This window comes from Ahaetulla prasina, chromosome 12 (assembly GCF_028640845.1).
Source record: "Ahaetulla prasina isolate Xishuangbanna chromosome 12, ASM2864084v1, whole genome shotgun sequence".
Lineage (NCBI taxonomy): Eukaryota > Metazoa > Chordata > Lepidosauria > Squamata > Colubridae > Ahaetulla > Ahaetulla prasina.
The window spans coordinates 27150276-27294454 of record NC_080550.1 but is presented as its reverse complement, the minus strand read 5'-3'; the positions used below and the strand labels follow the sequence as shown (position 1 = coordinate 27294454).

Genomic DNA, 144179 nt, shown 5'->3' with positions numbered 1-144179 from the left:
CTTTCTTCCTTCCTTCCTCTGTCCCTCCCACTCTCTGTTCCTTTTTCCCTCCCTCCCTTCCCCTTCTTTCCTTCCTTTTCCTACAATAATTACTATTTTGCTTTTCAATCAAAATGCTTTTCATGTCTTGGCAAAACAGATTCCAGTAAATTTCCTTTCTTCCACCCCAGAGTCTTTTCATGTACAGTTGCAGGAAAGCAGCTAATTAAACACTACCAATCTTCCTTAAAGACACCTGAACATGAATCAAAACACCCAGCCGTTCCCAGTGGGAATGTTCAAGTGAAAATATCGGAACATCCCATTTTCAGAATTGCAATCTCTGTTTTAAAAGCAAAATACTTTCAAACATTGATCTGCGTCAATAGCCCATTTTAAGACCTTCCCTTACTCTCGAACCATTTACTTTTCCCTGCACACTGAGATGAAGAAGCAAAACGGTTTAATTCCAGTCATTCGAATCGGTCAAATTGGTCCTCCCAAAATAGATGCCTTCCATCACCATGGAATCTGCAGTGAGAAGAACAATGAAAGAGGAGGTCTGTAGCTTGAGGAGGTAGAATTATGTACCCTAAAGTTACAAGGGTCCTTTGAGGTTATTTAGTCAGTGCCTGTACGCAAGGACCCATGTTAAAATAAAATAAAATAAATGGGTGCCTCCTCTGACACATCTCTATAGGGGAAACAACCACCTGTTCTGTCCCCCTTCGCCTCCGTCCGAGTGATGGCTTAATTAGTTGGCACTATCAGCTCTGGCAGCAAACTAGCAAGCGTATGCCAAGTGACTCTGTTATCTCCCTTGATGTCGATGAATCACCCAGGAACAAACAGTACTTCTGCTCTAGTTAAGCAGTTGATTTGCCTGCTACGAAGAGACATAGCAGCCCTCACTGGTTTTATATCCTGTGGCGTGTGGCTCCATGACTCAGCACTTCCTAGGCCTGCCCCACCCCTGCTTCTGTTGTTCCCGCCTCTCCTGCCTACGAAACCTAGGGTCCAACCAGGCCTGATTGTCATCAGCTGGGTCTGGAGGCATGGCCTGGGGGGGGAAAGAGTCAGGGGACGGAGGCCTTGTTATCTCCTCCACCTGGCCTGCCTCTGGCTCCTGGAGCTGAGCCAGGGAAGCTGGTGCTCCTGAGGTAAGTCCTGATGGCCCTTCCCCCTCACTTTCCAAGTCACTTTCTGGCAGGGGGCCCAGCTCGGGGGGCGCAGACACAACACCACCTTTTGTGCTGATTGGTTCCACAAACTTTTAGGAAGTCAAGTTTCCAACAAATATCTAGCCATTGTTCCATGTTCTGCACACTAGAATGAGACTGAAACCTTCCATAGGGCATCTTTTCAGGAGGATAGGATAGGATAGGATAGGATAGGATAGGATAGGATAGGATAGGATAGGATAGGATAGGATAGGATAGGATAGGATAGGATAGGATAGGATAGGATAGGATAGGATTCATTATTGGCCAAGTGTGATTGGACCTACAAGGAATTTGTCTTTGTGTGCATACAAACAACAAAGTGATAAGTCATAAATAATAAGATACAATCAGAAATCATAAGATAAGAACAATTGATAAATCATAATGTATCAATAGAATAAAGTAGTAAGGCAGATGAGAGGTGAGGAAGGTAAGTCATTTTAGCCTCAGTTATATTTTCTCAGAGCTGTTGTTTATATTCCTGACTTCCTCCATCTTTCTCCATAGGATAGTTTTTAGCTTTCTGATAATCTTGATCTCTGGACCTGAAAACTGAGGGATCACGGATAATGTCTGCCCACCCTGTAAGTTTGGGCAAAGTGGCACACTCTAGGTTGCTTGGATCCAAGAATGCCACCTGCTGGGACCTCCAAAGCAGGTCTACTCTGTCATGGCATCTGTCTTTGGAACAGCATTCTCTCCAGAAATCCATAGGATGGCCTGATGAAAGTCATTGAACTTGGCTGTTTTCCTAGGCCTTGATTTAAATTATGCATGGTTCATTTTCTGAATGCATAGACTCCACAGTAGACATATGTCCTTTTATTTTATTGTATCTGCTTTTAAACTGAGCCACCAAGAGCCATTAGAATCAGGTGGCCTCTAAATTGTATGTATGTATGTGAGCAAATTTGGTCTGTTGGTGAAGGCGCTGGGCTAGAAATCAGGAGACTATGAATTCTAGTTCCTTTTAGGTATGAAAGCTGGCCAAGCACCAGGAGACAGTAAGTTCTAGTCCTGCCTTGATCTTGGCCAAGCACTCTTTCAGACTTGGCAACAAACCAGTCAGTTAATTCCTGTCACAACCAATAGATCAATGCTCAATTGATCTGAAAAAATAGTGGACCTGAACTTGTGGGGAAATTCTAGGAAGAAAAAAATGGTAGGTAGGTAGGTAGATATGTGTCTGTTTGTCTGTCTGTCTGTCTGTCTGTCTGTCTATCTATCTATCTATCTATCGTCTCTTGACAAGCATTTTTTTTCTTGATAGGGTTAAATTAAATACGTCATATCCAAGTAAGTGTCCTAACCTTGGGATGCCAGCTTCTTGTGGATTTTGTTCGTTTTCTGTGATGTTTGTACACTTTAACTGATTAAAAAAAACAGACAAACCCCCATTAAATAACGTATCTACTAAATATACTGCTATTACTATTCAGGGGCTATGGCAGAGAAGGAACACTATGTCTCACAAGTTGATATTGCTTAATTGATGCGTCCTGGATCATGACCACTCGGTTGCAGTGGGTGGGTAGAAACAACCAGAGACAGGGCCATGCTAGCAAGGACTTTATAGGTGATCACCAGCAGCTTGAATTGCAACTGGAAGCCATCTGGTAACCAGTGCAACTTGTGGAACAGGGGCATCACATGAGCATCACATGCGCGATTGTGCCCACGTTCCTTCTGGTCTTCGTACCAGAGTTTTAGATTGGCATGGCTGGAATGGCAATAGAAGTCCTCAAACATGGGGTCCTAGGAGACATTTATTTGCCCTCTTTGGCATGAAATCAACTTGTGGTTTGTGAGTTCACGGTCATCATAGCTAGCATGGATTTCACTCAGCTCACCAAAGGCCTGACTTGCACTGGCCACTTCACCGTACGGTCTTCATTTATTTATTTATTTATTTATTTATTTATTTATTTATTTATTTATTTATTTATTGTTTCAATTTCTATACCGCCCTTCTCCCAAAGGACTCAGGGCGATTTACAGCCAAAGTAAAGACAGTTAGTACAATTTTTAAAACCAGTTTAAAAGGAAAATTTAGAGTTGGTTGAAGAACTTAAAACCAATAAAACCCCTTATTAAAACCCCACTAGGCCAGTCCTGCACAGTGAAACAAAAATGTTTTCAGCTCGCGTCGAAAGGTCCGAAGATCAGGGAGTTGATGGATACCTGGTGGTAACTTGTTCCAGAGGGTTGGTGCCCCCACAGAGAAGGCCCTCCCCCTGGGCGCCGCCAGCCGACATTGACTGGCCGACGGCACCCTGGGAAGAACCTCCCTATGGGAGCGCACTGGTCGATGGGAGGTCGCCGGTAGCAGCAGGCGGTCCCGTAAGTAACCCGGTCCTATGCCATGTCAACAGACTTTCTAATAAGCAGCATATTTCCACTAAACCCAGATCTCGTTGATAGGAGCCAAGTAACTCCAAGTCTGACCACTCAGCAGAAGGTTGATCTTGCCATTAGCTCCTCCTTTCAGATACTCACATATGTTCCCAATGTCTAGTAAAGACTCAGATAAAATTCCTACGGTGGGGCCTTGAGCTGGTTCTAGTTTCTTAAGAAAAAGTGGGCTGCTTACATTGGTGCTCAAAAGAACTGTGATTAGAGAATGGATTTGACTAGAGACAAAGTACTTGTTTTCTAGTTGATTCTTCTTTCTTCTTTTTTGGTAACTTTTTACCATAGTTTTTCTGCTTTGGCCAGGGTGTCTTGTAATCCTTACTCATGGGATGAAGTCCACTCCCCACATCATTTCCTCAAATGCTTCCTTCTTATGGCACTTTAACTTGCTGTAGCCCATTGTATTTCTTTGTTAGGCTTCCTCCGTTCCTCTGTTTTGGTTGATTTTTCTACATAACCATCTACGCTGATCATTTCTTCGTGCATATCATTTGCTTGAAAATGCATTTCCATCCTTCCATCTTGTGTCTGCAGCAGGTGAGAAATATGAAAATTTTAAATAATCACACCTTGGATGGTATGATTAGAAAAAGAGTAAAAACTTGGAAATGCTTCCACGTTTAATCATATTTAAACTCCCTGAAATCAGAAATTTGCCTCAGTTACAGAAAGCCATGTGATGCCAGTTGAAAATTTTCCATGGTAGCAGTAATGAGAACATTATCACATTCTAGAATAAGAGTCTGTGAATCCAGCTACAAATAAATAACCTAATTTAACCTAAAACAGCTGACTGTTGGGGGCGAGTTAGTGGCCCCAAAGGAGGTGGTTCGCAACTTGGGCGTCCTCCTGGATGGACGGCTGTCCTTTGATGAATATCTGGCAGCCGTCTCCAGGAAGGCCTTTTACCAAGTCCGCTTGGTCCGCCAGTTGCGTCCCTTCCTTGACCGGGATGCCTTATGCACAGTCACTCACGCTCTGGTTACGTCTCGGTTGGATTACTGCAATGCTCTCTACATGGGGCTGCCTTTGAGGTGCACCCGGAGACTGCAGTTAGTCCAGAATGCGGCTGCGCGAGTAGTAATGGGAGCCGCTCGTGGCTCCCACGTAACACCACTGCTCCGTAGTCTGCACTGGCTTCCTGTGGTCTTTCGGGTGCGCTTCAAGATTTTGGTTACCACCTTTAAAGCGCTCCATGGCTTAGGACCCGGGTACTTATGAGACCGCCTGCTGTTACCTCATGCCTCCCACCGACCCGTACGCTCTCATAGAGAGGGTCTCCTCAGGGTGCCGTCCGCCAAACAATGTCGGCTGGCGGCCCCCAGGAGTAGGGCCTTCTCTGTGGGAGCATCGACGCTCTGGAATGAACTTCCCCCTGGCCTACGTCAAGTGCCTGATCTTCGGACCTTCCGTCGTGAGCTAAAAACATACTTATTTATTCAAGCGGGACTGGCATAATAGTTTGATTTTAAATTGGGGTTTTAAATTTAATTTTAATTATTAGCCGTTTTTGTAATTTTGATATGTTTTAATTTGTTTTAATTGTACATATTTTGTATTTTATCTCCGGCTGTACACCGCCCTGAGTCCTTCGGGAGAAGGGCGGTATAAAAATTCAATAAATAATAATAATAATAATAATAATAATAATAATAATAATAATAATAATAATAATAATAATAATAATAATAATAATTTCTTTTCACAAAGAAACAAAAATGCTTTAAAGGCAAAATTAAAGTAACAATCATTTGTTTTTAATCGTTTATTTATATATTATGACACAATTAATAGCCTAGGTTTCATGAATGAGAATAACAATCATCTTTTACAGAATAGGACATTTCTCTGTCTGCTCCTAATGTCTCTTTGGTGTTAGTATCTGAAGGAGTAAGTGATTGTCAATCTAAAAATAGCACCAATAAACAAGAAAAAGATTATCTTTAATGCAAATTACTGCTAAAAGATAGTCAGGGCTCATATGCCAAACTATCTTACAAATTCTCATGAAATGGCTTGGGACCTGGGTACTTACGGGACCGCCTTCTGTTACCTCATGCCTCCCACCGACCCGTACGCTCGCGCAGAGAGGGCCTTCTCAGGGTGCCGTCCGCCAGACAATGCCGGCTGGCGGCCCCCAGAGGAAGATCCTTCTCTGTGGGGGCCCCCACTCTTTGGAATGAACTCCCCCCTGGTTTACGTCAAATACCTGACCTTCGGACTTTTCGCCGCGAACTGAAAACATATCTGTTTGTTCGTGCGGGGCTTTCTTAAATTGTTTAGTTTTAAATTCTAAATTTCTCTTTGGTTTTAATTGGGGTTTTTAGATTCTTAATTATTTTAATTTCGGCCACACTGTATAATAAGTTTTTTTTAATTTTATTTTAACTGTATATTGTTTCTTTTTACTCTGGCTGTACACTGCCCTGAGTCCTTCGGGAGAAGGGCGGTTTATAAATCTAATAAATAATAATAATAATAATAAAATATAAGCATTATCTGGTAATAACTGATGGTATTTTGGGATCTCGTGTGACCTCACAAAATTTCAGGCTACGTGATTGTTGGGAATTTCAGGCCACTACAATGGTGGTGGTTATGCCGTTGTTGCTAGCGTGACTCAGAAACATGTAGAAACATATCAAAAGAAAATAGGATGAAAAACTCATCAATACAAACGCAAGCCATTTCATTAGTCCCAAAGGAGCTTTTTCAAGAGGCATCTGGACTTTCTGGTTTTTCTTTGAAGACATTTCGCTTCTATGGATGAGAAGCGAAAGGTCTTCAAAGGAAAACCAGAAAGTCCAGATGCCTCTTGAAAAGGCTCCTTTGGGACCACCATGACCTGGATGAGGGAGAATCTCCATAGATGTCAAGCCACTTCATTACTTCAGTTGATTTCTGTGAATGTCCTTACCCCAAATCAATCCCTCCAGAGCAGGGGTCTCCAACCTTGGTCCCTTTAAGACTTGTGGACTTCAACTTCCAGAATCCCTCAGCCAGCAAAGCTGGCTGAGGAACTCTGGGAGTTGAAGTCCACAAGTCTTAAAGGGACCAAGGTTGGAGACCCCTGCTCCAGAGCACTCTACAGTTAAAGCCTTTACAGAGAAGGCATCCTATGCAGGTTGTTTGGGTGAAACTAATCCTTTGAAACTAATCACATATTTTTAACAAATATTTACTATTAATACTTAACCTGAAGATACAACAATAGGGAATGTTTCACCTTCTGATTGTCTCAACTTTAAAAGTCACAGTAGCTCAAATTGGAAGAAAGACGGACATTCCTTGAGCAAAAAGCAAAATCCTTTCATTCCGTCCAAAACCATGTTTACTTCGTAACATATCTATCTTTATAATATAAGATTAATAAAACTTTGCATGAGAGAAAGCTTCCTTCCTCCAAGTTTCCCACAAATCTACAATCCGTTGTTTTGAAGAATACTGTATAATTGAAGATTTTTTTTTTAAATTTGCATTTATATCCCACCCTTCTCCGAAGACTCAGGGCGGCTTACACTATGTCAAGCAATAGTCTTCATCCATTTGTATATTATATACAAAGTCAACTTATTGCCCCAACAATCTGGGTCCTCATTTTACCTACCTTATAAAGGATGGAAGGCTGAGTCAAGATTGAGTCCCTAAAACCCATCATATTACAATATCACACTGAGAATTGTAAAAACCTTTATCCAGATTTTTAAATAAATGTTTTCTTACACCTGCTCCTACAATTAGATGCTCAAAGAAATAAAAAATAGGCTAATTGGGCAACTTAAGTTTGCCATGTCCTGAAATTCACAAAACCTGGTTACTTTTACATTGATGTAAACATGAGCATTTGCAATAAATACTCATCAGGATCATAATTCTAGCTCTGATTTCAAACTTCTTGTGTCTTTTCTCAGCAGCACCTGGATATGTTAGCCTAGCTAATGGTGCACTCTTAAAGAGCAGAGGACAACCATAGGCATAATTACTCACTAAGTATTTACTAAGACCCATTCCACCCCTACATAGTGACACAGGCACACAAGGGTGTGCTAAAAAAGTCAAGATGGAGACCACAATAGTGTAATGGCAGCTCCAAGTTTCTTTAATGTGCGCCATACGTGGGAGAGATAAAGCTTTGGTTGCACCTTCCAAACCACCATCACTTTTTAACCACATCCTAGAGATCTCCTGCTAGCATGTGAACAAAACTGGGCTAAGAAGGCAGCGTCCATCACTGCACAGTCTTTTGGTGTGGCAAGGACCATGTAGGACAGGGGTGTCAAAACTCAAGGCCCACGGGCCATATCCAGCCCGTGGTGCCTCTGCCAGCAAAAATGGCCCTCCTGAGCTCTGTTTTTGCTGGCAGAGGGTTGCAGGAGGCTGTCACAGCTGAAAAACGGAGATCGGGAGCCAATTTTCTTTGGCAGAAGACTTGGGCCGCCACAGCACCCCCAACATCTCAAGCTGGCCACACCCACCCTGGCCCACCGAGGTCAAATACAACTCTGCTGCGGCCCTCAATGAAATTGAGTTTGACACCCCCAATCTAAGGGATCAAAGAGATTGCTTGAGGGTAGTTGTCTGCATACACTCAAGACTACGATTCTGTCTTTGCACACCTTGAGATAATTTTTACTCCTATGCCAAGGAGATGCTTGACTATCAAAATCGTTTGTCAGGCATTTGTCTCTATGAAGGATTTGCATCTCAGAATATGCTGTTTGGGCCATTTGCTTTCTCTGTTGCTACGTGGATGAGAATGTGGCTCTGGAATCCATATCAGGGTTGCAAGTCTGGAGTCTTTCATTATACAGTACTTGGACTCTTCCCTTCTATCTTAATGGACGTCTCAATACCTCATCCTAACTTCTTGCTTCTAAGTTAAGGGTGCAAAATCTGTGGCTTCTACTACCTTAGATACATAACGTTCAGTGTAATAGACATATTCTTAAATTCTATCAGGCCTAAACCGTAGGACTATGTTTAAATCAGTTAAATGCAGGGGTGAAATGCTACCGGTTCAGGCAAACCGGTAGCAGATATTGAGGCTGGTTTGCCGAACCGGTAGCAATCGCTGGCTGGCCACACCCCTGAACCAGTCCATGGCCTGCAGTCCTGCCATGCTTCCTTGCAGGGGTGAAATCTAAAAATTTTCCCTACCGGTTCTGTGGGCGTGGCTTAATTGGTGGACGTGGCTTGGTGGTCAGATGGCTGGGTGGGCATGGCCAATAACAATAAATGATAAAAATAATAAACAAAGTATAAAAAACAATAAGAGGTACCTAAAACCAACTTTCACACTTTACACACACACGACACAACACAACACAACACAACTGACTCACACAAAATGTAAAAGCAGCTGCACTTCACACTTCACACAGCCACAAAAAGCTCAAAAACCAACTTTCACACTTTACACACACACAACTCTCACACACACACACACACACACACACAAAATTCCACATACAGCTTTCTGAGATTTTGTGTGTTTTTGTAGTTAGAGTGAAACACTACAGAAACACACCAAATCTCAGAAAGCTGCACAAATATTTTATTTTATTATTTTATTTTATTTTATTTTATTTTATTGTGGACTTCAATTCCCAGAGTTCCTCAGCCAGCAAAGCCAGCCAGCATTAGTTGATCACTGAGGAAATAGATTAGCTAAGCAATTGATTCTGTCTGGGCTGAAAGTGAAACTGCTTTCGGGGTGGGAAAAAAGCCATGCATTCATCAGTAATCAGGTGATTACTTAGAATCTCTACTCTTACTTGTAGAAAACATGTTTTCTACAAGTAAAAGTAAGGTTCTGCTAATGAGGAACTCAGGTGAGATCGCCAGAGGAGACTTTAATATTTTTTTTAAAGTGTAAAGGCTCTGCTGATCTCAGCTGAGGGGCGGGATTCTCAAAGGCTTTTTTTTACTTTTAAAGGCATGTTTCAGCTGAAGAAAAACCGGCTTTTAAAAGTAAAAAAAAACAACCTCTGCTGATGGTGCAGCTCAGCAGAGGCAGAGCAGCCGCCATCACTACCGGATCACGTGAGCCGGTCTGAACTGGGAGCATTTCCCCCCTGCAAAGAAGAGGAGTCAGTTGCACCTGTTAGTTACAATTATTTCCAAGGGTTTTTTGGGGAAGCTTTTTAATGGTCTATGCTCAGTATCTGCTATTTTCTATATTCAACAGTCAACATGTGCATGAAACTGGTAGGATAGATCATTTCTTGGTTCAGCATTTGAATCATCAGTAACCATCAGTAATCATTATTTTATTGTGGACTTCAAATCCCAGCCAAATCCTCAGCCAGCAAAGCAGGAAATCCAAGCAGTAGCTTTTTTTCTTCAGTAGCTGAAGAAAGCATGACATTGCCAGCCCAAAAGAGCAGTAATTATAGGTAAGTGAGGAGGGGGAATTGGGTGGGCATGGGTGGGGGCTCTTGTAAGTGAGGGCTGTTAAAAAGTGAGTTTAAAAGCCTGTGAGGATCAGGAAACTCCTCTGGGATTGCCAGAGGACACTTTTAAAATCTCGGTTTTTTCCTTATTTTTTTTTTCCCTTCAGCTGAAGAGGGTTTTTTTAAAAAAACTTTTAAAGGGTTTTGATGATCTCTGCTCAGCCCTGCGATCATCAGAGGGTGTTTTTTTTACTTTTAAAGGCATGTTTCGGCTGAAGAAAAACTTTTAAAAGTAAAAAAAAAAAAACCTCTGCTGATGTTGCGGCTCAGCAGAGGCAGGGGGCGGGGCAGGGATTTTTGCTACCGGTCCTCCGAACCAGCAGCTGCCATTGCTACCTCATCGGGCGAGCCGGTGCAAACCGGGAGCATTTCATCCCTGGTATAAAGAAATATAAAATTGGAAAAGGGACCCATCTTTCAAAACATATTTCAGTAAACTTTTCTAGTACGCATCAAACAAATCTTCTGAGCAACATCTCTGTTTTTCCCCTTTCCAGAGTGACAAACCACAGAAGTGAGCAGTTTGTCTTCTCTTGGCAAATGTGAGATAAGCACGACTACCGTCCTTGCTTTTATTATTAGAAAATATCAAGGAGGCCAATGAAAAGTATAGTAGGCCATATTGATTTCTAATGTACAGTTTGGAGAAGCCCAAGGAGCCCTGCACACTGGCAATGGAATCCATTAACTTCTCTTGCCGTGAAGACATCCTGCATCCCTAGGAGCAAAAGATCATTGCAGTAAAGTTTGTCACCTAAATCTTACTGTTAAATATCATCTGCATAACAAGCCTCTAATGTAAGCATCTTTAAAAAACACGTGTATACAAATAAATACTGGAAAGAACAATACAAAATTAAACACAACTGATGTTGCCACTCTGCCACTGTGGAAGAAAAATGATATTTTCAAATGTTAAGGTATTTCAGCAGTGGTGAAATCCTCTGCGGGTTGCCATTGGTTTGTTGCCTGCGCATGCGCAGTGAGTGCCAAACACATGCTGCATGCAGAAAAAAGAGCCTTTTGAAAGTAAGTAGAACAGCTGGGGGGAACAGCTGTGCCACATGATTTAGATTCGCTAGAAAGCAGGATTTCCTGCTTTCTAGCGAATATAAATTGCGCGGCACAGCTGATCGTCGGAAATACCAGTTCGGACAAACCGGCAGCTTTTTTTTACTAGCAGTTCTCCTGAACCAGTGCTAACCAGTAGCATTTCACCCCTGTATGTCAGCCAAAAGAATGTGCCAGCTCTTAATCCTATATTCTTATGAGCATGCCTGATAAATTTCCTGAAAAGATAAAGATTTGAGAGTAATAAATGAGGTATTTCACTTTGACTTCTTTAATTACTCAATTTAGGGTTTTGCATAATTAATTATTTTTAAAAACAGGTTACGCAATCTGGCTGTATGAGATAGCTTAGCAGGAAGTAAACGAAGAATCAATTCACACATCCCCTTCTTTTAAAAATTTATAATCTTTGAATCAGGGGTGAAATGCTCCCAGTTCGCACTGGCTCTCCCGATTAGGTAGCAATGGCAGCTGCTGGTTTGGAGGACCGGTAGCAAAAATCCCTGGCCCCGCCCCCCCTGCCTCTGCTGAGCCGCACCATCAGCAGAGGTTGTTGTTGTTGGTTTTTTTACTTTTAAAAGTTTTTCTTCAGCCGAAAATATACCATTAAAAGTAAAAAAAACCAAAAAAACACCCTCTGATGATCGCGGGGCTGAGCAGAGATCATCAGAACACTTTAAAGGTTTTTTTTAAAAAAACCTCTTCAGCCGAAGGGGGGAAAAAGGAAAGGGGGGGCTTTAAAAGGCTCCTCTGGCCATCCCAGCTGAGTTCTTTATCACCAGAACCTTAGAAAAACATGTTTTCTACATGTTAAAACAATTATTTTAAGAGGTTCTGGGCTGCTATGAGGGAACTTCAGCTGAGATCGTCGGAGGAGCTGATTTTAAAACATTTTTCCTCTGGCGATCCCAGAGGAGTTTCCTGATCCTAGCAGGCTTTTAAACTCCCTTTTTAACAGCCCTCACTTACAAGAGCCCCCACCCAATGCCCCCTCCTCACTTACCTATAATTACTGCTTTTTCAGGCTGGCAACGCTATGCTTTCTTCAGCTACTGAAGAGGAAAAAAAAGCTTGCTTTGACTTCCTGCTTTGCTGGCTGAGGAACTCTGGGATTTGAAGTCCACAATAAAATAAAATAAAATAATATAATATAAAATAAAATAAAATAATATAATTATTATTATTATTATTATTATTTATTTGATTTTTATACCGCCCTTCTCCAAAAGGACTCAGGGCGGTGTACAGGCAAAAGTAAAAAACAGGCAATACAATGTACAATTTAAAATGCAGATTAAAAAACTTATTTTATAATTGGCCTAAAAAGTTTAAAATATATAATAAACTAAAACCCCATTTAAAATTATTAATAGAAAATTTAAAATCAATAAAATTTAAGCCAGCCCCGCGCGAGTGAAAAGATGTGTCTTCAGTTCGCGACGGAAGGTCCGAAGGTCAGGTATTTGGCGTAACCCCGGGGGAACCTCGTCCCAGAGTGTGGGACCCCCCACAGAGAAGGCCCTTCCCCTGGGGGCCGCCAGCCGACATTGCTTGGCGGACGGCACCCTGAGAAGTCCCTCTCTGTGAGAGCGTACGGGTCGGTGGGAGGCATGCGGTAACAGCAGGCGGTCCCGTAAGTACCCAGGCCCTAAGCCATGGAGCGCTTTAAAGGTCGTAACCAAAACCTTAAAGTGCACTCGAAAGGCCACAGGTAGCCAGTGCAGTCTGCGCAGGAGCGGTGTTACGTGGGAGCTACGCGTAGCTCCCTCTATCATCCGCGCAGCTGCATTCTGGACTAACTGAAGCCTCCGAGTGCACCTCAAGGGGAGCCCCATGTAGAGAGCATTACAATAATCCAAGCGAGAGGTAACGAGCGCATGAGTGACTGTGCACAAGGCATCCCGATAAAGGAAGGGGCGCAACTGCCAAACCAGGCGAACCTGGTGGAAGGCCCTCCTGGATGTAATAATGTAAAATAAAATAAAATAAAATGATAAAATAAAATATTTGTGCAGCTTTCTGAGATTTGGTGTGTTCCTGTAGTGTCCTCTAACTACACAAACACACAAAATCTGTATGTGGCATTTTGTGTGTGTGTGAGTCAGTTGTGTTGTGTTGTGTGTGTGTAAAATGTGAAAGTGTGAGGTTCCTGCTTGTTGCAGGGGCCATTTTGGCTGAAGTGCAGCTGCTTTTACATTGTGTGTGAGTCAGTTGTGTTGTGTTGTGTTGTGTCGTGTGTGTGTGTGTAAAGTGTGAAAGTTGGTTTTGGTACCTCTTGTTTTGTATACTTCGTTAATTATTTTTATTATTTATTGTTATTGGCCACGCCCACCCAGTCTTCTGACCACCAAGCCACGCCCACCAATTAAGCCACGCCCACAGAACCGGTAGGAAAAAATTTTAGATTTCACCCCTGCTTTGAATGTTTTAAATCTATTTTTATCATTGCAATTGTTTGATTTGCCATCATTGGTGTCAATTCTTAATGACCCATCCTTCCCAGGATGATCTGTCACTCACTTGATTATTTTTTTCAACATAGAATATAGAATAACAGGGTGCAAAGATCTTGGAGATCTTTATTTATTTATTTATTTATTTATTTATTCAAATTTGTATACCGCCCTATCTCCCGAAGGACTCAGGGCGGTTCACAGGCACATAAAACATTTATATACAATTAAAATAACTATTAAAAAACTTATTCTAATGCCAAATATTAAAAATATAAATATAAATCTTAAAACCAAATTTAAACCCCTGTAAATTTAAAAATCTATAAATTTAAAATCTAAATTTAAAATCTAAGCCAGTCCTGCACAGATGAATAAATGCGTCTTGAGCTCGCGACGGAAGGTTCGGAGGTCCGGAAGTTGACGGAGTCCTGGGGGGAGTTCGTTCCAGAGGTGGGAGCCCCACAGAGAAGGCCCTTCCTGGGCGTCGCCAGGACGACACTGACTAGCTGACGGCACCCTGAGGAGTCCCTCGCTGTGAGAGCGCACAGGTCGGTGAGAGGTATTCGGTAGCAGTAGGCGGTCCCGTAGATAACCCGGCCCTATGCCATGGAGCGCTTTAAAGGTAGTTACCAACACCTTGAAGCGCACCGAAGGCCACAGGTAGCCAGTGCAGTCTGCGCAGGATAGGTGTCATCACGGGAGCCACGAGGGCTCCCTCTATAACCCGCAGCCGCATTCTGAACTAACTGCAGCCTCCGGATGCCCTTCAAGGGAGCCCCATGTAGAGAGCATTGCAGTAATCCAGGCGAGACGTCACGAGGCGTGGTGACCGTGCATAGGGCATCCCGGTCTAGAAAGGCGCAACTGGCGCACCAGGCGAACCTGGTAAAAGCTCTCCTGGAGGCGGCCGTCAAATGATCTTCAAAGACAGCCGCTCATCCAGGAGGGCGCCCAAGTTGCGCACCCTCTCCATCGGGGCCAATGACTCGCCCCAACAGTCAGCCGAGGACTCAGCTGACTGTACCGGGATGCCGCATCCACAGCCACTCTGTCTTGGAGGATTGAGCTTGAGCCTGTTTCTCCCCATCCAGACCCGTCGGCCTCCAAGCACCGGGACAACACTTGATAGCTTCGTTGGGGTGGCCCGTGTGAAAAGTACAGCTGGGTGTCATCAGCGTACAGCTGGTACCTCACACGAAGCCACTGATGATCTCACCCAGCGGCTTCATATAGATGTTGAACAAAGGCGAGAGGATCGACCCTGCGGCACCCACAAGTGAGGCACCGCGAGCCGACCTCTGCCCCCCCGTCAACACCGTCTGCGACCGATCGGAGAGATAGGAGGAGAACCACCGATAAACGGTGCCTCCCACTCCCAATCCCCCCAATCGGCGCAGCAGGATACCATGGTCGATGGTATCAAAAGCCGCTGAGAGGTCTAACAGGACCAGGGCAGAGGAACATCCCCTATCCCTGGCCCTCCAGAGATCATCCACCAACGCGACCAAAGCCGTCTCAGTGCTGTAACCGGGCCGGAAGCCGGACTGGAACGGGTCTAGATAGACAGTTTCATCCAGGTGTAGGGGAAACTGATATGCCACCATACTCTCTACAACCTTCGCCGCGAAGCGAAGGTTGGAGACCGGACGATAATTACCTAAAACAGCGGGTCAGGAAGGCTTCTTGAGGAGGGGTCTCACCACCGCCTCTTTCAAGGCGGCCGGGAAGACTCCCTCCACCAAGGAAGCGCTTGTAATTGCCTGGAGCCAGCCTCGTGTCACCTCCTGAGTGGCCAGCACCAACCAGGAGGGGCACGGGTCAATCCCCTGCTCAAGGCAGAAGATCTTATATCATCCTGGTCAATTGCTTCTCCAGTCTATTCTTGAAAACCTCCAATGATGGAGCACCCACAACTCCAGAAGGCAAGCTGTTCCATTGAATCATTGTTCTCACTATCATAAAATTTCTCCTTACTTCTAGGTTAACTTTCTCTTTAACAAGTTTCCACCTGTTACTTCTTGTCCTGCCCTCTGGTGCTTTGGAGAAGATGTCAATGCCCTGTTCTTTGTGACAGCCCAAGTCCTAGGAGACAGTTATCATGTCCCTCCAATTCTCTTTGTAGGCTAGACCTATCTAACTCCCGGAACCATTCATCATACATTTTGGCCTCCATCTATATCATTTAGGAAGATGATGAAGAGTCCTGGGCCTAAGATAGAATCGCTGCATGTTTCCCTCCTAAAACAACTTTGCAAGAAAAATTGGGAATACCCTTTATTAACTTCAAGGACTGAAGGTTTAAGATATTACATTTCTTTCTGATAATTTTAAGAGATAATTCAACAAATTTTGAATTTGTTTAAAAGGAACAATTGTGAAGCCATTTATCATGATAAACATGTGCCTATGATTATGGATGCCTCAATATTGTTCCTTTAGCTTAAAATTCATACATTTGTTCATATGGTTTTCTCAAACTGTCTTACTTTCCCCAAATATAGTTTAAAGATATGGTGATGATTCGGAATATTTGGAATCTATTTACTGATTTATACCACATGTATTTAACAATGGAAAGGCACCCCCACTGTCACAATCCTGGAGTCCAGAAGTTATCGAGATGACAAAGGCTTGCGTTTGGCTTCTGAGACTTCTGACTCAGAAAGGTAAGGCTCCAGCAATCCAGAAGGGTAGACATTTCTTTATAGTTTATACATTTCTTTCATTTTATAATTTATAAATCTCTTTCATGTTGGGATGAACCAAGAGTCTGGAAATAAGCAGAAAAGCAAAAGATCTGGTGCTCGAATGGTTTTTTTCATCTAGTGCCAACAGAAGGTGAACTCCCAATGAGGAACAGAAGATTTTAGGAGTAAACCATTGGCTCAAGAGATAATGCGATCAAGAGAACTTTGGGTTTCTATACCATGCTTTACATTAGCTACAGGAAGGGCAAAAGGTGGGCTGCACCGCACAAGAACTGGGAAGAATCTGGTTGGAAAATAACTATTTGGCTCATCAGAAGGTCATTAAACCAAAAATGGAAGGGAAGGGTGATCAGTCCATAAGACCAAATCATAAACTCTAAGAGAGCAAATCTGACAAGGAGGAAGAGAACAGTGAAAACGAAAGAGAAGTCGGTTACAAAACAGGAGACATAGGAAGCAAACATGTCACAAAGTCACAAAGAGCTCAGTTGCCTACAGACTAATGCTCAGAGTTTGTGGAACAGAGAACTTGAAGTGCTCATACATGAGGGCAGCTTTGATATTGTTGCCATTACTGACACGTGGTGGGATGGAACCCATGATCTGAACCTACTGCTATAAGGATATAAAATGTTCAGAAGAAACAGAGCCAACAAAAGAGAAAGGGGAATTGCATTGTACGTAAGGAATCATTACACCTCTACAGAAATACACAGTACCAAAGATGAAAGTCTCTTGAACACATTTGGGTGAATATTAGAGGAAATGACATTGCTACAGTATAGGTGTATCCTACAGACCATCCCAACCAGGCAGAGGAAATACATGAACATTTTTCTAATCAGTTAAATAAGGTTTGCAGGAAACACACCGTGGTAGTAATGGGGGACTTTAACTACTCTGACGTAAACTGGGAGATAAATTCTACAAAGGGTGGGAGATCAAACAAGTTCTTTAAATGCCTAGATGACAACCTTGTTAGCCAGAAGCTAGAGAGAGGAACTAGAGGGCCAACTATACCAGATTTAATTCTGGTATAATAAGGATGGAATGATAGAAGGGGTGGAAGTTGTAGGAACTTTGGAGTAGAGTTATACCAGAATTCACCATAATGCAGGCACAGTCAATTGAGCAAATTCAAACTGCTTTCTTAGATTTTAAGAGAGCTGACTTCAACAAACTGAGAGAGAGAGATTAGGAAATATTTCATGGATGGAAATCCTAAAGGGAAAACTAACAAGTTCCTTTGGAAACTCTGAAAGCCCACAATACCTCAGAGAAAGAAGAGATCCCAGACAAAAGCCTTCAACAGAGGTTTGGACTAGACTTCTTTTCCAGCCCTGTGATTTTTAGAACCTGAATTTTAGCAGTAATAGAACAAATCTTTAAGGTGATTGTAAGGAAGAATATTTTCAATACTTGAGCAAATGGTTCGTAATGCCCATAACACCTGCTTCTTTTTCAAGCTATTTTTCAGTGCAAAGTGGATGGTTTTTAATGTTCTTGTCTCTTGTACTTTGATCTTTGGATTCCATCTTTCCTAGCAACTTGGCTGTACCCCATATTCAGAATAAGCAGCTGGAATGGTAGAGAGGTATATTGCAAGACCAGGTAGTATAGGAAGGTGCACTTTGGTACACCTTGAACTCTCAGCACATGAAACAGTGGTAGAATTTCTCCAGTTTCATTTTTATTGACCACATCGATTTGGAGGAAGCAGAAAGGTCTGTGTAGGCTTCTTTTTGCCAAGTCATATTAGCTTTTTAGCTAGATATTTATCTTTGGCTCTTTTTCAGATTAAATGCCAGTTAGAAATACCTGCCCACTTACCCTTTCCAGGTAGATAGAACGGGGCAAGCTCTAATTATTTACAAAGGTCACGATCAGAATCTAGCCCGTAAGCAGTCATTTAAAATTCGATTGATCCCTATTTGTAGTCAGGAAGGGAAAATGGACATTTCAGCTGCATTGTAATTATGAGGCTTCAAGGCAGCTGTAAATAGATGTGTGAATCCCATCACTGGCCAAAGCCTGTGAAAAGAAATTATTGCTACCTCCTTATGAGAGGGCTCAGAAAGGTTGGACTTAAAACTGCATATAAAGAAGATAAATTATCTTCTCTCCCAATTTCCTCTGGTCGCTGCTTTGTGGGGGTTATCACAACGATTCCAGACCATCTGAATAACACAATCAGAGAGAAGGAACAATCACAGAAGCTGGGAATAAGCTGGGAATGGTGAAAATTACATTTTTTGTAGCGTAACTCAACCAGTCACAAATATTATTCAAGCCCAGCATAGAATATCAAGAGTCTGGATGAAGATGATCCCTGCAAGTACCTGGGCAGCCTTCAAGCTGACAAAATCAAACACACTGCGCTTAAGAAAAAGATTAGAAATGAAAACATTGAGAGAGTAAAGAGCTGAAGTCCAAAGTCGGTAGAAGATACATCAAAGCAATCAACACCTGGGCAATTCCAGTCATTAAATACACAGCTGGAATAATGGGCTGGACTCAAGTAGAACTGAAAACTCTAGATAGGAAGGCCAAAAAAGTAATAACGAATCATGCCCTTCATCCTCGAAGCAATATTGACACTCTACTTACCAAGAAAAATGGGTGGGTGTGGAATGTTGCAAGTTTTCTCAAATGGTTGAAGAATCTAAACACTATTATTACTATTTATTACTTTATTCATTATTTATTTATTTATTACATATATATATATTAGATATATTATATATTATACATATTTTAATATATAATATATATGTATTATATGTATTATATATTATATATATTTATTATATATTTATTATTTATTTATTATTGCTATTATTACTATTTAGAAAAGAATCTAAACACTAAATACAAACTCGATGGACATTACCTTACAGATGACCCCCACCCTGTTAAAGATCTTGGAGTTTTCATATCCAATGATCTAAGTGCCAAAGCCCACTGCAACTACATTGCAAAAAAGGCTTTAAGAGTTGTAAACCTAATCTTACGTAGCTTCTTCTCCAAAAACTCTACACTACTAACCAGAGCTTATAAAACATTTGCTAGACCAATTCTTGAATACAGCTCACCTGTCTGGAACCCTCACCACATTTCTGACATCAATACAATTGAATGTGTCCAGAAATATTTTACAAGAAGAGTTCTCTGCTCCTCTGAAAACAACAAAATACCTTATGCCACCAGACTTGAAATCCTGGGTTTAGAAAACTTAGAACTCTGCTGCCTTCGACAGGACCTGTGTTTAACTCATAGAATCACCTATTGCAATGTCCTTCCTGTTGAAGAGTACTTCAGCTTTAATCATAAAAATACAATAGCAAACTATAGATTTAAACTCAATGTAAACCATTTCAATCTTGATTGCAGAAAACATGACTTCTGTAACAGAATTATTAGTGCTTGGAACACACTACCTGACTCTGTGGTCTCTTCTCAAAATCCCCAAAGCTTTAACCAAAAACTCTCTACCATTGACCTCAACCCCATTCCTAAGAGGTCTATAAGGGGTGTGCATAAGAGCACAAACGTGCCTACAGTTCCTGTCCTATTGTTTCCTTTCATTATATCCAATTCATATAGTTATGACATACTTATGCTTATATATATGCTTATATATTATATAGTTATTTTCATACTTATGCTTATATATACTGTTGTGACAAAATAAAGAAAGAAACAAAAGAAGAAAAGCCTACAAGAAAGACCAAACAAAGAACAAAAAAGAGGCATGTTACTTTCCCCTTGTAGTAAAGTGATCTGAATTTACTTACACATTCATTTTCATTGTAGGATATATCTCCACGCTTTCTGCAGTTACTCTGTTATGAAACATCTTGTTCTCTTGTAATTGAGAGGAATTACCGACATCTCATTGTGAAAAATTAGCTATAAATTTTGGACTATATTAAAAATGAAAACAATAATAATTAAGGATTTTGAATATTATACATCATATACACTTTGCAATGTCTATAAAAGCCTTTGAAGATTTTTTTTTAAATTTACAAGCTCTAAATGAAAAGAGATAAGAGGCTTAATAAATTAATAACGGCCTTAAATCAACTCCAAAATGACATGCCGGTACTTGATTTAGCAGGTTAATCAGACTTACAACTGGATAGATTGGAACCTAATCTGTTATTGGCAGTGAAGAAGCCTGATTTGAGAATTGTGGGCTTGGAGAAGACTGGAAGGGGCATGAATTCAAAAGACTTTGAGATGATAGAATTGATGGACTTTCTTAAAAAATTGATGGAGATTGTGGAATAGGGTTAGAAAACAATTTTATTTTATTTATTTATTTGTCACAACAGTATATATAAGCATAAGCATGAAATAACTATACAATATATAAGCATATATATAAGCATAATTATGTAATAACTATATTAATTGGATATAATGAAAGAGAACATTAGGACAGGAACGGTAGACACATTTATTTATTTATTTTATTTTTATTTATTAAATTTTTATACTGCCCTTCTCCCAAAGGACTCAGGGCGGTGTACAGCCAAAAGATAAAAAACACAAAAATATACAATTAAAACAACAATTTAAAACTGAACATATTAGAAAAAATGACCAACATTTAAGAATTTAAAATTTAAAATTATGAACCCTAAAATAATAAAACCCCAGTTAAAAATTTAAAAATATTAAAAATATTAAGCCAGTCCCGCTTGAATAAATAAGTGCGTTTTCAGCTCACGGCGAAAGGTCCGAAGATCAGGCACTTGACGTAGTCCAGGGGGAAGTTCGTTCCAGAGCGTAGGAGCTCCCACAGAGAAGGCCCTGCCCCTGGGGGCCGCCAGCCAACATTGTTTGGTGGACAGCACCCTGAGAAGACCCTCTCTGTGAGAGCGTACGGGTCGGTGGGAGGCATGAGGTAACAGCAGGCGGTCCCATAAGTACCCAGGCCCTAAGCCATGGAGCGCTTTGAAGGTGGTGACCAAAATCTTAAAGCGCACCCGAAAGACCACAGGAAGCCAGTGCAAGCCGCGCAGGATTGGTTTACATGGGAGCAACGAGTTGCTCCCACTATTACCCGCGCAGCTGCAATTTGGACTAGCTGCAGCCTCCGGGTGCACTTCAAGGGCAGCCCCATGTAGAGAGTTGTGCTCTTATGCACGCCCCTTACAGACCTCTTAGGAATGGGGTGAGGTCAATAGTAGATAGTTTTTGGTTTTTTTGTCCAGAGTTACTGGGTATTTTTTTGTCCAGAGATACTGGGTTTCGACTTGTAGGAAGAATCTTTGTACAACATGCTGCAGAGGTATTTACAACAGAGATTTATGACTTTGAGGAATGACTTTTCCCTTTGGAAAGATCCCAGTTAAAATTTTAAGGAATAGTTTTTATTAAGAATCAGTCAAGGATATTTAATCTCAGATGGATCAGGGATAATGACTGGAGTGGTTTATCGTAGATTAGAAGTTGTTGTAGACTTTCTGTTAAATAAATTAAATAATTGGACAGCTATTTATCGGAAATGGTATCGGGTCTCCTGCTTGACAGAGTTTGAATTAGAAACCTCCAGCTTCCCCTCCAACTCTGTTATCGTTATTGTGTTACTGCATCCAGTTATGATACAAGAAAGCCTAAAAGAGCAGCGAAGATACATAGAGGATTGAAGGCTAAAACGTGCAATGAATGGTTGTGGGAACTGGGTAGGTCTAATCCAACAAAGAGGACTCGGGATGACGTGATAGCAGTTGTCCAATATTTGAGGGGCTGCCACAAAGAAGAGGCGATCAACTTATTCTGCAAAGGACCTGAGAGCAAGGCAAGAAGTAACAGATGGAAATTTATCGAGAGATCCAACCAGAATTAAGGAGAAATTTCCTGTTAGAAATTTCAGTTAATCAAACTTGCCTCCAGAAGTTGTGGGTGCTCCATCACTTGAGGTTTTTAAGAAAAGATTGGACAGCCCTTTATCTGAAATGGTAGAGAGTCTTGAGCAGATTTTGGACCAGTGGTGGTATTCAGCTGGTTATATCCGGTTTGGGCAAATTGGTAGTGGCACCTGCGGGAGGCTCCGCCCACCCACCCGGACGTAATCACATCCCGTTTTTGACACTCTGAGCATGTGTGGAAGGCCCTGATGCGTGCACTCACATTTGCGAAACGTTAGCGAAGGTAAGTGAGTACCACCCCTGTTTTGGACTAGAAACCTCTGTAGGAAGTTAGCACGCACCCCACTCCTAGAAGAATGAAATATTCTAGGAAATATTAAAGAGGCAGAATATTATATTTATTATATATATTAGGGATGAGAAACATGTTTTTAAAGACAAAGCAGCTTCCTGCAGCTCCCTGCCCCCCCCTTCAGCTCCAGGGTGATGGGACATGGCCCTCAGGACATCATAGGATTAGCCCTCTACCCATCTCACCACATGGCACCTGGGAAGATTACATCACCCAGCAAGGCTCAACCAAGCCTGGGACACAGACACCCTACAAAATTAGCTAAAACCCCTGCCCCCTGGGAGTCTGACAGCCAATGGGATACATTTCTTGTACAGCAGAGGTGGGTTTCAGTAGGTTCTGACTGGCCCTGGAGAACCGGTAGCGGAAATCTTGAGTAGTTCGGAGAACCGGTAGTAAAAATTCTGACTGTCCCCGCCCCCATCTATTCTCTGCCTCCCAAGTCCCAGCTGATTGGGAGAAAATGGGGATTTTTGCAGTATCCTTCTCCTGGAGTGGGGTGGGAATGGAGATTTTACAGTATCCTTCCCCTGTCACACCCATCAAGCCATGCCCCGCCCACCAAGCCACACCCACAGATCTGGTAGTAAAAAAATTTGAAACCAACCACTGTTGTACAGGAACAGGAAATTCTAAGGCAGGCCCCAAGAGAGTGTATAAATATATCCCTCTCTCCGCTCCATGTGTCTTTTTGCCCAGGATCTCAAACCATGTGGTCCTGTCCACCATTAAAAACCATCTTTCCAAACAGCCACCATCTTTCCGGTATCTTTCTTCCCACTGAACCCAAAAGGATATTTCTTCCAACACCTCCAATACGGTTATTCTGTTAATCCTGGGAGCGCATATCAAAAGCACTCCAGTAAATAAAGATCAGAATGTCAGAAGCTGCCTTGAGCCAAGGCCTCCTTCAGAGTATGGCTGCTATTCCACAACAAATATAAATGATGATGAAAATTCTGGAAATAATATCAAGCTGTTTGAGAAGGCCTGTGGAAATCATTCCCCCCAGTCCCTCTGCAAGCAGCTCTTCAAAGGCAGAGGCGCATGAAGTCATGCAGCCCTGGCTTGCTCATTAGAAACCTGATTAGTAGGTATTCCACTGCTCTCTGCTCTTCCCCTTTTAAAAACCACTTTTCAGGCAAACACCAGGCTGGGAGCATTGGAGCCCCGAGGAAATCTTCCAAAAGTGACGAGCTATGGGAATATTGTTTGGTAACCTTGACCAGGTGAACATCTTCCAGTAGGTTGTCTCTCTGGCGCTTGAAATGGGAGAACTGGGGACTGTCTCCCGGGAAGTGGTGGAAGGATTCCCCCTTCTCAAAATGGTCTACTTCAGGGGTGTCAGACTCAAGGCCTGGGGCCCAGATCTGGCCCACGTGGTACTTAGATCTGGCCCGCGGGCGCAGAGCCACTTTGGAAACAGTGAAGGACTGGCGTGCGGTGCTTCTGCCAGCAAAAATGGGCTCCCGAGCTCCGTTTTCGGCTGCCACGGCCTCCTGCAACCCTCTGCCAGCAAAAACGGAACTCGCCGTGGCAGCTGAAAACGGAGCTCAGGAGCCTGTTTCGCTGCAGAGCGCTTGGGCCACCACAGGCATCCCCAACAGGAGTGACGTTGAGCTGGCCAAACCCACCCCAGTCCTCTGAGGTTCAACACAGCCCTGATGTGGCTCTCAATGAAATCAAGTTTGACACCCCCAGTCTTACTTGAAGACCTGGAAAACATGGAAGCTGCTGTCTTAAGTAAGATCATCGGGGGGGGGGGGGAAAGCACGAAGCTCAAATTTTAACCGACACCTCCTTTTTAATTAATATTTTCAGTCAGAGCTTTCCTTTCTGTTCTCTTGCGTTACATTTTGAACTGCAAGACTGGCAGCAGAAATGCAAACTCAATTCAGGTCTGAGATCGGAGTTTGCATGTCCCAGGCTGACAATGCGAGAGCTTGAGAATGCGTAGCGTTTGCTATCATTGGGTGGTTAGGCAGGAACTGGGAGTACAAAATCCAGATTTGAAATAGCTGGATTTTTTTGTGTTTGATATGCTTACACTTTTGGCTTGGGCCCAGGATTGCCATCTTTATATTTCAAGCACGTGACATGACCCTTTCCAGGAAAGGGGCTTATAAGATAAGGTACTATATTCACAATACCGTAAGGGCAAGGGGGGAAGGCACAAATGGAGAAGTGCCACCCTATAAATTTAGTAATCTACCATTTTTATCTCCTTCCTGCAAGAAGGGAAAAAAAGCACTTAATATGCAGTGGTCTTTCAAAGGCAAACTTTCCATTTAATCCAGAATTGGCTGGTTGGGGGACAAAGCCCACTGCAACTACATCACAAAAAAGGCTTTAAGAGTTGTAAACTTAATCTTACGTAGCTTCTTCTCCAGAAACACTACACTACTTACCAGAGCTTATAAAACATTTGCTAGACCAATTCTTGAATACAGCTCGCCTGTCTGGAACCCATACCACATTTCAGACATCAATACAATTGAACGTGTCCAGAAATATTTTATAAGAAGAATTCTTCACTCTTCTGATTACAACAAAATACCTTACGCCACCAGACTTGAAATCTTGGGTTTAGAATATTTAGAACTTCTAAAGGACCTGTGTTTAACTCAAAGAATCTTCTATTGCAATGTCCTTCCTGTTAAAGACTACTTCAGCTTCAATCACAACAATACATGAGCACACAATAGATTTAAACTTAATGTTAACCACTTCAATCTTGATTGTAGAAAATATGACTTAAGTAACAGAGTTGTTAATGCTTGGAATAAGCTACCTGACTCTGTGGTCTCTTCTCAAAATCCCCAAAGCTTTAACCAAAAACTGTCTACTATTGACCTCACCCCATTCCTAAAAGGTCTGTAAGGGGCGTGCATAAGAGCACCAACGTGCCTACCATTCCTGTCCTAATGTTCCCTTTCATTGTATCCAATTCATATAGTTATTACATACTTATGCTTATATATATGCTTATATATTATATAGTTATTTTCATGCTTATGCTTATATATACTGTTGTGACAAAATAAATAAATAAATAAATAAATTACTGAACCATAAAGCAGAGCGACATATCAGTCGCCACTCCCTAGGGAGGGGGTGTTTATTGGGGAGACAAACCCGAGTGCAGCTGATTTCTCAGTGCAACCATCATCTCCTCTCCAGTTGCCCACCTTGCTTTCTCCTTTCCTTTCAAGATAGACAAAGATTACCATTTGATTGCCCCCAAGAATGGAAATGTAGTTGGAGGGCTGAAAAATTATGGGCAAAGGAGAGAATAAAATGGAATCAGGAAAAAGAGGGACCGAAAGATGGATTTGGATCTCGGTGGTGTAAATCTCCAATGACCCAAATGTGATGGTGGTGGAAAAAAACGCCTGTTCAAACGTCTCTCCGTCTTGTCATTCTAAACTTTTCTCAGGAAAAGCTGATTAGGAGGCTGGAAAAATAATTAATGCTAGTTTTGAAATATCCATGTCGCACCTCCTTTCCACTGTAAAGCAAAAAAATAAAATAAAATAAAATAACCAGAAAGCAAATAGCGCCCCCTTAAGCGGATCCTGGAGCTTTGTTTTAAAAGGAAACCTTGATGTGGCTTTGTGTGTGTGAGAAGCCTGTGCTCACCGCCTGTGACTTGCAGCAGGGGGCTTTGATTTACGGTGTCATTATTTATGTCTGAAAATAAATGAGGCATAAGGCTGAAACATGAAAAAAGAAAACGAGGTTCCTCCCAAATTCTCTTACTTTTTGCACTCTATTTACATGAAATATGCATTTTCCCCCAGACATGGGGCTCTGTCTTTGTTGACCAGGCCTGGGTGCTTCCTTCCAATGGCTTGTCATGTTCGCTAATTAGAGAGAGCTGCTGTATGATTCACCTTGTTAATTAGAGGGACTCGCAGACAAAACCCCTCCAGGCAGTGCGGAAAACAGCCTCCTAACAGTGCCCTGAGTAGGCTGAAGCCTGTGAAGTAATTCTTCTAATCTACCTTCTATTTTTTATTTGAAATGAATAAATCATTGAGATTTTCCTTGTGCGGAGTGAGAATGCAAGAATTCACATTTGTGAGATGTAAATTATATGTGATCAATAGAGAGAAAGCGCCTATATTGTACTTAACAAGCCCCTCTCTAATTTGCTCTTTGTCCCTGTATGAAAAATGACTTGAAATAGTTTTCCTCCATAGTAAGGCTGATTCCCTTCATTTGCTCCCCTTTTATTTATTTTACGCCTTGATCTATTAGGAAAGTCTGCTCTGCTCAGAATCATGAAATCTCGACTAGAAATTATGTCAAATTTCAATAGTCTAGTTTTGTGTTCCCAGCAAGTTAACAGCAGTTTACTAGATGGGATTTTCATATTTGAGGTGCAGAGAGGATGAGGTGTCATGTCCTGCCTTAAACCTGCCCTCCCTTTCCTTGCTGCACCTTCCAGATCTAAATTTTGGCAGTAAACTAGACAACCTGTGTCCCCTTCACTCATCCTTTCAGAAATATTTCCTTACCGGACTCATCAATGCATTCAACAAAGGTAAAGCTTGAACTGCATGGGTCTGTCAAACATCAGGAACTGAGCACAGGAAATATTTTATCACATTTTGTAATCAGTCGTAGAATAGAATAGAATAGAATAGAATAGAATAGAATTTTATTGGCCAAGTGTGATTAGACACACAAGGAATTTCCATATGCTCTCAGTGTACATAAAAGAAAAGATACATTCATCAAGTTACAATACTTACAACACTTAGCGATAGTCATAGGCTACAAATAAGCAATCAGGAAACAATCAATATCAGTATAAATCGTAAGGATACAAGCAACAAAGTTACAGTCATAAGATGGGTGATGGGACCGATGAAAAGATTAATAGTAGTGCAGACTTAGGAAATAGTTTGACAGTGTTGAGGGAATTATTTGTTTAGCAGAGTGATTGCATGGGGAGAAAAACTGTCTTTGTGTCTAGTTGTTCTGGTATGCAGTGCTCTATAGTGTCGTTTTAAGGGTAGGGGTTTATTTATTTATTTATTTATCTATTTATTTAGATTTTTATACCGCCCTTCTCCCGAAGGACTCAGGGCGATTCACAGCCAGAATAAAAACAATAATTATATACACAATAAAACAATTATTTAAAAACTTATTAAATCTCAAGCCAAATTAAAACTATTTAAAACCATAAAACCCCATATAATTTACATCAAAATATTAAAAGCTACTAAAAATTTCTATGCCAGTCCTGCGGGAATAAATAGGTAAGTCTTCAACTCGCGGCGGAAGGTCCGAAGGTCAGGCAGTTGACGGAGTCCTGGGGGAAGTTCATTCCAGAGGGTGGGAGCCCCCACAGAGAAGGCCCTTCCCCTGGGGGCCTCCAGCCGGCATTGCTTGGCGGACGGCACCCTGAGGAGTCCCTCTCTGTGAGAGCGCACGGGTCAGGGGGAGGCAATCGGTAGCAGTATGCGGTCCCGTAAGTAACCCGGCTTACAGTTTAAGTCCAGGATGCGAGGGATTTGTAGATATTTTCCCAGCCCTCTTTTTGACTCGTGCAATATACAGGTCCTCAATGGAAGACAGGTTGGTAGCAGTTCTAATTATCCTCTGAAGTCTGTGTCTGTCTTGTTGGGTTGCAGAACCAAACCAGACAATTATAGAGGTGCAGATGACAGACTCAATAATTCCTCTGTAGAATGTTCATAAAAGTTTTATATCTTCAAATGTTTTATAAAATTTCCCAAGTTTCAGTTTCCAATCATGGAGCCCAGATTTTGGATGTATTCTGTAAGTTAACCTATTTAAGGTACTATGGTTGGAAAAGGTTTGCCCTATCATGAACCATTTCACCCAGCTAAAGGTTACAGACACGAGGATTTTAGTAATAGATTAAAACTTCTTTTTTAAATGTGCAACTTCTTCAAACCATGATCTAAACTGCAGAAAAGGGCACCATCCTAAAGATGACCTGCAGCATCTACTGACAAAAGTTGTTTAGCCCCTTTGTACATGTATCACACATAGAAAATGAAAGGAGCAGAGTTTGTGTCGTGAAAAAATATATATAATTTTTATATGAAATATAAAATATGAATATGACAATGTGTTCTACAGTTGCCTTTGGGGCAAAACTTTAAGCTTCCCACATCTTCAGCTGTAGTTGTTTAAAATGTTTGTTTGTGAAAGCTAAATGGTTTTTGCAAATTGCTATGCTTTTAGCATTTATATACTGTAAATGAAATTTTCGATTTGAAAATGAGAGCAAAGCAAACCAAAGGTATGGTTTGGGTTGGCTTGAAAATAAACAGCAGACTTTCCTATTTGAAGAGACTGACACTGGATGGTCTTTAGGGTGGTCTTTGTAGCTTCTTTGCAGAAACCACTTCTCAGCCCCATTGAAATCAGACCTCCTTTTATTTGAAGGCCAACTCTTCAACCAACGATGCCACTGGGAACATTTCTCTCAACTCTACAAAGGGACAGCCTCGGATAAAGCCATTGAACGCAAAGGCTGACAGTTTCAAGAGGGAAAAAATTAGTCACTGTAATGGAATCAGACCCTTTCTGGAATAAAAATGCTTTAGGTAACATTTCCCATGGACGGAAAATTGCATATATATTTCAGTTGTTCTTGAATTTGGAAATATGAAACCTTAAAGCTGTATGCAAGAGTGAATACATATTTAATGCTGGAATTCTGTGTACTATTTCTATAAATTATATTGGGAATAATTTGATTTACTTTTGAGTAAACATACATTAGGCTGACTACTACAATTTAAGGGCAAACAAGAAAGAGGAAAAGATGAACTGAAAAAGGGAACTGAAGGAGCGGAACATGGGAATCAGGGAAACAAACCAAGAGAGGATTAGACAATAATCATTCTTGTATGGAAGACCCGTTAGGCTCATTCAGAGCCAGGGAATGGACAATCCCAAAAATTATCTCAGAGTTTCTTCCTCAGCACCCTTTTTGGGGATACCACCAAATTTCATGGATGCATCTATCAAAGTTGTTTCGTTCTATTTTAAGATGGCAAAATAGAAAGTTAGATTACAGGTAATCCTCGATTCATGACCACAGTTTTTTTTTTATTTGCATTTATATCCCGCCCTTCTCCGGAGACTCAGGGCGGCTTACACTGTGTCAAGCAATAGTCTTCATCCATTTGTATATTATATACAAAGTCAACTTTTATTGCCCCCAACAATCTGGGTCCTCATTTTACCTACCTTATAAAGGATGGAAGGCTGAGTCAACCTTGGGCCTGGTGGGACTTGAACCTGCAGTAATTGCAAGCAGCTGCTGTTAATAACAGACTGTCTTACCAGTCTGAGCCACCAGAGGCCACAGTTGAGTCCAAAATTTCTGTTGCTCAGTTGTTAAGCAGGTTTTGCCCCATTTTACAGCCTTTCTGGTCACAGTTATTAAATCTGGTTTTCCCATTGATTTTGCTTGTCAGAAGGCCGCAAAAGGTGATCCCTGCATGATCACGACCATAGGGATGCTTACAAGAGTTTTAAGAGTGAAAAACATGTCATATTTTTCAGTGTCATAACTTCAAATGGTCAGTAAATGAACTGTTGTTGCCTTCAGAAGTTGTAGGTGCTTTATCACTGAAGGTTTTTAAGAAAAGACTGAATAGCCACCCATCCGAAATAGTATAGCTTCTCCTGATTGAGCAGGGGGTTGGACTAGAAGACCTCCAAGGTCCCTTCCATCTCTATTCGGATTTGAACACTGGACTCTATCCAACAAAATGCACTTAAATAGTGAGACAAGTAGGGTTTTATACCAAATGCAAAAAAAAAACCAACAACCCCAAAACCCAGATGCACAGCTATAGAATAGGTAATAACTGACTCAACAGCAGTAACTGTGAGAGGGATCCAGGAGTCCTAGTGAACAACTACTTAAGTACCAGTATGTCCCAAAGGTGCTTTTTCTGGAGGCAACTGGACTTTCTTGTTTTTTCTTTGAAGACTATTTGCTCCTCATCCAAGAAGCTTCTTCAGCTCTGACAGGATAGTGGTGAATGGAAGGACTTATATTCCTTGCAGGCAGCTGGTTATTTGCATTTTTTTATAGGGTCCTTGAAGCACTTAGAGGTTTTGGTAGTGCTCCTGGTTCCTGTAGTCTGCAATTTTTTTTACCCCCTCCGGAAATCCATTCCTACTCCCATACCATTCAAAGGATGTTCATCCCAAATTGCATAGCTAAAAATCTGTAGAGCTTCTCAGTCCTCCAGATCATGGTTTCAGATCGCAAACTGAAACCATCTCTATCTATTGGACCTGATGGTCTATGTGGACAGGTTGTTGGGGAGGCTTCACGGCACGACATGTTTACTGGACCCGTGCCCTTCCTGGCTGGTACTGGCCACTCAGGCGGTGACACGAGGCTGGCTCCAGAGGATTATCAACGCTTCTTTGTTTGATGGGGTTTTCCCTGCCGCCTTGAAAGAGGCGGTGGTGAGACCCCTCCTTAAGAAGCCCTCATTGGACCCAGCTATTTTGGGTAATTATCGTCCAGTCTCCAACCTTCGCTTTGTTGCGAAGGTTGTAGAGAGTGCCGTGGCGCGACAGCTGCCCCAACACCTGGATGAAGACGTCTATCTAGACCCATTCCAGTCCGGTTTCCGACCCGGATACAGCACGGAGACAGCTTTGGTCGCATTGGTGGATGATCTCTGGAGGGCCAGGGACAGGGGATATTCCTCTGCCCTGGTCCTATTAGACCTCTCAGCGGCGTTCGATACCATCGATCATGGTATCCTGCTGCGCCGGTTGGAGGGATTGGGAGTGGGAGGCACCGTATATCGGTGGTTCTCCTCCTATCTCTCCGACCGGTCGCAGACGGGGTTGTCAGGGGGGCAGAGGTCGACGCGAGGGCCTCACTTGTGGGGTCCCACAGGGGTCGATTCTCTCGCCCTGCTGTTCAACATCTACATGAAGCCGTTGGGTGAGATCATCAGTGGTTTCGGGTGAGATACCAGCAGTGCTGATGATACTCAGCTGTACTTTTCCACCCCGGACCACCCCAATGAAGTTGTTGAAGTGCTGTCCCGGTGTTTGGAAGCTGTACGGGTCTGGATGGGGAGAAACAGGCTCAAGCTTAATCCCTCCAAGACGGAGTGGCTGTGGATGCCGGCACCCCGATTCAGTCAGCTGCAGCTGCGGCTGGCTGTTGGAGGCGAGTTACTGGCCCCAAAGGATAGGGTGCGCAACTTGGGTGTCCTCCTGGATGACCGGCTGTCGTTTGAAGACCATTTGACGGCCGTCTCCAGGAGGGCCTTCCACCAGGTTCGCCTGGTTCGGCAGTTGCGCCCCTTCCTTGATCGGGATGCCTTATGCACAGTCACTCATCGCTCGTTACCTCTCGCTTGGATTACTGTAATGCTCTCTACATGGGGCTCCCTTGAAGTGCGCTCGGAGGCTTCAGTTAGTCAGAATGCAGCTGCGCGGGTTATAGAGGAGCTACGCGTGGCTCCCATGTAACACCGCTCCTGCGCAGACTGCACTGGCTGCCTGTGGCCTTCGGGTGCACTTTAAGGTGTTGCTCCATGGCTTAGGACCTGGGTACTTACGGGACCGCCTGCTGTTACCACACGCCTCCCACCGACCCGTGCGCTCCCATAGAGGGACTTCTCAGGGTGCCGTCCGCCAAACAATGTCGGCTGGCGGCCCCAGGAAGGGCCTTCTCTGTGGGGCCCCACACTCTGGAACAGCTTCCCGGGTTTCGCCAAATACCTGACCTTCGGACATTTCGTCGCGAACTCAAGACTCATCTTTTTATTCGCGCGGGGCTGGCTTAAATTGGGTTTTTAAATGTTGAATTTATTAATTTTAAACGGGGTTTTTTAGTATGGTAAATTTTAATTGCTGGGCTAATTTAATAAGTTTTTTAAATCGTATTTTAAACCTGTATATTGTATTGTCGGTTTTATTATGCCTGTACACTGCCCTGAGTCCTTCGGGAGAAGGGCGGTATAAAAATCAAATAAAATAAATAAAAATAAATAAATGTGCATATTTCTTAAAAAAGCTTTCCACTAATATAGCAGAACCCCTAAGCATAATCTTTGAAAAAGCTTTCACGACCAGCTCCCTTCCCAAACTTTGGTCACTAGCCACAGTCATCCCTGTCTTCAAAAAAGGAGACCCCAGCCTAGTTGAAAATTACAAACCTATCTCTTTATGCTGCGTCACCTGCAAAGTAACGGAATCAATCATCAACCAATCCATTAACCTCCACCTAGAAACAAACAAACTACTCTCTAATAAACAATTTGGTTTCAGAAAAAAAAAATCCTGTAATTTACAACTTCTTCACTGCAAAAACATATGGACTACAAATCTTGATCAGGGCAAAGCAATAGATGCTATTTACATAGACTTCTGTAAAGCTTTTGACTCTATGGTACATGACAAACTTCTCCTAAAACTAAAATCCTACGGCATCTCCGGACCCCTCCACAATTGCTTAACAGCGTTCCTGTCAAACAGACAACAAGTGGTCAAAATAGGCAGTGCCCTATCAAATCAAATGGTGGGATGAAACTGAAAAATGGAACATACAGCTAGAGGGATACAAATTCTTTAAAAGAAATAGACCAAATAAAAGAGGAGGTGGAGTTGCACTATATATAAGAAATAAATACATCTCTACAGAAATAGAGCACAACAATGATGAAAATTATCTTGAATGCATTTGGGTCAATATTAAAGGGAGGGAATAAGATATTGCCATAGGTATATACTATAGGCTACCCAACCAAACAGAGGAAGTAGATGAACTTTTTGCTAGTCAGCTAACTAAGGTATGTAGGAAGCACATCACAGTAGTAATGGGGGATTTTAACTACCCTGACATCAACTGGGAGACAAACTTTGCACCAAGTGGAAAATCCAACAGGTTCCTAACAAACCTAGCAGACAACTTTGTTTCCCAAAAAGTAGAGAAGGGAACAAGGGGATCAGCCATATTGAACTTAATTCTCACTAACAGAGATGAAATGATAGAAGGTGTTAAAGCTATAGGAATCTTGGGGGCAAGTGAACAGGCAATATTGGAATTCAACATTATGCAAACACAAATGGTAGAACAAAGTCAAACTAGAGTCTTGGACTTCAAGAGAGCTAATTTCAATAAACACAGAGAGAGCTTGAGAAGGATTCCATGGATGAGAATCCTCAAGGGGAAAACAACTCAAGAAGCTTGGGAAATTTTGAAAAGTGAGATTATAAAAGCACAGTCTAGCACAATACCAATGAGGAAGAAAAATAATAGATCACAAAAGAAAGCAGCATGGATGCATAAAGAACTATCTCACAAATTGAAAGACAAAAAGGACAAGTATAAAAAGTGGAAAGAGGGGCAAATAACTAAGGCAGAATATCAGCAAATAGCCTGAGTCTGTAAAGATGAAGTGAGGAAAGCTAAGGCTCACAATGAACAAAGGCTAGCGACAAAAATAAAAAATAACAAAAAAAGCTTCTTCCAATATGTTAAAAACAAGAAAAAAATCAAGGAAACAATTGGCCCATTGCTGGGAGAAAGTGGCAAGAAGGTGACAAGCAACAGGGAGAAAGCAGATCTACTTAACTCATTTTTTGCATCTGTCTTTACACAAAAGGAAAAAACAATCCAACCTATCAAAAATAGCACCACAAAAAACAAATTAGGAACACAAGTTAAAATAGGGGAAAAAATGGTAAGTGAACATCTGTCTACCCTAGACGAGTTCAAATCACCAGGACCAGATGGATTATACCCCAAGGTTCTGAAGGAACTGGCAGACGAAATCTCAGAACCACTGAACTATATCTTTCAAAGATCCTGGAGCACAGGGGAACTGCCAGAGGACTGGAAAAGAGCTGATGTAGTTCATCTTCAAAAAAGGAAAAAAAACAGATCCAAGAAACTACAGACCTATCAGCCTAACCTCAATACCAGGGAAGATTCTGGAAAAGATAATCAAGCAACGAATCATCAAACACCTAAAAGCAAACCAAGTAATAACCAAAGCCAACATGGGTTTGTCAAAAACAGATAATGCCAGACTAATCTTATTGCATTCTTTGACAAAGTGACAAAATTAGTGGACCAGAGGAATGCTGTCGATATAATTTACTTGGACTTTAGTAAAGCATTTGATAAAGTAGACCATAACCTACTACTAGATAAAGTAGAAAAATGTGGGTTAGACAGCACCACCACCAGATGGATTCGTAACTGGCTGACCAACCGCACTCAATGTGTAGTCCTCAATGGAACTACATCCACATGGAGGGAAGTATGCAGTGGAGTACCCCAAGGCTCTGTTTTAGGCCCAGTACTCTTCAACATCTTCATCAATGACTTGGACGAGGGGATAGATGGGGAACTCATCAAATTTGCAGATGACACCAAGCTGGCAGGAATAGCCAACACTCCAGAAGATAGGCTCAAGTTACAGAAAGATCTTGACAGACTTGAACATTGGGCACTATCTAACAAAATGAAATTCAACAGTGAAAAAAGTAAGGTTCTACATTTAGGCCAAAAAACCAAAATGCACAGGTACCGGATATGTGGTACCTTGCTCAATAGTAGTAACTGTGAGAGGGATCTTGGAGTCCTAGTGGACAACCATTTAGATATGATCCAGCAATGTGCAGCAGCTGCGAAAAAAAGCCAACACAGTTTTGGGCTGCATAAACGGAGGGATAGAATCAAGATCACGTGAAGTGTTAATACCACTTTATAATGCTTTGGTAAGGCCACACTTGGAATATTGCATCCAGTTTTGGTCGCCACGATGTAAAAAAGATGCTGAGACTCTAGAAAGAGTGCAGAGAAGAGCAACAAAGATGATTAGAGGACTGGAGGCTAAAACATATGAAGAACGGTTGCAGGAACTCGGTATGCCTAGTTTAATGAAAAGAAAGACTAGGGGAGACATGATAGCAGTTTTCCAATATCTCAGGGGTTGCCACAAAGAAGAGGGAGTCAAACTATTCTCCAAAGCACCTGAGGGTAGAACAAGAAGCAACGGGTGGAAACTAATCAAGGAGAGAAGCAACTTAGAACTAAGGAGAAATTTCCTGACAGAACAATTAATCAGTGAAAAAACTTGCCTACAGAAGTTGTAAATGCTCCAACACTGGAAATTTTTAAGAAAACGTTGGCTAACCATTTCTCTGAAATGGTGTAGGGTTTCCTGCCTGGGCAGGGGGTTGGACTAGAAGACCTCCAAGGTCCCTTCCAACTCTGTTATTATTATTATAATGCTTATGTTGAAAAATCCTGTTCCTGTCAATAGCGGCGTTCCCCAAGACAGCATTCTTGGACCAACACTCTTCATATTATACATTAATGATCTCTGTGACCAAATAACAAGTAATTGTGTTCTCTTCGCTGACAATGTTAAACTATTTAACACTAGCAACAATACAACTACCCTTCAAAAAGACCTTGACTTTGTGTCGGAATGGTCAAAAACTTGGCAACTCCAAATCTCAACCAGCAAATGCTCAGTCTTACACATTGGAAAAAAGAATCAGAACACTAAATACAAGCTCGATAGACATTACCTTGCAGATGACCCCCCACCCCGTTAAAGACATTAGAGTTTTCATATCAAATGATCTAAGAGCCAAAGCCCACTGCAACTACATCGCAAAAAAGGCTTTAAGAGTTGTAAACTTAATCTTGTGTAGCTTCTTTTCCAGAAACACTATGCTACTAACCAGAGCATATAAAACATTTGCTAGACCAATTCTAGAATACAGCTCGCCTGTCTGGAACCCAGACCCCATTTCGGACATTAATACAATTGAGCATGTCCAGAAATATTTTACAAGAAGAATTCTCCACTCCTCTGATTACAACAAAATACCTTATGCCACCAGACTTGAAATCCTGGGTTTAGAAAATTTAGAACTCCACCACCTTTGACATGACCTGAGTTTAACTCATAGAATCATTACAACGTCCTTCCTGTTGAAGACTACTTCAGCTTCAGTCACAACAATACACGAGCACACAATAGATTAATGTGAACAAAAGCTTAATGTGAACCGCTCCAATCTTGACTGCAGAAAATATGACTTCAGAAACAGAGTTGTTAATGCCTGGAATGCACTACCAGACTCTTTGGTCTCTTCCCAAAATCCCCAAAGCTTTAACCAAAGACTATCTACTATTGACCTCACCCCATTCCTAAGAGGTCTGTAAGAGTTGTGCATAAGAGCACCAACGTGCCTACCTTTCCTGTCTTAATGTTCCCTTTGATTGTAACCAATGTCATGTCCCACTCCTCCGCTGACGGCCGGGTCAGGGAAATCCGAATCAGGCTTGCCTCTGCAGCTCTGCCCAAAGTCCTAGCAAAGTCCTCAGAGCAGGCAGGAGACCAGTAAGTGACTTCAGCAAGATAAGTTCGACTTTGCCTGACTCAGAGACTGCCAGAAAGCAGATCCTTTATATAGGCCATGGGGTGTGGCTCCATGACTCAGCACTCATTAAGGCCTGCCCCTCCCTTCCTTCTGTTGCCTCCGCCTATCCAATCTTCTGATGCGAGGGTCACTCCAATCAGCTGTTGGAAGTAAACTTTCCTCAGGCTCACATGCTGTGGAGGAGGGGGAGGGGTCTAGCTGCTCCGTTTGCCTGGGCATGGAGCCAGGGCTGGGGCCGGGGGATGCTCCCTCCTCTGCAGCCTGCTTGGGCATGGAGCCAGGGCTGGGACCGGGAGGTGCCCCCTCCTCTGCAGCTTGTCTGGGCATGGAGCCAGGACTGGGGCCAGGAGGCATACATTCCTCTGTGTTCGGGAGCAGATAAGCAGACCCCGGCTGCGGTGAGAGCGGACAAGACACAACAACCAATTTCATATAGTTATCACATACTTATGTTTATATTTATGCTTATATATCATATAGTTATTTCATGCTGATGCTTATATATACTGTCGTGACAAATAAATAAATTTAAAAAAAATTAATAAATGGTTGCCCCAAAGGTGCTGAGGAAGCTTCTTGGATGAGAAGCGAAAAAACAAGAAAGTCCAGTTGCGTCCTGAAAAAGCACCTTTGGGACAACCATTCAAGATCATATGGAAGTGTTAATATTGCTTTATCCTGCGTCAGACTTGGAACACTGCATCCAATTTTGGTCCCCATGATACCAAAAAAAAAAAGAGCTTTGAGAGTCTAGAAAGAGTGCAGAAAAGGGCAACAAAGACGATTAGGGGACTGGCAGCAAAACCATACAACGAACATTTGCGGGAACTGGGAATTTCTAGTAGAAAGAAGACAGGATAGCAGTCTTCCAATATTTGAGGAAAGAGAGGAGGGGGTCAACCTCCAAAGTACCCTAGGGGAGAACAAGAAGTAACAAATGGAAATTTAATAAGCAAGATCCAATCTAGAAAAGGAGAAATTTCCTGTCAGTGAGAACAATTAAGTAGTGGACCAGCTTGCCTCCAGAAGTTGGAAGTGAGGGGCTGTCACAGAGAAAAGAGGGTTGACATTCTCCAAAGCATCTCAGGGCACAATAAGAATGGAAGCTCATCAAACAGATTGAACCTAGATTTGAGAAGAAATTTCCTGTCAGTGAAAACAATTAAGCAACGGAACAGATTGCCTGCGGAAGTCGTGTGTGTTCCATCACTGGAGGTTTTCAAGAAGAGACTGGACAGCCACTTGCTCTTGCTCAAATAAGGAATTGGACTAGAAGATATCCAAGGTCCCTTCCAACTCTGTTCTTCTCTGCTCTGATTTGAAGGGGCAAGTGATTATGCAACTTTGCCTCTGAAAGGAGAAAGAGTTTGAAATGTTCCATGGTGTTTAAGAGCTTAAGCGTGACTGTCCTGTATTTTATCCATCTCTATCTGAAGCTGGTCTCTTTTGCATTTAGCCCCAAGGAAGACTTTAGCTGGGCATGAGGGAATCTGTCTCTGTGTGTACTTACAAGCATGTGATCAAAGCTTGGCCCTTATTAACATGTCATAGTTGCAGCTTGTCTTTTTTGAATTTCCTGTGGCCACCCATGCGCTGAACTTTTCTGATAGGGACACTCTTGTCCTGTTCTGTCCTTTGAGAAATTACAAGCAACTTCGGTCCAATTGGAAAAAGAAGAGCAATTTCCAAAGACCATTTGAGTAGCGCAAGAGTTGTGTAATATAATCCTTGTCCAATCAAGACACGTGGCAAAATGTTAAATGATCAATCGAATTAATATCTAGAGCAGGGATGTCAAACTCAAGGCCCGGAGGAGCATCTGGCCCACGGGGTGCTTAGATCTGGCCCGTGGGGCCGCCCTGGAAACAGCGAAGGACCGGCCTGCAGTGCCCGTCAATGAAAATGGAACTTGGGAGGGCCACATGCGCCCTCCCCAAGCTCCATTTTCGCTGGCAGAGGGTTGCAGGAGGCCATTGCAGCCAGAGATGGAGCTCGGGAGCCCGTTTTCGCTGGCAGAGCGCTCAGGCCACCACAGGAACCCCCAACACATGTGACATCAAGCTGGCTACACCCACCATGGCCACACCCACCCCAGCCCCCAAAGGTCAAACACAACCCTGATGCAGCCCTTAATGAAATCGAGTTTGACACCCCTGAAGTAAGGTTTTTTTAAAAAATAAATATATTACCTGAGTTGATATCAAGCCTTGAGCTCCAGCCCTTCCAAAGCACTTTGGCAAAGCTATAACTTCCTGGGACAGGATAGTGTCCATTGGTTGTGCAAGAGGGAGGCTGATGCTCCATCTTTCTTCTTATGTTTGGGTTCTCATTTAAAGCTCTCTCTTTGCCTGGGACAGCTCCGTATCTTATGTCCATGTCCATTTGCTCTGGCTTCTCGAAAGATGAAGATTCATTTTACAAAAAGGGCTCATATTATCTGGCAGATGTGTCAGACGTCAAAGAGGCTTTAAGGAGGTGTCAGAGATACAAAACTGAACATAAATCTGAAATCAGGTGCTAATTGAATTCAAGCAGACAGTTGAGATAAAAAACACTCTGCTAATAAGAATTAGGTATGAAATAAAGTTAGAATTGACATGACAAATGCATATTATGTATGATTTAGCATTTACATTATTAAATTATTATGTGTCTACTTTTGTAAGCTGATTCAAAGGCAGTCAACACCCCCGTCACTTTATAAGCAACAACTGAAGCACAGTTGAATCTATGGTTTTTGAGAACTAAACTACGATGCTCAATTTAAAAGTTGATTGTTTGATATGTACCATCAATGTAGACTGTTTGGTCTCCTTTATTATTTTAGTCCCATTTCTTCACTGTTCCCTGACTTTTATGATTAGACTTGAATTTTTGAACACATTCCACAACTGAGACAAAGACCTTTCTGTAATAGATGAAGTACATGTTGACAGCATGCATCAACAATAAGATCTCATGTTCTTTAGCCAGCTTGAACATCGGCCATCTCTTTTTCTTTCCACCATTCACCACAAGTCAAGACTGGTTTGAAAGCACAAACCAGACATGAAGCTGTGTAATTGAACTACATTTTCCTCTATTTCCAAACTTTGTGTCTGCCCTCCCAAGTAAATCAGAGAGGAAATATAACTAGATGAACAAATTATTGTAAGACAAGTCTATGGAGATTCTCAGTCATCCAGGTCATGGTTGCCCCAAAAGTGCTTTTTTCAAGAGGCAACTGGACTTTCTGGTTTTTCCTTGAAAACATTTCACTTTTCATCCAAGAAGCTTCTTCAGCTCTGACTAGATGGTGGGGAATGGAAGGATTTATACTCCTTGCAGACAGCAGGTCCACAACACAGTCCTTTCAACAGTTCCAAGATGGCGCCATACCAATTTGCACTGCTCAGGTGACCCTGATGACACCAGGTGACCTTAACCACCCACTAAAAGGATGCAAATAACCAGCTGTCTGCAAGGAGTATAAATCCTTCCATTCCTCACCATCCAGGCAGAGCTGAAGAAGTTTCTTGGATGAGAAGCGAAACATCTTCAATGAAAAAACAGAAAGTTCAGTTGCCTCTTCAAAAAAGCCCATTTGGGATTGTAATGCAAGATTAACTGAACCTTATCTATGTGTATCTGCTGCTATTTGCACCCAGGTCTTGTCAGTTGTTCCAGTTGTTCCTTGGAGAGTTGAGTTACTTGCCTCTTGTACCAGAAACCTGTAGTACATGTTATGGTGGTTTCTTGTCTAGTTACCCAAGTGGAATCCATATGTTGCCTGGAATGGAGACATACCAATCGAAGTCAGGGGTGGGTTCGACTTATCTTTACTACTGGTTCGCAACGGGACTGCGAGCACGCTGCTGCGCATGCGCAGATCATCAATTATGACATCCGTGTGGGTGGGCAGAGCCTCCCACTGCTTTTACTACCGGTTCTATAGAACCGGACAGAACCGGGAACAACCCACCACCGACAGAAGTGTGCAGCATTGTTATAGGCAAATTGAACAAGGTAGCAGTTCAGGCTAGTTGTCTTGCTAGAAAGAAATATAACATCTTAAACATATTAAAACTGCTGCAATAGCTGATTACCTCATATTTTTCCATTGGAAGCTGAATGTTGAGATGGGTGACATACAAATATGAATATTTAATAATTCCAAAGTGCCCTCCAAACTTTTGAAGTTGATTTAATCTCTGGGTTCTGTCATGATCAACTAATTGTCTATATCAAGAAGTAGTCAAAAAGGTTGAGTTGTTTAAGGGGCTGTTGGGAAATCTTTGGGACAATCATGACATGGATCGCTGAGAATCTCCATAGACATTTCTTTTCTTTCAACATAGAAAAAAAGTCAAAGAAACAATCAATCCACTAACAGGAGAAGATGGCAAGGAAGTGACGGGCAACAGGGAGAAATCAGAGCTCTTCCTTTGCATCTGTCTTCACACAAAAAGAAAAAAAATAGCCCAACTATCAAAAAGTACCATTAAAAAAAAGGATTCTAATTAAAATAGGCAAGAAGATGGTTATCCAGAATTACATCCCAGAGTTCTGAAGGAGCTGGCAGACCTGATCTCGGAACCAATGAACCATGTCTTTCAAAGATCATTTAAGATTCTTTAAGAAATAAGCCAAAGCTTAAAAAATCACTTTTCATCCCCGTAAGAATCAAATATCCAAAACTCTAATAAAATGCAGGCAGTATAAAGTGAATGACTGTAACTTTGTTGATTTATACTGATATTGTTTCCAGATTGCTTATTTGTAGCCTATGACTATCATTAAGTATTGTATCATTAAGTGTTAAATTTGTATCCTATAACTATCATTAAGTGTTGTACTTTATGATTCTTGTTGAAGGTATCTACTCTTTTATGTACACTGAGAGCCTATGCACCAAGACAAATTCCTTCTGTGTCCAATCACACTTGGCCAATAAAAAAATCTATTCTATTCTATTCTATTATTTTACCCTGAAATGCAAGAGATGGAATGGTAAGGAAATGCCTAAGCTGTGGCAAATGCAAGTGTCTAGTCACTAATGAAAGACAGAATTCGAAAAAAAAGTTAAAGACAATAATCAGCACAAGCTAAAAAAATTTAGGCAATCACAAAAGGACTATCTCTCAACGCTTGTGCTCTTCAGATATAGTTCAATATTAGTTAGCTTTGCATTCTGGAAACTGTGATTTCTAGGTTGCGAACAGGCTGTGCTAAAAAATAAATGATAAATTTCTGAAACGTTGCATGGATTAAAGAGGAGCTGATGCATTGTTTGTTTGAAAATTCAGTAAGACTAGATGCCATTGCAAAGTCCAAACTGTTCCTCTTCTGATGTGTTGAGATGTAGAAATTAGACCAGAGCACGCACAATACAGTTATTCTTCTAATTAGAAGAACATTGAAAACTGCATTATCTCCTACCTTCATCAACTTTGAAAGCTTTGAAAGGAAAATATACAAGGTTTTGGCCCTAGCAATCCTAGGTTGCATTAACAGTAACAGGGGTACTACTAATACCACTCTATAAAGCCTTAGTAAGACCACACTTGGAATACTGCATCCAGTTTTGGTCTCCACATTATAAAAAAGAGTGCAATAAAGATGATTAGTGCCCTGGAGGCTAAAACATATGAAGAACAGTTGCAGGAATTTCTAATTTCTAATGAAATTCCTGCAACCGTGGTATTCTAGCGGGTATTTCTAGTGAAAAGTAGGACTGGGGGGGGACATAATGGCATTCCAATATTTGAGGGAGTACCACAAAGAAGAGGGGGTCAACCTGTTTTCAAAACACCAGAAGGCAAGACAAGGGCAATGGATGGAAACTATTCAAAGAGAGAAGCAGAGAAGCAACCTGGAACTAAGGAAAAAGTTCCTCACAGAGAGAACCATTAAGCAGTGGAATGGCTTGCCTTCAGAAGTTGTAGGTGTTCCGTCACTGGAGGCTTTTATGAAGAGACTGGACAGCCATTGTCTGAAATGGTATCGGTTCTCCTGCTTGAGCTAGAAGACCTCCAAGGTGCCTTCTGTTATTCTGTGTTCTGTGTGTTCCTTAGGGAGATGAGTTGAAAAAGGAATCAAGGGTTGCACAGGGTTACTTTTGCCCTCCGGTTACACCTTTCCTAAAGCAATTTATTTCTCTCTTTTCCTTCCTCCATCACATGATCAGAGTTAATAATGATTTTCAAACTAAACAAATATATTTCATAATTCTATTTGTTCTGGAATAAGTTTTTCAATTTGTATTTTAAATTGTATATTGTATTGTTTGTTTTTACTTTTGGCTGTACACCACCCTGAGTCCTTCGGGAGAAGGGCGGTATAAAAATCGAATAAATAATAATAATAATAATAATAATAATTTTTCTAGCACAAAACCTTTCAATTCAAACTAATAAGAAAGCAGGTTGTTTATTATAGATGACCAAACACAACTAACGATAATAATTGATTTACTGACTTTGCTAAGATGGATGTTAAGATTAATTGGCTTCAGTCAATTGCAGCTAATTATGTTTTCATTTTTTAAAAATGTTGTGTACTTGAATCACAGTACTTTTGCAGGAAGATATATCAAATTTGATTATCCATATTTTTACTCTGAATAAATTTATTTATGAATAAATGTATCAATTATCAGGTTAACATCTGGAACAATACAAGTGAAAATGAGTAGCTCATTCTCATCTCGTTATTGCACTTGTTTTCCTATTACGTACATAACCTTTACAATTTGTTAAAATACTTTATTACTCAGGTTGTACAGATTATGCCCTTTTTCTGCCCAATATGGTGTCCTCACTCTTCAGTCTTCAAGTTGAGATTCTAGAAATTATCATCGTCCTATCTGGACGGTCTGAACTTGGGCAAATAGGATTCTGCTACTTTTATATCAAGATTGCTCAGGTCCTGTTTTAAGGAGGAGCAGTAACAAAGAATTTGGTTTGGACTACCTGCAAAGAGGGATTGGATTTTATCTAACATTTAAAAAAATCAAAATATTTACCGGTAATGTTTTAAAACTAATTATTTAAAGCAAAATATTAATTTAATAGGCAAAGAAGTTGACCTGTGCAGAAAGATTTATGTCCATAAAGGAGATTTTATGGCCAAGTATAATGATTTTCATTACCCAGTTACTTCTGCTTATTGTACATCATTTTGAAGTAAGCATTTATCTAAAATCTGAATTTCTAAAACATCCTGTATCAGCCAAGATATGCAGGAATCAAGGATGGAAACCTGAGGTTTGAATGTCTTTGATGGATAATTCTGTGAAAAACAGCTTAGAATGTTATTTATTTTTATTTTATTTATTTATTTATTTTGTCACAACAATATATATAAGCATCACATAAAAAGATTATATAGTATATAAACATATATATGAGGTAATATAAGGAACTATAAGCATATATATATAAGAAGAAGAAAAAAGAAAAACAATAGGACAGGAACGGTAGGCACGTTTGTGCTCTTATGCATGCCTCTTATGGACCTCTTAGGAATGGGGTGAGGTCAATGGTAGACAGTTTTTGGTTAAAGCTTTTGGGATTATGGGAAGAGACCACAGAGTCAGGTAATGTGTTCCAAGCACTGATAACTTTGTTACAGAAGTCATATTTTCTGCAATCTAAATTAAAGCGGTTCACATTAAGTTTGAATCTATTGGTTGCTCTTGTATTATTGCAATTGAAGCTGAAGTAGTCTTTGACAGGAAGGACATTACAATAGATGATTCTATGAGTTAAACTTACGTCTTGTCGAACGCGACGGAGTTCTAAGTTTTCTAAGCCTAGGATTTCAAGTCTGGTGGGATAAGGTATTTTGTTGTTTTCAGAGGAGTGGAGAACTCTTCTTGTAAAATATTTCTGGACACGTTCAATTGTATTGATGTCAGAAATGTGGTATGTGTTGCACACAGGCAAGCTGTATTGAAGAATTGGCCTAGCAAATGTTTTATATGCTCTGGTTAGTAGTGTAGTGTTTTTGGAAAAGAAGCTACGCAAGATTAGGTTTACAATTCTTAGAACCTTTTTTGCTATGTAGTTGCAGTGGGCTTTGGCACTTAGGTCATTTGATATGAAAACTCCAAGGTATTTGACAGGGTGGGGGTCATCTGTAAGGTAATGTCCATCAAGCTTGTACTTAGTGTTAGGGTTCTTTTTTCCAATATGTAAGACTGAGCATTTGCTGGTTGAGATCTGGAGTTGCCAAGTTTTAGACCAATTTAGAACAACTGCACTGGGGGGGAAATGGCTTTGTGCATGTACATAGTTGTCAAATTCATTTCTTTCTGCAGTTTCTAGTTTAGTGGGCATGTTTCTTCGTGGCCGTGGCTTTCTGTTCTTTCTCTGCCATTTGAGAAGGCAAGGACACTTTTGTCCACAGCTTTTCGTTTTTTAAGGTCATGTCGTCCTGGGGACATGGATGGACAACTCAGGAAACTAACTACTCTTCTTGGATACAGGATGCAAATTTGAAACTTTTGTGCTAGTTTTAGCTTTGCATAAAATCTGATGTCAAGGATACAGAGGGAATGTTGAATAGGTAGGTGAAGTTGTGGTTCCATTTGACCTGGCTGAACTGTAGCCACTCACCTTTCCAAATAAAAAGCATACCAGAATTGAAAAAGGGCTGGTATTTCATATTGTCCCTATTAAGAGGAACTCAATTGGATGCAATGGCTCAGTGGCTAAGACACTGAGCTTGTCGATCGAAAGGTCGGCAGTTCAGTGGTTCAAATCCCTAGTGCTGCGTAATGAGGTGAGTTCCCATTACTTGTCCCAGCTTCTGCCAACCTAGCAGTTCAAAAGCACGTGAAAAATGCAAGTAGAAAACTAGGGACCACCTTTGGTGGGAAGGGAACAGGGCTTCGTGCGCCTTTGGCATTGAGTCATGCCGGCCACATGACCACAGAGACGTCTTCGGACAGTGCTGGCTCTTTGGCTTTGAAATGGAGATGAGGACCGCCCCCTAGAGTCGGGAACAATTAGCACAGATGTGCGAGGGGAACCTTTACCTTTAAGGACAACAGTAATCTACATATCAAAATTTACTCTTACAAAACAAAACTTAAGAAACTTCATATTAGTTCATAATGTCACAAAATAGACACCATGACATAGGATAAAAATGAGGGGAAACAAAAGTGATCATTTGACTGTACAATGACAGGAAAATAGTTTGGTTTCATTAATGTAGACTTTAAAAACCTTTGAGACCTGTGGTAAATAGTTAAGTTTCTCAGATTTCTCTTTTAACCAAAAATCAAAGCTAAGAAATTATCTGAGAATTGTAAACAACAGAAAGATAGCGATAGGAAGGTAGCAAACTGGTATGAATCACAGAATTGTGATAAAGTATATTACACATATGTTTTCTTTGAACATCATAAAAAGACCTACTCTTAGCAAAGTCTGTTAAGCGCCTATACATAGAAGACACCAAGGTTTCAATAAAGGGAAATGTTGTTCAAAGATGAAATGAGAGCCTGGGGTTTGAGGCTCTATGAACTTGATTGTTTTCTTGCAGATGTTTTATTACCCAAACTAGGAAACATCATTAATGAGCATTGATGATTTGACCTAGTTTGGGTAAAGAAATATCTACAACAAGCTCAGAGTGTCCATGGAGATTCTTAAGTCATCCAGGTCATGGTTGTCCCATGCTTTTCAAAAGGCAACTGGACTTTCTTTGTTTTTCCTTGAAGACATTCTGAAGAAGCTTCTTAGATGTGAAGCAAAACATCTTCAAGGAAATAAAAGTCCAGTTGCCTTTTGAAAAAGCAACCTTTGCAGCAACCAAGCTCAGAGAGCACCAAGGACTCCTTGTACCAAAGTTTCAAATTAAGTACCAGATCTGATAAAGAACTGTTGATCCATGCTCTCCCTGAGAAGGAGATTTGAGAAAATAACATTTTTTAATAGTGTAGCTTTTAATGATATGACAAGATTAATGTAGACATTAAAAATCATGTTAGAAACCCTGTACTAAGAATATGGAATAAATATAAATTTAGGCTATGCCCTTTTACTGGTTCCAACACAGAAAGCATTTTATAGAAAATGAACAATAGTCAAAGAAAAATATTTGACATATCAATATATATTAGTACAGGAATACGGGGAATTTAAAATGAAGTGACTAAAGAAGGATTTAGATTTACATTTAAGAGAGAGATTTACTATAGATAAAAAAATATTTGGCATTGAAAAACACAAAATAGAAATTGAAATTTAATACTGTACAAATGAAATGATGAAATGATTGCTAAAATGTATAAATTTTTTATATTTTAAACAAAGAATAATTTAAAGAACTGCATGATAAAATGGGCTAAGAATTTGGTTATAAGATTCAGATGGATCAAGGGGAGAGGATGTGGATAAAAGGACTGATATTCACATTGTGTTACAACTTAAGACAAAATTTTAATAAAATAATGTTATTGCATACAAAGATACTTCTAATCAATACCAGAAATATGAAAAACATAAAGGGACATGTTATGCATGATGCAAAAAAGTAAAAAAAGAAAAGAGTACATATCAGGGGTGATTTTCAGCAGGTTCTGACCTGTTCTGGAGAACTAGTAGAGGAAATTTTGAGTGGTTCGGAGAACCAGTAAATATCACCTCTGACTAGCCATCTATTCTCTGTCTCCTGAGTCCCAGCTGATTGGGAGGAAATGGGGATTTTGCAGTATCCTTCCCCTGCCATGCTCACCAAGCCACGACCACCAAGCTGTCTTGTCCCACTCCTCCGCTGACGGCCGGGTCAGGGAAATCTAAATCAGGCATGCCTCTGCAGCTCTGCCAAAGTCCTAGCAAAGTTCTCAAGGCAGGCAGGAGACCAGAAAGTGACTTCAGCAATATAAGGTAGACTTTGTCTGTGTCAGGCCTGGAAACCATACTAGAGACTCAGAGAATGCCAGAAAGCAGATCCTTTATATAGGCCATGGGGTGTGGCTCCATGACTCAGCACTTATCCAGGCCTGCCCCTCCCTTCCTTCTGTTGACGCCGCCTATCAATTCTCCTGAAGCGAGGGTCACTCCAGTCTGCAGCTGTTGGTAATTGACCTTCCTCAGGCTCACATGCTGTGGGGGAGGGGGAGGGGTCTAGTTGCTCCATTTGCCTGGGCATGGAGCCAGGGCTGGGGGCTGGAGGCACTGCTTTTTCCTCGGCCTGTCTGGGCATGGAGCCAGGGCTGGGGCCGGGAGGCATGCTAGGACATTCCTCAGCGTTCGGAAGCAGATAAGACAGGCCCGGCTGCGGGGAAAGGGGACGAGACACAACACAAGCCATGACCACAGAACTGGGAGTAAAAAATTTTGAATCCCATCCCTGGGATTTTAAAAATCAATATTCAGATGAAACAGAACTTTTCTTATTGGGACAATGGATAGCCAATTAGTTAAGACTTATGGAAGATCAGTATCTGTCTGTCTGTCTATTAATCACAATCCATTTTGAATACATAGGAGAAAAAAGAGTCTTCAGACTTAACAGTTGATACTATATGGCAATGATGGCTAACCTTTTCTGGACCGAGTGCCCAAAGCATGCACGGCCCCTGCACATGAGCCCCTCCCCCAGGCGCATGTGCATGTGGCCCCCTTCCCCCCGTGCATATGTGCATGACCCCCCACATGCCCCAGCCCCCCCCCCGCACATGCAGGGCAGAGACCAGAAGACCAGCTGGCCGGTGGGAGGTGTTAGATTCGGGCAATAACGAGACAGGAGACCAGGATAGTGACAACAGCTCTTTACTATATGGTGAACCCAGCAACCCGGCTGGGAAAAACCTCTCTTTAAATACAGTTTAGCCGGGGGCTTCAACCAATCAGCAACGTGCTGTTTTCCCGCCAAAACTTTTAAAGATACATTACACTCCTTCCCTCCCAGAAAACACTTTACCACTATTTACATAATATTTACATATTACTTTTCAACGTAATCACGCAAATAGACTGGGCGTCTCCTGACTCTTTCGGACCTGCGCACCTCATTCTCTGGGAGTGAGTCGAGCTGACCGGAGGGACTGTTTGTTCCTCTCAGCTCCTCCTCTAGGCCATCCGGCCCTGGATTATTTGCAGAGTCGCCCTGTTTTCTGGAGAACCAGTTGGCGCCGCTGGACCTCCTGGAACTCAGATAAGTCCTGCGTTTGCCCCGGGTTTGAGTCAGCTGTGATTCAAACATTGAATAGTCAGGGCCTGTTTCGCCTAATTCTTGTTCGTTATGCTTTCTTATTTGGTCTATGTGGCGCCATACCCGGCCATCCTTTATCTCTACTAGATATGATTTTGGTCCTGTTATTTCTAGGATTTTCCTGCTAACCAGGTCGGGCCTCGCTGTAGTTGTGTGCCCACACTAGGTCGCCTATTGCCATCCTCTTGTTTTACCGAGTGCCCTTTGTAACCGTCTGGTGTAGTTTGGGTTTAAACGGTCTAGTGGGCACCTAAGCTCGACCCATTAATAACTCTGCTGGCTGCGCCAGTTGTGACACAGGGGTTCTGTGTTGACTGCCAGGATATGTATCGATTTTGTTTGCCAATCGCCTGGCCTGATTCTGGACAATGCTTCTTTGCGCTCCGAACTAAACGTTCTGCAAGGCCATTCGTCGCAGGGTGGAAAGGCGCCGAGAGGACATGCGGATGCCCTCCTCTGCCAAGTACCTCAAACTGGGTTGCCGTGAATTGCGGGCCGCTATCGGAGACTAACGAGGTCGGCAACCCATGGGTTACAAATAGGTGCCGAGGACTGAGATCACGCCTCGGCTGTCATGGATCTCATGAGAATGATTTCCAGCCATTTGGAGTAGGCATCGACTACTACCAGAAAGGTTTGGCCGTGGAAGGCCGCAAAATCGATATGGATCCTAGACCAGGGCCCTGGGGTCTCTCCCATTCCCGAATCGGGGCCGTTGGGAGTAGCGGTCTGACTCCTGGCAGGCCTGGCATTTCCTACCCTCTCAGCAATTTCCGAGTCCATTAAGGGCCACCACACATAGCTTCTCGCTAGACCCTTCATCCTCACGATCCCTGGGTGACCTTCGTGAAGGAGATCCAATACCTTTTCCTCAATTTCTCCGGGATCACCACTGATCCCCCATAGCAGGCACCCCTTGAGCCGAGAGTTCCCCACGCTTTTTACAAACTCTTTAAAACGCCGCCGCAGCGGGCCAACCTCTTTGTACCCAACCAATTACAGTTCTTATTGTAATGTCCTTATACGAAGCGAGCCACCTCTTTGGATGTGACTGGGCCAGAGTCCAAAGAGTCAATTAGCAGAACTGGTATCCCGGAGTGGGGTCTTCGATAGTCTCTGGTAACGGCATCTGCTCAGGGCGCCTGCATGCCCTAATTCCTTCCTGGCCGGTGTAGTAATTTGTAAGAATATGCTGCCAGGAAGATAGTCCATCGGGTCAGTCTTGGCGAAGTGCCACGGCGCTGGGCGGTCGCCAGCCAGCAGACCTAGCAAGGTCTATGGTCCGTGATGATTTCAAAATCACGACCAAATACATACTCATGGAATTTCTTTACCCCTGAGACTATAGCCAAGGCTTCCTTATCAAGCTGGCTATAATTCTTTCAGTTGATGACATGGTTCGGGAGTAGTATGCAATAGGGGCTTCTGTGCCATTTGGTAACCTGTGGCTGAGCACAGCCCCACCCCATAGGGAGATGCATCGCAGCTTAACACTAATGGCAGCGTGCCATTGTATTGGATAAGGAGGCTATCACCGTTAGGAGATTCTTTACCCTTCGAATGCCCTAGCTTCCGCCTTTCCCCAAGACCATGCAGCCGCCTTTGCTAGTAATTTATGCAGCGGCTCGGCTACTGTTGCCTTATTCCTTAAGAATACGCGTAGAAATTGACCAGACCTAAGAATGCCTGTAACTCCGCTTTTGTTCTTGGAACCGGGCCTTCCTGATGGCCCGCATTTCTCAGTGGGTGAATCCTTCCTGTCTATCCGTAGCCCAGGAATTCCACAGACTCAACCCCGATCTGGCATTTGTTTAGTTTAACCGTGAGACCGCAGACCGGAAAATGCCCAAAACTTTTCGCAGCCTTACCCCTAATTCCTCTAGATTTTCAGCGGATACCAGTACATCGTCAAAGTATGGTACCACCCTGGTAGGCCCTGCAACAGCCGCCCATCAGGTTCTGAAATAACCCTGGAGCCACACTAACCCCAAACTGTAATCGGGTACACTTAAAAGCCCCTCTGTGAGTCACAATTGTCTGCGCTCGCTGTGCTGCTATTCACGGGCAGCTGTTGATAGGCTTGGGCCAAGTCTAGCTTGGCAAAACTTGCCCTTGCCCCATTGAGTGCAGTAAGTGCTGTACCACCGAACGGGTAAGCACTTTTGCAACGCTTTGTTAAGCTGCTTGTAGTCAGCGCAACCGGACCGATCCGTCCGGTTTGACTGGGGTGACTATAGGGTCTCCCACTTAGCATGGTCAACTGGCACTAGAATTCCTGGTTTACTAGCTTGTCCAGTTCCCGGTCAATCCTGGGCTTTAGGCTAACGGGACCTCCTAGCCTTTAGACGGATAGGGCAACTGGGGTCTAAGTTAAAGAGATAGGGGTCCCTGTACTTGCCCAGGCAGTCTCTGAAAACGCCCCCAAATTCCTTCATGAGTGCGTTTGAGGTCGACTTCGCTTTGAAGATTCCAGTCACCCCATGCCCAATGCTCGAACCAGTCCAGTCCCAACAAGCTTGGCAGGGTCCCATCGACGATGGTGATGGGCAGAGTTTTCTGTAATGTCCATACTGACGTGGACGGACGTTACTCGGACGGGATGCGATTCTGGTAGTCCTGTACTTTAATTTGTGGTTGCAGTTTGCGCGCTTTGCGATGGCGGTAAGGCTCTCACGAGAGTGTCCCAGGACATGATCGTGATCGATGAGCCGTGTCCACCTCCAATCGGCACGGCACCCCTCAATCTTTGCCTTTGTAAAGATTTTTTTCTAGGCGAGTTGATGCGTGACCCACTCTCACGACAGTCTGATTCAACTCGCGCTTTTTAACTGACCACCGCTTCACTGCTCCCCCGCCTGATTGGTCGGTTTGAATTTTGGCGGAAGGTTGGGGAGCTCGACAGACCTGTGCTAGGTGCCCTTCCTTTCGCATCGCCGACAAGTTGCATCTTTAAATCTGCATTGTTGTCGTTGGTGTTGCCCTCCGCAACTCGCGCAGTCGCCCGTCGCCTTTCTCCGCCTCCCGTGTGGAAGACTCTTCCTCCTCCTCACCGTCCGATTCGGCCTGGACCTCTTCATTGTGGACTGGGGTTGATTTCGCACCAGCCGTTGGTGCGACCTGCTTTTGTAGGGTTTCCGCCGCTGGGTAGACATCTCGTGAGCCCTGGCTTCCCAAGGCGCTTGCAGCGCTAGGTTGCTTTTAGACAGCAGCCGCCCGCAAACGGATGTCCCTGACCCCGGATGAGTTGCTCCAGCAATGCCTCGCCCAAGTCTCGATACTGCAATGTTTTGAGGCTTTCTCAGGGCGGCCATGTATGCGCCTGATGGACTCGCCTCTGCTGTCTGCGCCCCGACCAACCGCTGCACATACTTGGATGGCATCGGTGCAAAATGTGCTTTCAGTAGAGTCTGCAGAGTTTGCCACGGTACCGACTGTACCGCGCTGGCTCAGCCAGGATTCTGCGTGTCGAAAACTTCTGGACCGCAGTGGCTCAGGAAATAGGCTCGCTTCCTGTTGTCTGAAACTCCTTGAGTTCGCTCGCCTCGAGGAAACACTGAAACGAGCCATGTATGACCCCATTTTCCTTAGCTGGGTCGAATGGCGCTGGCGGTGTGTAGCCGGACATCGCTGCTTTCCGCCTTGTTTTGCTGGGTTCGGCCTTCCTGGTGAGTTCAGCTCTTTCCTGGCGCCTTAGCCTCGAGATCCCACCTTCGCCGCCAGTGTTAGATTCGGGCAATAACGAGGCAGGAGACCAGGATAGTGACAACAGCTCTTACTATATGGTGAACCCAGCAGCCAGTGCTGGAAAAACCTCTCTTTAAATACAGTTTAGCCGGGGGCTTCAACCAATCAGCAACGTGCTGTTTTCCCGCCAAAACTTTTAAAGATACATTACAGGAGGCATGCACGGATGCATTGCAGAGCTGAACTGGGGTGATGGCTCATGTGCCATCAGACGGGGCGCTGCGTGCCATCTCTGCCACGCATGCGATCACAACTATATGGTATAAAGCTATTACTGAATCTATTTGTTCTGCTTTGGACACTGCAAAGCCTCTTCTCTTCTTCCCATTGTCAGCCTCCACTCCAATCCTCATATATTTTTTGTACAATTTATATTCAGTAGTTGTAATGTAAAATAGTTAAGGATGTAAGATGTATCATTGCCCCATACAGGCTAAGGGAAGAGGGCCCTTTAAGAGCGTCGTCTGACATAATAGTGGGGGAGGGGTGATTAACGGCTGAATGTTAAGAGCCCGGGCTTTTTCAACAGACACTGCATTCTTGAGATGATTGACAGCTAGAGACCGGCGGAAGAAGATTACCACGGGGCCCGAGAAGGAGCTGGCATTGGACCAGACCAGCCTGACCTCCTGAGGAGAGGACAGACAAATGGGGGGATATGAAATGTTAGCCATATTTTGTCTCAGATCCAACTTTATACTGCTGCAATCAAGATGTACCTAGTAAAAGTACTTTTCTTTATTTTCAAATGAAGTCAAGGTGTATTCTTTCCTAGATATAATCAGAGGCAGCCTGACACCCATATTCAACCATTTTTTAAATCAAGAAAATTAATAAACCACCATTTCTCCTCCCATCCCACCCTGTTTTTCACAAAAAGTCCATAAAAGGTTTACAGTCTTCTATAAAAGTACTTGCTTTAATATCTCAGGGGTTGCCACAAAGAAGAGGGAGTCGGGCTGTTCTCCAAAGCACCTGAGGGTAGAACAAGAAGCAATGGGTGGAAACTGATCAAAGAAAGAAGCAACTTAGAACTAAGGAGAAATTTCCTGACAGTTAGAACAATTAATAAGTGGAACGACTTGCCTGCAGAAGTTGTGAATGCTCCAACACTGGAAATTTTTAAGAAAATGTTGGATAACCATCTGACTGAGATGGTGTAGGGTTCCTGCCTAGGCAGGGGGTTGGACTAGAAGGCCTCCAAGGTCCCTTCCAACTCTGTTGTTATGTTATGCTAACCCTAATCAAAGTGCCATTTTCATCAGTTCTTCTGCCATCTTCAAAATCCACTCCTCCGTTGTGGGTATTTCAGTATGGTCTCATTGCAGTTACGATATCCAAAACCTAAAGAATATTAAACATTTTAACTACCGTATATACTCGAATATAAGCCGATCCGAGTATAAGCCGAGGTCCCCAATTTTACCCCAAAAAACTGGGGTAAACTGGGGACTCGAGTATAAGCCGAGGGAGGGAAATGAGGCAGCTACCGTCAGGGAAAGCCTCCTCCTCAGCCGAGGCTGGCGGCTCCCCGCCCGCCCTCTCACTGCACCGGCAGGGCTTCGCGCTAATGCAAAAGCCCGCCAAGTTTGCACCATCCGTATAATGTGAAAAAAAGAAGAAAAACTGAGATGTAGATATACTGAGTATAAGAGGACGTTTTCAGCACAAAAAACGTGCTGAAAAACTCGGCTTATACTCGAGTATATACGGTAATCAAACACTTTCAAAAAACTCATGGGAGACAAAAGCTGCAAAAAAAGTTAGGAAAAAAAGATGGCTTTTCCATAGGGCAGGTGCCCGATTTGCTGAATCCTGATTTGGGTTCATATATAACACTAAACAAAAATATATATGCCTGCAAGTCACATCTTCAGCTAAGCCAGAACCAAAACAAGTTATAGTGTAAGTGTGCTTTATAAACTGAGACATGCACATGTCTTGGGAGTAATTTTTTTCCAGATAAAAACGCAGGGAAATATAATTCCAAAAGTTGTTCCTTATGCCTTCAACAGAGCAGTTTTTTTTCTGAGCCAAAGGACAGGTGTTAATGTAGCAAAACAAAGTTTGTGTATCATTTCTGATTTACCCAAGCATCTAGAAAATAACCTTCAACAGCTTTTAAAGAAAAGGTAGAATGTGAAGTAATGGAGAAAACATGGCATTATAAAACATTACAGGTGAAATAAATTTATACACCCCACTACCCTTTTTCAAAGTCCTTGCTTGGCTTTAGGTGCCAGGTTGCCTCCCGGCTACAAGCCCATTCTTCACCCATGCGGAGAATGTTGAAGAAAACTACAACGATCCGAGACTTCCAGTTCTTTGCCCAGGGGCTCAACAGACAGGCATCTATTTGTCCTCAGGTTAGAGGTTAAAATTTAAATTGGCCAACAGCATAATTCTTTGTCCAGATGATCACCATCACAAAGCTTGATCACAATTGCCGTTTAATAATTTCCTGAAATTCTATGGACTTACTCAAATGTCGCAGAATTCTTTCCTACTTTCTTAATGGCTGAAAAGGAAGAAAAAAATAGAGAAAAGGATATGGCTTTTATTCACTAAATTTTTTTCTCTCTTGCAGGGGAAAAGGAACACAGCTTGACAGCTTATTTACCAAAACTCACTAAAGATTTATTGATTTGTCAATCAATGCCTCAAGCATCACACATTCTCTTCACAAGAAAATACATATATAAACTTCTGCTGGCATCTACATATAACTAAGCAAACGCAAGAACAATTTAAGCTCCGTTTAAAACATCCAGGAGAAAAAAAACACTCAAGTCTTCTTAGAGTCTGTGGGAGGTTCAGCCTGAAAGTTTTGTCAATGAAGAAAAAATGCTTGATGGCTCCACTCACACAATGTGTTAGGTTCGGGAAGTAACGAGGCTGGAGACCAGGGTAGTGACAACAGCTCTTTAATATAGGGTGAACCCAGCAACAGGCTGGGGGAAAAACCTCTCCTTTTATACAGTTCTATTATGGCTTAGTCCAATCAGCAACGTGCAGATTACCCGCCCAAATATTTAAAGGTACAGACAAGAATACATAACACTCCTCCCCTCCCAGAAAACACTTTGCCTCTATTAACATTTTATTTACATGTTATTTTTCTTTAGTCACGCAAATAACCTGCCTAGTTCTTTACCTGCGCGGTTCAGTCCTGGTGGTGTTTTGAGCTGTTCGGAGGGTCTGTTTTCTCCACCCAGCTCTTTCTCTAGGCCATCGGGCCTGGATTATTTGCAGATTCTTTTTCTTGGCCATCCGGCCCTGGATTACTTTTTGTAATTTTCCCTGTCGTTTCTCGAACCTGATGGCGCTCGCTGGACCTCCGGGACCTCAGCTAAGTCTTGCGCCTCCCGGTCATGGTCAGCTGTGGGTAAATAAGGAGGGGTCATAATTTGTTTCCTGTGGTTAATTTGCTCAGTTATTCGCCCTTATCTGATCTATGTGGCGCCCATACTCTGTTATCTTGTAATTCGACCAAGTATGACTTTGGGCCAGTTGTTTTATTATTTGCCCATGAGCCAGAGCCAGGGCCGTCTCAGTTGCGGGGCCCACACTGCGCCTATGTCCAATTCCTTGTTTTGTCTATTTCCCTTGTAACCCTCTGGTGTGTAATGGGGACTCAAGCGGTGGGCACCGGAGTTTCCGTCCCATCAGTAATTCGCTGGGCTTCTGCCTGTAGCAGTGCTTGGGGTTCTGTGAACGCCAGGAAAAAGTCTATCTTTGTTTGCCAGTCACCTGGCTTGAGCCTGACAATGCCTCCTTAGCGCCCGGACGGAACGCCTGCAAGGCCATTCGACGCAGGGTGGAAAGGCGCAGAGAGGGCATGTCGGATGCCCTCCTCTGCCAAGTATTCTTCAACTGGGCTGCCGTGAATTGCGGCCCGTTGTCGGACACCAGAGTGTCAGGCAACCCGTGAGTTGGAATAGGCGAGGGCTGCGATTACTGCCTCGGCCGTAGTGGATTTCATGAGTATGATCTCAACCATTTAGAGAATGCGTCGACTACCACTAGGAAAGTTTGGCCATGGAAAGGGCCAGCAAAATCAATGTGGATTCTTGACCAGGGCCCTTGGGGTTTTTCCCATTCTTACTGGGGCCGTTGGGTAGGGGTCTGACTCTTGGCAAGCCTGGCATTTCCCCACCCTCTCAGCAATCTCTGAGTCCATGAGTGGCCACACATAGCTTCGCCAGCCCCTTCATTCACGATCCCTGGGTGGCCTCGTGGAGGAGGTCCAGTACCTTTCCCTTAATTTATCGGGATTACCACACGATCACCCCATAACAGGCACCCCTTGAGCCAGAGCTCATCCGCTTTTTAACAAATTCCTTAGCGCTCGCCGCGCAGCGGCCACCCTCTTGTACCCAACCGAGTACAGTCCTTAACATAATGTCCTGCATGATGCCCGAGCCACTTCCTTAGATGTGACTGGGCCAGAGTCCAAAGAGTCAATAAGCAGGATGGGCGCCCCGGCGTGGGGTCTCGATGGCCCCTGGTAGTGGGCATCTGCTTAACGCGCCTGCATGCCCCACTTCTTCCTGGTCGATGCTGCAGCTTGTACGAATAAGCGGCCAAGAAAATAGTCCATCGGGTCAAACGTGGCGAAGTGCCACAGGCGTATGCGGTCGCCAGCCAGTATCCCTAGTAGCGGTCTGTGGTCAGTCACGATTTCAAAATCCGCCCAAAACATATTCGTGGAATTTTTTACCCCTGACACAATGGCTAGTGCTTTATCTAATTGGCTGTAGTTCCTCTGGGAGGACATTGTTCTAGAGTAAAAGCTATAGGGGCTTCTGTGCCGTTTGAAGTCTATGGCTGAGTACAGCCCCACCCCATAAGGAGGCATCGCAAACCAGCATTAGGGGCAATGAGTTGTGATATTGGATGAGCAGGCTGTCACTTGAGAGCAGGTTCTTTACTGCTTCGAAAGCCCTATGTTCCGACTTTCCCCAAGACCAAACAGTATTTTTCCCTAAAAGCCTATGCAGCGGTTCAGCAACGTGCTTTGTTCTTTAAAAAGACCGTAAAATTCACTAACCCCAGGAATGCCTGCAGCTCTGCTTTGTTTTTGGGCGCTGGAGCCTTCTAATTGCCTTGACCTTGCCTCAGTAGGGTGAATTCTTCTTGTCTATCCGTAGCCCAAGAATCACGGATTCAATTCTATCTGGCATTTGTTTACCTTGACTTTAATCCGCTGTCCGGAAAATGCCCAGAACCTTTCTTCAAACGCCTCCCCAATTCCTCTATGTTTTCCCTGAAATCAGGACATCATCAAGTAGGGAACTACCCTGGGAGCCCTTGCAGAAGTCGCTCCATTAGGTTTTGAACAGCCCTGGTGCCACACTCACCCCAAATTGCAATCGGTGCACTTGAAGGCCCCTGTGCGTTACAATCGCTTGGGCTTCGCCAAAGCGGCGCTCACGGGCAGTTGTTGGTAGGCTTGGGCCAAGTCTAACTTTGCAAAGACTTGCCTCGCCCCAAAGAGTGCAGTAAGTGTTGCACCACGGAATGGGTAAGCGCTTTTCTGTAAGGCTTTGTTAAGCGCCGCCTTGTAGTCAGCGCAAATTTAATTGACCCGCCTGGTTTTATTGGGTGACGATTACGCCTCCCACTTTATGGATCGACTGGCACCAAAATCCCCTGATTTATGAGCTTATCTAGCTCCTTATCGATTTTTGGTTTTAGGGCAAAAGGGACTCTCCTCGCCTTAAGCCTAATGGGAGCTACCTGGGGGTCTAAGTTGAAGGAAATAGGGGTCCCCTTGTACTTGCCCAGGCAGTCCTTGAAGACATCTTCGAACTCGTTAAAGAGAATGTCTTTCAGGTTACAGTCACTTCTGTAGATGCCAGTCACTCCCATGCCCAGGGCACGAAACCAGTCTAGTCCCAACAGACTGGGCAGGGTCCCTTCGACGATCGTGATGGGCAGGGTCTTCTTATAGAATAGAATAGAATAGAATAGAATAGAATAGAATAGAATAGAATAGAATAGAATAGAATAGAATAGAATAGAATTTTATTGGCCAAGTGTGATTGGACACACAAGGAATTTGTCTTGGTGCATATGCTCTCAGTGTACATAAAAGAAAAGATACGTTCATCAAGGTACAACATTTACAACACAATTGATGATCAATATATCAATATAAATCATAAGGATTGCCAGCAACAAGTTATAGTCATACAGTCATAAGTGGAAAGAGATTGGTGATGGGAACTATGAAACGATTAATAGTAGTGCAGATTCAGTAAATAGTCTGACAGTGTTGAGGGAATTATTTGTTTAGCAGAGTGATGGCCTTCGGGAAAAAACTGTTCTTGTGTCTAGTTGTTCTGGTGTGCAGTGCTCTATAGCGTCGTTTTGAGGGTAGGAGTTGAAACAGTTTATGTCCAGGATGCGAGGGATCTGCAAATATTTTCACGGCCCTCTTCTTGATTCGTGCAGTATACAGGTCCTCAATGGAAGGCAAGTTGGTAGCAATTATTTTTTCTGCAGTTCTAATTATCCTCTGAAGTCTGTGTTTTTCTTGTTGGGTTGCAGAACCGAACCAGACAGTTATAGAGGTGCAAATGACAGACTCAATAATTCCTCTGTAGAATTGGATCAGCAGCTCCTTGGGCAGTTTGAGCTTACTGAGTTGAGAAAGAACATTCTTTGTTGTCCTTTTTAATGATGTTTTGATGTTAGCTGTCCATTTGAGATCTTGCGATATGATAGAACCCAGAAATTTGAAGGTTTCTACTGTTGATACTGTGTTGTCAAGTATTGTGAGAGGTGGAAGTATGGAAGGGTTTTTCCTAAAGTCTACCACCATTTCTACGGTTTTGAGTGTGTTCAGTTCCAGATTGTTTTGGTTGCACCACAAGGCTAGTCGCTCGACCTCACGCCTATATGGATTCGTCATTGTCTCGAATGAGACCAATCACTGTTGTGTCATCTGCGAACTTCAGTAGCTTAACAAATGGATCATTGGAGATGCAGTCATTGGTATACAGAGAGAAGAGAAGTGGGAGAGCACACAGCCTTGGGGGCCCTGTGCTAATTGTACAGGTATTTGATGTGATCTTGCTTAGCTTCACCTGCTGCTTCCTGTTTGTTAGGAAGCTTGTGATCCACTTACAAGTCTGTTCCGGTACCTGTAGCTGGTTTAGCTTAGTTAGAAGAATGTCTGGAATGATGGTATTGAATGCTGAACTAAAGTCTACAAAAAGGATCCTTGCATAGGTCTTTGGAGACTCAAGATGTTGTAGGATGTAGTGCAGAGCCATATTAACAGCATCATCTGTTGATCTATTTGCTCGGTATGCAAATTGCAAGGGGTCTAAAAGCGGATTCGTGATGGTTTTCAGGTAGGAAAGCACTAGCCTTTCAAAGGTTTTCATGACTACAGATGTTAGAGCAACTGGTCTGTAGTCATTTAGTTCCTTGATGGTGGGCTTCTTCGGCACTGGGATGATGGTGGAGCGTTTGAAGCAAGAAGGAACATAGCACATCTCTAGTGATTTATTGAAAATATGGGTGAAGATGGGGGCCAATTGGTCAGCACAGACTTTTAAGCAAGAAGGAGTTGTCTGGGCCTGGCGCTTTTCCTGGCTTATGTGGTCCGTACTCGACTCGGACGGAGGTGGTCCCTCGAACAGGGATGCGATTCCCCTGGTAGTCATGGATTCGCAGCCGTTGTGCTTGCAGGTGGCGCTTCGCGACTGACGGCAGTGACTTCGCCAAAGTGTCCCAGGACATGATGGTGATCGCTGATCCCGTGTCTACTTCGAGCCGGCACCGCACTTCTATTTTTGGTCTGGTGAAGATCTTCTTCTCCACTGGTCGAGGCGCGCCTATGACCACAGTCGTTGGTTTGAATGCGCTTTTTGTTTGAGCCAATCGCGGGTCGCCTTGCCGATTCCGCGCTGATTGGCCGATTTGAATTTTCGCGGAAGGTTGCCGCTGAACAAACTTGAGCTAGGTGCCCTTTCTTCCGCACCGCCGACATGTCGCGCCCTTAAATTTGCAGCGTTGGCGCTGGTGTTGACCACCGCAGCTTCCGCATTCGCCTCGTCCCCTTTGTCGCTTTCTCGGTTCGGCAGACCCTTCCTCATCTTCACCGCCGGATTCGGTCTGAACCTCCTCCTGGTGCACTGGGGTTGTCTTCGCCGCTTTGGTGGACCGGCTTTGCAGTGTCTCCGCCGCTGGTGGACATTTCATGTGCTCTGGCTTCGCCCAGAGCGTGGCCAGCGCCAGGTTGTTTTGCTAGCAGCCGCCGCAAACGGATGTCTCTGACCTCGGATGAGTTGCTCGAGGAGCACCTCGCCCAGGTCGCGGTATCCGCAGTCCTTGGACGCTTCCTTAGGGCGGCCATGTAGTCACCGGCGGATTCGCCTCCATCTGCCTTCGCCTCCGAATTCAAACCGCCGCACGACGGACGGCGTTGGCGGCGAAGTGGTTTTTAGTAAAGTCTGTAGAGTTGGCCACGACACCGATGCAACGGGCGTTGGCTCTGCCAGGGCTTCCGCGATATCAATGACCTCCGACCACAGTGGCTTAAGAAATAAGCCCTTTTCGGTTATCTGAACTCCTTGCAGTTCGTTGGCTTTAGAAAGCTCAAACGGGTCATATACGTTCCCCATTTCTCTTTAGCCGGGTCAAACGGTGCGGGCGGAGTGTAACTGGCCATCTCCGCTTTTCTGCCCTGTGTTTGCTGGGTTCGGGTCTATCGTGCTTCAGCTCGGTTCTGGTCCTCCTTAGCCTCGAAATCCCACCTTCGTCGCCAGTGTTAGGTTCGGGAAGTAACGAGGCTGGAGACCAGGGTAGTGACAACAGCTCTTTAATATAGGGTGAACCCAGCAACAGGCTGGGGGAAAAACCTCTCCTTTTATACAGTTCTATTGCCGGCTTCGTCCAATCAGCAACGTGCTGATTTCCCGCCCAAATATTTAAAGGTACAGACAAGAATACATAACACAATGTTATTTAGAACAGACAGAGCCAACAAACCCAACAGACATTGGAAAGACTCTGCAGGAAGTTACAACCTTGGAAAAGGTAAATATTTTCTGATTACCAACAGCCGACCCTTTTCTTTGCCATATCCAGAGTGTGGTTTTAAAACCGCTATCTGCAAGGGCTGCAAGGGCTGTTAAGCCAATGAGAGCTTACTAAGTCTCCTAACATTCAATAATAGTGTTGTGTTCCACCAGCAGCTTGCGGAGCTGGCAGCAGAGTCGGACAGTGAGGAGGCTGGGGAGGACAATGGATCAGTCCTGGAATCAGGGGAAGATCTAGATGAGGGCTCTGTGTTGGTGGCAGAGATGGGGCCAGGGACATCTGGGAGTGATGCACGGACTCCGGAGCCTCCAGAGGTTGACAGTAGTGAGGCAGAGGAACAGGAGGAGCCTGTTCCTAGTGCATGCATGCGCAGAGCTGCCAGAAGGCAAGAGCAGCTAAAGCAAAAGGACGACTTGGGAGTAAGGCCAGGAGATGATTGCCCCCCCCCCATAAGGCTTAAAAGAGTAGCAATGGCTCTTGGGTTTGTTTCTGGACTTCATGGGGTTCTTGCCAAGAAAAGCCTTTGGCAGGGTGCCAAAGAAGACAAAGGTTTGTGATAAGGCCGAAGGACTTTTTCTGAAGGACTTTGTTTTGGACCTAATTTGGACTAAGCTGAGAATGAAGTAATTCTCAGCTGTTCTAATAAAATATGTTTGTTTAGGACTGATTGTGTCTGGTAATAACTACTTAGGCCTAGGTCACAACAAACAGTGTAGAACTCTAGAAAAAACTGGGTGCACAGTCGCAGCTTCTTCCTCTATTTGCAGGTCTTTGCTGAAAGAGTACATGACAGCTGTGGCTAGGAGGCTTGGCAAAGATTGCACCTGTTGGTTCGGAAGATGTAAGAGACGGACACAGCTCTTTCAGTAACAACCCAACAATTTTTTTGTCTGACAGCATGCCCTTTTACAGGGGGCTGTCAGATAGCTTAACCAATGAGCTTTAAGTATTTTCCCGCCGTTTTGGTGGACTTGAGTGAAGCCTATAGCTCACTCCTTATTTGGTACATAACAGCACCTTTCCTGGATCGGGCACCCTTCTCACAGTCACTCATGCTTTAGACCAGGGGTCTCCAACCTTGGTCCCTTTAAGACTTGTGGACCAACTCCCAGAGTTCCTCAGCCAGCTTTGCTGGCTGAGGGACTCTGGGAGTTGAAGTCCACAAATCTTAAAGGGACCAAGGTTGGAGACCCCTGCTTTAGACACTGCTTGTCCGAATTGCTGCAGAGTGCTCTATAAGGGCCTTCCCTTGAAGATGACTCTGAAGCTGCAGCTGGTGCAGAATACAGAGGCTATATGCATCTCTTTACTTCACAAGCAGCGTATCAGCTGCCAGTTGCTTCTGAGTGCCAACTCAATGTGATGATAAGTCTTCACAAAGGGCCTGGATATTTGTGCAACTGCCTTTCTCCATTTTTTTTATGACTGTCCCATCAAGTCTAAGAGGGTCAACATGCTCCAAGACCCCCCAGTAAAAAGAAGTTATCTTACTAGATCTTGCCTTCTTTATTTTTTATTTATTTATTTATTTATTTGTCACAACAACATATGTAGGTATCATACAAAAAGATTATATAGTATATAAACACTTATATGAGTAAATATAAGGAGGTATAAGCATATATATATATAGGAAGAAGAAAAGAAAAACAATAGGACAGGAACGGTAGGCACATTTGTGCACTTATGCACGCCCCTTATGGTCCCCTTAGGAATGGGGTGAGGTCAATAGTAGAGAGTTTTTGGTTAAAGCTTTTAGGATTATGAGAAGAGACCACAGAGTCAGGTAAAGTATTCCAAGCACTGATGATTCTGTTACAGAAGTCATATTTTCTGCAATCTAGATTAAAGCGGTTGACATTAAGTTTAAATCTATTAGTTGCTCTAGTATTGTTGCAATTAAAGCTGAAGTAGTCTTTGACAGGAAGGACATTACAATAGATGATTCTATGAGTTAAACTTAGGTCTTGTCGAAGGCAACGGAGTTCCAAGTTTTCTAAGCCTAGGATTTCAAGTCTGGTGGGATAAGGTATTTTATTGTTTTCAGAGGAATGGAGAACTCTTCTTGTAAAATATTTCTGGACACGTTCAATTGTGGTGCGTCCCCAACTCTGCATCCTTCAGAAAGATTGAAAGATCCGATTCCTCAGAGAAGCAATGGAGGGGAGCTGTTTGCGAATTAACTTTAATGTTTTTTTAAAAAATATTTTTATTAAAGTTTACAAATACAAAGGTAAAAAACAATTGCATACTGAAAAAAAGAAAAAAAGAGAGACGGAGAGATAAAAGATGGCTCCCCTCCTTGCAGACAAACAAAAACAATTTCAGTAGCTTATTTTCTCTAATATTTAAATTAAAAAAGAATTCTTCTTCCCATAATAAAATTACAAAAGCTCATCATTGATGCCTAATCAGTAAAAGAGCAACTAGAAATAGATGTAGTTAGTTTATTTATGTCAGATGCATCACAATTAAAATAAGGCATACTAAATGACATAAAATTTAAAATATAAATAGATTAAAATATGTACAAATTAAACATCTTGCCCAGAAACTAGCAACATTAATTGCCTTCTGTTGAGCTGCCATAAGTGTAGGTTAATCAAGGCACAAAGGCAGGTATATATATTTTTGTTGTTGTCTGCATGTCACCACAATTGCAAAGAGCAGAAGCAACCAGATGGTCCCATTTGTTCAGAAGGTCCTTTGCTGTTGTTGTACGTGTGCTCAGTCTATTCAATGCTCTCCATACTTCCCAGCTTTCGCCAGATCCAGGTGCCAGCTCCTCCAATGGTTCCATCCAGTCTTGGTTCTTTGTAGCTTTCCATAGGTCCACTTGGCTTTCACATTCTTTGAAGTGTTCCACTGAACTAAGGAGAGAGATAATAATCTTAGTTAATTTTGTATTTCAATTTATCACTTTCTCCAAAAAATGAAGCAAAAGAAATCTCTCACCATTTTAAAAAATAGATCATTAGAGCCTCATCATTCAGTCCTGGTCAAAAAAAAAATCTATTAAAAGCTACCAGAAACCATAGCACATATATTTTAATCCTGGTCAAATTTATATTTCGTGTGCTTACTTTTTAAAAAAAAACTTGATCATTAATCCTGTCAAATAATGTCCTGCAAATTGATTTACCATTTTCTCTTAATCTCCTTTCAGGAACAACTTCAGTAATTTGACATGGTAAATCCAAGATAAGAAGGTTTTCTAAATCTCTCTTCCGATTTATTACTTGCATGTCCTCTTTAGTTATTAACACATCAGTTGGTTTCAAATGTAAATCCATTGTGACATCCTTTTTCATATCACTCTTATAGTCTGGCATTTTTAAATCCAATTTCAAATCCAAAGTATCTTTCGCCACATCACTGTTGCCTGGAATTCTTAAAAATACATTTTTAAATCCAATTTCAAATCAGCCTCAGTCTTTGTTTTATCTATTCTTTTATATTCTCGGTTAAATTCATTTTATAGTATTAGACACTCTTAAGTAATTTCTGAGTATGTTGTTCCCAATTTCCCAAACCTAGGAGGAAAAGGAGGAGGAGGAGGAGGAGGAGGAGGAAGAGGAGGAGAATGTTATCCATTCAGTTGCGTCCAACTTTTGGTAATTTTATGGGCCAGGTTCATGAATTGATTGCTTCATTGCATCAATGAGTCTCTTCTTCTATAATTGTAATCCTTAGTTCTCTCTAGTTTCTTCTGATCAACCTTCAAAGCCGGTCTTATCGTATGTTTATTTTCCAATCAACTACACTTTCCCAGAGGAGGATTTCTTACAATTAATTTTAAAAACATATTTTTTATATAAAACTTTAAACACCCCATAGGAAACATTCTTTCAAGTCCATCTAGTCCTTTAACTTAAAGTTTCCAAAATCAACATTCTAATCCCCCTTTTGCTGTTTTCCAAAAATTAGTTTTTCTTTTTAATCCTTAAACTTACATTACCTTTGATATGAACTTCTTTCATCCAACATAGAAGGAAACTCTCCCAGTGATGAACTTTCCCTTCAGAAGGTTCTTAACATCCAGAAAATCATTAAGAACTTCCTACAGCAGTGAAGAGAAAAAGTATATTATTTATTTATTTTGTTATTATTATTATTATTATTATTACTTTATTCATTAAACATGAAACTCAGTCAACTGAACATTCAAATAGGCATCACAAATAGCATTGACTGGTGCTGATGGTTGATATGGGTTGCTGCCAGTGTCCTAGGTGTCAACCAAGAACCTTCTTAAGATGTACGATGTTTCAAGTAGCGCAGTTTTTTGCAGTTCCACTGGTGTTATTGCAGGAAGCTGCAATTGGTTGATGTATCTTATAAAATTTTTGGACATGGTACCAAGTGCCCCAATGACAATGAGTATCACTGTTACATGTTTCATCCACAGCCGTGTAGATGGCCAGGTTGTGATATTTGAGCTTCTCCAACATTGCGCGAAGGCCAATCTTGCCGCAGTTGTCATGTGTAGAATAATATATGTGTTGTTTTTTCATATTTCCTTTTCATTATTCCTAGAAGAAACAATTCTGGTGTGTATTCTATCTGGAAGCCTGTTACTTCCTGTATCCAACTATGTATTCCAATATTTTTTTGTTTCGAAGCATAACCATCATGTATGAAAGAAGGTATCTTGCTTTTGTCCACATTTCCAGCAATTGGGGTTTAAATTTGGGTATATTTTTGCCAATCTAGAAGGTGCCAAATACCCATGATAAAACATTTTATATTGATTCTCTTTATATTTTGCCAATCTGGTTAGTTTGTAATTTCTATTCCAAACTGTTTCCCAATCCTCTAATTCAATTTTGTGCCCAACATTTTTTGCCCAAGATATCATAGCTCCCTTTACTATGTCTTCGGTTCTGTCGAATTCTAGTAAATAGTTGTAAATTTTGGTTATTAATTTTTCATCCGGGCCAATCAATATTTTATCCAGTTGTTGTGGCAGCATTTCAATTCCATATTCATCTTTATCTTTTATATATGGTGATTTTAGTTGCAAGTAAGGCCACCAGTCTATATTTATTCCTTTCTTCCAATTGTTGCCTATTTTTTAGATTCCCCTGATTGTCTAGGATTTCATTGTATTTGGCCATTTTGCTTATAGGTATTGGGATGAATCATTGCTTCCATCATTGAGACCCAGCTAGGAATTTTCATATAATGTTTTTTCTTGATTTCTTGCCAAATTTGCATTAGAGCTTCTCGTACTTTATGTTGAAAAAAATATAAATGAGATTTATTCTCTCTGTCCCATAAGAAGGCGTGCCATCCTTTTTTTAAATCATGTCCTTCCAGCGTAAGTAATCTTTTGTTAGTCAAATTTATCCACTCTTTAATCCAAACTAAGATTGTTGCTTTATAATAAAGTCACCAGCCTGGGAGCCCTAGGCCACCTCTGCTTCTGCTATCATGAAGATCAGATAGTTTTATTTTTGCTTTTTTCCCTGCCCATATAAATTTTGTTGTAATTTGGTTCAGCTCCGTGAAAAAATTCTTATCCAATTTTATGGGTATGATTTGAAAAAAATATAGCAGCTTCGATAAAATGTTCATTTTAATAGTTGCAACTCAACATAGTATAGATAAATGTAATGTCTCCCATCTTTCCAAATCCACTTTTATTTGTTGTATTAATTTTACATAATTGTCTTCCTAATTGAAGAACCCCTCACTGTCAGCCAAATTCTTAGATATTTGATTTTCCTTGTACTCTGTAGTCCCAATTTTTTTCTAATTCTTTTTCCTATTGTAATACTACATTTTTCACTATCATTTTTGGTTTTGCCTTATTTATTTTAAGGCCTGATACTTCCCTGTATTTTTCTATTTCCCGTATTAAGATGGGTATGCCTAGGTATTTGTAACCATCATCCTTTTGTAATGCTTTTACTGTTTCCATTTCCCAGTTCTATTCCTTCAATTTTTTCCATTTTTCCTCGCTGCATGGATAATACAGCACATTTTTCAAGTCCAAAGTTCATTTTGATGTCACTGCTAAACAGTTGAGTATTGATTTAAGTTCAGTGGGGCTTTTCACATACATTTTTAAGTCATGTATAGTCAAATATTATTATTATTGTTGTTGTTGTTGTTGTTGTTGTTGGGTTGCCACAGAGAAGAAGAGGTCAAGCTGTTCTTCAAGGCACCTGAAGGCCAGATAAGGAATAATGGATGGAAACTAATCAAGGAGAGCTTCAACCTGGAAATAAGGAGAACATTTCTGACAGCGAGGACAATCAACCCATGGAACAGAAGTTGCTTTTGGAAGTTGCAGAAGCTTCAGCACTGAAGGCTTTCAAGAAGAGACTGCCATTTGTCAGAAATTGTGTAGGGTCTCCTGCTTGGGGAGGGGTTGGGCTAGATGACCTACAAGGTCCCTTCCAACTCTGTTAATCTGTAATCTGAAGTGGATGAACCCAGTGTCTGTTTGAAGCTTCTGACCTGCAGCTTATACAGGATGATTTCTCCCCAGCTCCCAGTGCTCTCAAACTAGCTGGAAATCACAATTTATGCACTGGTAGACTCAGCATGGAGTCAACCTGTGGGTGATCCTAGTCTTCTTGATCTGTAGAGGAGCAGATCCATTCACTGGCTCCTCTTAATACCACAGTCCCGGATTCCAGTTTTGAGGACCTATATTCAGTCTGCCATTGCTTCCCTGGAAGTCCTTCAATAGACCTGAAACTTAACGAGTTTAAGATTTTTGAATTTTGAATCAGGTTGCAGTTCAGATACTTAATGAACTTACAGGTTCTAATAAATTATTTTGCCCAGCCTGGAAACTTCTTGGTAAGATGTCTGGCAGTATATGCTCAAGACATTTTTGTAAGACAGCCTGCATAACAACCAGATGACTATTAGGCTTCACTGTACATGACTCCACTTCATTGACTATATCTTATGATAGGAAAGCAAACTTCCATTTCTTCAGGCTCTGGGAACCTCTGGCCCAGGGTGAAGATATATCTTACTCTCAGTTACTGATGATTCAAATGCTGAACCAAGAAATGATCTATCCTACCAGTTTCATGCACATGTTGACTGTTGAATATAGAAAATAGCAGATACTGAGCATAGACCATTAAAAAGCTTCCCCAAAAATCCCTTGGAAATAATTGTAACTAACAGGTGCAACTGACTCCTCTTCTTTGCAGGGGTGAAATGCTCCCAGTTTGGATCGGCTTACGTGATCCAGTAGCGATGGCAGCTGCTGGTTTGGAGGACCGGTAGCAAAAATCCCTGCCCCTGCCCCCCCCCACCGCCGCCTCTGCTGAGTCGCACCATCAGCAGAGGGTGTTTTTTTTAAACTTTTAAAAGCCAGTTTTTCTTCAGCCAAAACATGCCTTTAAAAGTAAAAAAAAAAAGCCTTTGAGGATCCTGCCCCTCAGCTGAGATCGGCAGAGCCTTTAAACTTTAAAAAAAAAATTTAAAGTCTCCTCTGGTGATCTCACCTGAGTTCCTCATCAGCAGAACCTTACTTGTACTCTTACTTGTAGAAAACATGTTTTCTATAAGTAAGAGTAGAGATTCTAAGGCACTTACCTGATAACTGATGAACACATCAGCCCGAAAGCCCCAGTTTCACTTTCAGCCCAGACAGAATCAATTGCTTAGCTAATCTATTTCCTCAGTGATCAACTAATGCTGGCTGGCTTTGCTGGCTGAGGAACTCTGGGAATTGAAGTCCACAATAAAATAAAATAAAATAAATAATAAAATAAAATATTGTGCAGCTTTCTGAGATTTGGTGTGTTTCTGTAGTGTTTCACTCTAATTACACAAACACACAAAATCTCAGAGAGCTGTATGTGGCATTTTGTGTGTGTGTGTATGTGTGTGAGTTGTGGTGTGTGTGTGTAAAGTGTGAAAGTTGGTTTTTGAGCTTTTTGTGGCTGTGTGAAATGTGAAGTGCAGCTGCTTTTACACTGTGTGTGAGTCAGTTGTGTTGTATTGTGTGTAAAGTGTGAAAGTTGGTTTTTGGTACCTTTTATTGTTTTTTATACATTGTTTATTATTTTTATTATTTATTGTTATTGGCCACGCCCATCCAGTCATCTGACCACCAAGCCACGCCCACCAATTAAGCCACGCCCACAGAACCGGTAGGGAACATTTTTAGATTTCATCCCTGCTTCTTTGTCTTAGACTGTACCTGGCCACGGCTTAGACTATAAAGCAGTAGCAGTTCTGGCTGGGCACAGTCTGAGGTCATTAATCTCCATTAAGGCCACAGCTGTAGCTGTTCTTTCGGATGGGCAGTAGCTACATCCATTTGCTTGAAAATGTATCTACCTGTCCAGAAAAGAAGGGGAAAAAAGGCAAAGAAGAATTGAGAGGGGAGTGAGAACTAGTTGGAAGCGTAATTCAATTTGCCTTGCAAAAATTTTGTAGATGCCACCCTGTTCTGTTAGACTCCTTAGACCAGGGGTCTGCAAACTTGGCTTTTTTAAGACTTGTGGACTTCAACTCCCAGTGTTCCTCAGCCAGCCTTCATGCCTTAGGCCATGCCTTCATATATGAAGATGGAACGTCAATTGTACTCTGGAGGGACTGACTCGGGATTATAAATATCTGCCAGCCAATTCATATTGTGTGTTATATCTTTGGTGGGACAGAGATGAAGTAGCCCAGATCTCACATTTTATTCCTTTACCTCATTTAATCAATGAGATTTACAGGCAAATCAATCTATTTAAATTTAGATTTCATATCCTTATGAATTAGTAGTTGAATGTCTTTCCCCAAAATGCTGGGTTGGTCTTTGTGGCTGTCATTGACATAATTATAAAAGGACTCTGAAAAATTAATGGCAACAGAAGAGGAGAAAATCAGTGGAGCTTCCCACCAATACCTGTTTTCAATTATCAAAAGACTATAGTAAGGCTGCAACAAATTTAACTGCAGGCTAAAACAAGAATATTACCATTAAGTATACTGCAGCTGTCAACCAAAAGTTACATTGTTATTGAAAATATAATATCTAAGAAACAAAAAACTAAAGAATAGAATAAACAATGGGAAATGTAATACATTTTGCTTAATAAAAATGGAAAACCTATATTTGGAATTTTTTATTCCATTTTTAGGAAAAAGAAATTAAAACTAAGACTAAAGAAAAATGTAAAAACACTGCCCTCTAGTGTTGAATTTAATTAAAACATAAGAGTTATAAAGGGTGTCTACTTTTTAAAAAAATACAAAAACTTTTCTCTTTAACCTGAAAGAACTAGTCTCAGGGAAGCAGGGCTTGGTTTTCTCCTTTGCAAAGATCTGTACATCACCTTTGCATCTCAAATTGTTAGCCTGTCATCTATATACTATATTAATAGCAAAATACTATATTTTTTGCACTATGAGACGCTCCAGACTATAGGACATACCTAGCTTTTGGGGAGGATAACAAGAAAAAAAAAATCTGCCTCTCCTCCCAGCAATTTGCCTCCATGAAGCAAACAGCCTGGTCAGCTTCAGCACAGCCTGATTTAGCACAAGCAGCTTATTGGCGGTTGGATCTGCCTCCCTGAATATTGCCGATCAGTTGTTCCAGGCTGCGGGGATTTCCGCCGCCCATCACCGCCACCGCTTATTGCCACCTCCACACACCCCATTTTTGGCCTCCGACCGTCCCATTTTTGGCCTCTGCACATCCCATTTTTGGCCTCTGTGCGTCCTGTTTTCAGGTCGTTCCAGGTGGCAGGGATCGCTGCCGCCACCTATCACCACCGTCGTTCGGCAGCGACAGGTGGCAGTGGCAATCCCCATCTCCTGGAGAGGCTGAAAACGGGATGCGTGAGGGCCAAAAATGGGGCGTGCAGAGGCAGCGATGGATGGCGGCGAAACTCGCAGCCTGGAACAGCTGATAGGTGGTATTCCGGGAGGCCACTCCAACCACCAATCAGCTGCTTGTGCTGAAGCTGAAGCTGACCAGGCTGTTTACTGCAAGGAGGCAAATTGCTGGGAGGCAGAGGCAGAAGGGTGGGAGCCAGCGGATGGGCTGGGCTTTGGCAACATTCGCTCTATAAGACACACCGACATTTCCACCCACTTTTTGGGGGGTGGAAAAGAGTGTCTTATAGTGCAAAAAATATGATATTTATCAGGAAAACAATAAAGAGTATTATATAAAATAATAAAAATTATCAATAACAAAGACAAAATTAAAATCCAAGTTGTTAACAAATTGTTACAATAATCAAGTTGTGGACAATATAATCTGAAATCATCCCAAAAATTTAAGCCTAATTGGTCCTGGATCAAATATCCATTGGATTCTTAATGCCATCTCTTATGATTTATTAAATACAATGTCCAATCTCCAAAGCCAATCTATCTTCCCGGAAAAAATCAGTTGGGATTGTTCCCCAATTAAATGTAATAAGTTTCCCCACTCTCCTTCAAGCCCCTTAAAAAGAACCCATTTATCACTTATCCACCCAGAGAGTTCGCTACTATTATATGAAAACACAAGTGTACAAAGTTAGCACCCACCCCATTCCTAGAAGAATGAAATATTTTGAGAAATATTTTAAAAAGGCAGGATAAAATATTTTCCCTAAAAGAGAAATAAAAAACCTTAAGGAAGATAGAAACTCAGAGCTTCAGCTCCTTGCCACCAGCAGATATTTGGTGCCCATTGAGAAGGACTGGGCCAGCCTATCTACAAAACAAAAGACCTTCAACTCCAGGGTGAATGGATTAAGACATGACCTTCCAGAACATAATAGGATTACCTAGCAGCAGAGCTCACCACATTGCAAAATCACCTGGGAACATTGCATCACCCTCCAGGTTTCAACCAAACTTCTTAGACAACCTATAGGGTTAGCTATGACCCCTACAACAGCCAATAGAATACATGTTCATGCTCAGGAACAGGAACAGGAAGCTCAAGGGCAAGGCGCAAGAGAAGGTATAAATAACCCTCATTCTCAACTCCATGTGGTCAGCTGCCCAGAACCACCCATGTGCTTCTGCTTCTGCTTCATTTATTTATTTTATTTATTTTAATCAAATTTTTATACCGCCCTATCTCCCGAAGGACTCAGGGCGGTTCATCAATAAATAGACCTTCTTGTTCTTTCCGATCAGCCTCCAGCCTCCATTTTGTCTCCAGTGTCTTTCTCCTGGCTTGGAACTGAACCAGATAGATATTTCTTCTAACACAAGGTTGGGCTCCAGAGGGGTATATGAGGTTGGTTCTGTCATTTCTAGATCCATGTTTCTTCCTGGCTGCTTTACTACTGGAAAGCAAGGCTCCTCTTGGCTTGGCTTGGCCAATCTGTGTTGTTTCTGAGTCATGTTGTTTTCCAAATCATCTGCTACATTAAAAAGAGATTCCTTTTGTGAGTTTAGAATATTTAGGGTTGATTTTTCCAAAATGTTTTCCATGGACTTTATAAGCACATCAAACCTTTGAGAGACTGCTTAGTAAACATGCAATCAGTTACAGATTCCATGTTTACTAAGCAGTCTCTTTTCTCTTCCCCTCCCCCCTCCAGTGTCAGCCTCCTTCTCTGTAATATGATTTGTTGCTGCTCCATGATCAGCAGAACAGGGAATAATAAAGAGACAGAGATTGTTCTGATCCAAGTTAATAAAATAAAATAAAATATTCACCTTTCCTCAGGTGAATATACAGTAAAATATAGCCCTAATATACATTTTTACCATCCAGAAACACATGCTGGGTTCCCATACGGAAATACAGAAATTGGTAAGAACACAATAAATCAAAAAGAAAACAGAAAGTGCAGATTAAGTCCAGCAGGGGATTGAAATAAATCAGCATTTAGCCAGCCAATTATCATCTAGAGATAAAATAAAAATGAAAACAACTGTTCAAAAAGTAAAGTTAAAAGTTTCAGGCTTGCTTACAAAGATGTCTGCTGATGGGAAGAGATGAAAACACCCATTGACTTCTCAGCTGCTCCCACATGGAGCTGCAACCTTCAAGATTCCCCCGCCTGGGTGGCTCCACAGCCACCCAAAAATTATCTTGGGTCATTCCTAAATGCCCCTCTTCAAATCCAGGGGGCAGGGCTGCCAAGAGTCAGCCCTGGAGCAAACACAGCAGATCATGGGTAAGAGAAAGAAAAGGTCTCAACCTATAGCAGCCATTTTGGGGAGGAGCTTTCCCGTTCTCATTTTTTCTGATTCTTCTGCAAACCTCTCAGGTAAACTGCCTGAGTAAAGGCAACAGGAGAGGGAGCTGAAGCCACTGGTGGAGGAAGTGGCTGCTGGACAAATTGGAGCATTGGAGCCAAAATATTCCGCATCTTGGTTTCCAAGCCATGCTGGCACCAGAAGAACACATGATCCATACAATATTGCCATCTCTCCCTCCTTCCCTTCCTTTATTTTATTTATTTATTTATTTTGTCACAACAATATATACAAGCATCACACAAAAAGATTATATAGTATATAAACATATATATGAGTAAATATTAGGAGGAATAAGCATATATATATATATATATATATATATATATATATATATATATATATATATATATATATATATATATATATATATATATATATATATATATATATATTTGTTTTCTGAGGTTTTCGGGTGTTTGTATGTAGGTCTTTGGTTATTCGGTTTTCTCCACGTAAAATTGGAAGTGTCTTGGCGACGTTTAAGTCTCATTCGTCATCTTCAGGCTTCAGCCGTGCTTCTGGGAGCAATGTGTGATCGCAGCTGTTTCTTCCTTTTAACTGCTAGTGGGGGTTTGAACTGATTGGGTGGGAGCTTGGCTGTGCTCTGATTGGATGGAGGTTTTTTTGTGCTCTGATTGGATGGGGGTGTGTCCTGTTTGGGTGGGGGCTTGGTTGTGCTCAATTTAGTCTGTGTTGCAGGGGGATTTGAGCTGGTGAGCTGCATAGCTGTTGTTTGGCTTTGTGGTGGTGCTACATCTTCATAGTGGGTGTCAGTCTGCTGCATGTATGGATTGGAGGGGTTTGAAATGGCTAATGTTGCAGCTGCGGTCTGGCTTCTGGTCCTTGGTCGTGCTTCTTGATCAGTGTGGGTTTGGGTCTGCTTTCTGGGTGGATGTGGTGGTGACATCCTGTGTGGACCTCGAGTGTGGGTCTGGTGTCATTCCTCGTGTTAGGGACTCGTTTGTCAATAAGGGCGGGTTTCCAAATGGCTGGTAGGCGGGAGGTATCATCTCGTTTGTTCATGCTGCGTGGGCGTTTTTCTATCTCAATGGCTTCTCTGATTATTCTGTTGTTAAAGTGTTCAGTTTTGGCGATAGTTCTGGTCTTTTTAAAGTCAATATCATGTCCTGTGACTTTAAAGTGTTGGACCAGGGAAGAAGTTGGTTCCTCTTTTTTGACTGAGTTCTTGTGTTCTTCAATGCGTGCACTTATTCTTCTGTTGGTTTGTCCGATGTATGTGGTGGGGCAGGCGGTGCATATATATATATATGAAGAAAAAACAATAGGACAGGAATGGTAGGCACATTTGTGCTCTTATGCACGCCCCTTATGGTCCTCTTAGGAATGGGGTGAGGTCAATAGTAGAGAGTTTTTGGTTAAAGCTTTTGGGATTATGAGAAGAGACCACAGAGTCAGATAATGTGTTCCAAGCACTGATAACTCTGTTACAGAAATCATATTTTCTGCAATCTAGATTGAAGCGGTTAACTTTAAGTTTAAATCTATTGGTTGCTCTTGTATTATTGCAATTAAAGCTGAAGTAGTCTTTGACAGGAAGGACATTGCAATAGATGATTCTATGAGTTAAGCTTAGGTCTTGTCGAAGGCGACGGAGTTCTAAGTTTTCTAAGCCTAGGATTTCAAGTCTGGTGGCATAAGGTATTTTGCTGTATTCAGAGGAGTGGAGAACTCTTCTTGTAAAATATTTCTGGACACGTTCAATTGTATTGATGTCAGAAATGTGGTGAGGGTTCCAGACAGGCGAGCTGTATTCTAGAATTGGTCTAGCAAATGTTTTATATGCTCTGGTTAGTAATGTAGTGTTTTCTTTCTAAAATTTTTGATGATTGATCAGACTAATGTTAGGCATAAAGAATCAGGATCATTCACATAGCTGCAGCATAGATTTATTCAGACCTATACCTAAGAATCTGGTCAAGTAACAGTCAGCACCAAATTGACACTACAGAAAAGTCAACAGAATTCAAGGAAGGCTGTACTTGGATATCTTGTGGCAACGCAAGGACTCTAAACTGATGATACATTTAACTCCACCCACCTCAACTGTGCCAGCTCTTCTGCCAGTTTTTTGATGTTGCGAAGACTACAGATGGCCATTGAGAAAGTTTGATCAGATACTGAAAGATAACTTCTCTTGATTAAATATGCACTCTGAAAGACCTCTTGAAAGTGTCTTTCTATGAAGACCCTTTTGATTACTGAAAAACTATCCAATTTTCTAGGTACTCCCAGTTCAGTAGGGTAAAGCTGCCCTATGGCTCTTCTGTAATTTTATTTGTACTTCTGTACAGAATTAACATATATTAATCTTTATTCAAAGATGCACATGTTTTAATGAAGCTTCAAAAATGTTGTTGTTTGAAATATGTAATTAAATGTCTATAAGTAAAATAATGTTCCAGTGCAGGGTTGTTGCTGCATAGAACACACAGAACACATCCCGGGAACAGTGAAAATTATAAAAATATAACCTTGATATCAAATCAAAGGAACACAAGTCAAAAGGCATCAGGAAGGAATCCTATTATTTTCCTTTGGCTGCAAAGTATGTTATGGCAACAGGCAGTCTAAGAATTCTAGTCGGAACAGAAAGAATAAAACAAATCCTCAGAGACCTGTCAGGCAAAAAAAAAAAAAAGAATAAAAATAAAAGGATAAAGAAAGGGCAGAAAAATAAAGATATCTTACAAAAGGGGATCATGAATCTTTACACAAAACACCAAAAACAATAAAATTTCCAAGTTTTTGTTTATCATACTTTTTGTATTTATGTTTTGGATAATTATTAAGAAGTAACACTTTCAGGCATCTGGTGCCCTTCTGAGATTTTTTTTTCAAAAACCACCTAAAAACTAAAAATGTGAGCAAATCTCATGTTTTAATGTTAATTTTGTTTTAAATTAGATCATCAAATCTTTTATGTTTTTGTATGAAAGTGCAAGATGTCATACAAGAGTCTTGTCAGATTTAAAAGAAGTATGAAAGGTATTACATTTTGGGGGTCCATAGATGTCATCTATGGACATCTCACTGGAGAAGAGCCTAATGCTGGGAAAGATTGAGGGCAAAAGAAGAAGGGGACGACAGAGAACGAGGTGGCTGGATGGACTCACTGAAGCAGTAGGCATGAGTTTAAATGGACTCCAGAGGATGGTAGAGGACAGGAAGGCCTGGAGGAAAGTTGTCCATGGGGTCGCGATGGGTCAGACACAACTTCGCAACTAACAACAACAAAGATGTCATCTAGAACAACTTTCCCCAGTCTTGTTCTTTCTTTGTGTGCCTGGCTACATTACCCAAAATCTCCAATGACCATTCTTGGCTTGACACAATAACCTTGGGAGCCAGAATGAAGACCCATAGCCTAGAGAAGAGTCTGATAAATAAACTCTGAGCCTGAGGGAGAAGTGTGGATGAGGAAAGATCTCAGAAGGCACCCATCCTAGTTTTTGGAGAATAAACGTAAAGGAAAAGACAGGTACTTTCATGCCTAGGGCAGGAAAGTGGCTGCTCCCAGTTGGGAAAGGGTGTGCAATGGTGCACAAGTGGCAGAAGAAGTTATGGTATGAGGATGGTGCTATTACCTGCCAGCTTTCCACAAGCAAAGTTATAGGGAAGCCAGCAGCATAAATTGCAAGTTTCTTCCACCTGCCCACCATCTCCCAGTCTTCCTGTGCTTGTGCTGCGCAACATCTTGCCACCCACCCAGATACCCTCACACTCCTATGACTTTGCTTGTGGAAAGCTGGCAGGGAACAGCAATAGCACTTAAGACTTATCGACCGCTTCACAGTGCTTTACAGCCCTCTCTAAGCAGTTTACAGAGTCAGCCTATTGTCCCCAACAATCTGGGTCCTCATTTTACTGACCTTTGAAGGATGGAAGGCCGAGTCAACCTGGAGCCTGGTGAGATTCTATCTGCCAAACAGCTGGCAGCACTCTAACCACTGCGCCACCGTGGCTCATAAAGGTAAAGGTAGCAAATCGCATCGGGATCAGGATCACATGATTGTGGGGTTCTGCAACAACTGGAAGTTCAAAAACCAGTCGTAACCAGTATCCAACACAGTCATAAGTTCAAATGTCTATTAACTTAGAAAACTTAGAACTCCGTCGCCTTCGACAAGACCTAAATTTAACTCATAGAATCATCTATTGTAATGTCCTTCCTGTTAAAGACTACTTCAGCTTTAATTGCAACAATACAAGAGCAACCAATAGATTTAATGTTAACCGCTTTAATCTAGTGTTAAGTTCGGGCAATAACGAGGCAGGAGACCACACGAGTGACAACAGCTCTTTAGTTTATTGTGACCCAGCAAAAGACCAACAGCAAAAACCCCTCTTTAAATACTATTTTGGCTGAGGCATCAGCCAATCAGCAACGTGCTTGTTCCCGCCCAAACTTCCCTCCTAAAGTTTAAATACATAACACTCTTCCCCTCCCAGAACGCATTGAGCCACTTTTTTGCATGGAATTTGCATGTTATTTTTCCACGTAGTCACGCAGGTAGACAGGGCGTCTCCTAACTCTTTCTGACCTGCGCAATTCATTCTCTGGAAGTGGGTCGAGCTGGTCGGAGGGACTGTTTGTTCCTCCCAGCTCCTCCTCTGGGCCCTCCGGCCCTGGATTATTTGCAGAGTCGTCCCTGCAGTCTTCAGGAGGAACCGGTTGGCGTCGCTGGACTTCTTCAAGTTCAGATAAGTCCTCCGATCGCCGCGGGTTTAAGTTAGCTGTTGGTTCAAATATTGGGTAGTCAGGGTCTGGTTGCGCGGTTTCTGGTTTGTTTTGTACCCTTCTACGTAGTTGATCTATGTGGCGCCTCCATACTCTGCCATCCCCCAGGTCCACTATATATGATTTTGGGCCAGTTACTCCAGTGATTGTTCCTTTAAGCCATGCTGGGCCTTCACTATAGTTATGTGCCTACACTAAATCACCCCTTGTCATTTCCCTGGTTTTTTCATGGATGCCTTGGTACCTGTCAGGGGAATATGTTGGGTTTAATCGATCTAAGGGACACCTTAGTTTCCGACCCATTAATAGTTCGGATGGGCTGCGCCCTGTAGCTACACAGGGGGTCCTGTGTTGTACTGCTAGAAAGGTATCGATTTTGGCTTGCCAATCACCGGGGGTGATTCTATATAGCGCTTCCTTGGCACTCCGAATGAATCGTTCTGCAAGTCCGTTCGTCGCCGGGTGCCCTCTTCCGCTAAGTACCCTTCGAATTGGGTAGCCGTGAATTGCGGCCCGTTGTCGGACACCTCCTATCTCTCCGATCGGTCGCAGACGGTGTTGACAGGGGGGCAGAGGTCGACCCCGAGACACCTCACTTGTGGGGTGCCGCAGGGGTCGATTCTCTCGCCCCTCCTGTTCAACATCTATATGAAACCATTGGGCGAGATCATCAGTGGCTTCGGGGTGAGATATCAGCTGTACGCTGATGATACTCAGCTGTACTTTTCCACCCCGGGCCACCCCAACGAAGCTGTCAAAGTGCTGTCCCGGTGTTTGGAAGCCGTACGGGTCTGGATGGGGAGGAACAGACTCAAGCTCAATCCCTCCAAGACGGAGTGGCTGTGGATGCCGGCACCCCGATACAGTCAGCTGCAACCGCAGCTGACTGTTGGGGGCGAGTTATTGGCCCCAAAGGAGGGAGTGCGCAACTTGGGTGTTCTCCTGGATGCACGGCTGTCGCTTGAAGATCATGTGGCGGCCGTCTCCAGGAGAGTCTTTCACCAGGTTCGCCTGGTTCGCTAGTTGCGTCCCTTCCTTGATCGGGATGCCCTATGCACAGTCACTCATGCTCGTTACCTCCCGCCTGGATTATTGCAATGCTCTCTACATGGGGCTCCCCTTGAGATGCACTCGGAGGCTTCAGTTGGTCCAGAATGCAGCTGCGCGGGTGATAGAGGGAGTCTCACGTAGCTCCCATGTGACACCTCTCCTGCGCAGACTGCACTGGCTTCCTGTTGCCTTTCGGGTGCATTTCAAGGTTTTGGTTACCACCTTTAAAGCGCTCCATGGCTTGGGACCTGGGTACTTACGGGACCGCCTGCTGTTACCTCATGCCTCCCACCGACCCGTATGCTCCCATAGAGAGGGCCTTCTCAGGGTGCCGTCCACCAAACAATGTCGGCTGGCGGCCCCCAGGGGAAGATCCTTCTCTGTGGGGGCCCCTACTCTTTGGAACGAACTTCCCCCTGGTTTATGACAAATACCTGACCTTCGGACTTTTCGCCGCGAACTGAAAACATACTTGTTTGTTCGTGCGGGGCTTTCTTAATTGTTTAGTTTATAATTTTAAATTTTTTGTTTTAACTGGGGTTTTTAGATGTTAATTATTTTAATTTCGGCCACACTGTGTAATAAGTTTTTTAATTTATTTTTTAATTGTTTATTGTCTCTTTTTATCTTGGCTGTACACCGCCCTGAGTCCTTCAGGAGAAGGGCGGTTTATAAATCTAATAAAATAAATAAATAAATAAATAAATAAATAAATCTCATCTTTGTACATCTTAAGATTTTAAAACCTCTTTGAAAGAGAACCTGCAAGCACTAAGAAATGAGCAAAGCTATTAAAAGCTAGTTCTTGGCATGACCATCATTGAGCCCAAAATTTCTGTTGCTAAGTGAGACATTTAAGCAAGTTTTGCCCCATTTTATGAATTTTCTTGCCACAGTTGTTAACTGAATCACTGCAGCTGATAAGTTAGGTTGTTAAGTGAATCTGGTTTCCCCATTGACTTTGCTTGTCAGAAGGTCACAAAAGGGGATCACATGACCCGGGGACAATGCAACTATCCTAAATATGGGTCAGTTGCCAAGCATCTGAATTTTGATCACATAACTACGGGGATGCTGCAACAGCTGTCAGTGTGAAAAACGGTCGTCATTTTTTTCAGTGCCGTTGTAACTTCAAATAGTCACTAAATGAACTGTTGTAAGTGGAGGATTACCTGTACTAGAAGCCAACATGTGTTTGTCAAAAACAGATCATGTCAGACAAATCTTTATTTATTTATTTATTTTGTCACAACATTATATACAAGCACATATATTGGAAGGAAACAATAGGACAGGAACGGGAGGCACTTTTGTGCACTTATGTACAAAAGAAAGAATCTTATCGCATTCTTTGACAAAGTGGAATCAGGGAAATACTGCAGACACAACTTACGTAGATTTCTACGAGGCCTTTGACAAAGTAGACCACAGCCAAATTTTGGGTAAGATGCAAAAAAATGTGGGTTAGATAGCATCATCACCAGATGGATTCATAACCAGCTGACCAACCGCCCTCAGCGTGTAATCCTCAATAGAATTACATTTACATTTGAGGGAATGATGCAGGAGGCACCTCAAAGTTCTCTCTTAGGCCCAGAACACTTAGTTGAGGGAAACATAATGGGAACTCATCAAATATGCAGATGACACCAAGCTGTGGGGAATAGCCAACACTTTGACAAACTTGAACACTGGGCCCTATCCAACAGTGGTTAGAAAAGTAAAGTCTTACACTTAAGCAAGAAAAACCAAATGCAAGTCATAAAATAGAATAGAATAGAATAGAATTTTTTTTATTGGCCAAGTGTGATTGGACACACAAGGAATTTGTCTTGGTGCATATGCTCTCAGTGTACATAAAAGAAAAGATACCTTCATCAAGGTACAGCACTTACAATACAAATGATGGTCAATATATCAAAATAAATCACAAGGATTGTCAGCAACAAAGTTACAGTCATACAGTCATAAGTGGAAGGAGCTGGGTGATGGGAACGATGAGAAGATTAATAGTAGTGCAGATTTAGTAAATAGTTTGACAGTGTTGAGGGAATTATTTGTTTAGCAGAGTGATGGCCTTCGGGGAAAAACTGTTCTTGTGTCTAGTTGTTCTGGTGTGCAGTGCTCTATAGTGTCGTTTTGAGGGTAGGAGTTGAAACAGTTTATGTCCAGGATGTGAGGGATCTGCAAATATTTTCATGGCCCTCTTCTTGATTCGTGCAGTATACAGGTCCTCAATGGAAGGCAGGTTGGTAGCAATTATTTTTTCTGCAGTTCTAATTATCCTCTGAAGTCTTGTGTCTTTCTTGTTGGGTTGAAGAGCCGAACCAGACAGTTATAGAGGTGCCAATGACAGACTCAATAATTCCTCTGTAGAACTGAATCAGCAGCTCCTTGGGCAGTTTGAGCTTACTGAGTTGGCGCAGAAAGAACATTCTTTATTGTCCTTTTTTGATGATATTTTTGATGTTAGCTGTATAGGCAGTACCTAAATGCATTAACAGAAGGATAGATACCATCAGTATCACAAGAAGCGGTAGTACCGTTCTATGCTACACTAGCCACACTTGGAATACTGCATCCAATTCTGGGCCACCACAATGCAAAAAAGATGCTGAAGCCCTAGAAAGAGTGAAGAGAAGAACAAAAAGAATAAGGGATCTGGAGGCTAAACCTATGATGAATGAACTGAATACGTCTAGTCCAACAAAGAGAAGGACTAGGGGTGATATGACAGCAGTCTTCTAATATCTGAGGAGTTGTCACAGAGAAGGGTCGACTTATACCTGAGGGCAGGACAAGAAGTAACAAGTTGAAGGGTATCAAAGGGAGCTCCAACCTAGAATTAGGAAGAAAATTCCTCTCAGTGGGACCAATTAATCTGTGGAATGGCTTGCCTCCAGAGGTTCTGGGTGCTCCCTCACTGGAGGTCTTTAAGAAGACGTTGGATAGCTATTTGTCTGAAATAGTATAGGGTCTCTTGCTTGAGCAGAGGTGGACTAGAAGACCTCCAAGGTCCCTGCCAAATCTGTTGTTCTAGGATTCTAATATTCACCCACAAAAGGCTTTAATCCTTGGTATGATGTTTTTAATTACTATTCTAGGTGTAGTAATTAAAACATAGAATACACAATCATAGTGGCTGGGACCTTGGAGGTCATCTAGTCCACCCCCCTGCTCAAGGCAGGAGCCTTACACCATTCCCAGTCATCCAGTCTATTTTTTAAAAGCTCCAGTGATGGAACATTCACAACTCTGAGGCGAGCTGTTCCATTGATTAATTATTCAGTCAGGAAATTTGTTTTTGTCCCTATTTTTGGTGATTTTTTTAAAAAAACCATAAATACGAAAATCAGTTTCCTCTCTAGACTGTAATTCCAGAAGAACCAGGCCCTTTTAAGAACATCAAATATTCAGGGAAAGAAGTTGCCACTAGATGGTAGCAGTTAACACACAATATTGTGAGGAAAATCTATGTGCGTGAGGATTCTTTTTTTTTTATTATTTCTTTTTGTCACAACAGTATACATAAACAATTGTCATAGATAAAACAACATATCTTGAAGAATATATATATATATATATATATATTTGTTTTCTGAGGTTTTCACGGGTGTTTGTATATAGGTCTTTGGTTGTTCGGGTTTTCTCCCGTGTAAGATTGGAAGTGTCTTGGCGATGTTTCGACGAAGTCTCATTCGTCATCTTCAGGCTTCAGCTTCGTGCTTCTAGGAGCAATGTGTGATTGCAGCTGTTTCTTCCTTTTAACTGCTAGTGGGGGTTTGAACTTATTATATTTGTATATATATGTATATATAAATATGCATCAACTATATTAATTTGATATAATGAATAGAACACTAGGACAGGAACGGTAGGCACTTTTGTGCTCTTACGATTCTGGAGGGTGCCATCCCAAAGCTTTCTCTGTGGGGTCTCCTACCCTCTGGAATGAGCTTCCTCCAGGGTTACGATCACTCCCCGACCTCTGGGCCTTCCGACGCGAGCTCAAGACCCTCTTGTTTCATCGCGCAGGGTTGGCCTAATTGTGTTATGGTTTTTAATTGGGATTTTATTATCGTTTTTAATAGTTTTAATGTGAGCCAAAATTTAATTAGATTTTTATAGTGTTTTTAATTTTTATTATGAATATTGTTTTATATTTGGCTGTAAACTGCCCTGAGTCCTTCGGGAGAAGGGCGGTATAGAAATTTAATAAAATAAATAAACAATAATAAATAAACCTTCTTTCACATACATTCACATTGCACCAAGCCATAGATTATTTTAAACAGTTGCTTGAATAAGTTCCCATTATGATTATTTTTTTTCTTTTCATTAAGCATTTTACAGGAATATGTGGTGTGAAAAATAAGAGATTTAAAAAGAAAAGCAAAATAATTATGGTATGAGTGGGGTAATTATGACTAATTTTTCTTATGCAATATATTTAGTCATTTAGGTTGTTTTTTTGCAGAATAGTAGAATGAAAAGTATGCATATAGGCAACTACCTTAACAATGCAATCCTATATTTCAAAATTAATAAACAACTAAGGATTGGTGGGTGGGCTTTGGAGCGGCATTGAGTGCTGGGCCTGGGATGAGCAAGTCGGGGAGGGGGTTGTGGAATACAGCAGGCGTGCAAGGGGGTGTTGTAAGGTGAAGGTGCATAAAATAATGTGGTGAAGGCCATCATGAAGCCGATTGGAAAGAAATTTAGAAGAGGCACTTCTTCACACTATTTATTCATTTATTTGCCAAATGTGTATAAAGCCGTCCATGGTCCATCCCATTATTGTGTAGCTTACATCAAAACACTTCTTCCCAATTGATTTGTGCAAATCCATTCCCTGTAGGCTCCCACTGGTTGGGGACCACTGATCTACTGGGTGTGGATTTGCACAGGTAGAACAGGAGGAAGCTTTTTAATCTATGCTACGCAATCATGGGATAGACGGCTCTATAAACATTTGAGAAATTAATAGTGTGAAGAAGTAAGGGCCTCTGGTGGTTCTGGTGGCTCAGACTGCTAAGACAGTCTGTTATTAACACAGCTGCTTGCAATTACTGCAAGTTCAAGTCCCACCAGGCCCAAGGTTGACTCAGCCTTCCATCCTTTATAAGGCATATTATTTATATGGGCATTACGGAGACCTGGTTGGGCACAGAAGGGGGTGTACCCCTGGTTGAACTGTGCCCTCCGGGTTTCCATGCATTCCATCAGCCGGGGGCCCAAGGTAGGGGTGGGGGGGTGGCGGTTGTGATTAAAGAAAGTCTGGAGCCGAGGAGTCCACTGTTCCTCAGATAGCTGGCTGTGAATCCCTCCTTGTGAAGTGGGGCCACCGGAATCAGATGGGTCTGTTGATCACGTACCTGGCTCCTTGCTGCGTGACTACAGCCCTACCTGAGCTACTAGAGGTGCTTGCTGGCGTGGCGGTTGAGATTCCCAGACTTTTGGTCTTGGGGGATTTCAACTTGCCATCGGCTGGCTTGTCATCAACGGTGGTTCAGGAGTTCCAGGCCTCCATGACGGCCTTGGACCTGATTCAAGTAACTGATGGCCCTACACACATTGGGGGAGGCGCGCTAGACCTGATTTTTATCTCTGGTCAGTGGGTTAATGATCTGGATTTAGGAGATATAGTGAAGGAACCGGTGTCATGGTCAGATCATTTTCTTCTTCGCCTAGAATTTCGGACCGCCGCTCACCACCGCAGGGAGACGGAGCCAATGCGTTGGTTCCGTCCCAGGCGCCTGATGGACCCGGAGAGGTTCCTGACAGAGCTTGGGCCGTTCCCTGAGGATCTTACCCACGGCACGACTGAAGAACTGGTTGCGGCCTGGGAATGGGCCGCGGCTGGGGCTTTGGACCGTGTCGTGCCTTTGCGGCCTCTGACCCGGCGTAGATCTCAATTGGCTCCCTGGTTTTCCAAGGAGCTGAGAGAGATGAAACGCCGGAGAAGATGCCTAGAGAGTACTTGGAGGTCCAGCCGTTCCGAGGCTGATCGGACACTAGTGAGGTCTTTTACTAAGACCTACCTAGTGGCAATGAGGGAGGCGAAACGTTCTTACGTTTCCACCCTCATTGCATCGGCAGATAACCGCCCGGCCGCCTTGTTTCGGGTGACCCGTTCCCTCCTCCATCAAGAGGGACGGGATGACCCTTTACAGGGACGAGCTGAGGAGTTTAACGGTTATCTATACAATAAAATCGTTCAGCTTCGGGATAGTTTGGACCAAGATTGCGATGATCCAACCGAGATGACGGAGACACGTCTTCTTGAGGCTATTTGGGATGAGTTTGATTCTGTGGCTCTCGAGGACGTGGACAGGTTGCTGGGGAGGTTACACGCAACTACATGTTTACTGGACCCGTGTCCTTCCTGGTTAGTGCTGGCTGCTCTGCAGACTGCTGCTCTACAGACTGGCTGCTCTGCAGACGGTGTTGACGGGGGAGCAGAGATCGTCCGCGAGGCGCCTCACTTGTGGGGTGCCTCAGGGGTCGATTCTCTCGCCTACCCTGTTCAACATCTATATGAAGCCGCTGGGCGAGGTCATCAGTGGTTTCGGGGTGAGGTACCAACTGTACGCTGATGATACTCAGCTGTACTTTTCCACCCCGGGCCACCCCAATGAAGCTGTTGAAGTGCTGTCCCGGTGCCTGGAAGCTGTACGGGTCTGGATGGGGAGAAACAGACTCAAGCTCAATCCCTCCAAGACGGAGTGGCTGTGGATGCCGGCACCCCGGTACAGTCAGCTGCATCCGCAGCTGACTGTTGGGGGCGAGTTAGTGGCCCCAAAGGAGGTGGTTCGCAACTTGGGCGTCCTCCTGGATGGACGGCTGTCCTTTGATGAACATCTGGCGGCCGTCTCCAGGAGGGCTTTTTACCAAGTTCGCTTGGTCCGCCAGTTGCGTCCCTTCCTTGACCGGGATGCCTTATGCACAGTCACCCACGCTCTGGTTACGTCTCGGTTGGATTACTGCAATGCTCTCTACATGGGGCTGCCCTTGAGGTGCACCCAGAGGCTGCAGTAAGTCCAGAATGCGGCTGCGCGAGTAGTAACGGGAGCCGCTCATGGCTTCCACGTAACATCACTGCTCCGTAGTCTGCACTGGCTTCCTGTGGTCTTTCGGGTGCACTTCAAGATTTTGGTTACCACCTTTAAAGCGCTCCATGGCTTAGGACCCGGTTACTTACGAGACCGCCTGCTGTTACCCTATGCCTCCCACCGACCCGTACGCTCTCACAGAGAGGGTCTCCTCAGGGTGCCGTCCGCCAAAGTGTCGGCTGGCGGCCCCCAGGAGTAGGGCCTTCTCTGTGGGAGCATCTACGCTCTGGAATGAACTTCCCCCTGGCCTACGTCAAGTGCCTGATCTTCGGACCTTCCGTTGTGAGCTAAAAACACACCTATTTATTCAAGCGGGACTGGCATAATAGTTTTGATTTTAAATTGGGGTTTTATTAATATTTTTATAATTTTAAATTTAAATTTTTAAATTATCAGCCTTTTGTAATTTGCTGTGTTTTAATTGTTGGTTTTAATTGTATATATCCTGTGTCTTATTTTTGGCTGTACACGCCCTGAGTTCTTCGGGAGAAGGGCGGTATAAAAATTTAATTAATAAATAAATAAATGAAAAGGTAGGTAAAATGAGGACCCAGATTGTTGGGGGCAATAAAAGTTGACTTTGTATATAATATACAAATGGATGAAGACTATTGCTTAACATAGTGATTCCCACTTCTCTTCTCTCTGTATACCAATGACTGCATCTCCAATGATCCATCTGTTAAGCTACTGAAGTTCGCAGATGACACAACAGTGATTGGTCTCATTCGAGACAATGACGAATCCGCATACAGACGAGAGGTCGAACGATTAGCCTTGTGGTGCAACCAAAACAATCTGGAACTGAACACACTCAAAACCGTAGAAATGGTGGTAGACTTTAGGAAAAACCCTTCCATACTTCCACCTCTCACAATACTTGACAACACAGTATCAACAGTAGAAACCTTCAAATTTCTGGGTTCTATCATATCGCAAGATCTCAAATGGACAGCTAACATCAAAAACATCATTAAAAAAGGACAACAAAGAATGTTCTTTCTGCGCCAACTCAGTAAGCTCAAACTGCCCAAGGAGCTGCTGATCCAATTCTACAGAGGAATTATTGAGTCTGTCATTGGCACCTCTATAACTGTCTGGTTCGGTTCTGCAACCCAACAAGAAAAACAGACTTCAGAGGATAATTAGAACTGCAGAAAAAATAATTGCTACCAACTTGCCTTCCATTGAGGACCTGTATACTGCACGAATCAAGAAGAGGGCCGTGAAAATATTTGCAGATCCCTCGCATCCTGGACATAAACTGTTTCAACTCCTACCCTCAAAAGCGCTATAGAGCACTGCACACCAGAACAACTAGACACAAGAACAGTTTTTTCCCGAAGGCCATCACTCTGCTAAACAAATAATTCCCTCAACACTGTCAAACTATTTACTGAATCTGCACTACTATTAATCGTTTCATAGTTCCCATCACCAATCTCTTTCCACTTATGACTGTATGACTATAACTTGTTTCTGGCAATCCTTATGATTTACATTGATATATTGATCATCAATTGTGTTGTAAATGTTGTACCTTGATGAACATATCTTTTCTTTTATGTACACTGAGAGCATATGCACCAAGACAAATTCCTTGTGTGTCCAATCACACTTGGCCAATAAAAATTCTATTCTATTCTATTCTATTCTAGTGTAAGCCGCCCTGAGTCTTCAGAGAAGGGCGGGATATAAATGCAAATAATAAAAAAAAAAGTGCATCTTCTAAATCTCTTCTAAAGTTCTTTCTGAATGGGCCGCAGTGCCATAGGCAACTCTGAAGGTCCCAAAGGTGTTTTTTCAAGAGTCAACTGGAACTTTCTTGCTTTTATTTGAAGACATTTCACTTCTCATCCAGGGAGCTTCTTCACTTCTGACTGGACATGGGGAATGGGAAGGATTTATATTCCTTGCAGACAGCTGGTCATTTGCATCCTTTTAGAGCAGGGGGTGTAAGACGATATTCCGGTGGGTGGGAAAACTTGGGTTTAGAAGTTTCAAGATTATAGTGCAGGGGTCTCCAACCTTGGTCCCTTTTAAGACTTGTGAACTTCAACTCCCAGAGTCCCTCAGCCAGCAAAGGGACCACGGTTGGAGACCCCTGTTATAGCGTATATGTATCACTATATGTAAGAATTGTGTTTTTTTTTAAGGGGTGTGAGAATATATCAGAGGCGTTCTAGGGGTACAGAAAAGGTTGGAAAGCCGTCTTAGAGCAGGGGTCTCCAAACTTTGGCAACTTTAAGCCTGGAGGACTTCAACTCCCAGAATTCCCCAGCCAGCAAAGCTGGCTGGGGAATTCTGGGAGTTGAAGTCCTCCAGGCTTAAAGTTGCCAAGGTTGGAGAGCCGTTTTAGAGAGTCGTTGAGGCTACCTGGAGGTTTCTCTGCGTCAACTTTGAAGGCGTTATAAGCCCCGCTGCCCTCCGCCCACAGGCTGCATCCCACAACTCCCAAGGTTCAGAGTTCAGGGCGAGGGTCGAGATGCCCGACTCGGAGCCGCATTCAGCCTCCGCCTCCTCCTCTTCCAGGCCTGCCTTGCGCTCTCCAGGCGCCTTCGGGCTCCTCCCGCGCCAGCCGCCCCGAGGCAGATCGAAACCTCCCGGCCCGCGACCAGGCAACAGTCGCCAGCCGATAACGCTGCCTGGATCACCACCACCACCACCCCGATTTCTCCCGCTTCGGCCTTCCTCGGGCCCGCTCGACGGCCCTCCTGAGGGAAAATCTCCCCGCGGGTAGCGCGGCCTTCTCTTCGCCCTGCTTCTCGGGGCGCTAGAAGAAGGTTCGGTGTTGTCGCGAAATTCAGGCGGCCGCCAGGCGAGACAGGGACCTTCAGCCCGGCGGCGGAAGAGGAGGACTTAGCGGCGGCCTGCTTGAAAACGCCACCAAGCCCGGGACAGAGATGCTTTTTCTGGCCGGTGCTCCGACGAAGCAGCCGGCCCCGAGAGCGACACAAAAGACCGTCGTGGCGGCGGCGGCCTTGGAAGGCCGCGCCTCTCGGGCATCAACCGGCCTGACTACAACTCCCAAAATTCATAGCGACGGCCTGCCAATCTCCCGGCCCCGCGTTCTCCGTTTTCTCCGCGGTTCTCGCGAGATGTGGCCGCTGTTTCCCGGCATCCATTTCGTGGCGCTGGTGAAGGCGGTGGCCGCCATATTGAGAGCGTTGGGGCGGCTGTGGCCCGGAGGCCGCTGGCGGGGAAAAGCAGCGGAGTCGGCGGAGGGCGGGCGGGCGAGCGAGGTCGGCGGCGCCATGAGTGGGGGCACGCCATACATCGGCAGCAAGATCAGCCTCATCTCCAAGGCCGAGATCCGCTACGAGGGCATCCTCTACACCATCGACACCGAGAACTCTACCGTGGCCCTCGCCAAGGGTGAGGCGCGCGGAGCGGGCTCCGCAGGCCGGGCGCTGCTCGGGCTTCCCAGGGCCTCCTTCGCGGGTCGCCGGCGTGGAGTATCCCGGGGGGGCAGGGATCCGGGGCAGCGAAGCCCTCGTTTCCCCACCCCCACCCGAGACCCTCCCCCTCCCCCCCCTCCCTCCTGGGGGAAGCCGAGGCCTTTGCGACGTTGGCCTTTGGCAGCCGGCTGGCTGATCGATCGGCCTCTGGCTGCGTTTGTATCGGAGAGAAAAACAGGAACGGCTTTGCCCCGTTCAAATGGCCCCTTTGCCGCCGCCTCTCGTTCACGCGACGGTTCCCCAGCTTAAGCCCCGAGCCGCCTTTGCAACGTTGAATAAAAAGAGTTTTTGGGCGGTTCAAAACCACATTTACAAAAATGAGCATTGACAGGGCATTTTGAGCGTTTCTTGCTTTCAAAGAAACCCCCCCCCCTTCTACTTTTAACGCCTTTCCTGGATCATTTCAGTACTTGGATCTTATTTCTGCTTCCACTCCACATTATTGTTTCTTTAGTTTCATCCCTTTTGTCGCTCTTAAAACAAAAGAATCCTCACTGATTAAGCCTTTAGAATGATACTCCTAGGGTGGCTAGAATAACAAAGATCCTTATCTTTTGGGTAAATATTTCTGTTCTGCTTTTCATTCCTCCCAGTTTTACTGTATGAAATACTTAGTGTCACTTTTTGGAAATAATTCTTTGGTAGAACATGTGTTACGCATTTCAGAAGCCTTTTCAGCCCTCCAAAATCTTCAGGTAGACATTCTCAGATTAATGTCTGAAGTTGGACAGGTAAATTGGGATCTTGGCTGTACCTGAAGATGCTGGCAATCCCTGTATGGGGCACTGGGACTCTTGCTGAGGTAGTGATGTCAGTTGTAGTTCAAAGTACAAGAACTGTTAGTTTTGAATTTGGGGTTGGTATAGACCAGGGGTGTCCAAACTTGGCCCTTTGGAGAGTGGTGGACTTCAACTCCCAGAATTCCCCAGCCAGCATGAGCTATAAATTTAAGCAAGTTGCTAGTTGGAGAATTCTGGGAATTGAAGTCCACCACTCTCCAAAGGGCCAAGTTTGGACACCCCTGGTATAGACACTGTGAAGGAACGCGGTGGCTCAGGGACTAGGACGTTGAGCTTGTCGATAGAAAGCTCGGCAGCTTAGCGGTTCGAATCCCTAGTGCTGCCGTGTAATGGGGTGAGCTCCCGTTACTTGTCCCAGCTTCTGCCAACCTAGCAGTTTTGAAAGCACGTAAAAATGCAAGTAGAAAAAATAGGGACCACCTTTGGTGGGAAGGTAACAGCGTTCCTTGCGCCTTTGGCGTTGAGTCATGCCGGCCACATGACCACGGAGATGTCTTTGGACAGCACTGGCTCTTTGGCTTTGAAACGGAGATGAGCACCGCCCCCTAGAGTCGGCAACGACTAGCACGTATGTGTGAGGGGAACCTTTACCTTTTTATAGACACTGTGAGGTAGACATAGCAAGCAGCAGACTGATCTGAAAAAGAGAACTTGTGTCACTTCCCCAGGAAACATTAAAGAAAGACAAAATTTGATTGCAAGCAAAACACCTTGAATAATTAAGCAAACTCTGCTTACCCAAATTATAGGAACCACAGTACAGTGTCTGACTGAAGTTTTTAAAGAGAGACCAGATGTTAAAATTGCTGCTGCAGGCAGAAGGTACAAAAAATAGCTCAGCTCAGCCTGTAAAAAGTGATTCAAAGTATAACAGCTTCCATAGTAATTCATGTTTCCTAATTGCTATAAATATTTTCTAAATATACTGAAAAGTTCTGTTTTCCTCAGTACGGAATTTCTGTATTTGGCTGTCATCTTGGTTGTAAGATAGTTTTAAGGGCTGCTACAAAGGTTGTAAATGTGAAAAATGGTCATGTCACTTTTTTCAGTGCTGTTGTAACTTTGAACGGTCATTAAATGAACTGTTGCAAATTGAGGATTACCTGTACATGCCAGTTGTCAAGCCCCTGAATTTTGGTTCTGTGACCATGGGGGTACTGCAATGATTATAAATGTGAAAACTGGCCATAAGTCTTTTTTTTTTCAGTGTCATACCTACAAACTATACTAGACAAATGTTTGTGAGTCGAGGACTACCTGTACAACAGTCACAACATCCCATGGTCACATGATTGCCACTTGGAACCTTCCAACAAGCAAACTCAATGGAGAAGCCTACAGGAAGTCACAGGGTTGTAAGATATTGTGATCAATGATCCATGGTGATTTCCTTAACAATGGCAGCTGGAACTGACAAACTGCCATTGTAAGTTGGACGTGGTAACATGATTTTTCACTTTATGGCCATGTCACTTAGCAACAGAATTGCCAGTCCTAATGGTGGTTGGTGAGGGCTACCTGCCCATCTGATGCTCCTTCTTGTTCTGAATTCTGTGTGGGACAGTCCTGGAAAGCTGGATCTGTAAAAGTAGAAATGCTTCTTGTCCTTGATGGTTGTGTACAGATTGGGACAAGACTACACTTTTGGGCTTGTGCTTTTTGATGGAGCTGCTACATTTTGGTTGTCTGATGTTTGATTTGATTAGAGGCGTACCAGATTTCACAAATCATTTGGCTACACTATTGACGTATGGAGAATAGAGTAGTTTAGAGAATTGATTATCTTCTATTTTATATTCTGATGTGATATATTATTGTATTTTAAAAGATTCAATTTGTCAGTCAAAATTAGAGATTTGGATTATAAAAATGAATCAATGCTCAAGAACAACTTGCAGAAAATTAACAACATGGAAATACTAAATAGCAGATAAAATATTTCTGGGCAGTCGCGTGTTGTGCCTTTTTGTATATAAGTAGTCCTTGAATTATGACCGTAATTGGGGCTGGATTTTTAATCACTAAGCAATGCAGTCCAAATGCGAAGTCATATGAATGCATTGCTTAGCGACTGCAATCCTGGCATTCCCCATTGCCGTCCTTAATCAAATCCCACCCATCATTAACCAAGTACCTACCCCAATCCAAGCCATTTCAGGCTTGGTCCCTCTCAACCCCAAGCCTCAGTAATGAAACAGACTGCTTCCAATTCCCCCGCCTGTCTTCTCCCCCCACCCCCAATCTCTGCCCTTTTGGGTGTCCTGCTCCCTGCCTTGCAGTACAAGTAGCACCATAACTGTAAGGCTTTGGGGCTGCTTGCCACACTGTTGCTCAGTCGCTTCTAGTGTGCCATGACTCTGAGGCTGCAAGAAACCCTGAACCACAACGTGAAGACCAGTTGCTGCAGCCACAAAGTGCAAAAAAGTCAACCGTGGGATGCCACACTTCATTGGCAGCACAAGGCCATAGCAGCATCAGCCCTGGCTCAGCTACAGTCAGTCTCCCCACCCAAGGTCCCTGCCACCTGTACTCCACTGGCCCAGCTGATCTTTGCCATCTTCTTGCTCCTGCTGATGTCAAGGCATGCCCAGCCTGGCCTTTTATGAGACAACTGCTGGCCATGGGAGGCCATCTTACCCAGGTCTTGTGAGGAAACTGCCATTTACCACCTTGGGAAGAAAACTTTATATGGCTAGCAGTTACCTTATTAAGGACCTGTGATGACTCCTCTGGACACTTCCCCCAGATATATCTCCAGATGTCAGCTTGGAGGAGAATGAACCAGTTCCAGGCATGTCTGGAGGGGAGTTGGTCAGTGGCTCCAAGCAGCCGTCTGAGAGGGATTTAACTGAAACAGAGCTGCAGCAGGACACCCTTCCGGTGGGGAAAGCATGCAGCTGGAGGCGGCCAGTGATGGGGAAGAGGAACTGCCTTCTGCACTGATCCAAGAACATGTAGGGCAGAGAGAAGGCCAGCCAGATTGCTTGCAAGGAGAAAACCTCGCCCTTCTTGATGGGCTGCACCAGAAGCTGGGTTTTTAGCACAGCAGACAAGCCAAGCTGGGAATATCATGTTCATTTCCTAGCTGTGTGTTTTCTGGTTGTTGTGATTCTTGCCTTGCTTTGGATTGACAATGTGCCTTGACTTGGATCGTGCCTTGTGAATTCTGGGCCTTTCCTGCCTCGTGAACCCTCTTGTGTTGTGGATTTAATTTTGCCTGCTTATTTTGGTTGGGACACTTTCAAGTGCCTTGTGGACTACTTGGCCATTGCTCTGTGGTCTAGCATTGGTCTCCTTGTGGCTGGACTTAATTGTTCTGGATTTTTGGTGAAAGGAATTGCTGGGGAACATTAATAACCCCACCAAACCACATTAAATGTGTGTGCAGTGAGTGGGGCAGCACAGGACCAGGCATGGCATCATCAGTGGGAGCAGGAAAATGGTGAAGGGGCTACAGAGTTCAGGGGGCTAAAAGGGCATAGATGGGGGAGATATGTAGGTGGGAGGCGTTGTGGCCATAGGTGTAGATGGGCTCTCAAGCATCCAAATTTTGGTCACTTGATCTTGGGATGCTGCAATATCTGTAACTTCAGAGACTGGACATGTCCCTTTATTCAACAAAGTTGTGACTTTACTACCTGGATGAGGAGCAGTTGCCACAGCATGTGGGTAGTCCTCAACATATGGTCATTTTGTTTTCTTAACCTTTTAGTTGTGTCCGTCTGTAGAATTTTTTACAAGATGTGGACTTCTAAGTGTTTCTCTACTGAAGTCAAAGGAAAAGCTGTGTGCTTAGTTTGTGAAATACGGATCGCTTTGTTTAAGGATTACAATTTGAATCCCTACTGTGTGACTAAACACGGAAAGAAGTAGAACAGCTTGACTGATGCAGAGTGGGCACCAGCATCTGATGCTTTGCTAGCTAAGCTGGAAAACGAACAAGGTTTTTTTTTGCCAAGCTTCACACATCCAGGGATGGAGCAGTCAAAAACAGCTATGTAGTATCTCACAAAATTGCAAAAAAACAGTAAGCCATTTTTTGATGGGGAATTTATCAAGGAGTGTTTGGTGGACTCTACAGCACTACTGTGTTCCAAGAAAAAAGAGGCATTTGAGGATGTGCCCATCTCCAAATGAACCGTAACTAAAAAGATTGAGGGCATTGCAGGAAATCTGGAGTTTCAGCTGTCAAACAAAGCAGACAATTTTGACTTTTTCTCCTTGGCTTTGGATGAGAGCCTGGACAGGACATAGGCTACCACACAACTGCCAGAGCCTGCCTTGACTTCCGCCCCTGTGGGGTGCTTATTTACGTTTGATTCCTAATTTCCAGTTGACCTCACATAGGCCAGACAGGGATGGCCAAAGGGCTGGATGTGGCCAGATCATGAGAAATTTGCAGTTTCTTTCAAGCCAAACGGAGGCCAACATTCTTACCCACTTGCCAGTGCTAAACCATCAGCTGATTAACCTTGCAGATACTCCTCCATGTTATTAAGTACACTGTGGCGGGAGTTTCCAATGCAATTTCAAAACTTCAGAATAGTTGAGAATGAAATGCGCTTGTTTTTTCCTCCCTTAACTATTCTGCAGCGTGAATAATACACCCAGCAATGTTCAGCTTGAATTCATTGACCTGCCGCTTGATACACTGCCGGCAGAGCCCTTTCAAGTCAGTATCCTTGCTGGGTTTTTACTTTTCTCTCCAAGAGGAGGAGAACTTTCCACACATGAGGAGGCATGCTCAGAAGACGTTAATTCTCTTTGGATCTACCTATAAATGTGAACAAACATTCTCCGTGATGAAATTCAACAAATCCAGATATAGAACAACTCTCACTCATGGTCACCTGTCAGCTGTCCTTCGCATATCAACCTCAGACATTGAACCAGACTTCAGTGCCCTTGTTCCATCCCAAGACAGACAGAATTTTTCTCACTGAACGAGAAAAAAGAACTGAAAAACATCAAAGGCATTTACTGCTTTTTGTATAAAGTTAATTAATTGCAGGTCTTTTAACATACTGCAAAGCATATAAATTTTCAGTATTGCTTTTTTTAGCAGTATGTTATGTTGAAAATAAAATGAAATAATGATACAATGATTGGCGTTTTTACTATTTTTTACTGCTGTAATTTGAAATGCTCTACATTTTCATAGCCTAATTGGAGTGTGTATTCTTACCAGTAGCAGCTAACTAAAACCATATAATTTAATGCTTTTTATAAATCAAATTAATATTAAGCAGATTTAAGTTCAGCCTATTGGTTTGGCCCTCCAAAACAGTCCCAGTTTCTCATGTGGCCTGCTGGGGAAATTAATTGCCCATCTATAAATTCTATAAAGACTTCTTCCCCCACACAATACAAGTAGTTTTTCTTTAGTGACTGCAGTTACAGCAATGATGAAAAAGTAACTATGGCCTCTTGCATTTTGGACCTTGGCAGCCCAGTAAAGCAAAGGAAAAGTGAAGAAAGGATCATAAGCACAGTCATGGTCTTGCTTGACTGTCAAGTTGCTGGTCCCAATTGTGATTGCTAAACGAGGACAACTACTTGTTCTGAATCAAGTTTGTGGATCTAAATGGCACTTCAGATGTTTCTGCAAGGAATGTAGTTGACCTGCTTTTTCTCTAAACCAACAGGTGCATTGAAGAGCCTACACTACTGACATCACTAGCCTGCTACTGCTGTTGTTTTAAATTTAATTTAAAAGGACAGACTAAAAATATTGGCATTGTAGAATAATAAAATTATATCCAAGTGAAAGGGCAGGTAGCTTGCAAATTTCTGTGTTTTGTAGCCCTGAAATATATTTTAAAGAGGCTCTGCTTTTATTTCAATCTGCTATTAATTAAAATGTTTATATTCTGAATTATTTTCAACTATTCCTTTCTTTGAAGCTGTTCTTAATTTTCTCTTTAGGGTATTACTGTTTTAGTAAAAATTTGTTTTTTAGTAAGAGGTAAGTTTTTTAGTAAGAACAGTGTTTTCTGGTAGAATCTCCAGCTAGAGTGGCGGGAGGTGTTAAGAGGAGATCAAGCTTAGAGTCCTTGCGCTGCAGAAAGCAGCATAAGCCTGACCTCCAGAATCTCTCCAAGCATATCTGGCCCTTCCATAGGGAATGTAGTCAGTCTGGTGAGATTCGTGTAACTTCGGTGACTAACGATGAAGCTTCTGCTTGAGACTGCACTGGATTGTTCTGGTTGCTTGTGTCTGATGGACCATTGGCCTGATGTGACAGATTATTGTAGATTCATCACTGAGCAGCATGCAAATGCTGTAATAAATAAGACATTGTTTCAGATTGATATGCCTCTATTTAGATCTCCTGTATTTTTGAGAATACATGTTCATTTGAAAATATTGGCATAGTAGACCAAATGTATGAGTAATGTTGCTCTAGGATTCTTAGAACAGGTATGTCTAACCTGCAGCCCACTGTATGCAACCCTGGACAGCTAGTAATGCCACGCGACAATGTAAACTTTAACATTAATATGTGATTTATATATATTAACTATTGCCCAAAACGATTCTTAAGTCAGTACAGTTGGACACCCATGGCTTAGAGCAGGGGTGTCAAACTCAAGGCCCGGGGCCCAGATCTGGCCCATGGGATACTTAGATCTGGCCTGGGGACCGCAAAGGCTTGAAACAGCGAAGGACCGGCCTGCGGGGCTTCTGCCAGTAAAAATGGCCTCTCGAGCTCCGTTTTCGGCTGCCAGGGCCTCGTGCAACCCTCTGCCAGTGAAAACGGAGCTCAGGAGGGCTGCGTGCTATGTGCAGGTGCTCCTGACAGAAGTTACGTCAACCTGGCCCCCCCGCCTGCCCCCAAGGTCAAACACAACCCTAATGAGGCCCTCAGTGAAATCAAGTTTGACACCCCTGGCTTAGAGCAAATACTTTAATGATTCAAAATCTTTGTTTGCATATACCATTGATATAAAATTGTTTTGTTCTGCAGTTTGTTCGTTTGGAACTGAAGACAGACCAACTGATCGACCTATACCACCTCGTGATGAAGTATTTGAATACATTATATTCCGCGGAAGTGATATTAAAGATTTAACTGTTTGTGAACCTCCTAAACCACAGTGTTCTCTTCCCCAAGATCCAGCAATTGTTCAGGTATCACACTATAACACACTGAGTTTTATGAGAATTGGGTCTAATTGTGTAAAGTGTGCGTATGTGTTTTAAAGTTCATTAAATGTTACTATACATAAATATTTGCTGAATATTTCCCTGAATTTGAGAGAAAAACACCCAATACCTTTGCACAATGGATTTTTCACTTCCCTCTATCCCCAACAATAGAACTACAAGTACCGTATATACTCGAATATAAGCCGATCCGAGTATAAGCCGAGGTCCCCAATTTTACCCCAAAAAACTGGGGTAAACTGGGGACTCGAGTATAAGCCGAGGGAGGGAAATGAGGCAGCTACCGGTCAGGGAAAGCCTCCCTCCCTCAGCCGAGAAGGCTGGCGGCTCCCCCGCCCCGCCCTCTCACTGCACCGGCAGGGCTTCCCCGCACTAATGCAAAAGCCCGCCAAGTTTGCACCATCCGGTATAATGTGAAAAAAAAAAAAAAAAAAAAAACGAGTATAAGCCGTATATACTCGAGTATAAGCCGAGGGGACGTTTTTCAGCACAAAAAACGTGCTGAAAAACTCGGCTTATACTCGAGTATATACGGTATTTTAGGCAAAGTGAAAGGCATTTGTTAAGGGAATGGGCAAGTCTTTATATAGGGTACAGAAATAAATGATACATACGTTTTATATATGCGAAGCAACAAATCAAACAAATAACATTGGTGTGCAATCAAGCCTTTTGTTTTGTTAGAAATGAAAAAAGGCAGAAATCCTTAAAGTATGTTACATCTTTTCCTTTTGCCCTGGGGTGGTGGGGGAGGTTGAAGTTGTTTCTTTAACACTTGCAGCTTTAATAAAGGATTTCAGAGGAGACTTCTATTGTTGGATTGCTGATTTTGTACATCAAAAAAAATGGCTTCAGCTCAAGGGAAAAACATGGTTTCCTAAACTTCAAAAAGAGACACGGATGCCATGCTAAAATGCTGATTATCGCTAATTTGCTAAATTGCTAATAATAATTAAATTTCATATGGCACAATTACCAACAGCATATCATGAATCTTAAATAATTATTAATAAAATAATGATCAAGGCCGATATATAATACGTAGTCCTTGACTTACAGCTGGTCATTAATGACTATTTGCAGTCATGACAGCTTTGGAACGGATGTCGTAAGGCACTTCTGGCCAATGTAAAAAACCATGCTATTACTTGCTTCCTATCACATGGAGGCATTTCAGGTGTTTGACAGCCTGTTCGTATTTATGACCAGTTGCCAAGTGCCCTGCAATCATGTGATCCGCCATTTGAAATCTTCTCTGCCAGTTTCCCGAAAAAGTCAACACGAAGCCAGCAGGGAACTTTGCAAGTGGAGAGGATATTAAATTTGAAGTCTCTTCCTCCAGCGCTTTGGGGGACTTCCCCTCCCCTCTGGGCAGGGAGGGGAAATCCTCCTGCACACTAGAGGAATGGACCTCAAATCAGGTGAAAAACTAACAAGTGCCTTGGTTCAGAGCCTTTGAACAATGTTTTTCCACATCTCCACAGGGGAAAATGCTAGCAAATGCCTTAGCAAGTGTTTATAAATCAACAACAAATGTACAAATCATGCAAGCTAACTCGCCATGCATGTTGCTGCTGGAATAACAAAACATAGAATAAGAGAGAATGGCCGACATAACTTAAGAATTTTAGTGGACACAGCCTCATATTCAGGTTGAAGTCATTGTTATTCAATACTTTATTATCTTAATTAATGGCAGATGAATTGATGAAAATAAAAATTATGTATGTCTCCAATGTGTAAAATGATTTTTTATGAATGGTCAATTGCATTTCTTGCATGCCACTGATTGTGGAGACTTAAAAAAAGAGCCTCTTTTGTTCTTATTGCTGATTTCTAGAAAGCACCACAAAATCTCTTTTGGGGCTCTATTTTTCACTATCTTGATGAGTCTCTTCCAAATGTTTGTTTTCTTCAGTCTTCTCTAGGATCATCTTCTACTTCTTCATTCCAGTCTGTGGGATCTTATGGTCCTTTCGGCAGAATGCCGGCCTACAGTCAGTTTAGTCCAAGCCCCTTAGTGAGTCAGCAGTTCGGGGCTGTTGGTGCTGGTAAGCTGCATTGTTTATTTCTTCAACAAGCAAAAGAGTGGAGGGGTCTTATGGGCAAACAGAGGGATGCCTGTAGCTCTTTGAGATGCTCCCTTTTGGATGAGTTGAGCTTCTGAGCGGCCTTCAAGGGCAATCCCATATAGAGCTCTCTACACGTAGCCAACACCCAAGGTGTCTGAGTGACTTCACCTGTTAAAAAAAATAATGATAAAAATAACATTTCTTTTATCTTGATGCAGGAAATTCATTAACATCGTTTGGAACAGAAACTCCAGCGAGTACTAGCTTGTCTCAAAACAGTGCAGTTGGTTCCACTTTTACCACAGATGCAAGATCACTAAAAACACAGCTCTCTCAAGGTAGAGAATTAATCCTTTCACATTCCTTATAATTGTCATGTATTCAGTCATGTATTCCACAATGTAATAGGTGTTCTATAAATCAGGGGTCTCCATCCTTGGCAACTTTAAGAACTTGTGGACTTCAGCTCTCAGAATTCCTCAGAGAAGCGAAGCTGGCTGAGGAACTCTGGGAGTTGAAGTCCACAAGTCTTAAAATTGCCAAGGTTGGAGACCCCTGCTTTAAATCTCCGCTCTCCAAACAGTAATGATAGACAGGTTTAAGCATAGCACAACATTTTTCCATATTGTATATTAAAGCCTTGTGCTGAAGTTCCTTGAATATTGGATCACACTAGATCTTAGTGTGGTAATTACAGGTATAATTTCTAAAATCCTTATTTGAGAGTAGTCTGTTTACTACATAAGAGTACTAGTCAACAGGTATAAATGCAAACAAACATATCATAGAACAGGGGTGTCAAACTTGGATTTCATTGAGGGCCGCATCAAGGGTGTGTTTGACCTTGGGGTGTGTCTAGGGGCGTGGCCAGGGGGCGTGGCAATCTCAACATCATTGTTGAACGCCTGGGGTAGCCAGAGCACTCTGCCAGCAAAAATGGGCTCCCAAGCTTCGTTTTTGGCTGTGACGGCCTCCTGCAACCCTCTGCCAGCGAAAAGGGAGCTTGGGAGGACCTCATACAGCTCTCCCAAACTCCCTTTTTGCTGGCAGAGGGCCAGATAGAAGCACCCCGCGGGCCAGATCTGACACCCCCCCCCCCCCCCGATCCTTGAGTTTGACATCCCTATCGTAGAAGGAATCTAGATTCTCATGCCCTCGTAGGTTTTTGGCCGGATATACAGATAGTCCTTGGCTTACAACCATTTGTTTAATGACCATTCAAAATTACAACAGAACTGGAAAAAGTGGCTTATGATTGTTTTTCACACTACGACCACTGCAGCATCCCCGTGGTCACATGTTCAAAATTTGGACACTTGGCAACTGGCATGTATGCTTGGAGTGGGGGATTGGACTAGATGACCTACAAGGTCCCTTCCAACTCTGTTAATCTGTATCTATATGTATGATGGTTGCAGTGTCTTGGGGTCAAGTAATTACCGTTTGCAACCTTCTGATAAGCAAAGTCAATGGGGAAACCAAGTTCACTTAACAGCAGTGTTACTAACTTAACAACTGCAGCATTTCACTTTATAACTTTAGTAAGAAAGGTGGTAAAATCGGATAAAATACCTGTTTTGCTTAGCAACAAAATTTTGGGCTCAATTGTGACTAAGTCAAGGACTGCCTGTATAACCTGATTCTTGCATCATTGTTGAAAGCTTTATCTCCTTGCATATGAGGTGTTGATTGAATAAACTCCATCAGACAACAATTGTACAAGCTTACAAAAGCTGTGATAAATTGCAGGCCTAGATTGGGCCTGAGTGAGTCTAGGTTTATTGAACTCCATGAATTTTGGGTGGTGGCGCTGTTGAAAAATCCTTTCCTCTAAAATTCAAGATCATAAACTATTGTATTACATTCTTTGGTATAAGGAAAATACTAATTTGTATTCTCTGGCTTTCAAATACAATTATATTTGGTTTGTTTTACTCTATAATTATACATTATTTTGTCTGTTCTGTGGTGGTATTCAAAACATCTCAAATTCAATGTGTTTCAAAACTGAATGCCTTTTCTCAAATTCAAAACAGTCGGTCCAACCTTACCAGAATTGCTCCAGTCCTCTTTTATGATTCCAAAAATATTTTGAGCTCAAAACAAGATATTTCAAAATATTCAAAATATTGTTTGTGCCCTTTGCTAATATATCTGGCTTTGTTATTTGAATAATTTCATAACCTATTTCAAAGACATGTCAGAATATACATTTGGGAGAAAAAAGTTTCTGAAAACATACTTTTTTAGAATTTTCAGTGATCTGATCAAAGAAATCCCGTAATGTTATAACGTTAACACAATAATTAAACATAATTGAAAGGTGTTTTATAATGGGCTGGGAAGTGGCTCACCAGGCTAATGCAGCCTGTTATTAACACACAGCTGCCTGCAGTTACAATAACTGCAGGCTCGAGTCCCACCAGGCCCAAGGTTGACTCAGCCTTCCATCCTTTATAAGGTAGGTAAAATGAGGACCCAGATTGTTGGTGGGGGGGCAATAAGTTGACTTTGTATATAAATATACAAATAGGATGAGACTATTGCCTTACACAATGTAAGCCGCCCTGAGTCTTCGGAGAAAGGTGGGATATAAATTCAAATTTTTTTAAAAAATTGTGCCTTTTCCCAATAAACAGAGTTAATTTTGTGCAATGAAGATACACAATCTTTTTTTCCAACCAGATAACAAGTCTCCTAGAACTTAAGAAAGCAATTTCCTTCTTGTTCAGGCTCTTTTTTAAGCTGTTGTCTTAAGTAAATGACTATAAAACATTAATGTCATGTCTTGAATAAATTTAAATAAGTGATAAAATTATCCACCCCACCTAAGTCTGGCAGATCCAGTATTACTGAATCCTTTCCTCCTTAAAAGAGAGAGGAGAAAAATTTATGGGAAGAGAATAAGTGACTGAAGGTATGAGTTCCCTTTCTTTAAAATGAGAAAGGGGGAATATTTTCATCTAACTTTACAAATAAATTATGTTTGAGAAAGTTACGACTAGTTGAAGTGAATTAGTAGATTTTCAAGGAATCCTTAAAGGAGGGCCTAAGCTAATACTGTATCCCTGCTTCTGTTTCAGCTCGGTCCACCCCGCCTCCCTTAGATCACTTGAGAAAGAGTCCAACTCTGGAACAAGCAGTGCAAACTGCCCATTTACCTGCCTCCGTCCCAGTTGGGAGAAGTTCTATTTCAAACCGACCACTTGGGTCTATCAACCAAAAAACATTAGATCACCAGGATCACAGGAGAGGTAAAATATTACTGTAGTATGATATTGCTGCAACATTGTGTATGGCTGGGTGTTCTAGACATGTTGGTCTTTTTATTAGTCTTTTGAAAGTCCATGTAATTGAATTTCGATTTGTCTTTGTGCTAAAGTGGAATAGTGATTATTTGCCTGCAGATAAATGATAGGTGCCTCTCTCTGTCTTGTGTCTGGGGAGACACTTCAGGCAGCAGAGAAGTCTGTTCCGTGGTGGGTTCCAGCTTGGAAAAATTTATCCTTTTGTTCTGGGGTGTGTGCAGAACAGAAAACTTAACGGTTCTTAATCTGGAAACGAACCCATCACATTCTGAGAGTTCCACTAAACCTTTAGTGTCAGCCAGAGTTTGGCAGAAATGAAACCAGGAATATTTTGATTCTTCCCAAGCCCCAGATGAGTCAAAGCCTGAGATGGGGTGAATAGGGCAAGGCTGGCACACACTGTCATGTTTCGTTCCTCTGGAACTAAGAGTGCAACATCTCTCACCTGCCCCCATGGCTCTGGCTTCCCACCCTGACCTTTCCAGCATCTTTCTTTCTCCCTTTGTAGCCACTGCTGCTATACCAATGCAGGACATGCCACCAATCGTGACCTTCCCACTGCCAACATACAGGTAGTACTTGCTTAAAGACAGTAATTGGGGCCAGAGTAGTCATCACTAAGCAATGGGGTTCACTGGACCACGCCACTTAGCAATGGCAATCAGCAGGCCTCAGTCACTGTCACTAAACAAGGACCTCATGTGATCCCAGCTTCCCCATTGCCTTTGCTTGTGGGTAACCAGTAGGGAAGGTCACAAATCACAGTGACGTGACACTGTGATGGGTGGAATCCAGGTTCACTGCTAAGCACCTGACCTGTGTTCATGTAAACCACAGGGGCTCTGCGATGGCCATAATCTTGAATGAATGAATGAATGAATATTTTAATTTGTATAAATTGAGGACCATTCCTAAGTACCACTCATTCATCACGAGTTCAAATGGCCACAGAGCAAATGGTTGTTAAACCAGGACCACTTGCCCTTTATTGTTCTGCTCAAGGGTCAAAAGGCACAGGTCCTGTTTCAGATATGTACCACTTCAAATGTGCACAGAAAATCTTGTACGCTTGCATTTGAAGCAGTGAACAAGATGGCTTTCACACAAACCCCTACTGCACTTGCCATCAATTCTGTGTTTTTGTGCTAAACAGAATTATTAATCTGTTTATTATAATTATTATAAATATTATTTGCATTTCCTCTATTTCTAGCTGAAGCACAGAAGGTGACAAGATGTGAAACAGAACATCTAAGAAATGAAAACAAGCGACAAATAGGTAAACTGAAATCATTTTTCAAAATAAAACATTCTGCCATAGAGTGGGCTAAACTACAACGATGCCATAAAATTCTTCCCGGCTTTAAAGGGTTGAGATATAAAACATTCTCCCCACCTCTTCCCTCATTTTCTGCTTCCTTTGGCTATGAGAACAACTGGTTAGAACGTCTTGCATACAGAGAAGGAGGCTTATTTCAGCCAGTGCTGATTGGAACAAACCAGGACCGGAGTGGTTTGTGGGAGTCTACAAACAGCTAGCTCCTTATTCCGACATTACAAGGATGTTGTTTGTGAAAGAGAAAAAGCAACTTCTTCACTCTCCTGAGAGATGGGGGGCGGGGGCCCTTGCTCATGAGCTTTCTTTCAAAAAATACTTAGCATGTTTTCATCACTGATGACTGTTGAGTTTGTGTCTCACCCAAAATGCAAATATTTTTGATTCTGAAATGATTGAGGAGTAGAACAATCTTCAGTCTTATGAAACACATAAACATTCAGTATGTCTTCAGTAAACAGATCTTATCCGGTGACATCAGATATAAGTTGTTTCACATTATTAGTACCAGCAAACAGAACATTGCCCATTGGTCAACGTTGAATGTCGTTTGAGGATGCTTGTTTACCAAAACCTGAAAATCTGTGGTGTCTTTAGACCCTGGTTTTTGTTGTTTTTTTGTTTGTTTTTGGTTTCAGTTCCAGGTGCGGCTTCACGGAGGAGCCGGGGAGGTCATCGGGGAGGCAGAGGAAGGTTTGGTATTAGGCGCGATGTTCCCATGAAGTTTGAGAAGGATTTTGACTTTGAAAGTGCAAATGCACAGTTTAATAAGGATGAAATAGATCGTGAATTTCATAATAAGCTAAAACTGAAAGGTAAGTGGTGAACAGAGCCTTTTTCATTTTTATGAGGCTTGCTGACTTTGGAGTGAAGTGTTATGGGTGCTTTTGTTGAAGAGAGGTTTCATTTAGACATATTCAAAGTCTCTGAGTTTTCTCCTACATAATTTTCCTTTCCCCTAAAGTAATTTGCAAAGTTGTCTTACATTCTAAAATGCAATGGTATATGCACCAGATTTAAGTAGCCAAATAGTCTGAATTAATAGAAAGTAATTATACAGTTTTCAGGGGGGTTCAATTCATACCAATCATGCTTAGAATAGATTTAAAATCATCATGACATCATGATTTCAAGTGGTTTGATTCTAAATGTAACTAAATCTGGATCTAGCTGATTGTCCTGGTGTAACTTTAGTTTTTGCTACTTATGGGAATATGGTAAAGTGTGGTAAAAGAGTACAAAAAGAAACAAAATTAAAAGAACCATTTTGTGTTTCTTCCCAATTTTGGGGTTCCTTTCCGCCGTGTGACAATGTTGTTTGCAGTCATTGAACTGTTCTGCTCCAAAAGCAGTTGCACCCAAGAAGATCAGGCAGCGATGGTGAATTTAAATGGTTATCTGCCTTTTTTTTTCAGCAATTATTTCCCTAGAATGGTCATTGAGGATGGTCATTTCCCCCCCCCCCTCTTGATTTTCTAGAGGATAAGCCTGAAAAACCTGTGAATGGGGAAGATAAAGGCGATTCAGGTGTTGACACCCAAAACAGTGAAGGCAATGCAGATGATGAGGACCCGCTTGGCCCCAATTGCTACTATGACAAAACCAAGTCTTTCTTTGATAACATTTCCTGTGATGACAACAGGTACCAAGTTTTTCTGAGCAAGCTACACATGGCATTCCTTTGACACTAACGGGCAGCATGTCTGAGCCAGAATTTTGCATGTGAATAAAGAACTGAAGTTTCTTTTTCACATTAAGCAGAATGAAGGCAGTAGAATGAACTGCCATCATGTATGTGGGTGCAACTTTTGATTGCAGTGTCTGCGATTAAAAATGATTTCTATTTTATGCGAATACTAGTAGCTTGTTTTTATAAGTATAATCTTTCTTCTGTATTCAGGCATGCCGCAGTTCATTCTACTCTACTCATTTTGCTGCAGGATTTATGAACAGTAGATGGAGACTTCTGAGCTTGTCCAGACTTGAGCATTTAGGAAAGAAAGGCCCTCAACTCCATTTTTGGAGTGAAAGGTTTACTTTTACTAAAGTCAAATGGTTGCAGCATAAGCAAAGCTAGATCTGAATATTCCCACGCGAAACCAGCATTTTTCCCTCTTCCCTGGCCCTCCCCCATTGACTGTCAATGTCCAATGATATTTGGCATCTTTTTGGTGGAGTTTCGCAGTCCTTTCTCATAGCTCTGTTCTTGAGCGGCTGGTTTGTTCTGGATTGACACTTCTGGTTCCTGTCACCGTGTCATTCCCCCCCTCCTACTTCCCCCACTCTCTTCCCCTCTGCATTTTATGGAAGGATGCCAGCAAAGCAGTGTGTGCTGAAGATGGAAGACCTGGCACTGAGATTCAGACTTCTGCTAAAACCAGGCAGGTGTTCTCAAAATCCAAGGCTGAGGCAGTGGACAAGGTGGTTTCATCATTTTCCTCTTGCAAAAAGGTGCAACCTGTTTTTTTAACATTTGAGAGACTTCTAAGGACTGCATCAGTTTATCAACAGTTTAATGAATTCCTTCTGATCACAGTTATCTTCCAAGTGGAACTTAATGGAGATGTTGGCATTTCTAAATTCACTTTTGAGTGTCCATTACTAAAGGTCTGAGAAAGGGGTTACACGCTGTAATACAGTTTTTACTTTTCATTTCGTTAACTAACCCTGGCATTTCTAGTGGTCATTTTCTGGAAGTATCTTTTTAGGAAGAAAATGGTCATAACTTGAAGCACCAGCAACGTGTCACTTCTGTATCTTTCAGAGACCGAAGACCAAACTGGGCAGAGGAAAGAAGACTAAATGCAGAGACATTTGGAATTCCACTGCGTCCAAACCGTGGTCGAGGGGGATACAGAGGCCGAGGGGGAAGTGGAGGCACTGGTGGCTTCCGGCCAGGTAGAGGACGTGGAAACGCAAGAGGAACCTTCAATGCTCCTCGGGGTTTTCGTGGTGGATTCAGAAGTGGCCGTGGTGGCAGGGAGTTTGCGGATTTTGAATATAGGGTAAGGCAGTTATCAATGTTATTACTATCTCTAAGCTGCTAATTATAGTGCTGTTTACAGAACTAAAATAGTTTAGATAATTCACTCACTTTTTTCTTTAATTATGGTACCATTATCTCAGTGATCTTTATGATTTTTACAAATATATATTTATGGCATGATATTATAAGTACAGTGAAACAGAAAACAAAACCTGAAATGGTTCTATGAATCTTCCTGCCAGTTTTTCCTTTCCTTTTCCGCCACTGGTAGGTGGCTTCATTGAATTAATTAAGCAGCACAATAAATGGACTACAAATTCATGGTGAAATTTCCTTTTTATCAAGTCAAGACCACTGCTGTGTCTAACATCATCAGCTATACTCCTCAGCAATAGCAATGAATTTTATATCTCTACCAGGCAATGAATTGTGACTTTTCACAGACCAAACATAGGCGCTAAAGGAAGAGGCATGGCTTAGTTTTTCCTTACGAGCATAAATCATTCTATTCCATTCATATTTTGATGTATGGTAGTTATTATTGTAGAAGCTTATTTATGTTATATAACAGATCGCTGGCAGGGTCTAGTAGATGTAATGAAACTCATTTATTCATTTTGAAAATTTGATGACAAGTTTACTATTTATCCAATTTGTATGGCTGCCCGTCTTTCAAAATGTTTATGATTTTGATCAAATTGACTTTATACTAGCTTGAACCAAAAGTAATGTTAATCTTGTATTGCTTTTTAGAAAGACAACAAAGTTGCAGCATAATCTACAAAGAATTTGAAAGCAGGTGGACTTGCTGATCTTCATGGTACCAAGAAGGTGTTGGTTTTTGCAAAGAATTATGTTCATTTGCTGTTAAAACTTCACCAGCACTAGGCGTTCGTTTTTAATTTCAAAGGAGCAAGTAACTTTTTGAAAATATGGCCATCTTCAGAAACAAGAATATTAAATATATTTGAGATAGAAAACTTAAATAATTTCTTACATATAGTTAAAAATATAAAGCAGTACTTCAGTGGAGTTTTAGTATTTTTTTTTCATTACAGAGAGGGTTTTTCTGAATTAAAACTGTATTTTATAATTGCTGCAGGCTATAAAGACAATTTGTATGCAGAAGGCCGTCAGTACTGTGAGTGTGTTGAATCCAGTGAAGGTTGTATTTGAAATCCTATAATCTCTTTTCAGATAGTTGTAATTTTTGTCAAATGGGATGCTGGGCAGTAAAAAAAATTGGTTTGTCAGTAAAGAGAATAAACATGGAAAATGCTGTTTCTTAGGCAAAGGAAGCTTTTTATAGTTGTATAATTCCATGATTATCCCATTGCCAAAGAAACACTAGGGATTTTGTATAGCTGTATAAAAGGCAACTAATTTTTTAAGAATAAACATTTTAAAGTCTACAAAACTGCCGTGTTGAAATGCTAAACACATGTTTGGAGGTTTTCTTTCTAGCTTTTCAGCTTTAAATTTGTTTGTTTTTATATTTTGACTACCAATAAATATTTGAAATGTTCTTCCATTATTCAGAAGGATTAAAATATTTCTCTTGCAAGAAATCCATTTTCTAGTTTTTGGTCTTGCTGTAGGATTGGACCACACTAAGGGACTATTTAGATAAAGAGAAACCTTGAACACTTTATGCACAGTTTGCAGGCCACGTTATGATAGTAAGTGGAAAAAAAGAGCCAGTCACTGACTTCTTGTTCCCGTTGATGTGCCTGGAATAAAAATGAAATGTCTCCATGTGCCGATTCTTAAAATGTTGTTTTGTATTGTTGGCCTACTCCATTAAGAATGATTTCTTAGCGTCTGCGATTGCCAGAGTTTTGATGGACTGTAGCTTGGAGACATTGACTGTTCATTTTTACCCCAGTATCACTAGAGTGATTTTGCTTGGAGTAACTGAGGTTAATTCTGAATAACTAGTTGTGACTTCTTTTGCTATTAAGTTATAATTAGACATAGATCTTTAATAATTTGTATTTTTATGTATATCTGAAAGCCACAAGAATAAAGGGATCCAAAGATTAAAATATTTTATCTAATTTGCTGAATTTTTGTTCATTTTCCTTCGTGTTCAGTACTGATAAAATGTGGATAAATGCACTGTTAGCAAATGGGGATACTAAAGTGATAGAACCGTAATTTTATATTTTTTGTATAGCACTATAAGGAAGCATTTTGTAATTCATTTCCATATGAGGTCAAGTATTTGGCAACTGTAGAATTAGATACGATTGTTTAGTAATATTCTGCATGTGAACGCCTTTTTGGAATCCACAAATCATGATACTGAACAGTTTGGAGGGGGCTTTTTAGACAAAAGGCAAGTCCTGTATTGTTGCAATAACTATGTATACTGTGTAAGGTGTCCCAAACTTATTTAAACCAGATAAATTGTAAATACCAATGAGATATTATGAAGGTATGATTTGGTTTCAATTTACACATCAGTTATTTGAGTTTTACTAATTGGGGTGTACTGTACCCCAATGAACAGCAGCATGACATCCCTTCAGTGTATCTTGCTACGGAAAAGTGGGCCTTCTTATTCTTAAGCCAGAATAAAACCATTCAATAAGAAAAGTAATCTTTGTGAAATTTCTTTACAGCTCAGTCATATTTCAGACATAGATATTTGGGCCACTTCTTTTGGCTCACTTGTTTTAAGACCACTAAAGTTTATCAATTAAACCTACAGCCTCACAGCTTTGGATGGAAACCTGCTTAGTATTAATTTTAACAGCTTTCGATGAAAACATGCTTAGTATTAATTTTAACCGGGCTAAATTTTAATTTTTTGATCATCTTCTATTGCCATTCAATGTCAGAATAATAGAGAATAGGTTTGCCCTATTAGGATCATCTAATAGGAAGCCCCCCCCCCAAAAAAAAGGATAAACAAACTTGATGTGCAGGAAAACAACATTTCCAATTTCTGCTTTTGAAAACCTGTGACTTGGCTGGTAAAAAGTGCAAGAATGTTCACTCTCATCCCAAGGATGCCACTTTTGCACATTTATATTTAAAAAGAGGATTGTGGGCGGCACAATCAACGATTGGATGACATCCTTCCATTGTAGGGAGGCGGACCCTGATTCAATTGCCAATGCTTAGAATAGAATTGAATTGAATTGAATTTTTACTGGCCAAGTATGATTGGACACACAGTGTACATAAAAGAAAAGATACCTTTTTCATCAAGGTACAACACTTAATGATGGTCATAGGGTACAAATTTAACACTTAATGATACAATACTTAATGATAGTCATAGTCTACAAATAAGCAATCAGGAAACAATATCAATATAAATCATAAGGATTCCCAGCAACAAGGTTACAGTCATACAGTCATAAGTGGAAAGAGATTGGTGATGGGAACGATGAGAAGATTAATAGTAGTGCAGATTCAGTCAATAGTCTGACAGTGTTGATGGAATTATTTGTTTAGCAGAGTGATGGCCTTTGGGAAAAAACTGTTCTTGTGTCTAGTTGTTCTCATGTGCAGTGCTCTATAGCGTCGTTTTGAGGGTAGGAGTTGAAACAGTTTATGTCCAGGATGTGAAGGGCTTTAACCTCAAAAGGAGACAAGATTTAAATCTGCCTCTTCAACCTCGGCCTGCCTGAAAGGAGGAAAAAAAAAAGAGGCGGGGGGCTTTCTGGTTGCCATCCCTGGTTTTACCTGCAAGGCCTGCGGGCAAGGGGGTTGGCGGGGCCGCCCAAGGATCTGCCCCGCTCCCGGAGGCCGAATTCCCGTAGCCGCAGCCGGTCAGGAAGGTGGAGGGCGCTGCAGCATTTACGTCCGCGGCAAGCCCGCCCCGCCCCGCCCGCGGAGAAAGCCAGGCCCTTCCAGCCGCTTTCCTGCCTCCCCGAATTTCTCGGCCGGCAGCCCAAGCAGTTCCCCTTCCGTCCTCCGAGAGCCGCTAGAGAGCAGCAGCAGCCCGGCTTCCGGCTGGAAAGGGACAGCTTCGCGCGCCCACATTTGGCCGCCGCTGCCTGCCGTCTCCGCGGCGGGGGGGGGTGGAGGCGCTTCCGGTCGTCCTGCCGCTTCTTCCGCCACGTGGGTGGCTCGAGGCGTCATGGCGGCCGCTCCGGCCCGGGTGCTGCTGGGGCTGCGCGACGCCGCCGTCCCGCCGGGCGATGGGCTCCCGTCTCAGGGCATCGCCAGCAAGCTGGGCGGGTCTCCGGTGGGTTGGGGACCCGGAGCCGTTCCGCTGGACGCCGCCGCCGCCGCCTCTTCCTCCAGGCGGACTGGGTGGCTGGGGCAGTAAGAGGGAGCTCGGTCGGGCGAGGATTCCCACTGGAATATGGGAGGTCTCGAGAGGGTCTCCAGCCTCTGCAGGCGCCGCAGTTCAGACGCGCTTCCTCGCTCTTGCCCCGCGGGGCTGGCGATGGCGAGGTGGCAGCGGCGGCGGCGCCGGGTCGGGTGTTCTTGGTGGGGCTGAAAGCCTCGGCCAAAATTGACCCGGCCACCTTATAGCGCTGGGCAGTTAAGGGGGGAAGGGGGAGCTGAGAGCAGCTGCCTTTGCAGGGAATCTGCAGGTATTAGACCAGCTGGGTAGAGCAGGGGTCCCCAACCTTAGCAGCTTTAAGCCTGGAGGACTTCAACTCCCAGAATTCTGGGAGTTGGAGTCCTCCAGGCTTAAAGTTGCCAAGGTTGGAGACCCCCCACCCCCCAACAGAGGAGGGCTAGCCCAGGGGTCTCCAACCTTAGTCCCTTTAAGACTTGTGGACTTCAGCTCCCAGAGTTCCTCAGCCAGCTTTGCTGGCTGAGGGACTCTGGGAGTTGAAGTCCACAAGTCTTAAAGGGACCAAGGTTGGAGACCCCTGGGCTAGCCAGCACACCTGGGGGCTTTTTTTTTTAATTTTTTTTTTAAAAACCCCACATACAAATCTTTTGAACAAGATATCAGTCAGGTACATAATTAAACACTTTTCAAATTTTACCCCCTCATTGTATTATTTATCCAATATTTTTCCCTTCCTCTCTTAAATTTTATTATTTGCACATTTCTATCAAAACATCTGTTCCACCCCTTTATCCTGAATGGTATTGAATCAAATCTAGTTCCCACATTTTTGCCCCTCCCCTCTTCATGAAACAAAATACAGCCATACTTATCCCTAATGTTATCAAAGACAAACCAGTAACAAAAAAAGATAAAAACAAGGTAATCTTTATAAAAATCTCTCCTACATTAAATCTCACCTTAATTTCAAAAAGGTCTCCCATCACTTATTATTTCATAATCCCATTCCAAATAAAAAATAATAATAAACAAGATAAAAAGAACAAAATTAAAAAGGAGCAAACATATCCCATTTCTCACATAATTCCATAGTTACATTCAAATATTCTATTGGAAGTTTTACCTCAAATTATTTCAATTTCACTACATATGCTTAAAAACTGCATATTTTCTTAACTTATTAGATTCCTTGTTACCCCATTCCTCCTCTTCTCAATATTTTTATAATCCTCTAATCTTTAACATAAATTTTAGTTTTACATTATTATATCATGCTTTTTATATTCTTCTCTATCATTGCTGCATACAGCTCATTTCTTTAATATTCCAGTTCTGTAATCATTTCTTATATTTCTTGCTTAAATGACAGTTGTATAGTTCTTATTGTCCATTGTTTCCTATTTTATTCTTTGATGTTATGAATCTTAAAGGTCAGCCATTTGGTTACAAAAATCCTCCTTTAAAATTGTCCTGAAATCACAAAGACATTTCCCTCCTGTATTTCTTCTTCTGCCTTTAGGTGTCAGTCTTTAGTCTACAGTTACAATCCACAATTAACAAAGTTTCCATTTTTGAGTTGCACATTTTTTCTCTTTGTTTCAATTTGTTGCCTCTTTCCAGTCCTGCTTGAATAGTTTCAATATAATCCTTTAAATCCAAATTTATAAAGAATAGAGGAACTGGGAGATGCTCAATTAAAATCCATTTTTAAAAATTTTTCTTCTTGCTTATAATCTTTAAATAATCAATAAAAGCCTCCAAAATTGTCCAAAGTCAATTTTAATTAAAAGTCATATTTTTCTCTGTTTTCTCTATTCAATTAGGGCTCTAGACTTAAGTTCCAAGCCAACTTTTGTCAGGTTTTAGGTATCATTAATTATTTCCTTCCGTTTTAATTTCCTGTTTAAATTAGCTTCTATTTCTCAATTTTTCTTTCAATGCTTGTTGGCAAAATTGCTCCTAGTGCCTCTTCGTGAGCTGGTATTAACTCACCGGGCTTCAATATCTTGTTCAGTACTTATGCTTTATCCTCCTGCCGGTTCTTGTGACCGTCCCGACTTCAGACAGCTGGTGATGGCTGCGGTCCTCCTCACTGGGTCGAGGGGAAAAAGCCGGAGCTACAGGGAATTTGCAACTTCCCTGTCCACTCCAGCGGTTCACCTGGGGGCTTTTTGTGGCACTGCTTGGTAACAGGGAGGGAGGGAGGAAGATCATCTGTTATTGAAGGTTAAACAATGTTGGGCTCTTCCCCTTTTCTCCTAGGATTGGAGGCTGTCCATCCCTGTGATCCACCCGTCCTGTGTGGTTTGCGGGGCTGGCTTGCTCCACGTGGTGCAAATCTATTGTCCCCTTGAAGGCTCACAGTACCACCGGGTCATCAACATATTTGCTTGTGCCACAGAAACCTGCTGGGGGAACTCTGAAAGGTAGTTTGGGTTTTATCTTGGCTTTTGAGGGGAAGAAATTCTTGTGTTTAAGTGAAATTTATGTACGTAACTAAGAAGTATCCTTCCCATGGAGTGGGCAGGGAATGGGGATTTTGCAGTATCCTTCCCCTGGAGGGGCGGGAATGGGGATTTTGCAGTATCCTTCCCCTGGGAATAGGGATTTTGCAGTATCCTTCCCCTGGAGTGGGGAGGGAATGGGGATTTTGAAATAGCCTTCCCCCAGGAGTGGGGAGGGAATGGGGATTTTGCAGTATCCTTCTCCTGAAGTGGGGAGGGCATGGAGATTTTGCAATATCCTTCCCCCAGGAGTGGGGAGGGAATGGAGATTTTGCAATATTTTTCCCCTGGAGTGGGGCGGGAATGGGGATTTTGCAGTATCCTTCCCCTGAAGTGGGGAGGGAATGGAGATTTTGCAATATCCTTCCCCCAGGAGTGGGGAGGGAATGGAGATTTTGCAATATCCTTCCCCCAGGAGTGAGGAAGGAATGGAGATTTTGCAATATCCTTCCCCTGGAGTGGGGCGGGAATGGGGATTTTGCAGTATCCTTCCCCTGAAGTGGGGAGGGACTGGAGATTTTGCAATATCCTTCCCCCAAGAGTGGGGAGGGAATGGAGATTTTGCAATATCCTTCCCCCAAGAGTGGGGAGGGAATGGAGATTTTGCAATATCCTTTCCCTGGAGTTGGATGGGAATGGGGATTTTGCAATATCCTTCCCCCAAGAGTGGGGAGGGAATGGAGATTTTGCAATATCCTTTCCCTGGAGTTGGAATGGAATGGGGATTTTGCAATATCCTTCCCCCAGGAGTGGGACGGGAATGGGGATTTTGCAGTATCCTTCCCCTGGAGTGCAGAGGGAATGGGGATTTTGCAATATCCTTCCCCTGGAGGGGGCGGGAATGGGGATTTTGCAGTATCCTTCCCCTGGAGTGCAGAGGGAATGGGGATTTTGCAATATCCTTCCCCTGGAGTGGGGAGGGAATGGAGATCCTACATTAGTTCACCTAGTGAGAACATGGCAGAAAAGAAATACAAATCAGAAATTTCTTGATTTATGCAGGTTACCTTTTTGCCCTAAGCTGTCAAATCTAGTAAAGTTACTGTGAAGTAATTTTGTTAGCATTAATTTGTGTTTAATTTGTCTTTTGCTATTGTCTTTACCATGTTTTTAAAGCTGGAAGGTGTTACGATCCCAGTATTTGCAAGTCCCAAGAAAAGAAATACAAGACTGCACATGGAAACAGGTAACATGGGCCACAGAAAATATATTCTATAACTAGTTGCATGTGGCCAGGTCAGTTTTCTAACTTTGGAGGAACTTCTAATGTAGAAGTACAAGCCTTTGCGTGACTATCAGTTAAGAAATTCACGTTAGAATTGGGGCATTTAATGGATACTGAACTAGTAGCTGAACTAGTCCTAAGTATCAGTGAAACATAGGAAGAGATAGCATTATATACATTAGTCTGCTGAAGCACAAGGACAGCTTGCAACATGTTCCAAGGTAATATGTGTCGTCTTCATCAGAATATATTTATTATATCTGTGCATCTTATCTCAATATAGCTGCTGCTGTAAATCGGTATAGTTATATGGAATATTAATGGGAAGACTAACATGCCTTTTTACATCCACTTCCCAGTCTGGATGCAAGGCCAGGCAAACAGTCTCTGTGAAGCAGAAGCATTCTGCTATGTGTTTGGTTAGATTATAATAGGATGAAAAATGTTCAGACTGTTTAAAAAAAAACATGCCTAATTTATTCTCTTTGTTCAAGCTTGATTCTTAGTGTGGTGCCTGTACCAGTTGGGATTGGCATATTTCACTCTTGGACGATGTCCTTTGTTTGCTGAAACAATTCAGAGAGAGTTTAACAAAAAAGAAAAAGGAATTGATGGTTCCTTTCCATCCCAGCTCCCCCACAGGTCATTGACAAGTGTAACGAAGGCTATCTCAAAACTAAACCCCAGCCTGAAATTTAGCTGAAATTGGCATAGAGTCCTAGACAATCTATCAGAGTTTCTCTCCAGAACATCGTTAAATTTGAGGGGTCCTTGGCACTCACTCAGCTTGGTGGTTTTCTTGACGATGTTTCATTACCCAAAATAGGTAGCATCCTCAGTGTTAGTAGAGAGTGAGTTTTGCTTTTATTTTCTAGTGATGGAAGTGCTCTTGGAGATTCTTTGGTTGGGCTGTTTCCTGTTAGCTTATTTGGCAGTTTCTTGTTTGGAGTATTGTTTATTTCTTGATTGTTGGTTGGTCTGATGTTAATTTTGGCATTAATCTTGGCTCATCTGGGTGTTGATTGCTGACAGGAAGCTGTTTTGGTCTGTTCCTTTTTTGGCTTGTTGATTGTCTCTTTTGCATAATATGTAGACGTTTATGTCTTATGTGTCTATTGATGGCCAATTTGTGAGAACACCAATGGTCAGAACACTATTCCATGAACACCAAGGAGAAGTCAGATGACACGATGAAAATTCTTTAATTTCACAGTATGTGGGCAGACTAACCATAGTTTCAACTGGACAACTGTGACCATCCTAGACCAAGCCAAGTCCAAAAGAGCTACAGAATTCCGGGAAGCCCGGCACTCTTGACAAATTGGCCATCAATAGACACCTAAGCAACATACTATGCAAAAGAGGCGATCAACAAGCCAAAAAGACCAAAACACCTTCCTATCAGCGATCAACAATCAGATGAGATTAATGCAAAGATTAACATCAGACCAACAATCAAGAAGTAAAGAGTACCCCAGTCAAAGAACTGCCAAACCAGCTAGCAGTAAACAGCCCAATCAAAGAATCTCCCAAGACCATTTCTGCCGACACTGATGGGACAAGCTGCTAGAATAAAAAAGAATATAAAAATATCCTGACTCCTCAAGGTCGCGGGAAAGTCTCCAGCTCGATGGATTGAAGCAGCTGCTTTATGACTGCTTGGATCTGGCTCCGCATAACCCGCTTCCGCATCCCTTGGGTTCCATAGGAACAAGAAAGGACACAAGCAGCCACAGACTGGTGCAACGGAGCAGATGACTGGGGAGAAAACTCTGAAGAGGCACCTTCTGAGCTGTGTGGGGCTTTCAACTCTTTTCCCCAAGAAACACAGTGTGCAGCTCTATTACAGAGGATGAGCCTGGGGAAGAACACGGGGGCTTTTTGGGATGGGACTCGAGAAGAGCAAACCAAGCCCTCCAGCTGTGTCCAGGAGTTCCAGCCCTACTACATCAGTGTAGTGGAGGAAGAAGACTACCTGTGTTGGGATGATCTGGACGATGCGCAGAGGCTTCTAAAGGAGTATCAGCAGAGGGAGGATATGGATTTGGAACATTTGATGTCAGCAAGGTGAGGCTTGAGTCAAGGTGAATCTGAAAATTTTCTCTGGATTGCGAAGAGTGGCTGGAAAATTTGTACCAAGCAACAGCCAGGTCTGCAGATGTGGAGAATTTACAGCATAGAATGGACTATATTCAAGAGACTTGCTATTTTTTTTTTTTAATTTACATTTATACCCCGCCCTTCTCCGAAAACTCAGGGCGGCTTACAGTGTGTAAGGCAATTTGAATATTTATAGTTTTCTATTCTAGGCTTCAAAGCAGTTCACAAAAGCACAGACCGTTCTGATAATAAAATACAAATGTAAAAATGATCAGGATCAGTCATAAAGTCAACAGCATAGAAGAGTGTAGATAAATCTTCCTCCAGGTAGGATAAACCAGGCGCAGCTTCAACCCTGCTGGCCTGGCTTTTAACCACATCCTGTGGATATCCCAACCCATAGTCCTCTCTTTCGTAGAAAACCCTTCTGAATTGGTTACTAATGCTGTAATATTGTGATTGGTGTAATATCAGTGTCTCCCTTATGCTTAGTTACACCCCTGATGGTTCTGGTGAGAAGTATGAGAAGAGTGAAGCTGAAAAGAGAAACCAGATATTCTACAAATTCATGAAAAGAATTTCCTCCTGCCAGGAACAGATCTTAAGGTAGGTTAGGCCCATTCATTTCACTTCCGTGTATTAAAAAACAGAATGTGTTTGGAAATAAGCTAGAATTTAGAGTATCTTTGAGCCCTATTGTCAACCGTTCCATGCAGTTCATTCAGCAAATAAAGACTCCTGGGCTAACTTCATTTTCCAAGAATACAATTTACTGTGCTGACATGGATACAGAAAAGGCAAAGCTAATTTAACAGATTCCCACACAAATAGCATAATTAAGTGCCCCCCTCCCCCCCCGCCATCCCACAGTCACTTTATTTCCTCCAATCCGCTGTGTTCATTCTGTTTGGGTAATGGATTTTCCCAGCTGGCTGTCAGACTGGCCCCAGCTTTGCTCCTAGGAAGAAATGACCCTTGACGCCATAGGTATTAGAGAAAAGGTACTAGGTGCAGCAGAAGCGAGGCCAGCTCTGAGCAAACTCTGCATGAAAATGACATATTGAAAGCAGTCCCCATGTCCCAAATCCCTCCCCCCTTTGGGAGCAGTCCAATCAGGCATTGTTCCAACGTTTTGGAAGCCAGGTGCCCCTGGCAGGGTTGTAAATTCCTTTCCCAGTGTTGATGTCCTTGAAGGCAGGAAGATCGCTCACTTTGATATCTCTGGTTCCTGTTGGTGTCTATACTCCCTCATTTCCCACAGCATTCCTTCACACCTCCAGATCCCTTCCCTTCCCTAATACACACACACACACACACACACACACACAGGGTTATGGCAGTTGCTAGCCAATTTCAAAGAAAGTGAAGATTGGCATCTAACATAGCTACAAGCTTCAAGTCTGCTCCCTGCATCCCTTTGCCCCCCCCCTCCCAATACCTCCCTTTCATTCCATTCATTCCCTCCCCCCACCCCAACTTGCTCCTTGTCTGGCTGGGAAGGGGGGTTCCTGCTGCTGAGCCATGCTTCAGCCATGACACCTATATGAAGGAGAGCATCCTAAATCATGGGAAGCTTTTAGACTCTTCAAAACAGAACATTTTTCCTCCAAGGCAGTGGGGCCGCTGATAAGGTAGCGATGTGGCTTCCTTTGAGCAATGAAAGGGGAGGATCTGAGGGAAATAATGACCTTCAGCTGGCAAGTGTTTTATATATCTGCTGTAAACATTAAAGTATGAAGGAAAGCAGTTGCTGCCAATTGGCTCCTTGCCTTGAATTTCGTTGCCATCCTTTCTGAGCAGGTTCCCCACTGATAATGGGAGGCGCCAAAGCGCTCTTTCCCCTTCTTAAGTAAAAAATTCCAACCGTTGGCCCGGATGAACTGAACAAAACTAAAAGTCCGAAGCGAAATCTTTTCTCTATTTGTCCTTGTAAAGTCCTTGTAACAATAAATCAAGATCAGGGATTCCAAATAATGTATAAGCGAAAAGGTTTGGCAATTTCTGTAGGATAAAATGTTCTCAATCGATCTCTTTTGGTTCATATTGTTTTATAACACACTATACACTAAATAATATGCCATGAAATACAATGGCAGTGGAATATAGGTAGTCCTCGACTTACGACCACAATTGAACCCAAAATCTATGTTGCTATGTGAGATATTTGTTAAGTGAGTTTGGCTCCATTTTATGACCTTTCTTGCCACACTTGTTAAATGTTGTTCTGTTAGAAACACGGTTGTTAAGGGAATCTGGCTTCCCCATTGACTGGGCTTGTCAGAAAGTCGCAAAAAGGAATCACATGATCATGGGATACTTCAACCGTCATAAATACAAATCAGTTGCCACGCATCTGAATTTTGATCACGTGACCACGGAGATGCTATGAGAGTCGCAAGTGTGAAAAAAGGTCCCAAGTCACTTTTTTTTAGTGCCTTTGTAATTTTGAACGGTCATTAAATAGACTGTTGTAAGTCAAGGGCTACCTGTATTATTAAACCAAGTATCTAAAGAGAGAGGAATGGGTTTTTTGGAACTGCAGGAGGTCCAGAAAGGCCGTGGTGGTGAAGTGGTTAGAATGCAGTACTGCAGGCAAACTCTACACACAGCCTGGAGTTCAATCCTGACTGGGTTTAAGGTTGACTCAGCCTTCCATCCTTCCGAGGTTGGTAAAATGAGGACTCGGATTGTTGGGGGAAATACACTGAGATTTGTAAAACGGTCAGAGAGTCCTGTCAAACACTATGGAGCGAGCAGTATATAAATCTAAGCGCTATTGCTATTGCTACTATTCTTTCTGCATTGTTTGTTTAGCTGCGTAGGGAGAACTTTTTCCATAAATGGAAGCTTGGGGTAATAATAGGTTTGGGACCTTTTGCCTCTTAGATACTCCTGGAATGGCCAACCTTTATTTATTACCCAGCCATCTGCAGAGTTCCAGACAAGAATCCCTCCCTGTAATAGCTGCAAAAGTAAGAGAATCTTTGAATTCCAGCTGATGCCAACCCTAGTCAACATGCTGAAGACCAGAGAAAATGGTAGGCAGCCTGAATTAAGATGTTGGCTTGCAGTTCGTTCTTTTGGGTGGGGGGGGGGTGTTTCTTCCTTTCTGTGGTGTAAATAGGGAAGAAAGGCTGGGTAGAAAACTGGAGGTTCTACTTCAGAGTGGATGACTCTTCTGCTGCTTTCTGCCTATAGCTGCTTCTGTTTGCAAATGCCTTGTCAGTCTGATTTGGCTGTTCTATTATACTCCTACAGATTTCTATTATAATAAATTATGTTTCCCCAGTCTGCCAGACTAGCTACTCTTTGAGATGCTAACAGCTTGCAGGCAATAAGTCCTGTGGAGACTTAACCTCCCGATCCTTGGAATTCAGAAGATGCAGTCAGATCATCACACTCCCTGGCCTTCTTTCTGAGACATTTCAGGCTTCTTGCAAGCATATTCTTGTTTTGCTTGAAACCTTAGTTTTCTTTTGTTCTTTGCAAGTTATTTATAGGATAGCTTAAGAATTTGGAAAAATGTAGAAATATTTACAGCTGGTCGGGGTTTCCCAAATCACTGTTTGGAAGGCAAGAAGGACCAGTGGAACCCCTTGCACTGTGAAGAATAATATGCTTAGCCTCTTTTAGATAAAGTTGCTTGGATTTGCTTTAAGAGGGTGATCCCATGGGAGTGACTGAGGCAGGACTTTGCTCAGTTATCGGAGTAGAGATTCAATTAGTTGGTCCTGAAAAAGTAGGCGGGGTCCTTGCAGCTGGCCCAGCTATGGTCTGGACCCATATCCCTCCTGGGTGGTCATGGCTTCCAAGGAGGTGGACCATGGTTTGGTTCAGATGGTGGTTAATGCCTCTTTGGAAGAAGCCGTGCTTCTCCCTGTTCTCTCAAGGTCACCTTTGTGGATCTGACTATGTGGGACATTTGTCCAAGACATTTGTCCAAGATTTGTCCAAGCTTCTGGTCAGGTGGTCCAAAATGCAATTCTGAGCAGCCCCTTACCCTTCCTATTGCGGCACAAGTTGCAGCAGCTTCCCATTTCTTTCCAGGTGTTGGGTGTCATTTTTGAAACCCTGCATGGCCCACTTCTCCCTGATGACACCTACCCATCCCACTAGATTGGATAAGGTGGGCTTGCTCTAGGTCTCTTCTGAAGTGTAATCTGATGGGACCTAGGAAGGGAGCATGTTCTATAACCGTGCCTACCCTCTCCCCTGAAATACGGAGGGCTCAGTCCCCCCCTTTGCTCTCCAGACAGCTGTTAAGACTTGTCTCTTCCTTCAAATGTTTAGGGGAGGGGAGAGCCCAGCATTTGGGGCATTTTTTGAGACTACTCTTATGGTGCTGATTGAGGGGAGGTTGAATTTTAATCTTTTGTTTTTATTGTTCCTTTTTGGTAGAAGGGCAACACTTTCATAAATTAGCTTTTTACATGCATTTGCGATGAGGGCAATAACCCTGAAAAGACTCTTCCTTTGTTTTGACAGATACATCAATAGAATTTGGAACTGCAGTAGTATACACATGTGAGAAAAGTTGTTGGACAGCCAGTTGTTCTTCACCCTTGGAAGAATTTATTTTTGTACAAGAAGATCCAGACCAGCGATTGTTTAAATAGATTATGTTTAATTCCTTGCCTGACTGAAGGCACACATGAAGAGTGAATCAGATATGAAGCTCTGTAATTTGTCCAGAAGAGAAATGTTGACCTCCGCTGGTCCTACCTGTTTAACCTTGTCCAGGCTCAGAAGCATATATTGTGCATATGTCCATCCATGTACGGCTCTGTAAAGCCCTTTAGATTGAGGGCTGGGTTTCTGCATCTTCCCACTACAGCTGGGCTGACCAGTCTGATGCAGGGAGAAGCAGGTATTTGCTCCCAATTTCCTGGAGGGCATGGATATATTTTGGTGTTGGAGCTGCCCTTCTGGAATGGCCTTAACAGGTTCATTCCTCTGTCCAGTGGTGGGCTGCAACCGGTTTAACAACGTGGAACATTCAAAATATAGCTATTTGAAGCTCAGCTGCTTACCTTCTAAGGCAGCCCTGGTAAGTAGAACAGCGGAGGCGCGGAAATCAGCTGAGCCAGAAGGAAGGAAATATAGGACAGGACAGGACAGGGTGGGGGCAGGTGGGAGGGGCCAGCTGATCATTGGAACTACCGGTTCTCCTGAACCGGTACGAACCGGCAGCAGCCCACCATTGCTTCTGTCTCACATTTGGTCTGCCTTTCAGAACAAGCTTTTCTAGCAGGCTTTTGAGACCTGATATCCTATGTTTTAATTACCATATGTATCATATCATATTACTGTATATTCCTCTCTTGTGAGCTACCAAGAGTCATATGATTGCAACATGGTATAAATTTGATTAATAAATACTGTTACTGTTGTAATGATTTCATGCATTTACTGTAAGTGGGGGTGGGGGTGAGTATGGGTGTAGTTCCATTTTCACCCTTACAGGTGGCCTGGGTTTTCCTCAACCCTACCAACTGTCTCTACCAAAGGCAGTTCTGCACAGTGTCTGGACAGAGAGTTCTAATCTCATTTTTTGGATGGTTTGAGCCACCCCCTGCTTAGGAATCGCAGCCCTGAGTGCTCTTTCCACCACTTTGGGTTGTTTCCAAGCCCTTCTGAGCTGTGCTCATGTATTGGTCCATCTAGTTCTGTAGCTTAGTGGCTATCATGCCCGACAGGACTTTCCAGGTTTTGGGGAGGCAGGGCGTGAGCCTGTAGTTGGATGGTGTGGGTTCTCAGACCTGCCCCAGTTTGATCCCTTAGGGAAGAAAAACTCTTGACTCCATTTGGCTGAAGCTAAGAGATGCTGGTTGCAGTAAATTGAGGCGGAATCTAAAATTCTTGCGCCACAATACAAAACTATTCCCTTGGTTCCCCATCCCTTCCCCCTATGATCAGTCCTCCTTTAAATCCAAGTCTTTTTATTTTATTATATAAAATGCAAAAAGAAAATAAGAAATTAAGGGCGGGAAAGGGAAGGGGGAAACGGGGTTCCCAGGAAGTCCCATGACCAACTGGTCTTGAACCCATCTGGCCTCGCTGAGAAGTTTTGGGAAGCACCGAGGTGTTGAGGCTGGTGAAATTCCACCCTCAGGGATCGGATTTTTTTGTTTGTTTGTTTGTTTACATTTATATCCCGCCCTTCTCCGAAGACTCAGGGCGGCTTACAGTGTATAAGGCAATAGTCTCATTCTATTTGTATATTTTTTTACAAAGTCAACTTATTGCCCCCCCAACAATCTGGGTCCTCATTTTACCTACCTTATATAAAGGATGGAAGGCTGAGTCAACCTTGGGCCGGGCTTGAACCTGCAGTAATTGCAGGCTACTGTGTTCTAATAACAGGCTTCTTAACAGCCTGAGCTATTCCGGCCCTAGATTTCAAACTGCACTTCTCCAAATCAACTATTCCTGCTGTCAGTTTTGGAAGGCAATTTTCTTTTTGCTTCTTAACTGCCACATATTTTAGCTAGGGAAGTTTGGAGGGGGTTGTTGTTGGAGCGGTAGGAAGTTAGTCATAACAACATTTCGTATTCAAGGACATCCTGCGTCTGATGGAGACTGCCTGAAGACTGTATCCAGTTGAGTGTGAAGAGTTGATTGGACAATGTGATGAACTTGTGGGTGTGGGGCAGGGCTGTGAACTGTCAACTGGGTGTGGAAAACCTGGAAGCTTTCAGTTTCGGGTTTTCCCAGCTGTGCCAACATGACATCTCTAATAAATTGGAACATTGAGGAACCTCAAGCCTCAGAGCTTTATTTTGTTGGGGATGTTCCTTGGAACCCTGACATCCGACACAGAAACAGGAATAGCTTAGCTAAGGTGCAGGCAGAAGGCAGGTGAGAAAGATGGAGGCTAATACAGCCAGACAACACCGGTCAATAAGTATCTTGGGTGTAAAGCACTGCTGGGTGGGGAAACGCTCTTAGCTTCTAGTCCAGGGCTCTGCAAACTTGGCTCTTTTAAGCGCGGAGGACTTCAACTCCCAGAATTCCCTAGCCAGCAAAGCTGGGAGTTGAAGTCTTCCTGGCTTAAAAGAGTCAAGTTTGCAGAGCCCTGGACTAGAACAGCGCGGGGCCCCTCCAGCCGGGCGCCCTTCGCCGCGAACGGCTAAGGGAGCCGCAGTCCCGCCCGCCAGCCGCTAGGGGTAACCGCTCAGCCAGGGGGAGCGGCCGCTCTGCGAATGCGCTTCCCGCTCTATGGTGACGGTCGCCGGAGGCGGCCTGAGGAGCGGCGCATGCGCGGCGCCTGGCTGGAGCCCCTCGCCGTCCCTTTTTCCCGCTCGCTTCCTCAGTGCTGGGATGGCGGCGGCGGCGGCGGCGGCCCTGGCCCTGCAGGGGGAGCTGGCCCAGTCCGTGGCTTCCGCGCGGGTGCTGGTGGTGGGCGCCGGCGGCATCGGCTGCGAGCTCCTCAAGGACCTGGTGCTCACCGGATTCGCCCACATCGACGTGGTGAGAGGCCTTGGAGGCGCGATGGCGGGAGGGCGGGCGCGGGGGGGGGGGGGCGGGGGGCGCTCGCGCTGCTTGGCGCCTTCGGGCCGCTCGCGTTCCACATACGCGCCTCCCCCCCCCGCGGGAGGGGCGGGGCTTGATGGCGGCGCGCGGGGGGGAGCCTCTCTCTCTCTCTCTCTCTGCCGGAGTGGCGGCTGTGAGCGCGCAGGCCGCCCGGCGGGCCCTCTGGAGGGAAGGCGGCCTCGGGTGCCCGGTTAGCCCTCCGGGGCTCCTCAGAGCACCCAAGCAGGGACGCTGGAATGGTGGGGGGGGGGGGCTGCCCGCGGGGAACCGGCCTCCCTCGCGGGGCCCGGACGCCGGAGGGCCTCGCGATCCCTGGGCCGCCTCCGGGCTCTCCTTTGTTGGCGGCTCCCGTCTCAGGGCCGGGCGAGATGCAAGAGGGAGCGCCCGCCCGCCCGCCCGCCCGCCCGCAGCCGCCCTGAGGGATTTGGAGCCCATCTGACAAGACTTTTGCCGCCGCGTCTCACGAGCGGTTCTTCTTTGCGTGGGGTGGCTGCTGACGGTGGAGCCTCCCTGTAAGAGAGCAGGCTACCTTCAGAGCCTGGAAACGACAAAGAAAAAGAGCGGCTTCTGTCGGGGACTTAATGTTAGAGGAGTGATTCGTATTTGGAGCTCAGTGTTTCTGTTGGTATCTGAGGTCTTATTCTCTTTATTGATTGGGTACTTATGAGATCCTATGAAAGTTTGCGCAAGATAGCTAACTTTGTTATACATTAACCCCTTTTTCTTGGATTTGTACATTGCAGTTAACACAAAAAGAGACCTTGTATGAATGCATTTAATGGGCCTTTATCCTTAGTTTGGCTGTGGTTGCTGCAGGATTGTCAATTCATAATTGAGCTATTTATTGCTGTGAATACAACTCTTTAAAATAGATTCCCTGCAAAGTTGAAGGGTCAGCTGTTTTGGTTTTTTTTGCAAAACTCCTTAATATTGGGAGGAGTCTGTTTCAGTGTTTGTGTACTGTGTATTTGGTAGCGCCTAATTGTAAAAGAATAGAGAATTAATGTTTTCACAGAAGGGCTTGGGGTATGCAGGAAATATAAAATACTTAAAATTTCAATATAAAGAAAGAATACAAAAATTGTGGAGGATTTCAAATAATATTTTCAGAGATCCATAAATTAAACTGCTATATCCTATATTTCTGGCTTAGATAAGTGTATGGGATGGGTACAGGTAACATATTTTTCTGCTAATAAAACTTAATTTAGCTATGTTTTCTTGATTAATCTCATTCTATAATTTGAGTTCACCAGGACATAATAGTAGAACAGGCAATTGAACTTATTTTATAATGCAAAGGAAAATAAATTATTACTTGTTGATTATTGCAAAGTAAAAGCTAGAAAATAGATCTATATATTTTTAATATGCAATAGGTTGGGTACAGGTTTAATTATGGTAGGGGGCAAATCCACTGATGTGCACTGAGAACATATGCACCACAGACAAATTCCTTGTGTGTCCAATCACACTTGGCCAATAAAGAATTCTAATTCTAATTAGTCTCACTGATTTCAGTTATTCTCGTTTAAGTATGACTAAACCTGAACCCAGTTCATTCTGTTTGCATTCCAATAATTATGGGATTATCAAAGTACCTACATGAAACCTTCAGAATACAAAGAGATCCATTTGACACTCATGGATATATAAGATTGTTGTGCACATAACAGACAATATTGTGTGATATATATTCTTTTCTGATCTTGGACTGCTAATTGAAGCAGGCAGTTGAAAATATTGAGAATTGATTGAGAAATACTATTTCTTAATTTAATAATTTGTATTCCACAATGACCCGAATCCAGATTGGTGTTCAGCTTTTAACATGAAATAGTTTCTAGCTGCGTTTTTGGAGAAGACTGAGTTGAAAGCAAAGGGGTGATCTATCTCTGGGTCCTTCCTCATTCAATGACTACAGAATTGATATCTGATATGCATAAAATACACTTTTGTTAATTCATCTGAATAAATCTGGTAACTACAAGTACTATATTTCTAGATTGATCTGGATACCATTGATGTCAGTAATCTCAACAGGCAGTTCTTGTTTCAAAAGAAGCATGTTGGGAGATCAAAAGCTCAGGTAAGTGGAATCCTAAGTATATGTAGTTTCTTACATTTTTCAGCTAATTCAAATTATTGACCATTTATATCCTCCCTCCCTCTCTCTTAAGAAATCATATCCATTTGTTCCTCTGCATTTTTCATTGGACAACAGTTTCTTAAATATCCATTTTATTCAGTTTTGTGCCTTTCTAACTCACGTATTGCAGCTTTTGGTGTCTAACATTGTGTTAAAAGTAAGTAAATAAGAAATAAAAATACGTTTAAAAAGCAAACAAAAAAAATTGCACCTCCAAAGCCATCCAGATCTGGGCACTAAGTAAAATCATAAGTTGTTTAGGACTTAGAATAGGGGTCCCCAACCCCCGAACTGTGGTTTGGTATTGTGATGCGGCCCATTCGGAACTGGGCTGCGCAAGTGGCAGGCGGGGGTGCGTGCACAGCTCCTTTTGCGTTGGTGCCTCTATTAATTCATATCTGTTAGTAAGAATGTAGTCCAATATAGCTGACCCACTAGTTCCTTTCTCTAGCTTTTGGATGATAAAGTTGTTATTCTACCACTTCTGCCAGTGATCTTTGCAGTATCTCTCTTTCCCTCTCCCACCTGTTCATGTAGCAACTATTTTGCTTAATGACCAAGTCACTGGAAAGGACTGCTATCCCTAAGTGTGTATACACCAATCTTTTGTTTTTCATCTCGGTTTGGTTGTGTCTGCCTATTTGTCCTGTAGAATTATTAAATATCCATAAGGTCATTTCGACTTACTGTACAGCATTTATATTTAAATGGTTCTTGAGTATCAATATGTTTTCTTGATCTCTTGCAGGTTGCCAAGGAAAGTGTGCTACAATTTCACCAACAAGCTAATATTATTGCTTATCATGACAGCATTATGAAGTATGCCTGATTCTTGTTCTTAAGTTTTTTAGTGCTTTTTTTAAAAAAATGTCTGTTTTTTGGAAATAATTTATGTTTGTCACACACATAACTCGGTTTCTTCCATAACTTGAAGCATTGTAATATATCATACCATTTGAATTTTCTTTTTCTACTTAATTCTGATTTGGTAACATAGAATACGTGATAGCGACTGAAGCCTCATCGTCAGCTGTACATATTCCAACCAAAGATAGATTTCACTAGACATCTGCCTAGATATAACACAGTCAATTTTATTCAGTAAAGAAAATGCTTTTTTGGACCCTAACTAGCTTTTTGCTTAAAGAAAAAAGGTTGTGGAAAGAGCAGCAATCTTCTATCAATTACCCTTCCACCCTGAAATAAATCATTTTATTTTTCTTCAAACTGTTTTGATGTATTAACTGAAAGTATTTTTGAATTACTTTGTGTAATGGACTGGTAACCAGTGGAATTACAAGCCTAGGGATTTGATGTTTGGAAAAGATTGTATTCAAATGTTTCATTTGACACACTTAATTAAAACAGATATGTGCTCTTTTTCTGCAGCCCTGATTATAATGTGGAATTTTTTCGACAATTCACCCTAGTAATGAATGCCTTAGATAACAGAGGTGAGATATCTCTTTGCATCTTACATTTTTAAATGGATCCCACACACAAACACATTTATAACCTCAAATATTCTCTATATCTCTTTCAATGTATTTCATAATAAGATGGGATGCATAGATAGACATGAGAGTAATATTTAAAAGTTAATGTTAAATGCTCTGATTGCAAGCTGCTAATTTAATTGTTGCCCAGTGATCAAAGTGAACAATATCCTCTGCCTAGGGAATGGCCTTGAAGGACAGAAGAACTGCTGCTCATGCAGTAGTCAGAAATTAATTTGACAAAAATATCAGACAAGCCCCTCCCCTAAAGAGCCGTGGTGGTGGCACAGTGGTTAGAATGCAGTACTGCAGGCTACTTCTGCTGACTGCCGGCTGCTTACAGTTCAACAGTTTGCATCTCACCAGGCTCGATGAGGACTCAGATTGTTGGGGGCAATAGGGTGACTCTGTAAACTGCTTAGAGAGGGCTGTGAAGCGGCATATAAGGCCTATTGCTTTATCACACAAAGATAAAGGGAGGGAGGACAGAAGCACATTCAGACCTGTTAGATTGGTTACAAAAAAACAGTCCTGATCTATAAGGCTGTCAAGCTCTGCCCAAAAAATGACATAGAACAATCAGTCAAAATTCAGTTTATTATTTGCTTCCATCAAATAGACCGAATCTTATCAGACTAAACCGATATTAATCTTGCTCTAAGGCTGTAATGGCGAACCTATGGTACTCGTGCCAGACGTGGCACTCAGACCCCTTTCTGTCGGCATGTGTGGTGTTGCCAGCTGCTCTTGTAGTTTCGGTGTGCACATGCGCACTGGTCAGCTGGTCTTCGGATTTCCGGCACGCACGGGCATTCTGGTTTGGGCACTTGGTGCCGAAAAGGTTCGCCATCACTGCTGTAAGGGATCTATTCTGGGAGATATTCTAGGAAGTGGCTATCCTAAATCTCTTCCTCTTGTCTCCTATCCAGCTCTGGATTGTTGCTTCTTGTCAGGCACCCTTTCTTGGAATGTGCTCCCTCCTTTCTAGAAACTGCTACGTTACTGTAGTCCATCATGCCACCCCTTCTATAGGCACCAACCCTCAACAATGGCATAGGTTTCTAGAAAAAAATTAGAATAACAAAGTTGGAAGGGACCTTGGAGGTCTTCTAGTCCAACCCCCTGTTTGAGCAGGAGACCCTATACCATTCCAGACAAATGGTTCTTCAGTCTTCTTGGAAAACCTCCAGTGATGGAGCACTTACAACTTCTGGAGGCAAGCCATTTCATTGATGAATTGTTCTCACTGTCAGGAAATTTGTCCTTAATTCTAAGTTGGATCTCTTCTTTTGATAGTGTTCCACACTTTACTTCTCGTTTGCCCTCAGGTGCTTTGGAAAATAGGCTGACCACCTTTTTGTGAAGCCCCTCAAATATTGGAAGGCAGCTATTTTAGTCAAGTCAATCTTGTAGGACTGACATCACTGTACTTTCAGGAGAAATACATCAGTATTGAAGCTAGCTCTTTTGGTTCTTGGAAATCAGTAATGGTCATCTCTTTACACAGCTGCCCGTAACCATGTGAACAGGATGTGTTTGGCTGCTGATATCCCTCTTATAGAAAGTGGGACCGCGGGCTATCTTGGGCAAGTCACCGTTATCAAAAAGGTAAGATATTGTCTTTCTGGTCTCTGGTGCTGCAGCATTATAATCCTCAAAATGTATCCATACTCACTCTGCAGTAATTTTTTTCTGATTTTTTTTCTTCACTAGGGAGTGACAGAGTGTTATGAATGTCATCCTAAACCAACCCAGAAAACGTTTCCAGGCTGCACCATTCGGAACACTCCTTCTGAACCCATCCACTGCATTGTGTGGGCAAAGTATTTATTCAAGTAAGCAGCCTCTCTTGAAGGGAAAAATGTCATTCTTCTCTTGCAAAGTTCAGAAGAGTTCCTTACCTGGTTTATGTAGATTTATCGGCTTGGACTATTGTGTGGATGAGCCCATCTTATAGAAGAAACCTGGACGTAACAGATTGTTACAGTTAACACATTATCCCGTCCTGTTCAGTTGCAGCTGCCAAGAGTGCCTGTTTCCTATGGAAACTTCTCTGACATTTCTGTAATAATTCTTCAGAGATTCTTTCTCTAACAGTTGCATTGAGTGATGAATAACCAGCAGAGCCCTTTTGGACAAATTCCAGTAGTTGCAGTCTGTTCTTTATTAATAATGCATCAGATAATTTGGAAGTGGTTCAAAGAATGATCCTTAAGAAAGATCGAGGAAAGCGGTACTTTTGGCCTTGAGAAGACAACTCTGAGAAGGATATGGGGACACTTGTGAAACTCCTCCAAGGATGACCTATAGAAGACCAAAACATGTCTTTGTCACTGCATGAAATAATGGATTAAATTGGAGGAAAGCAAATTCCAACAATGCCAGAGTGTCTTCCTTAACAACAAATATATTTGAGGATAGAACTTGGAGGAGATAATAGACTGCTTTGTAAAAGAGGAAGGTTTCTTACTGGTAATCCTTGATTTATGACCACAATTGGAACTGAAATTTCAGTCACTAAGCAGACAATTGTTATGAGAGTCATCAGGTAAGCAGACCTGATTTTACCACTGCAGTTAAGCATGTTGTTAAGTGAATCACATAGTCATTAAGCAAATCCATCTTCCCCAATTGACTTTGCTTGTCTTGTCTACTGGGAAGGTTGCAAATCGTGATCATTTGACTACAAGATGCTGCAACTGTTGTAAATGGGAGCCGGTTGCCAAGCACCCAAACTTCAGTTGTGACTCCAGGAATGGTGCAATGCTTGTAACTTCAAGGGTGGGTCATAAATCACTTTTTCCGAGGCTGTCATAACTTGAACTATCATTAAACAAACTATAAGTCAAGGATTGCTGAATAATATTTGAATGCAGATCAAGACTGACTTGGACACACAGTATCTCTAACTCTTACTGTGAAGGTTTTCTCTCTCCTTCTTAAAACGATGTGACATAGTTGTTAAGTTGGACTAAAGTCAGCAAACATTCCTATAAACCAAAAGGATAATTGCTCTTACAAATGCTGTATTTGGGGGCTGGGGGCGGGGAGATGATAAGCTTATGTGCGTATTCACATCCTTTGTTCTCGGTGAAATTGTGTATCTTGTGTGTTTGAACCTCCAGCCAACTGTTTGGAGAAGAAGATGCTGATCAAGAGGTGTCTCCTGATAGAGCTGATCCTGAAGCTTCGTGTAAGTGTGAAATCCTTCTTTGTTCTTGAGTAAATGAGCCCTTTACTCTGCCTGTTGGAGGCCCAGAACCTTTCACTGCTTCTCACCAGGCTTTTTTCCCAGAGGGCAAACCAAGGCTGTTCCGTTTTCCTTGCCACAAAATCGTCTCTCTCCAGACCATTCAAATCTTAGCCCTTTCCTTAAAAGGTGTGGATTAAGAAGACTTAGAATAACTTTTTTGTCACTTTGAGTGTACACTAATCGGCATACATTAAAAGGAAATTTAGTTGCATGCAGATCTCAAAAGGTCACCACCTCCAATATACACTACATAAATATGACAGGGTAAATAAACTGTAAAATTATGCATCTACCCACATATATTACTATTCTATGACACAGAGAAACAACACAGTCTAGTTCGGATGTATACATGTACATGGTGAGAAGAATGAATCTTCCAAGTTTACCAGGCAGATGGCATAGGAAGCAAAGCTGTTACAGAATCTGGTAATTGCACTAGAAATACTTCAAAACCTTCTCCCAAAGGGGAGAAACAAAAGCAGACCGTGAAGTGGGTGTGTGGTGTTTCTAACAATGCTTTGAGCTCTAAGCACATAGTGCTTATTAAGTAATATCCTGAATGACAGAAGCAAGCTTCCTATAATCTTCTCCAATGTCCTTATCACTCTTTGTATAGACTTTCTATTTGAGGCACTGCAGCCACCAAACCAAACACTGGGACACTTGTTAAAATGCTCTTAATCATGTCTCTGTAGAAAGTGACCAGGACAGAAGGAGAAAAATGTGCTGTCCTCATCCAACGCAGGAAATGCAGAATGTAACATGTCTTGAGAATATCTCATATGTCCAGCCAAACTTATCTGAACGATATCCGCACTCACCTGTGTGGGCTGTCTTCCTAAGAAGTATCTGCTCTTTGCCTAGTAAAAGATCTTGGGCAAAATATCTTAGTAATGATTGTGAAATGTTCCATTGTTGACAGGGGAACCAGCAGAAGCAGAGGCTAGAGCAAGAGCCTCAAATGAGGATGGGGACATCAAACGGGTTTCAACGAAGGAATGGGCTAAATCCACAGGCTATGACGCAGTTAAGCTTTTCACTAAGGTAGGGCAGACTCTGTGTTTATCTTTGAACAAGCTGAAGAAAAACAACAACTGTGGACTGATTTCCATCGGGCCTATTTGCATACTAGGAAGTAGTGATGAAATTAAAGGAAACGTACCACGGTCGTCATCAGTTTTTAATTTTAAAAAGTTCTACATTTTAAAAAAATTAAAATTGTAAAGCACTTCAGTGTATCAATTAGTGATGTATTCTTTTGAAAGGTGAAAACGAGTATATCCCCTGTCCTCTAGACCTGGTAAATCTATATAGCCCAGCATGGTTGCTGTGGGGCATTGCCAGTTTTGATCAGGGATATTTAAGAGAAAGGAGGCTGTTTCCATACTGTAAAACAGGGCTCGCCAGGGCCAGGGCCCAGTAGAAGGCTGCAGCCTGTTTGGAATCAGGCTGCACAAGTGGCAGGCATGCACTCGCAGCTCCAGTTGCACAAGTAGTGGGCACACACACACGAAGCTGTATTTGCCTTGCTCCCTCACCATCCTCTTCCTTCTGCGCTGGTATAGGAATGCTAAAACTCCAAAGGCTCCCAGCTGCATTCACACTCTCCATGTTGTTTTAGAAAGGGTGCTGTTTTTCATAGTCACAGGCTGCACATTTGAGAAGGGAAAGCTGCTAAAATAGCAAGGAGGGATTATGTGGACAAATGTTTATATCAGGTGAGAGGACCGTTTTTGGTCTGGGGGCCGTACTCTATACCTGAGGAGTGCAGTGGGATAAGGTGGGGATTGACATGACCTTTATTAGTATGTAGTAATATATGTATTTATATATATGTAGCCATGAAAAATATATATATGTATATAAATAAAATATAATTATTATTTATATATATATATATATATATATATATATATATATATATATATATATATATATATATTTATTTATTTATTTATTTATTTATTTATTTATTTATATATAGGTCTTTGGTTATTCGGGTTTTCTTCCGCGTAAAATTGGAAGTGTCTTGGAAGTGTCTATATAATATATAAATAAAATAAAATAAAAATATATATGTAGTCATGAAAACCTTTGAAAGGCTAGTGCTTTCCTACTTGAAAACCATCACGGATCCACTGTTAGACCCCTTGCAATTTGCATACCAAGCAAATAGATCAACAGATGATGCTGTTAGTATGGCTCTGCACTACATCCTACAACATCTTGACTCTCCAAAGTCCTATGCAAGGGTCCTCTTTGTAGACTTTAGTTCAGCATTCAATACCATCATTCCAGACATTCTTCTAACTAAGCTAAACCAGCTACAGGTACCGGAACAGACTTGTAAGTGGATCACAAGCTTCCTAACAAACAGGAAGCAGCAGGTGAAGCTAAGCAAGTTCACATCAAATACCTGTACAATTAGCACAGGGGCCCCCCAAGGCTGTGTGCTCTCCCCACTTCTCTTCTCTCTGTATACCAATGACTGCATCTCCAACCTTTAGTGTTCACAAATAGAATACAGCATGTTTACTAATTTTGCTGTCTTTATCAAATTTACACAAAATTGCACTCAGCAATTTCAGATATTCCAGGAATTTATTATTATCAGCAAATGTCAAGATTCAGCGTATCTTTGAAAGAGTTCTGTTGCTAATATTCCCAATCAGCTCTAACCAGAGAGCTGTTAATATTTCTAGCAAGTAAGAGCATCACTTAATATTAAGCTTCCTTTCCAAATCTGGTTTTCTAGCTTTTCAAAGATGATATCAGGTATCTTTTAACAATGGATAAGCTCTGGAGAAAAAGGAAGCCTCCTATTCCTCTGGACTGGAATGAAATACAAAATCAAGGTAAGCGTTTTTAGATTAAAAGTTGAAAATAACTGAATCAGCCAAACAGTATTTCAATACTGGCCTCCAGCAGAACTGATATGTGTATTTACATCATTTATTTAGTGCTGATCGCAGAATATTTGTTTGAAGGCTATTATCATGCCAATTTGAATTTGACAAGTTGCTCTTTAAATCTTTATGCCATCCAACTTCCAAAGGACTTTGAGTGGTAACAAATAAAAAACATCAAAAAAGAAAATACAATCATTTTTATTTATTTAATGTCCACAGCCGGCCATCTCATATACGTGACTGGCTATCACACACAATTTCACAAAAAACAAACCATCAAAACAATTGAAAACAAAACCATCAAACTACAACTAAACTGGTTAAAAACTATAAAAATAAAATGTGGGAAAGTAATTAAGTTTTTGTGCATTCCAAAACATTTTGCAGGCTCCATATTTTGATTGAATACTTAGCTGAATGACAAAATCAGATTTTAAGAGCTTCCATAAGGTCAGGTTGGAGCCAATCTCGCCTCAGGAATGATGTTCCACAGGAAGGATGCCATGACGGAAAAGGCTCTTGGGTTCTGCCAGATGAAGCTCCTTGGCAGGCACAATCCACCGTAGTGCCCTTCTGCTGGACTTGATGGTACAGTAGACATAACCAGGAAGTGGCAGTCCCTCAAATAATCTGGCTTCATGTTACATAGGGCTTTACAGATCATAACCAGCACCTTGAATTGGAAGAAGACAAGCAACCAAGGCAGTTTGTGAAGCAGAGGGATGACACGGACGGTTCTGGGGTTATACATAACTGCCTAAGCCATTGCATTTTGCACCAGCTGCAGCTTCTGGGTGCTCTTCAAGAGCAGCCCCATATGGAATGCATTAGAGTAGCCCATTTGGGAGGTGACCATGGCATGAATGACTCGGGGTAGAGCCACAGGATCTACATTTCTTTCAGTATATTACATAATAATGGGATGCATAGATAAACATGGGAGTAATATTTAAGAATATTAAATGCTCTGATTGCAAGCTGCTATTGTTGCCCAATGATCAAAGTGAATACCCTCTTGTAGAAGGCAAAGGGAATGGCCTTGAAGGACAGAAAGAACTGCTTGTGCAGTTGCACAAAAAAGCCTTCCTAGCAACACACCCTCCTCAAGCCACAGTCATAAGATCAAAAGGACCACCAGATTGGCCTTGTTTCTATTTGGAGTAGTGCCACCCCATCCACCACCAAAGATGTCCTAGGCTTACAACTGACAGGCCCCAAAACAAAGGAACTTGTTCTTAATATTGTATGTGTTTGTTTTTTGCATTTTATTTGGTTGTTCACCGCCCTGAGTCCTTTGGGAGAAGGGTGGTATACAAATTAAATAATTATTATTATTATTATTATTATTATTATTATTATTATTATTATTATTATTATTATTATTATTATTATTATTATTATTATTATCTTGTCAAGCTTGAGCTGAAGCCTTCCTGTTCACCACCCAAACTCATACAGCCTCCAGATCTTGAGACAGGTCATCAATAGTGTTGTTTAATTTGCCATGGGCAAAGGGGGGGGCCTAGGGAGTCTCTTATCCCCTCAACCAATGTTGACTGGAACCAGCCCCAGAGGAAATGAGAACTACTTAGTTCAGAGAGTGTTTCCAGTCTCTAACCCATGGGGCTGGCTCAGAAGAATAGAAATAGAAATAAAATGAATAGAGTAGAGTAGAATTGAGTAGAAATCAACATATATTAAAATGAAATTTCATTGCATTCAGCTCTCAAAAGATAACTATTATACATATACACACATACATGACACACAAAAACATCACCATCTAGTGTAAATGTATACATATACATGGCGGGGGGGGGGAATCCTGCAAATTTACAAGATAGATGGCATTATGAACAAAGCTTTTACAGAATCTAGCAGTCCTGCTATAGATACTTCAAAACCACCTTCCAGAGGGGAGAAGAAACAGACCATGACAGTGGGCGCGTGGGTCTCAAACAAGGCTTTGAGCTCTAAGCACATAGCACTTAAAAGCAGCATCCTGAATAATGGGAAACAAGCTTCCTATAATCTTCTCAGCTGTCCTTACCACTCTCCATATGGACTTTGTATCTGAGGCTCTGCTAACATCAAACCAAACAGTGATGCAGTTTGTTAAAACGCTGCCAACCGTGCTTCTGTAGAAAGTGGGCAGGGCAGAAATAGAAAGATGCACTCTCCTCATTCATGCAAACTCTGGTTTGCACACTTCACTAAGCTTGCACACTTCCTCAATAGCATGATTGATGGCTTCAGAAGCCACTGAGAAATCAAAAAGCACAAGGGTAAAGACACCACCTGCATCCTGATTTCAGCCCAGGTCATCTACAGTTGAAGTGTGACCCAAGCTGACTAACCGCTAAATCCCAGCCTGAAACTGGACTGGAACAGATCTAGATGATTCATTTCCTCCAGGGTTCTTATCAGACTGACCACTTTCTCAACAATCTTCCCCCAAAGTTATCAAAAACCATCGATTGAAGGACTTCCTCGAGTTCTTTGCATTTCACAAGTGCTGGTGTGAAAATGTTGAGGATGTTTGTGTTTATAGATGTTACGTATAAAATACTAAGTACAGTAAAGCCTCAAGTTAACAAAGTTTTCAGAGCAGAGGGGTTTCAAATCAGGCCATTGTGAAGATCACTTTTGGTTGCCTTCTCAGCATTGGAACTGTTGTCCTTCAACTGTTTGAGGGCCCGTTTTTCTCTATCAGCAAAAGAGAGTGGATCATGGCAGGAACCAGGCTGTAGCCAAGGAATTGCTGTTGCTTCAGCTCAATCTTCCACCAGTGCCACCCAGCACCCCTGCCCAAAGATCCCTGTGCTTTCCAGGCTTCTGTCCCCAATTCAGATGCTCCAACCTGGGCTGCCACCACCTCTTCTCATCAGGAATTTAAACATTTATTTGTATACCACCTTAATTATTTTTACAAATAATTCAAGGCAGCAAACATACCCAACACACCTTTCTCCTATTTTCCCCACAACAACAACAACAATCCTATGATTTGAGTTGGACTGAGAAAGAATGAGTGGCCCAAAGTTATCCAACTGGCTTTCATGGCCAAGGTGAGACTGGAACTCACTTTCTAGCCTGGCACCTTAACCACGAGCCAAACTAAACAAAGCTAGTCAGGGCAGAAGGAAATCCCTCTTATAGGGGAAGTAGTCACCAAAGCCCAGACTGCTTCCAAGAATCAAAGACAAGTACAATATTTTGAGATACTGTTTGGGTGAATATTGTGCCTACCCACCAAACTTTCTCTCTGTTGAAATGGCAGCTCATTTCCAACAGAAGGTGAGTCACACATCATGGAAACTCTGGAAACTGCTGCTGTTTATTTGCTTCAGACGTGATTTGTGTTTGTAATAGTAGAGTGAGTGGGAGCTTCGTTGTCTTAATGTATGTTTGATATGAGATTGCATTCAGTTTAGAATGTTTTATAGAATAATTTCTATAAATTATTTATAGTTGCCGCTATCCAAATGCCTCCCATCGACCAGTGCGCTCCCATAGGGAGGGCCTCCTCAGGGTGTCGTCGGCCAGACAATGTCGACTGGCGACCCCCAGGGGGAGGGCCTTCTCTGTGGGGACTCCTGCCCTCTGGAACGAGCTACCGCCAGGGATACGTCAACTCCCTGACCTCCGGACCTTTAGACGCGAGCTAAAGACATTCTTGTTCCATCGCGCAGGGCTGGCCTAATAGTTTTAATGGGGTTTTTAATGGAGTTTAAGTTTTTAGTTTTTTATTGAATTTTAGCTGTTAGCCAAATTGAATAAGTCTTTTAATAATGTTCTTAATTTTTATATTCCTATTTTACTCGGCTGTAAACCGCCCTGAGTCCTTTGGGAGAAGGGTGGTATATAAATCAAAACAATCAATCAATAAATAAATAAATAAATAATTTGATCAGTTATTCTCTTCTCCTTTTCCATCTGAAGACAACAGCACATCTAATCAACAGAATGAGTCTCCTTTGGGCCTCAAGGACCAGCAGGTTTTAGATGTAAAGAGCAATGCACATTTGTTCGCTAAGAGCATCGAGACCCTGAGAGTTCAACTGGCAGAAAAAGGTGATGGAGCTGAGCTTACATGGGATAAGGTTAGTTCAGCAAATGTTTGAGAGTCTGTTGAACGCAGAGGAGTAAGCCAACCTGCTTCCTTAGAAGTAGCATTGTATACTGTTGAACAGAGCCAGAAAGCGCTATTTAAGATGAAACCCAAGGCTGACTTGAAGGCTGATAAATGGATCAAAATGTTCTTTACTGGATAAATATGTGTGAGAAAGGTTTTGAAAATATATGAAACTGAAAAAAATGACCCATATAATTAACTTTATATTTCCTGATGGAGCTATAGATACTTTCTTGTTAACCAAGGATAGAATCTTGATTACAGGATGAGCCTTCCGCAATGGATTTTGTCACTTCTGCTGCAAACCTCAGGATGCATATCTTTAGTATGAACATGAAGAGCAAATTTGATATTAAATGTAAGTTTTGGTTTCCCTGAGTTTTTTAAAATATTTGCTGTGCCGTTTCCACGTACAAGAAAAGCATCCTATTTTTGCTTCCTTTTCAGCAATGGCAGGAAACATTATCCCTGCTATAGCTACCACAAATGCCATCATAGCTGGTCTGATAGTGCTGGAGGGTCTAAAAATCCTCTCAGGAAAAATTGAGCAGTGCAGAGCGGTAAGTGTGGTGCAGCTGTGTACTTTTCTTTCCTTCTTGGCCCTCCTGAATACATGGTTTGTTTCCTGTTCTTCTCTTAAGATTTTCCTGAATAAACAACCTAATCCCAAAAAGAAGTTGCTTGTTCCATGTGCTCTGGACCCCCCCAATCCCAACTGCTATGTTTGTGCGAGTAAACCAGAAGTGACAGTGAAACTTAATGTCCACAAAGTTACTGTTCTAACACTGCAAGATAAGGTAAGTCAGCTGCGCCTTTTCCATTCAATTCCTGCTTGAACAGCATTGATAGAATGCTCCTCCCCAGAATCTGTGCCCCAAGACTGATTTTTAACATTCTTGTTTTTAATTTAGAGAGAAAGGGAGAAAGAATCTTAGCATCTGAAAGTATATTTTTATCTAACAGATAGTTAAAGAGAAATTTAATATGGTAGCACCTGACGTCCAAATAGAAGATGGAAAGGGAACTATTCTCATCTCTTCAGAAGAAGGAGAAACTGAAGGTATGAAATTAAAGCTAAAACTGGATGGTGAATATAAAAAAAAACATTAAGGGAAAAAGCACTTTTCAACTTTCTATATATTATATTTCATCAGTATTATTCAGTCCAAACTCCAATCCCACGACAATGGAATCAAACATCTTGGTTTGTTGTTTTTTTCTGAGAAGCACATTACACTGTATTCTGGTCATAATTAATTTAGCAAACATTCTCTTCTCAATTCACCACCTTTACAACTGAACTAACTCAAGGAAAAATTTGCTGCTTAACCAGGTCATCATCCCTTATTCTCCTTCTTTTCCAAGAAGCAAAAGAGAACAGTGGTGGAGGGAGCGATTGCCCTTCTTCAGCCACTTTTAAAGCAGGAAAAATTCATGAATACAAATGAAAAAAAGGACATTCCTTTTTTTCAGTGGTTTCTTTGGGCATCAAATTTATTTTTCTTGTATACTTGCTAGAAGTATGAGATGCAAGGAAAAGGGTACTTACGATGGGAAAAGTGGAAAGGGATATATGAGGATTGGACACTGACTATGGAAGTGGAAGAGATAAATGAAAGAGAAAGAGGTTTATGGGAAAGAGCTCTGAAGTTTTCCTTCTATCCTGAGCTGAACTATAAAGAGGAATGCCTATTGGGCTGGAAGATGACATGCTTGCAGTTAGATATGGGGTTGAGTAAGAATGTATTTTTAGTCACTGTTAAAGCAACTCTTTGTGCTGTCATGGAAGAAATAATTCTGAAAACATTGACTTTGGTGCTTCCATAAAACTTTTACATCTTTTGTCCATGCTCCTATCTCTAATATGGTGCATGCATCTCCCATTTTTTTCCAGTCAAGCAAAGAACTGACTATAATTCAATGTTTTACCAGCCTTAAGTGTTTGATTATTATAGCAGTTTTGTAGGTTGCTTTCATAAAAAATAGCATGTGTCCTTTTTCTGATTTCCTTTCTTGCTTACAGCAAATAACCACAAGACGTTGTCAGAATTTGGGATTCGAAACGGCACTCGGCTGCAAGCGGATGACTTTCTGCAGGATTATACCCTACTGATCAATGTGCTACACAGGTGAGGAAGGTCAAATCCAACTTTATGAGATATTGCTGAAATCAGAATTCCTGCGAAAGAATGACAAGAGATCTTGCTAGTACAGAGATCAAATCTGTGGCTTTTCTTGGGCAATTCCAGGAACCTAGAGGAGGTTCAGAAACACTTCTCATTAACCATGCAGCCATGCCCATATAGAAGCTTATTGTTGTCTGTATCTTTTTGAGCAGCGAAGACCTTGCAAAAGATTTGGAATTTGAGGTTGTTGGCGATGACGTCGTTGGTCCCAAATCAGAACCGTCCACCAAAAATATCACCAATGGGAGTGATGACGGAGCACAGCCCTCAACATCTACAGGTAAGAAAAAACAATATTGCTGGTGTATTTTGGAAGCTTTGGCAGCCATGTTGCATGTTGTAATGTAAGCTATTTGAAGAGAACTAGTTTTGTACATTTTTTTAATATTCTATAAAACACAGATTTTACTTAATCCTCTGAGTAAGGATTACACCAATTTCTTTCCTACTAGGTTGGGCTTGTCCTCACAACCATTTGTCTTCCTCCCTCCTTGGTTAGACATTTTAGGAATTAAAGTGGTTTAGCAATTCATATCCTTCACTGCAAATGTCAGGTTGGGACATATTCATAAAAGATTGTTCTCGAACAGCAGAAAATACTGATAGAAATAAAAAATGCAGATGATTCCGGTAAACGTGCATTTTAAAGAACTGTAAAAGCCAGTTTGCTGTATGGTGCTTCTTTCTTTTCCAGCTCATGATGATGAAGATGATGATGATGATGTTATGATTGTTGAGACTGAAGAAGGTTCATCAAACAATGCCGATGACACAGAAACTAAGAACCGCAAGAGGAAGCTTGATGACAAAGAATACACCGGTGCGAAACGAATGCGATCGGAGCTGCCAGATGACAAACAGGATGATGTGATAGCTCTGGACTGAGGGCTGCCATGCCAGAGCTTGTGCCAAAAGGCCAATGGACGGGAGGTGTGAATAGCTGCATCAGCCCGATTTGCAGAATCTCTGCCATTGTCATTCCGTCACATTTAGATCTTCCCAAGTACGCTATTTGAAATATACTGGATTATCTTATCCACTCAAGCACAGTCACAAAAATTAAGCTCTCTATAATGTTTGAAAGCTGAATTGATAAAGGAAAACAAAGGAACCTTAGTGAAAAGTTATCAATTGGTAAATTTTCAGAACATTTCAATTCTGACTTAAAAAAACATTTCTTAGCCTAGTTCTTGCAATTTGTCACACCTTCAGAGCTAAATCTGAAAATGAAGGTGAGCTGTGTTTCACGTAGTCATTGGACACCATGTAAATTACTGTAAAACAATTTACTCCATCAGCTGGTAGTGCCTGCTGTGTGAAAAATGGATGTTGGTGTAGTGTTAGAGTTTCAGATTATTTATATAGGATGTTATGTAAAACTTAACTGCTACTCTACCAGCCATCTAATGGACCAAGTAAATACATCAGCTGTAAACTACATCTGTTTGCACAAACCACCTGTGTGCTGACCTGAGGATTTGTAAAGTGACTTCATAATACTGTACTAATTTTGATCTTAAGTATCCACAAACATACTGCAGGGCTTTTGAAAAATATTCTTTGTTGGCATTGAAAAGGGAGGGTTTTTTTAAATAAAAAATTTGTCACTGATTGTCAGAAAAAAATCTTTATTTGCCATGAGAGCATTTAAATCAACTTCTTAAATGATTTCACTATGTCAGAATGTGAAAAGTAGGTGGAGATATCTTATCCCCAACTGCAAAGGATAGCAAAAATTAATGCGTTTCCATAAAGAGAGAAAGGAATGTGACACCAGAAAGGAATTCCATTTCTCTCTTGGGAGATGGCAGATGCAACTAAAGACTTCTCATCATCTCATAGTTAATTCAAATGATGTTCTAGCTAATTAAACAATAAGCATGTAGAGTAAGAGGGCTGCCGGTTTCATTTAATAATCAGGAGAGGAGAAAGCGCTCCAGACCATCTATTACCTACAAAATGTGGCCAGAATGAAACTGCTACAACAGGTCACAAGTTTATACAGGCTACGTTCCCTGGCAGTAGTTGGAGCAGATGAATCTTTGGTTTTTCCAATTTGTTTTGCTTTGTATAATCCCTCTTCAATCTCTCTCATATACACTGGGTTCAGATACTACTCCATTTAAGTTAAATCTAGCCACCCAAAGTCAAGGGTAAGACAGGCAGCATACAGATTCAATGATGTAACAGTTGCTGTATCCCCATA

At 42.5% G+C, this 144179-nt stretch overlaps 3 protein-coding genes and 1 long non-coding RNA gene across 5 annotated transcripts; 3 read left to right on the top strand and 1 right to left on the bottom strand.

Moving 5' to 3' along the window:
• Positions 1 to 81202: 81202 nt before the first annotated feature.
• Positions 81203 to 89991, bottom strand: LOC131184166 (uncharacterized). The gene is made up of 2 exons (XR_009151932.1): positions 89466 to 89991; positions 81203 to 82465 (listed from the first exon to the last, which is right to left on the bottom strand). It is a non-coding gene; the product is annotated as an uncharacterized LOC131184166 (long non-coding RNA).
• A 250-nt stretch (positions 89992 to 90241) lies between these two features.
• Positions 90242 to 110282, top strand: LSM14A (LSM14A mRNA processing body assembly factor). Its single transcript, XM_058155195.1, has 10 exons — positions 90242 to 90464; positions 98315 to 98478; positions 100433 to 100565; positions 100805 to 100924; positions 103670 to 103840; positions 105108 to 105173; positions 105869 to 106045; positions 106710 to 106872; positions 107995 to 108235; positions 108970 to 110282. The coding sequence occupies exons 1-10, from the start codon at positions 90344 to 90346 to the stop codon at positions 108991 to 108993; spliced, it is 1380 nt and encodes a 459-aa protein (XP_058011178.1). The 5' UTR covers positions 90242 to 90343; the 3' UTR covers positions 108994 to 110282.
• Positions 110283 to 112171: 1889 nt separating this feature from the next.
• PDCD2L (programmed cell death 2 like) lies at positions 112172 to 123702 on the top strand. Its single transcript, XM_058155201.1, has 7 exons — positions 112172 to 112417; positions 114743 to 114906; positions 116101 to 116170; positions 117918 to 118276; positions 118802 to 118915; positions 121196 to 121347; positions 122795 to 123702. The coding sequence occupies exons 1-7, from the start codon at positions 112310 to 112312 to the stop codon at positions 122923 to 122925; spliced, it is 1098 nt and encodes a 365-aa protein (XP_058011184.1). The 5' UTR covers positions 112172 to 112309; the 3' UTR covers positions 122926 to 123702.
• Positions 123703 to 125554: 1852 nt separating this feature from the next.
• Positions 125555 to 143585, top strand: UBA2 (ubiquitin like modifier activating enzyme 2). Of its 2 annotated transcripts, none has more exons than XM_058155193.1 (17): positions 125555 to 125779; positions 127848 to 127931; positions 128740 to 128810; positions 129381 to 129445; positions 130995 to 131095; positions 131201 to 131322; positions 132613 to 132680; positions 133666 to 133787; positions 135499 to 135598; positions 139595 to 139755; positions 140052 to 140145; positions 140235 to 140347; positions 140429 to 140584; positions 140751 to 140847; positions 141811 to 141916; positions 142126 to 142253; positions 142668 to 143585. In XM_058155193.1, the coding sequence occupies exons 1-17, from the start codon at positions 125630 to 125632 to the stop codon at positions 142856 to 142858; spliced, it is 1929 nt and encodes a 642-aa protein (XP_058011176.1). In that variant the 5' UTR covers positions 125555 to 125629; the 3' UTR covers positions 142859 to 143585. The 2 variants fall into 2 exon arrangements, with proteins under 2 accessions (XP_058011176.1, XP_058011177.1); XM_058155194.1 differs by lacking the exon at positions 125555 to 125779 and adding an exon at positions 125980 to 126463.
• Positions 143586 to 144179: the final 594 nt, after the last annotated feature.

Bases quoted from the DNA above. Each gene is read 5' to 3' on its own strand.
- LSM14A (XM_058155195.1), top strand. From the start codon at position 90,344: ATGAGTGGGGGCACGCCATACATCGGCAGCAAGATCAGCCTCATCTCC. The intron at 100,925-103,669 runs GTAGAGAATTAA...CTTCTGTTTCAG, and splicing joins AAAAACACAGCTCTCTCAAG to CTCGGTCCACCCCGCCTCCC. The intron at 103,841-105,107 runs GTAAAATATTAC...CTCTATTTCTAG, and splicing joins TCACCAGGATCACAGGAGAG to CTGAAGCACAGAAGGTGACA.
- PDCD2L (XM_058155201.1), top strand. From the start codon at position 112,310: ATGGCGGCCGCTCCGGCCCGGGTGCTGCTGGGGCTGCGCGACGCCGCC. The intron at 116,171-117,917 runs GTAACATGGGCC...TGGGTTCCATAG, and splicing joins AAGACTGCACATGGAAACAG to GAACAAGAAAGGACACAAGC. The intron at 121,348-122,794 runs GTAGGCAGCCTG...TTGTTTTGACAG, and splicing joins GCTGAAGACCAGAGAAAATG to ATACATCAATAGAATTTGGA.
- UBA2 (XM_058155193.1), top strand. From the start codon at position 125,630: ATGGCGGCGGCGGCGGCGGCGGCCCTGGCCCTGCAGGGGGAGCTGGCC. The intron at 131,323-132,612 runs GTAAGCAGCCTC...TTGAACCTCCAG, and splicing joins TGGGCAAAGTATTTATTCAA to CCAACTGTTTGGAGAAGAAG. The intron at 142,254-142,667 runs GTAAGAAAAAAC...TTTCTTTTCCAG, and splicing joins ACAGCCCTCAACATCTACAG to CTCATGATGATGAAGATGAT.